Here is a 143,488-nt window from a genome sequence, read left to right as displayed (position 1 = left end):
AGCTGCCTGCCCCAAGTGAAAGCCGCAGCAGCGACAGAAAGCAGCAAATACTTTTTTTTATGATTTTAATTAGTATAAAAGCGTAATTAAAAATTAACTGAAACAAAATATATACATAACAAGCAAGTGAGGGCTTTACCTGGGCCAACAGTTACTCAAAAAGTTATGCACACACACGCATGTTTAAGGGTCTTTAAAATATTTGAATTTTCTTAAGAAAATTTCTACACTCTGACATGCCCCGCAGGCATTTTAACTTGTCTGCAGTGCCAGAAAAACAGCTTACTTTTATTTATTTACTTAGGATTGAGGGCATACTTTTGTTTATTGATTCTAGAATAGTTTGAGCTGTCTCGTAAAGAAAAAATACATTCGATTTTTTGCAAGGAATATGCCAACAACTGCAGCAACAAAAAATTGTTTATTTAGTTTAATAAATAATTGCAAAGCGCTTTAAAACTACAAGCACTCTTTAAGACAGCTTTAGTGAGGCAAGTCCTTAAAAATTTAGCTTTGCTGCTTTTCAAGGTTTCTTTGATATTAGCAATAAATTGTTTAACAGGACAACAGCAGCTAAAAAAGTTCTTTATTTAATTTAAAGAGTGATAATAACAAAGATATTAAAGACAGCTTTAGGGCTCTGCTCGTTTACAAGTAAGCAAAAGCTCAGCTCACAAATGCCACACAGGCATAGAGTGCAGTTTTTATACCCTGAACCCATTTAAAATGGGTAAAAAGGGTATATTGTGTTTGTGCAAAATGCAAATGTATGTAACAGACAAAAGGAAGCATCTCCGACCCCATAAAGTATATATATTCTTCATCAGCATTAATAGCCGAGTCGATCTAGCCATGTCCGTCTGTCTGTCCGTCCGTCCGCCCGTCCGTACCTATAAGAGCTAGAGACTTGAAATTTTAGATGTAGGTGCTCCTAGTGCCTGCGCAGATCGAGTTTGTTCCCGATAATCGATAACTTACTCTGTTTCCAAGCAATCGATAAAAATCTATATCGATAACCTGTTTTTTGGGCAATTTTGGTAAATAATAAGAGCTAGAGTCACCAAAGTTGACATATAGGTTCTAAAATAGAATATATATGCATTTGATGTTGGAAGAAGAGGGTTCAGGGTATTCCCTAGTCGGGAGCTCCCGACTAGAACCTCTTAGTTGTTTAATATATATTTTATGTAATCATTGGTTTTAAGTTTGTATCTTGAACTTTTAAGCATTCGAAAGTCGCTCTATCAATGTCCTAATCACATCTGCAACAGCATATTTAAATGGAGTACATTTCCGTGTGTTCTGTTTACCTACAGACCTTGTCACCTGCAGCTCAGCCTACGACCAGGTGGTTGTCACAGAGCCGCAGCTAACGACACAGCCGAGATCCACTTTGGCAGATAGCCAAATGACAACACAAAACGATCTAATTACGACAGCCCGAAACTCAACAACATTACTGACAACGAAAAAGCCAGCCGCTGCAGCAGCAGCGACAACAACAGAAACAACGGCAACAGAGAGAGGCTATAGGAGCACGACCCTGGGCATGTCATCAACAGCGCCAACGATAACAAGGACTTCGACTAGGAGGCTGGCAGGAGGTGCCGCAGCGGCAACTAAGTCCGCACAAATTGGGCTAACTACGCAGCCCGCAACGGTGGCTGAAACACAAACAACAATCGCTGCAACAACAAAAACAAAAACAATGGCAACAACGGCGATGGCATCGCTGTTCATATCAACAATTTATCCGACATCAACAACAGAGCCTGCGATGGTTGTCCCAACGGCGACGACGAGGACGACGCTTACGCTGACGGAAACGGAAGCCCGCAGCTCCATTGAAACGGCAACGTCACGGCCATCGGTTGAAGCGGGGCAGCAGTTGCAGGAGTTGCAAGAGGATGAGGACGGGAGGGAGCGAAAAGAGGAGGGGGAAAATGCGGTGTTGCAGCTTCCTCATCCGGCCAACACTGATTCACTGACTAAGGGTTTCTCCATACCCACATTTCTGCCGCCGTTTCCAGTGTTCGCGGCCGCTGATTTGCCTGCATACCGAGCTGCTGCTGCTGAAGCTGAGGCAGCCGCTGCCGCTGCCGCAGCAGCATCAACTCCGGCGACGGAGACTACGGTGACGTTGTCACCGGAGCAGCAGCGACAACAAATGTTTAATGAGCAGCACTCGTACTTGGCCTCCCACAATGGGGAACTGCTGCCGGGGCAGCTGCCGCGCAAAAATCTGACAATGCCTGTGCTAAACATCACGGCTCAGATGGGAAATCACGCGTATATGCCATGTCAGGTGAGTACTTTTGACACCCAAACACCAGACCAGACGAAAATCCCAGACCCTAACTTAATCCCAGGCCCAAGCAGAGGCATTCATTTCCACGTACATATTGCAACAGAGCTGAGGGATGTGTATCATGTTATGTATTTATATGTGTGTACACACATGTGTGTGTGTTAATTGTATGTTCCACTTACGTAACGTGTAGACCTTAACATATGTGTGCCCGAGATGTGTGTAGCTCAAGGCTACATTATTAAATTCTCTAGTTCATACAATTTCTTGTGTTTTCCATAACTCAAGCACGAACGTTTGATACCCACATATGTTCCCCTAATTCGTGTTATTACACATGCATTCTATCAAAAATCCTAATTTTCAGCAATCATTTCTCACTATAACTAATCCTCTTTCTGAAATGTAAGATATCTTAATCATGTCCCCAAATTCCTATCTTAATCATGTCCCCAAATTCCCTTGCTCTTATTTCCTAAGAATAGAAAAATAAATAAAATTCATTTTCTCGCTTCATAACACATGACTTTAAACCACCAGCTTATTTTTATACACTGAACCCATTAAAAATGGGTATAAGGGTATATTGTATTTGTGCAAAATCCAAATGTATGTAACAGGCAGAAGGAAGCTTCTCCGACCCCATAAAGTATATAGCCATGCCCGCCTGTCTGTCCGTCCGTCCGTATGTATGAACGCAACGATCTCAGAACCTATAAGAGCTAGAGACTGGAAATTTTTTAGATGTAGGTGCTCCTAGCTCCTGCGCAGATCGAGTTGGTTTCTGATAATCGATAACTTACTCCGTTTCCAAGCAATCGATTAAAATCGATATCGATATCCTGTTTTTTGGGCAATTTTGGTAAATAATAAGGGCTAGAGTCACTAAACATGATATGTAGCTTCTAGAATATAATAGATATGTCAAGTATCTTTCATTTTATACCTATCGCCACCTCCCCGCTACCGCTATAAATCAAGTTAATAACGCAACTTTTATTGCCAACCAATTTAAACCACAATTTAAATGCAATTGACTTTTTAAGAATACACAACTATCCTATGGTAGAATAAGATGTACTGTAGAAAATTTCATAAAGATCGGTTAAGAAAAAACCAAAGTTATATGCAACTGCGCAATTGAATGGGGCAGCAGCTTTAAGAAGTTCTGTATACATGTACACACACACATTCATGCGTGTCAGCTTCGTATTCTAACAGCATGGTAATTGGGACTTTTTTCTGTAATGTTATTTTAGTTACTTTTTTTATCATAAGTACTTATTTGTTGGTGTGGCTGCTAAGTAGAGGCATAGCAAGTGGTGCGGTCTGTCGCGAGTTCGAGCCCTACCGGGTAAAGTCTTATTATTTTTTTTATTTGCTGGTGTGGCAGTTGAGTAGAGTCGACAGTAAGTAACGCGGTCAGTTGCGAGTTCGAACCCTGCCAAGGGAACTTTTTTTATTAATTTATTTGGTGCTGGAATAAGAGGGTTCAGGGTATCCCCTAGTCGGGAGCTCCCTACTAGAACCTCTTACTTGTTCTTATCTTATTTACATCGGACTATATCATATAACTGCCATATGAAGGATCGGTCAAAAACTAGGTTTTTGATTACAAATCTTTTTTGTTTATCATGATATCTTAACCACAGTTTGCATTAACTATTTTCCCTGTGCTTCTTAGATACGGACAAAGCACTATGAGCATTATGAAAAGGTTGGATCTCCAAGGGTATCAGATCTTCGGCGTGCCGAAGATAGCCCTACTTTCTCGTTACTCTTGTTTTAAATAGATGTGAGTACATATAAATAAATTAATTGGTTCCCAATATTTCAGCTCTTAGCATTCAAATTGTCAAAATTCGTCAAATTTCATTCATTAAACATGTTTTTCTAATCAGTTGCTATTATTCCAGACGACAAATATATCCTTCCCTCTAAAATAAATCGCCCTTTGGGTCCTGCTCAATTACCTTGCCTCACCAAGTTCAACTCAATCATAGAGATGTTATAATAGCCTTTTCAACTCTGTTCAGATATACCTATCTGGTTTGTTGGCTATTTTACTTTGGTTTTCCGTTTTGCTTTTTCGTTTTCCGGGGGCAGTACGCAGCTCGTTTACCTAATGCCTGCGGCTGTCTGGCGGTGTCTGCTGTCTGCTCAAAAACTTTGCTCACAGATCAGCATAATTTCATTTGCATATCAACAAATTTATTTTGTTTACGCTTATTTTTATGACGTAACAAGGCAAATAACCTCTCCACGCGTTCCATGTGCCGTATACGTTTCTGGAATTTTTTTCTTTCTTATTATTTTGTACAATGAGCTCTCTTTTCGGCTCTTTTAAAGAGGCTCACAGGCAGGCATCTGCACTCATGTAAATGCAAATGTGAGGCGTCTTATAATAGTTTTGTTGTTATTCTTTCTGCTGCTTGTTGGTATATTTTGTAGATTATAGTACCTTGTGAAATTCGTATGTATGCAAATTAGTTTGCCACTATTCCTCTGTCTCTGCTTTGGGTTCTATTTCCACATTTTACTGTGTGTTGTGTTTTTGCTTGCCATATGTAAATACTTCATAGTTTTATCTCAGGTCCGGCAAATAGGAATTCTGTGACAACTAGAAACCTTGCACACTTGATTTTCTCTTTATGTGCAGCTTTTTTGGAGCTATCGAAGATTGCCCAGCATCATTCAGCATGAGCTACTTCGTTTGAAGAGAGAAATCTAACGGAGGTTAAAGAATATTTAAAAAAAAATACGGCATCTTTGATGTCATATATATACATTCGTATCTCTACGTTCGCATGCAAGCATCGTATGCATCGATAACTGGAAGCATTTCTATGAAATCGATACAAATCGATATTAAAATCCTGTTTTTTTTTATCATATTTCGGAGTTAATAGCATAGCTCACATGGATAAAGAATATTTACTTTTTGGATACTTTTACCCGCTAGAGTCTTGGACTGAGTTGTTTGCACACATTTATATCCACAGTTAGCCTAGCGGATTAGACAAATTGGTTTTCAGTGTGCTCATGAAGATTGGATTCTTTCGCATATCCTGCCCGTTTATATATCTATTAAATTAGAATTAGAGGCACATTTTATGTATTTAATACATTATTAAATTCTCAAACAAATCGTTTTAAATTTATTATTTTATTCTACAGATCCATCGGCTGTCGGAGAAGCCCGTCTCTTGGGTGCGATTGCGCGATGGTCACATAATCAGCGTGGACGAGAGTACATTTATAGCCGATGAACGTTTCCAGTCGATATACCAGGAGGAGAATGATTACACCTGGTCGCTGCAGATCAAGTACGTGGACGTCAACGATGCTGGCTGGTACGAGTGCCAAATGGCCACCGAGCCCAAACTGAGCGCCAAGGTGCATCTGGAAGTAGTCAGTGAGTGTCAGTTATTTTTCTAAACTCTTTAAACTATAAAGTATTCATTTATTCACCCTCCCCCTTCCCATGCAGCGCCCAAGACTGAGCTAATTGGCGATCAGAGCCGCTTCGTCAAGGCCGGCAGCAAGGTGGCGCTTCATTGCATTGTACGCGGCACACTGGACCCTCCCAGGTATATCATCTGGTTCCGTGGACAGAAGAAGATAAGTGATAGCGATGAGCGTACCGGCTGGTATACGCAAATAGATCGCAATATATTTGGAACAGTGGGCGATAATCAAAATACGGTAGGTGACTTAACACTATGCAGCACAGTTAGTCAACTGCATGTGGTTCCAGCCGTTGGGATCGGCTTATGAATCTGGTTTTCCACATCTTCGAACCAGGCATTTGTTCGAACTATGGTTGGCCATTTATTTTTATCTTATATTTATTTTTATATTTGTTGAAAATGAAATTATTTACATTTTATTTACAACAGCCCTTCGAGTGTTTAAATCTTGTTTATTCTTCATATCTATGATATATATTTTCAGGCTGGGTCTGCTTTATAAGTTATCTTATTTTGGTTTATTTTAGAAACTAGCTCTGGCTACGAACCAGCGCGGTTCAAGCGCGGATTGCTGCCTTCCACTGTTAATTTTAAAATATTTTAAGAAATAAGTATATTATTTACTTATTCTTCACATCTAATGCTGCACATTTAATTGCACAGTGTTCTTTTTGGCATTGAAAAAGCGTTAGATTTGTTTAGTCGAGTGTTGAAATAACAAAGAGTGCATTAATTACAGATCGGCTCATTAATTATACCATTTGTGCGCAAAGAGGACTCCGGGAATTATACGTGCCAGCCAGCGAACAGTGTCTCCGTCTCCGTTGACCTGCACGTACTCAGCGGTGAGTCCTTGACAGACACACACACACATATATGCATATATATATATATATATGTACACGTATATGTATGTATGTATATGTATATGTAGTAGTGGCTCTTGTGACGTGAGCGATTGCAAGAACGTGTGAATTATTTTGTCAGGAAGTTAAATCATTCATATTAATTGCACACACACACACACACACACACACACACACACACACACACACACACACACACACACACACACACACACACACACACACACACACACACACACACAAACACACACACACACACACACACACACACACACACACACACACACACACACATACGCATTCATTATTGCCAACAGGTGAATACTCTGCTTCGGCTATCATGTCCGGCGTAGCAGAGTGTCAACAGCGCAGCACGTTTCTGCAGCTGACGCTGCTGCTCCCGCTGCTGCAGGTGCTGGTGCCGGCGGTGCGGGCAGTGCTGGGAGTGCGTTGGCTGCTGGCCAAGACGTGACTTGTGACGTGACTTGCTTATTGAGCGCCCAGCCCGGACTTCAATTATTTGTAAGCTTTTGTGCAGTTATAAGACGTCTTTGTAAATAGCAGCGGCCCAAGGTGAGTGGGCGGGGCGGCGAATGGAAGGTGCAACTTTCTGTAATTAAGTTAAATGTTAGCGCATACCTGCATACGCTGTTGTATGAGTGTGCGCTTGAATGTGTTGTACATTTAAAAGATATGAACACAAAATTGAAAACATAATAAGCGTAATATAATTAATTCCTAGACTAAGACAAATCAAATTCTGAAAATAAATCATAGAGATGTTGTCATTTACAGTTGTGAAACAGATCAATAATTAGATTATTGCAAATCAGCTAAACTTAAATCTGAATAATACACAAATAAACCCCAATCAATTCATGTGAACTAACAGCAGCCGTATTTTATATCGACTGCCTTTCCAAGGGTATTTATTATTTTTTTTAACCACCAGCAAAAGCCCTCATAAATCGAATTGTAAACATGAAGCGCTTTGAAATTGATTCTTGAATGCAATCCAAAAACCAATTAGCGCTGAAAAATACACTAAAACCAGGTAACAATTATCTATAAATATTTTTTAAAATAAAGTACGACTAAAAAACGGCGAACGGATACCTTCTTATACCCCGCAACCATCGGAAGTGTGTTAAAAGGGTATAATCGCTTTATGCAGATACATGTAACAGGAAGCATAAAGTATTTCCGATTATATAATGTCCGTATATACCTGATTAGAGCTATGAGCATAGCCGATATGACGATCTGTCGATAGCGAAAACTATAAAAACTAAAGACATGATTGATCTCTTCCCATTTTCATGATATCGATACATTTCGATCGGTCTTTAAAGCGTAACGATACAATAAACGTGGTGAATAGGCTTGTTCTAGTATAAACAATTTTTCTTAAAATAGGAAAAACTCATATTCCAATGGTACCCCCAAGTCCGATACTTCCGACGAGAGCGCTCATTTTTTATGCTGTATATATTTTTTTTATTTTTATTATCTACCAGGCTTAAATGGTCACGAGTATATTTATGCACCCGCACTAAGAATAGCTTATATTTCAAGAGTTTTTTAGGCTAGCCTAAAAAGCATTGTAAATCTCTTCTCTTGAAGTTCGGCTGTACAGCAATTTATGCTTAGAGCTTTCCATTTCCGTATTGATATTTTCTCTATAATCCAATCCATTGAAAATGATTATGATAAATGGATACTAACGACAATGGAGGCCAGAAATTGGCTACAGTCAGCGCAGGCATAAAGGCAAGGTATCCCTTTCTCAAAGGATGCGCATAAATAATTTAATATTTTATGGTAATATTTTTGGGTCTCAGAAACTCAAAACCAGCTCTGAAAACTAACCAACAAAAAATGGGTCAGCAGCTGTAGCACAAACCAAATGGCCAAAAGTGTGAAGAGCTCATAAAAATAAAGAAAGACAGAGAAAAGGAACCCATAACCATAAAATGACGAATTTCAGTCCGCGACAAAACGAAGCCATAAAGCCTTTAAGGTAGACACTCCATTTTATTGCAGCGGAAATCACATCCCAGTTAGCCACAAGACGGGAGGGGGAATGAAAATGCGAAACAGCACCTAAAATTTGTCGAGCTGAGAGTTGGGCACAACTTGGATAATATCCAGAGCAGTAGAGAACAAACAGAAAAAATGAAGACAAACTAGAAGGCAGTATATATTTTTCACGTTACACCCAAAGCTGATGACTGAGTGGCTGACAGCAGGCAGCCAGAAAAGAGAGCCAGCGGGTAAGTAGAGTAAAGAGTAGTGTACGGGCAAAGAAACCATTAAGCCCTTAAAAGCCAAGCAAGATGAAACAGTTAAATGCGTTACAACTTGAAGTAGACACAGGGCAAAGTACATGTTGAAGTGCATGTTAAGTAGAGCAGTTGCTTGTAGGAAGTAAGCGAATATCTCAGTTATTTTAATTACAATTATTTCTGTATTGTATTTGTATATGCAATTGCTGCCTTTTGCTTCTAAAGCAAATTACACGAATAAATTTAACAGAGCACAACACCAGATACTTTGCAGGGACACTTTAACTGACTGCCAAGAAATCTCATAAAATATGATACACATTTTTTTCTGGTGTGCTGTTGTTTGTTTTGTTTTGTAAGCTTTTTTTGTTCTTCGCACTCTATGTTGCTCGGTTGCGCTGTTGTTGTTCATCTTGAGAAACAATTTTTTAATACTTGGATAAGCAACAAAAAATAGCTGGGCACACGCCCCGCGTGACTTGCAGCTTACAACGTTGCTGGGCAGCAAGCGAAAAAAAACTGAATGAAAAACGAAAAAAAAAAAACGCTGAAGAAAATGAAAAATAATGACTTAAAAATACATAGGAAGTGAAGGCAAGTGCACAAAATGACATCCTGCACTGACTTGCCCGGTCATCGTGCACCATTTCGTGTTGCCATTCAGTCGCCATGGCCTCCTGCCACCCCTAAAGGCTGCCGCCCATTTAATTGTGTTAACATCGAGGCTAACTCGGGCATTGCCCAGCCGGGCAGCTGCCCGTTGCTCTGTATGCGTGTTTTTTGAATGCCTGCCGTTTGTGGGTACATCAGACCAAATGCCCCCGTTCCCTTAGCCGCCTACCGTTGGTTATCATGCACTCAGTTTGGCTTTTTGCTCCGATCGAGCGCCTTTTTACATAATTTCTGCCTCCGAGTATGGTAGCTGGCCTTTTCTCTGCTTTACGCCTTCCGCACTTTGACGTCCTGTGACGTTCCACGCCCACACCCGCTCGCTCTTGGTCCTGGGGCAGTTTAACTGAAAGGCATTTAAGTTGGGTAAAGTATTTCTGGTTTAACTTTTCCGCATGCAAGCAGCTTCCCATTCTCAAGTTGCGCTTGCTTTGTTGGCTTCCAGTGGGTGCGGAGTTTTGTGTCGACTGCGGGGCTTAGTTGTGTTTGCGGTTTCTCATTTCGGCAAACAGTAAATAAGCGTGTAAAAGCAAAAAGTCCTAAACGTCCAAAGTAAATAAATAACCGGCCTTTCCTCTTTTGGCCAACGCTGTTGAATGCTGGATGCCGAATGCCTAATGCTGGCTTAAATTCTCCAAACCCAAAATAAAACTTTTGGTAATTGAATAACAAAACTAAACACAACAAAGCAAATAACTTGCCATCAGTCCAAATAAATGTAGTAAGTAAATAAATTAATATTGACTCTGCTGTAACCGAAATAAACTCATTTTTGCTGTCGATCCCGTCTTGTGTTTCCTTTCATAATGTCCCATTCACCAGGATACGACCGGACACCGTTCAATGAAGGCTCATTTTAAGTTTTCAAAATATTTGTAATATCAAATAACTCGTCTACTTTAGAGTGTTTCAGATACTTGATTTTCAAAATATACCTTCAGTGAATCGCACGGGCGGGAACTTTCGTTTGGCGTTCAAATATTTATACCCTGAACCCATTAAAAATGGGTATTAGCGTATATTGTATTTGTGCAAAATCCAAATGTATGTAACAGGCAGAAGGAAGCATCTCCGACCCCATAAAGTATATATATTCTTGATCAGCATCAATAGCCGAGTCGATCTAGCCATGTCCGTCTGTCTGTCCGTCCGTCCGTATGTATGAGCCAAAGGATCTCAGAACCTATAAGAGCTAGAGAGAAATTTTAGATGTAGATGCTCCTAGTTCCCGCGCAGATCGAGTTTGTTTCCGATAATTGATAACTTACTCCGTTTCCAAGCAATCGATTAAAATCGATATAGACATCCTGTTTTTTTTAGCAAATTGGGTAAATAATAAGAGCTAGAGCCACCAAACATATGTTGCTTCTAGAATATTATAGATATTTCAAGTATCTTTCATTTCATACCTATCGCCACCTCCCCGCTACCACCCCAGAGCTATAAATCAAGTTAATAACCAAACTTTTATTGCCAACCAATTTAAACCACAATTTAAATGCAATTGAATTTTTCACAATACACAAATATTCTATGGTACAATAAGATACACTGTAGAAAATTTCATAAAGATCGTTGAGGAAAAACCAAAGTTATATGCAACTGCGCAATTGAATGGGGCATCAGCTTTAAGAATTTCTGTATACATGTACACACTCACGTTCATGCGCGTCTGCTTCGCATTCTAATAACATGATAATTGCATCTGTTTTTCGTAATGTTATTTTAGTTCCTTTTTTATTATTATTATTATTTTATTTTTTTTGCTGGTGTGGCTGTTGAGTAGAGTCGACAGTAAGTAATGCGGTCAGTTGCAAATTCGAGCCCTGCTAAGAGAACTTTTTTTTATTAATTTATTTGGTGTTGGAATAAGAGGGTTCAGGGTATCCCCTAGTCGCTCCCGACTAGAACTTCTTACTTGTTTCATTTTGAAAGGTAGACCAAATTGACAAAAATGAGCTTGATCCTGGAAATGCCAAATCATTTTAATCGATCGCCCATCGTTGGCTCAAGTTATGGCCCTTGGATATAATGTTGTTCAACATTTTACATTTACATTTTACTTTATATATGTATTTTTTGTCTTTTCAGGTTCAGGAAGTTCAAAATCTTCAAAATCCAATCGACTATATCTTCTTCTACTAATCCTAAAACGCATAGCTTCCTAAGATCAGTCTTAATTTGCCTTATAGTGCTTTAATGCTTTAGTAAAGTAGGCAATAAAATAAAATAAGCAACAATATAAGTTATACTCATATATGTATATGTCTTAAGTGCAAAAAATAGAAAAAGTTCATTCGAAAAATTGCCGGTGTCCTTCTGTGCATTTATGTTTGCTTGGTATTTTAGCTAAATCTTACATTTGCTTCTAAACAGCCGACTTAACAGTGGATGTAGCAGGCATCTAATTTAACAGCAGCTTTACATTATCACTGTGCACTTTTATTCACCTGGTATTTTAGCTGAATTTATGGTAAAATCTAAAGATCCAGTCTATTAAAGATTGCCAATCCTAGAAAGACATTTCTTTATTTCTCTTTTTATACCCTGAACCCATTAGAAATGGTATAAGGGTATATTGTATTTGTGCGAAAGCCAAATGTATGTAACAGGCAGAAGGAAGCATCTCCGACCCCATAAAGTATATATATTCTTGATCAGCATCACAAGCCGAGTCGATCTAGCCATGTCCGTCTGTCTGTCCGTCCGTCCGTCCGTCCGTCCGTCCGTATGTATGAACGCAAGGATCTCAGAACCTATAAAAGCTAGACTTGAAATTTTAGATGTAGATGCTCTTAGCTCTCGCGCTGATCGATTTTGTTTCCGATAATCGATAACTTACTCCGTTTCCAAGCAATCGATAAAAATCTATATCGATATCCTGTTTTTTGGTCAATTTTGGTAAATAATAAGAGCTAGAGTCACCAAATTTGACATATAGCTTCTAAAATAGAATATATATGTTGGAAGAAGAGGGTTCAGGGTATCCCCTAGTCGGGAGGTCCCGACTAGAACCTCTTACTTGTTATATTTACATTTATTTGGGTTACTTAATGCACTTTTCTATTTATTGATCTTAAGAATATACATATATTAGTGTAACGTCTAATTGTTGCTTATTTATTTTTTTTAACCTTTTCATATTTAAAATATTTGCTGGCTGGATTAGTGGAAGTTCATATACTCGATTGAATTTTGAAGACTTTGAAGTTCTCGAACCTGAAAAGAAAAAAATATATATATAGAAAATAAAACAGGTTTAAAAGTAGAATTTTTATTTAGATACTATTTGAAATGGCCATAACTCACCCAAACGAAGTCCGATCATGGGACGATAAGGTGTTTTTAAATTGTGGAGGTCCCTGGAATCGATGTGATGCTAATTTTGCTGCATTATCTGAAAGGGAAAACCATTTAAAGTATAATCGCTGAAAAATAAATGCTTAGAGAGTGGGGAGCAACGCTTTTTCTAAATCTATTCATCAGTCGTAATGATGAGTTGTTATTTAAAAGTATGAGTCGCTTTATCGTAATGCATTTGAACAGTTTAAATTTGAAGAAGATAAATGATATTCACTGGCTGCCAAAGCATCTAATTCGTTTGGCATTAGCCTCATCAACAGGATGAACGGCAGCCAGCGATGCCAGGTGGCTTAAAACTATCTACCCATTGTGCTCGAAATCCAGAGCCCCGCTGCCAGCCGGAAAGTGTGCGTGCATGGTGTAAATTGTGGGTTCGCTCTGCAGGGTCTGCCTGTAAATGCAAATCATTATCAAGAGCATTTGCATTGGAAATGCGAGCTCAATGGCAGCAGCAGGAGTAAAAGCAGCAGCAGCGGTAGGCGAGGCACAATGTGGTCTATCCACAGTTGCCGCAGAGAATCGGGCGGGGGCCCAAATGGCCTATTGGCGCTATCTGCGGCTCTTTGGCGGATTACGAGAGAGGGTGCGTGAGTTTAACGCTAGACTATGTTTGGCATTGTTGCTGTACTACGGCTATTAGCACTGATAAATTCACAGCCCAGTTATAGATACATATTCGAAACTGGCATTTGCATTTGCCAGCCAAAGCCGGAAATCCAATTTGTGGCCACGACTGCAATGCAAACAGGGTCAGCTGCGTGCCCGTCCAAATAATGCGACTATCCGCCATTCGACAGCCAACATTCACTCGCCAATGAATAACTCATTGCGGCCGCGCCAGCATTGCGAATAAACGTTGCGCACGTGGCGTATGCGTAATATTTACACAAAACTCTTATGTAAACTGGCAAAACAACAAAAACCTGCAAACAACTTGACAACGCCAACAGCTCCATTAAATGCCACACAATATGAAAACTTCGGCGAAATTCTTTTGGGCAAAGTTATGTTTTCAGTCCAAGAACTGAGCAAACTATGAGCAAATGTTGAAGTGTTTTGTACATTATTCCTAACTTTTTGGCGTTCGATAAGCGCAGACCAAAAATTAATGATGATGACGACGATGATGATGTTTGAATACAGATAAAAAGTTTGTTAGCCACAAATCAAGTCGAACAAATTTATTTCCAGTTGCAAACGAAACAAAATACTTTAAAAACATTGCCCAAAAGCCGAGTAAACAAAGTGGAGCTCAGCATTTAAAAATGTTTGTTTAGCTCTCTTAAAGGCAAGTGATAGTTCTTTATGATATTTTATATTATATTATTATTTGATATTTAAATTTAAAGCATACGATTTCAAGGCCGTGTGCTAAGCGCATTTAAATTTTTTTTAAATAATTAGTATAGTCTGCGTGAGTCTGTCTGCAGAGCTCATCTTAGACTTAAACGTTATTTAAAAAATTTTAAAAATTATGGAATATTAATTTGACAAAAAAACGACAATAAAATTATTTTGAAATACTCATATATATATATATATATATATATATATATATATATATATATATATATATATATATATATAATTCCATAATTTTTAAAATTTTTTAAATAACGTTTAAGTCTAAGATGAGCTCTGCAGACAGACTCACGCAGACTATACTAATTATTTAAAAAAAATTTAAATATATATATATATATATATATATATATATATATATATATAGCCAAACATTAAAATGTAATGCATTGCAGCGCATTTAAATTTTATTTAGCGCAATTTATGTACTCGTCCCGAAGCGTTGCATAGAATAAAATAAAAATGCAGGGCTCGTCTGTAGCTTAAATGTTATTTTTTTTATGATTTGCTTTTATTTGGCCATTAGTTGCTGCTGGATGGTTTCGCGGCTCTAATTAAACCAATTGGCGGACAAATTTTAATTAGCAAGTTTCGACGGCAGCAACATGCAAAATAACAATAAAAGTCGGCGGTATTTGTGGGCGCGTGTTTATGCACAAATTCGTATTTATTGACAAGCAGCCGACAATTGTTTTAATTTTGTTGTGCACGGCTTGAGGGGGGTGTAGGGGGGTTGAACATTTAAAGGCTAATAAAAAAATTATTCGACAAGTGCAATTAAAATGCCAATAATGTGCACAGCGGCCTAAAGCTACTTGAACTTGGCCAACTTTTTTATGGCCGGGCCAAATTTATGTCTAAGCAATAAGCGGCGATTTCTTAGCCCGGCCCAAGTGTCAGCCGGTGGGCAGCTTGGTTTAATAACTTATACCCAAAATTGTAAAATACGGTGTACTCGTAAGTATAAAAGAAAAGAGTTCTCATATGGACTAGGGTATCTTCTAGCCGAGCATTGTCTAGCAGAGGATGCCGCATATTGTTGACCTAGTCGTTACAATTTTATGATGTTCTTAAAGAAATCTACGCATTCTGAGCTCGTAGCAACTGCTGACGTAAGTGCAAAATTTATATGCCATAAAATAGGTCCAAGTTTGAGCTTATTCGATAAGATAAAAAACTTAAAGGGTTTCGATTAAAGTAACAGCTTTGTGTACCTTAAGTGTGCAAGATAAGCATCGAAGTGCTCGAGGGGCGGTAGAGGAAAACGCGCTGTTCGACATATGAAAATCTATTAACGGACATTTTATTGATGGGGCCCCGAGCTCTGTGGAACCAATCAGATCAAGTCAATTAATCAATTGGGCTGCTAATTTACTCAGACAATTGAATTCTCTGTGCGGCCTTGCGCTTTTGCTAGGCCCAGCTAAAGGCGCAGCAGGAGCTGCCAAGAGGATGCAGAAAAAATTGAGTGGCAAACTCAAGCGGCTCCTGCTGCGCAGCCTGACAAATAAATGGCCATAATAAAATGATAATAGTATTGGCATCAATCGAATATTGATTTGATGGCAACAAGCAGTGACAGCCAAGAAAGTGACAGAGAGAGAGAGAGAGTGGGAGACCAATAAAAGATAAATGCAATATATATATTTTTTTTCCGTTCGGCAAAACCAAGTTGAATCGTGCGCAAAGTTGGCAGCTGTATTGGGATTGGGTGCGGACTCACATGCTAAAAAGAACAAAAAAGAAAAAGGGGCCACGCAGGACGCACAAACGCAGCGCCAGCAATTTTCCAATTTAAGCAATTTGTGCCGTCCACCCAGGCTCAATAACAACAAGTAACAGCCAAAAAAGAGCAAAAAAAAAGGAGGCAAATAAAAACATGGCACTACATCCGTAGAACCCAATAGCATACGAAGAACTGTTGGAAATGGCGTCGATAAGTTCGACATGAAACTGTCTGAAACAGGCGCTATAAATACCAGCTGTAGTCGTTATAGTTGCCGCAGTAGCAGTGAGGAGGCCAGTTAAATTAAAGCTGCCAAATCGCGAGTCCAGCGCACCGCTTGGAACTTTGTATGCGCTTACAGTGGATGCCATCAAATTCGTATTACGCTCAGGCATAAGATAATAAGTCTAAGATTAAAGACGCTAACGAGTGCGAAATGAGACAGCATCAAATGCTATCAAAAGGCCATTTGATTCGGCAAAAAGAAAACATGTGTAGGCACAAGATATGCCACATAAATAGCCAATTACTGAAGATTTATAAAAGAGCATATTTTTATAGAAGCAGAATATTGTCTGTAGAACTAAAATACATAGAGAAATATTAAAGGGAAACAAACTGGGTAATTTGATGAGAAATTCTCAAAAGCATTCAATGGAAGTTCGTTAGGAAATTCAAAGGGAAATTTTTAAGGCCATTTGTAGACGTATTAGAAGAAAGAAACGATATGATAACTATACGAATCTGATATACAATCAGATATATAGTAATAAAAACTCTAGATAGGCAACTATACATAAGTAGTTTAAATAAAGGTTAATAACGAACGAAAGCAGACCCGTAAATTAATCAATTCTTTTGGGACTATTAATCAAAGTCAGTTTTTGCATGCTTAATTAATGTTTTTTGGTTAATTACAGCTGTCTGTTGTGTGTCATTGTGGACACACCCGAGGAGTGTAGTACTCTACAATCGTCGTTAGCAAATCAAAGGGATGTTAGTCCCTCTGACAGCTTGTTTACATCAACATCTCAGGAAGTCAGCAATGCGGTAACGTGGGGCATTTACGGCTTGGGACTCCGATAGGGCAGCAAACGAAGCAAAATGAGCCTATGCGGGCGAATTTCACAACCGATAAGACCCCGCCCGCAAGCCTCGCTGCCCCCCCCCCCCCCCCCCCCCCCCCCTCCCGGCCGACTTTCGAAAGGTATAAGTCGCTCCCGTTTTGGAGCAAAGCGGAAAGTAGTTAGCAGCCAAATGGCTTTCGGTTACTTGGCTGGCCGCCCACATACATTCGCAGGCCCATTGCCAATACGGAATAGACATTATGTCAAATGCAAAATGGAGCCACAGATTAACAATGGGAAAAGCATTCGGTATCCAGCATTCAGGATTCAGCATGCTGCACACGTGTTGGAGCTGTTTGTGGCACTTATAGATTCACATTTCAATTAAATATTTAGGCCTGAAACCCCCTTTTAAATAATTCAATACGCAAATCCGCACATTTCATATAACAGAGAATCCTCAATAATTTACTTTACGTGACCCAAACCGATAAATTCCCCGCGAGTTTTGAGCTGCCTTTGCCATGTGCAACGTGTTCAAGTTTTTTATTATTTTATTTTTTATCTGAAAATTCTAAAATTTGAACATTTTAACAGCTGCAAAGTTGTCCAAATTGGCCGAGGCACATGAAATATAAAATAGCAAAAACAACTGTAATAGACACTGGTCAAAGATGTGGAGAAAGTGAAACGAAATTAAATGAAGCTGGAAAAGTGCACGGATTTTGATTCTAGATTTATTAAGGTACTGATTCCAGATTCAGTAGTAAGAAAAGAGTTAAGGGAGTTTTTGATGGGAATTTAATTTTGAATATTTTTAGCTCAGCTTAAAAATCAGCCAAGGAAAGGAAGCTGTTTTTGAAACGCTGGAAACGTATTCGATCTTAGCCCTTTCGCTCGCAGGCAAGTGCAACATAATCTGTAATAATATCAAAAGCAAAACTTTGGGTTTTGCTGCGTTTCTTTCTGCATAGAAGTTTTTTTTTTTGGAGGGCGACTCCAAAATTTGATGCGGATGCGAATGTTACGGATGCTTGCACTGTGGCGCCTTCTAATTTTGGATTTTTTTCCTTTTTTCGTGACGCCCAAAAGCCAATAATGTCGCGTATTTCGCTGCTGACGCTGATGGTGACAACCACTGACATGCCCCCCCCTTGCACACTCGCACACACAAACCTACACACACACACACACACAAGCCCACACACACGCTCGCACACACATATCGCTTAGGGGCCTTTGGAGAATGGTTTCGTGGCATAGAGCGGGGTCCTGCACGGTTCTGCGTGGCGTGGGGTGGGGTCCAGCGGTGTCCTCCGCAGCGCCCACAGAAAGCCAAAAGCAAATTTGGCACAGTGTCACACGTTATTGGTTTTGAGTCGTTTCTAGTGTATCGATTTAACTGCCAGCACGGCGACCCGCTGAGAGCCCTGCGGCACGGCGTTTCGCTGCGGTTTGTTTGGGTTCCGTTCGTGTTGTTGTTGAGGTTGCTGTTTTCGCTTCTTCTTCATCTACTTTTTGGTTTTTTGCGCTCTCCTGTATTAAGCCTGCAACGCGTTGTAGTTGTCAACGGCAGCAATGGCTGTTGTTGTTGTCGCTGTTGCCGGCAGGAAATTGTTGTATGCAAACATTATATTTTTAATAGGAATCTTTTTTTATACCCTGAACCCATTAAAAATGGGTACAAGGGTATATTGTATTTGTGCAAAATCCAAATGTATGTAACAGGCAGAAGGAAGCATCTCCGACCCCATAAAGTATATGTATTCTTGATCAGCATCAATAGCCGAGTCGATCTAGCCATGTCCGTCTGTCTGTCCGTCCGTCCGTCCGTCCGTCCGTCCGTCCGTCCGTCCGCCCGTATGTATGAACGCAAGGATCTCAGAACTTTTAAGAGCTTGAAATTTTAGATGTAGGTGCTCCTAGTTCCCGCGCAGATCGAGTTTGTTTCCGATAATCAATAACTTACTCCGTTTCCAAGCAATCGATAAAAATCGATATCGACATCCTGTTTTTTTTAGCAAATCGGGTAAATAATAAAAGCTAGAGCCACCAAACATGATATGTTGCTTCTAGAATATTACAGATATATCAAGAATCTTTTATTTCATACCTATCGCCACCTCCCCGCTACCACCCCAGAGCTATAAATCAAGTTAATAACCAAACTTTTATTGCCAACCAATTTAAACCACAATTTAAATGCAATTGAATTTTTCACAATACACAAATATTCTATGGTACAATATGATATACTGTAGAAAATTTCATAAAGATCGTTGAGGAAAAACCAAAGTTATATGCAACTGCGCAATTGAATGGGGCAGCAGCTTTAAGAATTTCTGTATACATGTACACACTCACGTTCATGCGCGTCTGCTTCGCGTTCTAATAGCATGGTAATTGCATCTTTTTTTGGAATGTTATTTTAGTTCTTTCTTTTTATCATAAGTACTTAATTGTTGGTGTGGCTGCTGAGTAGAGGCATAGCAAGTAATGCGGTCAGTTATGAATTCGAGTCCTGCCAAGGGAACTTTTTTTATTAATTTATTTGGTGTTGGAATAAGAGGTTTCTGGGTATCCCCTAATCGGGAGCTCCCGACTAGAACCTCTTACTTGTTTTTGCTTTTCAGTTGTGTTGTTATTTGTGGCAGCCATTTGAGCAGTTTGTCCCCGAAGTCCGAAAAAATACCCGCGCCTAACAAATCCCAACAACAATTGCTGCAAAGCTCTCATAGATTAGGGCAAAGTTTTGTTTTTGTTTTATACGAATATATATTTTATAGTCCAATTATTTTATTTATTTTGTGTGCACTCAATAAAAAGCTTATCGAACAAAATAATTAAAATCAAATATTTTAAAATAATTGGCATTAAACTGTTCATTTTTCTTACGCAGCTTTGGTAATCAATTTAACGCTGGAATAGAAGCTGGAGGCTCTTTTAAAGAATTGTAGAAAAAAATATACCAAAAGCCAAAATTATTAATGTGGGAGCCCTAGAAGGCGAGCGACAGAGAACAGCACGCAGCGGCCGTTCTTTCTGATCGCTCTTCGCTCATTTTTATATCCTGAACCCATTAAAAAAAAGGTAAAAATGGTAGGCAGAAGGAAGCATCTCCGACCGCATAAAGTATATATATTTTTGATCAGCATCAATAGCCGAGTCGATCTAGCCATGTCTGTCTGTCCGTCTGTCCGTATGTATGAACGCAAGGATCTCAGAACCTATAAGAGGTAGAGACTTGAAATATCGACATGCTGTTTTATTGTTTTATCAATTTTGGTAAATAGTTAGAGCTAGAGTCACCAAAATTGTTATGTTACTTCTAGAATATTATATATATATATCAAGCATCTTTCATCCAACCAATCTAAGCCACAATTTTAATGCAATTAACTTTTTGAGAATACACAAATATTCAATGGTACAATAAGATATATTGTAGAAAATTTCATTAAGATCATTTAAGTGAAAACCAAAGCTATATGTAACTGCGCAATTGGATGGCACAGTTAGCGAAAACATCAACAATTTGTGTATACATGTACGCACTAACATTCAAGCGCGTGTTCTTCGCATTCTATCACATTTTAACAGCATTGTAATTGCGACTTTTTTCTGTAATGTTATTTTTGTTCGTTTTCATTCTTAATAAAACTTAATTTTTGGTGTGGCTGTAGAGACATAGGGAGTGTTGCGGTCTGTCGCGAGTTCGAGCCTTACCTAGGAAACAATTTTATTTATTTTTTTTGCTGGTTTGTCTGTTGAGTAGAGTCGTCAGCAATTAATGCGGTCAGTTGAGAGTTCAAACCCTGCCAAAGGGAATTTTTTTTTAGTTTATCTTTATTACTTTACGAACTGCATTTGGTGTTGAAATAAGAGGGTTCAGGGTATTCCCTAATCGTGAGCTCCCGAATAGAACCTCTTACTTGTTAGCTCTGCAGTTTTGCATCAAAGAGCAGGCTGCACAACGCGTAAAGAAAAGGAGAGACACTTGGCATTTGGAAGTTGACCGCCAAAAAGTTAAAGTTTTATTTATAACTAAAATCATCCCATAATAACTTAATAATAATCATCTTATAATATTAAACGTATTTGTAAAAGTTAACCATTTTGAAACAAATTATAATAAGAAACTTTGTAATTCTATCGTAATAAAGAATCTACATATAAAACACCGCGAACTAATCGGCATATAGCTGAATAAATCTAGAAATCTGTATGAACGCACATAAAAAATAAGATTTTTGATCATAAGCAACAAAGAAGGCTCTCTCTAAACTTTTTATATAAACCACAGAAAATGGACCCTTGCTTTTTCGCTACTTGGCAAAGTAATTCTTATGTAAATACTTAAAATGCAATAATATATATACTTCTAAAATATTTGTCATACATTATTGACCTTACGGATTCTTTACTTTACTCGTCTGTATAAGTATCTAAGATTCCCTTATCGTTTGCAATCGGAAAAAACCATGAGAATTAATTAAGATGCTGTACACTTTTTAGTTTAAATTAATTCCTACTAATTCGGATACAAAGGCGAGCTCTAATTCAACCAATTGCAAAAAAATCGCAGAGTTAATTTAATTAAATTGCAAGCAACAAACGCAAATTTAAAGCTAGCGTGTTATTAAATGCAGCTGCCAGCGCAATGAAATATTTTGCACACTACGCCCCATTTGCTGCTTCCAAAATGAGATGATTATTTAAATTCGATTGTTTCAGCGTTGGGCGACAGGCTGGACAGGATGATGCTGACAGGCGATGACTGTTCGGGCGCGCAAATAGCAAATTGCAGCGAGCAAAGCGCGACAAGTTCGCCTTGTTGTCTGCACTCGCTGGCCGAAAAGTTTTCTCAGCCAGTTTCAGTTCTAATTAGCGCTCTCAAGATATTCAACACTCAGCGTAATTAAATGGAATTTTAAGCGTTGCAGCGTCCAGTTCGGCTGCAGTGCCTTTTAATTACTGCCGAGCTGCTGCCCCACCAGATTGTGGGCAAATATGCAGTTGTTGGCAACTTCATTGCGACAAGCTGCAACAGCAGCAATAACAACAACAACAACAACAGCAACAGCTTAAATGACGGCCAACTTTTTGGTAAACGGCAAAACTTGGCTGGCACAAATTAATCATAACTTTGGAGGCTGCTGTTGCTGCTGTAGCATTCAGCTGCCGGCGAATTGGAAACGCAATACGAGTACCAAACCCGCATATCCTCTCCATCTGTGAGCACCCGCTTGCTCTCTCGCCTAGAATGTTGCTGCTTAGGGCCATTAAAAATGTGTTAGGTTTTTGTACAGCACCGCCAAGGTGCAGATATGTAGCACGTCTGCATTTGCATAGACTTTCAAAGGGGCGCGCGTCGTTGCTCTGTCTAATAAATTTCAGCAGCTCCTCAAAATTTATCAAAATGGTGAAAGTTTGCAAGTTGCAGCTACAGCTGCGCAGTGTTAGACAAAACAACTCTTCGACTTCTGTAGCTGGTGGGAGAACTTTTGTTAAACTCAAAAAAAAAGTGGCTTACATACACCCGAGAGCATCGTTGTGTATAAGCCGTGGCAGAAGAGGTCCATATCTATACGTGTAGTTGGAATAGCATAGGGTAAGCTTGACTAACCTAAAATAAGACTTATAATTATATTAGCTTTAAAATAAGACAATATACCTACAATTCTATTTTATTTGACATTCGCTTTAGCTTCAATCAAAACATCGTTATTATTTAACTGCTTTTTTAATTCAAATTCAAATAGTGCACTGCTTGCTTAAACAGCTTACACCTGCTTGGCGGGCTGCCGTCTGCTGCTAGACAAAAGCTGTTTTTCTTCACACGGAATAGCAAGCAGTGCATTAAGAACTATCAAAGCAGTTTAAGTTTGCAAAAATTACGCTACAATTCAAATGTTTAATAAACTATTTTAAATCAAACTCAAAAACTTATGTACGCTTACCCATCGTACACTTTGTATTGCCATAAGTATTACATTTAATTTTACGTTAAATCGCATCAATTTAAAATTTAAATTTGGCTTTCATTTGATGTAACAGTTTTCGTGTTTGTTTTAATTCTTATCTTTCGTAGTCAATTACAGAAAAATGGCGCGTTTTGAGAAACGCAAAATGTTATTGCGATTGCATAAGCATTGTAAATAAATACAGAATTTAAATAAATAATATAAATAGCTAAAGCCTAGTTTCAAGTAAGCACATAAATTAATTTAAATTAAGTTGTCCAGTCATACGCACTAAAAAGCAAGTAATTCGTAGCACCCGTCACGCCCTAGACCTCATTGCACTCCAGATACAGCTGGCGGCAATCGAAACCGGAACGCCCTCTGCGTCCGGCATCGTATAGATGCTCGAAGCTGGTATTGCTGCTGCGGCCGAGCATATAGCTAGTGGCATAGCTGTTTCGAAGAGGGAATATACGGATTTAAGTACATATGAAAATGGGAAATATAGCAAAGACAACTCACGATCCCAGTTGGCAGAAGATGCTGCTGCCGCCAATTTCGCGCACACAGTCGGTGTTGGCATCACACATGTAGCGCTGCATGCACTTGTCCTCCGCGTTGCGGTAGGTGCGGACGTAGCCCTTGAGGAGCGCAATGCCGGCGACGGCCGCATCGCTCATCGAGTCACGTTTGCCCAGGGAGCGGGCCGTGAGCGAGCGGTGTGAGAATGAGGTCTTCAGTGCGTCCAGGAGATTCATCACGATCTGTATGAACTGTGAATGGGAGCGTCGAAAGTTGGTAGAGTGTGATGGCAATGTGTGCGTGTGTGTGTGTGTGTATGAGGGCAAGTCAATTGGGAAGCATTAGTCAATTAGTTTTGTGCCAATACAATAACTATGTATGTATATCTAAGTATAGCAGTGTATGTGTAAATGTGTGTAGTGTGTGGTGTGTGTATGTACTGTGTTCTGTTTGTATGTGTGTGCTTGAAATTAATTTACATTGGCAGCACCATGCAACAAGGCGAAGCTGATGAGAAATACCCTTTTAAAATTCTATTTTTGTGCGTTAAGTAAATTATTAATATAATTTCACAGCTATTTCACGTTGGTTAACATTTTAATTTCAGGCTACTTACAGTGAAATTTACATTGTAAGCTGAGAAAAGCTTATTGATTTAATGATTGGCAAACAAGTGTTAACTGCTTGCAGCCAACGTGCGATTGGAATTGCTAAAAAATGCTTGAAATCGAAATTCAATTCCACTTGCGTAAAAATCTCTCAAAATCTCTATAAATATTGTTCACATCAGCTCTGAGCGCCCCTATATTGTTGCATAGTGCTTTACGGTGTGCGTTTGGTGTGTAAGCAATAATGGTTTTACCTCGCCAGCTTGCTTGGCCATCGAGTTGACTTGATCTGGATCTCTGGTGCCCAACACGGACGACAGCACAGCCGCCAAGATGCCCTGTGCGAATTGGTTTTTAGGTTGAGGAATAGTAGGAAATAAATACATAATACAAAACAAAAAAGAAAATAAAATAAAAAAGAGAGCGGCCCAAACACCAAATCAGTATAAATACATATAAATACAAAACAGCTAAAAGCGGCCAAGACATAACTCAAAATAAATGGCACAAAAGCGACAAAAAAAGGTTGAAAATAAATGGAAAAAAACGTCAATTACCTGCATCGGAGAGCCACCGTTGTCGACCTTGTCGATGCCATCGCTGGGCGCACCGCCGCCCAAGAGTGTGTTGATAATGCGCAGGCCTGCACAAAAGAAAGCAAATTACTAATATATTTAAGATAATCGTAAAGAATAGTGTATACTACGCACCCATCGAGATGACATTAGCCCAGGGGCTACCGCCAAGACCAATCGAGCTGTCGACATCGTCCGACTTGGTGGGCGCATTGGCGGCGCCATTGAAGAACATGGTCATCACCGTCGACAGCATGTTTGACCAGGTGAAGCCGCCGGGTCCTCCCACGCTCTCCTGTATCTGATTGCCCTCAATATCATCCTCGATGTCGTCCAGAGCCACCTTCTTGGAGGCATTCGGCTTGACGGCAAACTTGCGGGCGCTGCTCTCGGGGCGATAAACTGGGGACTGCGACTGCGATTGCGACTGGATCAGCTGTTGCTGGCGCTGGTAAAGCTCCTGCTGGGGAAAGGCGTATGTGAGCAGCAGGCAGTTGCTGGCCACTATGGAGAGCAGCAGGTAGGCGTTTAGCTTGCGTTGATTCAACATGGCGCTGTCTGCAAAATAGAAATAAGCAAAGCAGTCTTTCAGTCTTTCGTTTTGCGGATTTAAACAATGTGAGACCCCAACCGCCAAGTCCATATAACACTTTCACATTGCCCAAGCGCAGACGGCTTGTTTGAACCTGCCCATGTCCCGCGCATACAAATAAGCCCAAAAACTAAAGCTAACAATAAGCACACAAAATAGTGTCCAGTGCGCACGTGCAGTTACATGAAATAGTTGGCCCAATTCACGAGTGTCCATTCCGCAAGACTCTATTAAAATGACATAACATAAAATAATTTAATGAAGGCTCGAGAGCTATGCGAAGTCTTTAATGAATGTCATAAAAACTCTTTGGTTTATATCTTTAATAAAGCTATTCAATGCTAGATAAACGATTCCTAAAAAATGTGTTTATAAACAAAATTCCTTTATCTCCCGACCAAAAAGAACAAAACAAATTCACAGGCTAAATGGAAATTTTCTGTGGAAGAAAATATGAAAGTTGTTGCGCATTATTTAAGCAAAAAGAGCTAACCACTTCCGAAACAAAAAGACAAAAACAAGTCTAACTGCGCGTAATTAAAATGCCTTGCCTCAGAGCTGGAGTCTCGGTCAAATTGAACCTGTTCCCAGTGGCAGGGGCCATATTAGAGAGCGGCAAGAAAGCGGCTAAAGCCACAGAATTGGTCAAGACTGGGCAGCCAAAACAAGACAACACCCAAGCGCTGGCTTCATTAAAAGAAGAAAAACAAAACCTGATGCTCACTGAACTGGGATATACAATATACTAAGTACTTGTTAGGCTGAAAGAAAGCAAGCCGCTGCGCGAGGTGGCAAAAGTGATTAGAGCCACAGAGAAAGACTTCCTGAAACTGGAGTTAACACCAATATTCGTCTTGATATTCAAATGTGTAAATTAGCTGTGAGTTCTGCAGCTCTGCGGCTCTTCCCGCTAGATGAAGCAACAATCTTTGAGTCTCAATCGAGCATTTGCTTTTTCTGGAACCAGTTCAGCTGTAGCGGTTCTTGCACACAAATGTCATGCAGCATGTTACCGTTAAAAAATAATAATGTAAAAACTGGCCAGAACGAGCCATAGAGAATGCCAATAGCTGAGCTGAGCTGAGAATCGAGCAGGGGAGATGCGATTGCATTGATTTCCATTTAATTGCCCAACAACCTGTTGCCAACAGCGGAAACGGGCCAACTGAATGGGTCAGCTTCTGCTGACTGCTGCTGCTGCTTTTCTTCTACTTCTTCTCATATCATATAACGGCCTTACCATGGAAATGTAAATTGTTTTGAGATGCGTTCATCAATCAACATTATGACACGCTTTTTATCACGCCTGCGACACAGTTCCACCAAATGTGAATCGCTCTTATAATTATTGCAACCATGTAAATTTAGAAAGCTGTTAGGAACGTGCAGTGGCACTTTGAAACGGTCACTAGGTTTCATGGGAACGTGTCTTTTTTATGCCCTCTTTCCTATCTTTTTACCGTGGAGCGTGAGCGAGCCGTGGATCAATGAATTAGTCAAGAGTTCTCAGTTATATAAACGTGCGAAAAATATGCAAGGGGCGAGATTCAGAGATTTTGCCTGCAGAAACTCCTTTATAAATCTTCATTAAGGTTTTAAGTATATACTCAATATTAAAAATATAATATTAATAGTATTATTTAAATTTGCATAACATTTTATGCTATATGATGATTGGATGAGAAAGAGATAAAAGATATAAGAATCTGTTGCTAGAAAGCAGAGTAAAGCATGAAATTGTGTATACAAATTTTCAGCTGATAAAGCGTGCCCTCTTTACATACACTACCTGTCGAAAAAACAAATTAAAAAAATCAAGTCAATAAAAAACCTAATATATATGAAATACAAGAAAAAATAACCTGTCACTCATACCAAATAATTTAAATAAATAATCATAAGTTAAATAAACAAATAAATTAACAATTGCCTCTGGGTTTGAACCGGCGATATCTCTCATGTTAGTCTCTCGGTTAGTCTGTCAGTCAGCAGTGGGGATATTCAGTTATATATGTATATAATTAAAGATATATAAAATATACAATGAGAATATATTAAATTATTTGCTCAAACTCAACTCTAGCCATCAATTCGACGAATGTGGCGTATGATATGATATAATATTTTTATAACATAAAGAATCGTACGTCTTGCTTGGGCAACCCGCCTTTTGTTTTGTTTCAGCTTCAGCGATTTAGCATGATATATGAAATGGATTGAGATACGATTGGTTTAGTAGGCAATAATGCTAAAAGCTTTTACTCTCTTTAAGGCTAAGCACGCAACTCTTACTTTCACGGTCGGCAATAACGATTCCATTAAATGTGGCAATTAAAGAAGTATTTTTTTCATTGAAGAAAAAACAAACATAACTGTTGCCAATAATACAAAATAATTTACACATATGCGTCGACTAAACGAAATTAAAGCTATTTCTTTAGAAATAATTGCAAATGGACACAAAATTAGAAAGTGTAAAAAAACCGCAAAAAACGAAAGACGCGCCAAATGGCTAAATGTTAAGCAGTGTGAGGGGAGGAGGGTAACTATAGTAGTTAGTGGTTCTTTGGTCAAATGTACCGAACATTTATTAAAATACATCTTCCATCTACTTCTCTCGTCTCTTCGATGTGCTTTTCGTTTTCAATGCGGTCGCCACCTTGGCACGCCCCACTGAGCGGGGCCAAAGTCAAAGCTGAGAAAGTATCTTCGTGATTTGCGGTTGGGCTTCTACCTTTCCTTTGCACGTACATACATACTTATATATATATTGGAGCTGGCGCTGAGCTTGGAAGTGCTGAATCATTCTGTGAGAGCCAGATTATCTTGTTGCTGTTGTTGTTTTTGCTGCTGCTTATTTTCGGTTAACGCAAGCTCGGCGCAGTCATCGACTCGTTTGTGGCAAGAGAAACTCGAATATGTGTGTGTATATCACACACACACTCACGTGTGCTTTGCGGCGTTTCACTTTCTTTTTGGCCAAGAATTCGAGTACCTTCAGGTTTATTGACCACAAAAACTGAAATTAAGCCAGGCGCAGGCGCAAATCCCGCTCAGTTTGCATTTATATTTTAGCCTGGGCGACTTGAACTTTCCAGCAAGTTCGGGTCTTAAGTCTTTCGTTTTATTCGCTTTTCGCTCAATGGTCAAACACCTCGACGTGCAGTGCCTAACGGTACACTGCGTCGCATTTAAATGCGGTTTGGAAAATGCGACATTTTTGTTGTTGCTGTGTTTTTCATCGACTATTTGGTAACAACAGGTGTCAACGGGTTTCTGCTTTCATTCGACATGACAAACACATCCAACGCCCAAATGACGCAATATCGCTCACAGCATCAAAGAGCCATTCAATTTGCATAGGCATCCGTTTGTCAAATCTGCATTCAAGTAGATTAAGGCTTGCCAAGATCAAAGGAAAGCTGCTTGTGCCATACAACAGCTGCAACAGCTGCCAGCATTAGTTTTACTTTTACCTGACCCGAATGGGCACATAACTTATAAGCGTCACGAAACCAGAACAACTGCCATTAGGTATTATTATTATTTTTTTTATTCAATTTGCTGCACTTGAGGCCCGAATTGCAACTGTCACGATTTGCTTGACAATTACCAGAGTTAACGGTGTGAAAATTGTGGCCTTGATTTCATACAAGTCTTCGTATTTATGTATTTAAATGCACAGATATATTTCGAATTGAATTGGTAGAAATTTATGAAATTTTTAAGTAATTTGTTTTATTTTTAGATATTTCTTTTAAGGATTAGCCGAGAAATCATTTGGGAGAAACTACTGAATACGCTCCTTAAATATATTTCATATTTATAAGGCATATTTGTATTTTTCTTTACTTTTATATGGAACTTAATGTACAATTAATTTTTTTTTAATATTGGCAGCTGATATAATTTTTTTCTGTTTAATGTTTTTGGACTTAAGAAAGTTGGCAATCTACAAATTATATTAAAGACTTTCGTACATTATATTAAGATGTTGCAAATTTTACAAAAGGTCTTAAATTTCTAATTTCAATTTATTTTATAAATTATTAGTTTACCATCATACAATGTGTTCAATGTGACTGGCAAAAAATGTATAAAATAAGAAAACGAAAGGTCTTTTTTTTGTAAATTTCTAGATTTTGCTATTGTATTATTACAAAAATAATTGGCTTAATTCTTCAAAAGTTACTCCCAAGCATTCAATTTAATTAAATTGCTAACAAAATGGATTTTTTTATGAAATATTTAAAATATATTTTTAATTATAAAAATAAAATACGCTAAACTTTGGCCGAAATATTTAACTTTTTTTTTAAATTTTATTTTGCCTGCAACTTCCATTTTCTTGGATAAATATTATTGTTTAATAATATTTCATTAGGGGTATATATATCTATTTTATTTTCTGAAATATATATTTGTATTAATTTGCAATTCATAAGAATTTTATATGCGTAAATTATTTTCACCATATTTATCAATTTTATTTATTTGAGACGACAAAACTGCACCACAAAACTAACAATTTAGCAGTTAGCCAAATTGATTGAGCACGCTTAAACGGCTTGAAGAAAAACTTTCACCACAGACTGGGCAACAACAGCAGCAACAACAACCGCAGATCATGTTGACAAAGTAGAAGCCGCAAAATGCCAAAGAAACCACCAACAACAACAACAACAACCGAAACAACAATATCAACAAAAGCCACAAACAAACGTCTTGCATGAATGAAAGTTACAAAAAGACTTGCTTTGAGCTAGCACAGCGGGGCGTAAAGTAAGAAAAAATAAAATATTGTATATATATTGAAGTCAAAGTCATGGAATTTATAAAACAAATTGAGCAAAGCAATGTGGTTTGAAAATGGGTTAGGGAGTGGGAGAGAGAGAGAGAGAGAGAGAGAGCGAGAGAGAGAAAGATAGAGGGAGAGACAGAGAGAGAGAGAGAGAGATGCCTCTTGTGGGCAATTAATAATGAATAAAACAAACATCGAATTTTCAGCATAGAAATCAAGTCAAAGCGCAGCCCCAAGCAAGGCGTTAATTGGCATGCAAAGAGCTAAAGAGCCGCACTCGGCCACAACAATCAGTTCATAGATACAGACACACACACGCACACACAAACATAAACACACACACGCAGAGAAGTATCAAGGCCACAGAGCTGATGTTAAGGTGCGGGCTTTTGAAATTCTTTAGCCACAAATTTGGGTCAGTGGGTGGCCCAAAAAGTGGCAGCCAATTTGAAGCATGCCGCATGCAGCTTGAGGCTTGGCTCAATGCACAATTTCCATAAGGCAGTCAATGCTTGCGCCAGTCCCCGTCCCCGTCTCCGTCCCCGTTCCCGTGCCTGCTCAACCCCTGCCCAAACGTGACCAGGTGCTTCTGCTATGTGTGTCTGTCCGCCAGTTTAAGCCCAGTTGTTGCGTGTGTTTTGTTTGCTTTGGCCTTTTTCATGCAAAGTTGTTAACTCGTTTAACAGACAATTTCTTGGTGGCCGTTCCTAAGAATTTGTACGCTACAGGTTCTGTTATTTCTTGGCCTGACCCAAATACTCTCTAGCTATAGCTGTTCTTTCTGCCCGATTGCATAAATAACAGTCTCATCAATACAATATAAATACCTTTGAAATTTCAGAACTGAATCAAAACTAAATCAATTATTTTGGCTATCAACTGCAGACAACCAAGTGCCAAATACCGAATGCTTTTCAATTTACACAACCACACATGAAATTAAACAAGGGCCTATTGTTTATTATTTATTTTATAAAGTGTATGATGTAAAAATTGAAGAAATCTGTTGAATTAGTTTAGAAGTTAACATAGATGTCCATATATAAATATGTCCAAATTCAAATTTGTAGTCGCGGTTGTAAGTTTCCATATCAGTTTCCATACCCCGAAATTGTGTTCTTTAATGACCAAACTATTTGCATATCAAAATATGTATTAAAATCAGACATCTCTATCTTAAGCACGGTTGGTATAAAGTTAAGTTCTTTAAATTAAGACATAATCTCAAATATTACTCTATAGTACTTGCAGGGTATTTAATTTAATTTAAAATTGTTTTGAGCTGATATAATTTAAAGCTCTTTTTCAAATTTATTTTTTTTTTTTGTTGTGTTGCAGTATATATGGCTGCAAGAGTATTTCATTTATATTTTTTTATCTTGTAGCTGATATAATATTCAACAGCATTATAATATTTTCTGGGCAGCTTGAAAATGATATTAAGAACTTTAGCACATTAAATTAAAATATATGTCTTCGGGTCTTAATCGAGCTCTTAGTAAAATCGTAAAAATACCAGAGAAAGATGAAAAATAAATTTTAAAATTTTACTTTTACATATACTTTTCAACTGAAATCCTTTAAACCTAAATGCACTTAAATTATTATATTTAGTTGAAAACGAAATTTAAATATATTGTAATTTATTAAACCAAGCATCAAAAATAAGCCGTTGCTTACCCGTTAGTTAGCTGTTGCTAGCGCTTAAACGGTCCAATTTAACTATTTAAGCTTTTGACTAGCAGCTTGTTAAAATATACGAGATTCACAAGGATCACGCAGCTCCGTTCATTCGCTCGAAATTTCGTTGCACACAATTTGAATTTCTCACGCGATTGTCGAAACTGCACAATTCACCTGTTGCACTGGTATTGCGCACCACGAAAATAGTTCGAGTACAATTTATATCTGTTTTCTTGAACTTGGTGGAAAGACTTTCGTTTGATTAAGATGCGTGAAATTGTTCACTACGCGTCTGTTAGTATTATTGTTGCTGTTGCTGCGGCTGCTACGGCTGCTGTTGACGTCTGAAACGGCGATCGCCTTGAACTTGCCTTTATATAGCCTGACCCATTTTTTCGTGGCGAAGAAATGCAGCGAACCGGCTGCGCAGCGTACAGCGGCTGCGCAACGGCAAATTCAGTTCGACGCGCAACATGTTCGCTGAACTGTCGAACTGCGACGAAGTTGCGTCTGCGCAGCTGTGCCGCCTGCGTTTGACTTGATCGCGTGTAATTAGCCATTCGCTTATGCTTCTATTTTGTCCTCTTTTGTGCTGTCGTTTATTGCTCTTTGCTGCGGGTGATTTACCGATCTTTCTACCTGCTCATCTTTGCCAAGGTTTCGTTTTCATTTGGAGTTGCTGATTTACATTAAAGTGTATTTCTGAGTGCGTACAACAGCTTCCAAGCCGCTTTGTTCAATCTTAACGACCCCGACAAATTACTCATCCACCTTTTGTTGGCAACAGACTGGGGCTTACCTTGACTAGGATAACTTTTACAATGTTGCGCGGCGTTGCAATGACTTATTGTGGGCACAGTTGACTCATGGATCAAACACAGATGCGTCCCAAAAAAGACAAAGTATTTGACGTTTGTTTAGTTGTGATCAATAAAAAAACTTAACCCAGATATATAAAACAACGCAAGTATTGAAATTTATTCTATTCTAGTGTCAACAGCGTGGTTGCATGTGGAATATAAAATATTCCTAATAAAAAGTTTATACAACCTTCTAGCTTATTCAATTAAATGATAAATTCAATAAATAAGAAAATATGCAAAAAGCATTACATCCATGTTAGTTGAAAGTGTGTTAAAAATTCAATGAATGCATAACGAAATGCAAAAACATTTTAAAGGATTTTGCGAGCAAGCGATGAATTTGGTTAATAATGAAAAAAACAAAAAGAAAGACGCAACGGTTAACTGCACGTGCGTGTGTGTGTGTGTGTGTGTGTGTGTGTGCGTGTGATAATGCTTGTTTGTCTTCGCCTTCTTTGCTTCTTTTACATTTTTTTCTTCTTCGTCTTCGCCCGGCCAGCGGCACACGTGCAAAAAAGTTAAGCCGTTCGAGCAAAAGTTTGCCAAACAGCCAGACGGACGGACAAGGTATTAGAACTCTTTCGAAATCAAATCTGGCCAAGCGAACGAGCGAGAGCGAGAGGTAGAGAGAGAGAGGGAGAAAAACTAACACAGACACAGCTGCTCGGTCACCATCTGCATTTGTATGTGTTTACATTTAGTTGTATTCGATTTGCATAGCAGATTTAAGCAAGAGTTCAGACAAGCTGAAGAGAGAGAGAGAGAGAGTGGGGCGGGGGAGTTAGGGTCACACCCAAATCAATGCCAACTCTGCAGGCAATCAGCATACAGCTGGGGCAGTCGACGCTTAAACGCCTTCCCTGTTTGTTATTGAGTGGTCTTAAAGCCGATTGGGCCAAGTTTTGTTCTGGCAGTGGCTTTGCTTATTGAATAAATGTGCACGGATTTCTGCAAATCCCAACTACAGCACCTGCCCGGCTGACCTGTCCAGCTGACCTGTCCTCTCTCGTATATTTGCACGGACCAGGCTGACCATTTGCCATGCGCCTAATCCGCCCATAATTGTTCAACATTTGTTATCTAAACAGTGACTTTCACAGTGACTGCCACTGTAGCTGTAACTGTGACTCTTATGACTGTAATCCATGGATGTGTCCAGAGTTTAGATGTTATTGTTTGTCTTTTGTATTGGAATTTGCTGTGCACATTAGCGTAATTATTTGTGTTGTTACTGTGTGTGCGAAAACCGTTGCCAAAACTGTCTAAACATTGGCACACAAATTAGTAGCTTAACATTTGGCATCCCCATTGACTATGTCAGCTATGGCCAGAAATATGGCTTACACTAATTCAATTGCTTTGGGCCAGATGATGAATTATGATTTAATTAGGCAAATTACGCACCCATTTCATACTATAATAATTAAAGTTATCTTTCCCCCACTTAATCCAGACCTATCTCTGGGAGCTCCATCATATATATATATATATACACACATATATATATTTTATCTATTGATCATTTTAATCGACCATTGACCTTGCAGTTGATATATGTATTTTCCTTTATTCAATATTTATTTTAGTAAATAATCGACTTTTAAAGTACAAAGTATGTGCAAAGTATTCCAAAGCAATGATTGTTAAATGTCAAATGTATATATATATATATATATATTTTCGATAACATATATTGATCATTATGTATGTGTTTTCCATTTGTTTATTGGCTTAATTATCTTCAAAAGTCTCCGATGGGGTTTTCTAATATAGCACTTAAATTAAGTAAATAGTAAAAGTTCTCAATCTCAAACCTTTCCAAGCTGTATAGAAAATGAAATTGGACTATTTAAGCGCTTGATTGTGTATCAATTAGCGCAAATTTTAAAATTCTCTTTGTGTGTTTGCCTGGGGCATTAGCACGAATATTTGTCCCGGCGCTCATACACCCCCCACCCCACTTCACCTCATCATTTGCGACCGCGCTGCCTGCACAGCGTCTGGGTGAAACCAAAAAAGTGACCCACATTACGTTTATTTTTGCTGTGTACGTTGCTCATGTGTGAAGCTGTGTTAAGGGGGCTGGAGTGAGTACGGGGGGGTGGGCATTTGCTGACAAATTGAAATCATGACATTAACCTCGACGTCACATACACAAGCCCAAGCCAAATAAACACACATAAACACACACACGCAGGCGCGCACACATGAAGAAATCTTACAGATTGTTGCATACTTTCAGGCATATTATTTATGCACAGGCCCTGATCTATGCAGTCATCTGTATGTGTGTGTGTGTGTGTGTGTGTGGGCGTGCGTTCATGGTAATATGAAATCAATAAATCGTAAGCCTTTTTTTTGCGCATCCTGCCAGACTAGAAGACAGGACGCGGCCTCTCTGTTGATTTTGTGTGTTTATTCTTTGTTTATTTTCTATGATTTTACATAAGGGATAAAGGCGGCTGGTGAGGTTCAAGAACCCAACGCCCAGGCCGAAGACAGTAGCTGATGGCTCTGGGTGAAAAACTATAACGCTCTGTGAGTTTATCAACGCAGAACCACTTCAGAAGATTGATGTCTGCTGCCAGCGCAAATAATAAGTGATAGCCGCAGCGGGAGGGAGGGCCGCATAATGTTTTGCTATATTTTTATATTAAATAAAATATTTTTGCTGCCCTTGACAAACTGCAACATGCTGATAAATATTTGCTTTATTGCTGCACATCGACTTAAGAAATTCAGGCGGAAGTAAAAATTTGTAAATAAATGTGTATTAATTGAAAAAAAAAACAAGACGTTCTAGTCGGGAGCTCCCGACTAGGGGATACCCTGAACCCTCTTCTTCCATCATCAAATGCACATATATATTCTATTTTAGAAGCTATATGTCAAGTTTGGTGACTCTAGCTCTTATTATTTACCAAAATTGCCCAAAAAACAGGATATCGATATCTATTTTTATCGATTGCTTGAAAACTGAGTAAGTTATCGCTTATCGGAAACAAACTCGATCTGCGCAGGCACTAGGAGCACCTACATCTAAAATTTCAAGTCTCGAGCTCTTATAGGTTCTGAGATCCTTGCGTTCATACATACGGACAGACGGACGGACGGACGGACAGACAGACGGACATGGCTAGATCGACTCGGCTATTGGTGCTGATCAAGAATATATATACTTTATGGGGTCGGAGATGCTTCCTTCTGCCTGTTACATACATTTGCATTTTGCACAAATACAAAAGCCGAACGTTCAGTATGAAGCTGCATCTCGCTCAGCGCACAACGTCGCGGCTGCGTTTTCTTAAGATATGTATGTATGCCATTTTTAATTCCTTACAGCCCAAAAACATATATGTTTATGCATGTGCCTCGCTCATTGCTTTGCGCACTTTCGTCCATCTCTTTCTCCCTCCCCGAGATCTACAAACATTCATATGTTTGTGTTGTGTGGATGTGCGCACAAGTAGATCGCGGCGTTTGTCGCGAGCCCGTAAGAAGCACAGGGAAAATAGTTAATGCCGAGTTTGGTCAAGATATCCTGATAAGCAAAATATTTTTTTTATGGCAGCTATATGATATAGTGGTCCGATCTTAATGGGATTTTGCATATATATGAGGAGCTTAGTAAAACTAATAATTGCCGAGTTTGGTTAAGATATCTTGATAATAAAAAGGTTTTTTTATACAAAAACTTAATTTTCGACCGATCGTTCCTATGGCAGCTATATGATATAGTGGTCCGATCATTAGTAGGATTTTGCATATATATGAGGAGCATAGTACAACTAATAAATGCGGAGTTTGGTCAAGATATCTTGAAGAACAAAATGCTTTTTCATACAAAAACTTAATTTTTGTGCTGCGTGCAACAGAAAAAGGGATTTCTGCAAAGTTTCAGAAGCTTTTAGCTTTAAAACTGAGGGACTAGTTCGCATAGAAATAGACAGACGGACGGACGGACAGACGGGCATGGCTATATCGACTCGGCTGATCAAGAATATATATACTTTATATATATATACACATTTCACGACAAAATTATAATACCCTCTGCAAGGGTATAAAACGGCTGTTTGAAGTGCATTAGCTACTCGTATAAATTTCGGAATTTTAAGTAATGTTTGAGCTAAAGAGCAGTCCTTACTGTTTTGAATACCAGGCTAATGCATAAAGGAGTCTGACAAAGGAGGTAAAAGTTAATATCCTTAGATATGGATAATAAGAACAAAATTAATAAAATAGTTGAGAATGCCATCAGGGTTAGATTGAAAGAGTTTACATTTAAATATGTGGTACAACACACACCTTTGCTTAACTACCCACATATTAACAGCCCACAATTGTGCGAATTCGCAAGAGTATTAATTAATATAAACCGCCATATATTGGATATTTGAGGAGCTTGTCATTGCCACACATTTCATCAAATTAAACGCATTTGTCGAATTATGGTTGGACATACATTTTGGGCATTTGGTCAGACCTCTGCTTTATGCTGTTCGCTGGAATGACATTAATAGGGCTGTTAGTCGCCTCGACCACGCCCCTTAAATTAACTAAAGCAAATTATGGAATTTCATCGCGTTTGTAAAATTGGATTTCAATCAATTCCCTGAACAGAGATCACTTTAAAATATTTCAGCAATTAGGCTGTACACCTGTGTGTGTGTCTGTGTGTGTGTGTGTGTGTGTGTGCGTGTGTGTGTGTGTGTGTGTGTGTGTGTGTGTTTGTGTGAGGGTCGTGTTTAATAGTGTTGGTGCAGAGTTGACATTAAGTTCAAAGTGGATAACAATTTAGATATAAATGGACTCATAGTCTCATTTAAACTAATCATATTTATAATAGCAGCGCACATTAATACAATTTGTTGTTCCGAACTGAAAATCAAATCAGATTTAAAAAAAATTTAAATCGAGCTTCTAAGGCCCAAGACACGACAATTTAAACTCCAAATTCGTTTTCCAGCTGCCATTAAATGCCTGCTAGCAGCTGATGGTAAAAAAATGATTCGTTTTACACATGTTCGAAGCGTTTTTTATTACGATTTATCAAAGGAAAATAAAGGGAAAGGGGTATCATTAAAAATGCAAGCCAAAGCATTCGCTGGGCTCATAAACATCAAATTTGTAAGGACGAAACATCTGTTAAGCTTTTATTGCGCCTCTACAGAAGCATTATGAAAGCATCGAAAAAGTTTTCCTGATGATACAAATGTGCCCCCAGACCATAATGCAAGTTTAATTTCCAGCTCGACACGCAAAAAAGGGCTCAATAAATAACGAAACAATATTTTTTTTCTTTGTGTTTAAAAGTAGATATATATAAGAGTTGTATATATTTCAGTGTGGAAAATGTAAAACTGTTGGCTTGGTGATTTGAGGCTGGCGGCGAGCAGCTGTTGACTGATGCTATGTAACTGGCCAGGCGGGCCTGTACAGGCAAGATAAAGTACACTTCCGTGATAAATATAACAACAAGTACCCAAGGCACGCACAAGCCGTTGCCCAATAGCCCCGGCCAGAACCAGCCAGACCCAGCCAGACCAGACCAGACCAAACGCATCCAAATTCATTTTGGCAACAGGCAGAGGCTTAGACTGGAGACTACCAGTTGGGGATCCGGAATGGCAGCTGTTATAATGATGCCAACGATACATCATCGCAAAATGTTAAAATTTTTGGCAGCGCCGAGCGCCGAGTGCCGAGTGCGCCGTCAACAGCTGTTACCGCTGATGAATCCTTTGGGTCCGGTTCACTCAGTAGCTGGCGCCCTCTCACAGCGCCCGGCTGCCTAATATTTCAATATTTCGCACATAAAAGGCGTAAGCTATTTTTCATTGTTCCCCTAAACATTTCCCTAGCTAAGCTTGTGTCGTTGCAACGCAACTGCCTCTTCCCTGCCTGCCTCCATCCACCTAGCCCCTAGCATTGAGTTTTTGGCTAATTTCCCTAAATAAATCTAAAAATTATGAAATACACAACAACCGGCACATAATTAACTATCATAGAATATGCAAGGCACGCATTTCAGATTCCATGTTGCCCCCCTATTCTGCTTCGTTCCGTTTCGATCCGCATTTCAGTTCGGGCTCCACGTACCCACTGTTCAAGATTATTGCCATTTGCCTGCAGTTCCATAAGTTGTTTCAAAACTTTTTGCTCTCTCGTATTTATAACCCTTGTTTGTATACCCTGCAGCAACTAGCATGTGTCAAAGGGGTATAGTAGATCTAACTGAGAGTGAAGACGGGATCGGAGCAAGTCGCTTAGTGATTCCGCGGCAACGGAATGTGGAGGACGGGAAAGAATTTTAAAATATTCCCGACATTATTTCTGGATCTCGAAATTGCAGCTGACTTAACATTAAAATTTTTTAAAATTTGCTAAATATGTGTAAGCAAAATAAGAAAAAATAAAAGATACATTTCCACAGAAATGTGATCAAATAAATTGTAAAACTTAAAAAAAATTTAATTATTCCTTTTTATACCTGAACTCATTAAAAATGGGTATAAGGGTATATTTTATTTGTGCAAAATCTAAATGTATGTAACAGGCAGAAGGAAGCTTCTCCGACCCCATAAAGTATATATATTCTTGATCAGCACCAATAGCCGAGTCGATCTAGCCATGTCCGTCTGTCTGTCCGTCCGTCCGTCCGGACCAGAACCTATAAGAGCTAGAGACTTAAAATTAGGTGAAATTAATTAGGTGAAGATGCTCCTAGTTCCCCCGCAGATCGAGTTTGTTTCCGATAATCGATAACTTGTTCCGTTTCCAAGCAATCGATAAAAATCGATATCGATATCCTGTTTTTTGTGGTAATTTTGGTAAATAATAAAAGCTAGAGTCACCAAACTTGACATATAGCTTCTAAAATAGAATATATATATGCATTTGATGTTGGAAGAAGAGGGTTCAAGGTATACCCTAGTCGGGAGCTCCCGCCTAGAACCTCTTACTTGTTTTAATTTGCCGTGCGTGCTTTGTATATTTGGAATCTGCATTCACGTAGTTTATTCCTCGTGCTCCTAGTAATAGCATAAATCTACAAAACAAGAAACCTGAATTCGCAAAGTAGGCACAACGAACCACAAACGAGAAACTTGAAAGCCGCTTAAAACGAAATGCATGTGGCAGCCGTGCTGGGAAAAACTATGTGAGCTCTAAGGAAAGTAGCAGGCAGCACTCAGGAGTTGCAAAAGATTAAAATAGGTAGAACAAGTAAGAGGTTCTAGTCGGAAGCTCCCGACTAGGGGATACCCTGAACCCTCTTATTCCAACACCAAACAAATTAATAAAAAAAAGTTCCCTTGGCAGGGGCTTGAACTCGCGACAGACCGCACCACTTGGTATGCCTCTACTCAACAGCCACACCAACAATTAAGTACTTGTGATAAAAAAAGGAACTAAAATAACATTACAAAAAAAAGATGCGATTACCTTGCTATTAGAATGGGAAGCAGACGCCCATGAATGTGTGTGTGTACATGTATACAGAAATTCTTAAAGCTGCTGCCCCATTCAATTGCGCAGTTGCTATAACTTTGGATTTTCTTAACCGTTCTTTATGAAATTTTCTACAGTATATCTTCTTGTACCATAGAATATTTGTGTATTCTGGTAGCGGGGAGGTGGCGATAGGTATGAAATGAAAGATTCTTGATATATCTATAATATTCTAGAAGCAACATATCATGTTTGGTGGCTCTAGCTCTTATTATTTACCCAATTTGCTAAAAAAAACAGGATGTCGATATCGATTTTTATCGATTGCTTGAAAACGGAGGAAGTTATCGATTATCGGAAACAAACTCGATCTGCGCGGGAACTAGGAGCACCTACATCTAAAATTTCAAGTCTCTAGCTCTTATAGGTTCTGAGATCCTTGCGTTCATACAAACGGACGGACGGACAGACAGGCGGACATGGCTAGATCGACTCGGCTATTGATGCTGTTCAAGAATATATATACTTTATGGGGTCGGAGAAGCTTACTTCTGCCTGCTATATACATTTGGATTTTGAACAAATACAATATACCCTTATACCCATTTTTAATGGGTTCAGGGTATAAAAAGGCGCAGTGCTTAAAAAAGAAAAAAACTGCAAATGAATAAAACTGAAATTCGTGAGATGACAGCTGCAATTAAACTGATTGCACAGATATATCTATATAAAGAGTCTACAATCTACACACACATAAATTAACTTGGCTCGCTGACCCGTGTCTGAGAACCGGTTTTTCGTCATTCGCAATCATTTATTTATAATCTAATAATGACTGCTAAGTATTTTTTAAGTCATTCATCAAGGCGTTATATGAAGTCTGCGGTGCAAAACCCTGAGCATCACGAAATACTGAATACAATTTGAAAATGTATCAACCCGGAGTTACTTGATTCAAGACCTTAAGATATTTAACAGCTCTGTCGGCCAATCTAAACAATTTGATTTTTCTATTGGCCAACATTGTTGCGAAACGAGAATACCGACGTTGCTCTTTATAAATAACTCGAGTATACATATGTGAGAGCATCTTCTCGCTGAAGCGCATCGTCTTCGGCCAGGCTTGAACCTATTAGTAGTAAAAATAGCACACACCACAGAAAGAACTATTTTCACATGCTCATAAATTGTATCTCAATGCGATTCGCTTATCCACACCCGCATTCACTCCCTTAATCTAAACAGCTTGTCCGGTTGATCAACTAGTTGACTCTACTGAATGCATATACCAGGCTGTTTTGCCCCATCTAAGACTTCGTAGCACTATAAGGATTCGCTCCAAGGATTCGATACGCCTTCACAGTTCCACCAGCATTCAAGGCGGCAACTAGACCCCAAATAACTAAGAGATATTCTACCAGGCCGAACTATGTCAGATGACAGCAACAAATGCTTCTTTTATAGAATCTGATTGCAAATCTCGAAACAAATTTTGATTATATTAGATATTCAGTACCTCCGCCTTCTAATATAACCTATTCAAAATATTGGCATAATATTGGCAGGCATAATCCAGTAGCAAATGTTAGTTATCTCTATATATAAAAGTTTTTGTCTTGACTTACTGATTGACTTATTGGTGATCAACGCATAGCCCAAACCGTAACAGCTAGGAAGCTTATGTAATGATGGTGCAGGTTAAGACGGAAGACGCAAGTATGGAAAAATCGTGAAAAACGTTTGTATGAAACTTTTTTGTTTACCATCCGATCGCCCATAAAATCAATTTCAAAGTTCTTTGTTCAAATTCATTTAAGGGGTGTTTCACACTTTTCCAAAAATGTATTCCTCCTTGGTGGAACTGGGGGACAAAGATTTGGTGGATGACGTTTCGCGCTCAAATTCATTTTCAAGGATCTATAAGAAAAATCATTTGAGATGTGTTTCACATTTTTTCGCAGAATCAAAGCATCCTCGTTAAGAAAAGCAATTCATAATTTTTTAGGTGATATTTTAATTTTTTTCCGATTTGCTTCAAAATTATTTTTAAAGCTATACATCGAAACTTAATAAATACGTGTTTTAGCGTTTTGGGGAATTCCACCCTGAACAGTGGTAAATTCGCTGAAAACGTTTGTATGAACTATGCTTATTTACCGTACGATTAGTTTAGAAATAATTTTCAAAGCTATATGAGAACATTTATTTTATACGTGCCTCGTGCTATACGCGCCAGTATTTCTATATTTATTCGCAATAGTTCCTTTTGAGATGTGTGTCTAAGGAATCGCATTCACTTGTAACACCTCGCACCCACTGCTAGTTATGGAGACCAATTGTAGCTTCTCTTGCTTCGCGTTGTCTGGGAACACGCAGTTGTCATAGACCAAAATACCATTTTCGCTTCGAACAAAACCCTCAAGCATATTCATCAAATTCCTTGAAATAACTTGTTCGTCGGAGCGCAGAGGTGTACCGATTTGACTGTTAAGGATTAGAAAGTAATCATCGCCATGCCCCGTGCCTATAATTAGGTTGGTTAAAGTTGAAGCACAAAATATTTATATGTCCCTTACCAAAATTGAAATCACTTCGCTGTGACAGAAAATTTCCAGTTCCCTGATTAGCGGGATTATCATAGACGTAGCCATAAACCGGACTCTTTCCGTACTTACCATGCAGCTCTATGGAGCGTATGGTATCATTTCTGAACAGCACATCCGTAAATATGCGCTGTACATCCAAGTAACTCTCCAAGCTGAAATTGCGATTACCCAGATATTCTTGTCTGAGGTTCCGTGAGTAGTCATCCATTTCCTCAAGCGTTTCCTTGGAGTCCCGATAGAACAGAAAATGGGGCGCCAACTCGAACCAGCGACTATTCAACTCCTCAATCAGCTCTCTTCCATTGGCTTGCTTTTTCATAAGCAGAGCAGCATTGTAAGTGCCATCTTCGTGCGTGTTGGCGGCTAACCAAGGCACTTGTCCAAGCTTTCCACTCTTGATAATGTCGATAGGATGTTGAGTAAGGAAAGGCTCAGCCGCATCGACGGACTCTATTACAGGGCCGAAGGGCGTAAAAGGGTCATAGTCAAACACGAGGAACTGATGCACAGCACTGACTATTTGCGATGCATCCTTTGACTTGAGGCACTTTCTGAGCTCAACAGAATCACTTAGCAAGCCGCAACCCACAATGCGACCCAGTTCAAAGGCACGTCGCCGTGCACCTTGTTGCACCACCCAGGGATTCAATGCATTTCCACTAAGCGAAAAAGCTGCCTTTACCAGCTGGTTGAAATCCTCTTGCAGTAGCTGCAAATGCACGGAAGCACCTCCAGCAGAAAGACCTAGGACAAGTATATTCTCTGGCTCGCCACCAAAACGATCAATGTGTTTCCTAATCCAGCGTAATGCCAGACGCTGGTCCTTTAGTCCGAAGTTGCCTGATATAGCGCCATCTTCGGAACTTGCAAATCCCAATGGTCCCACTCTATAGTTAAGCTTTACCATAATAAAATTTCCTGTGTCCATAAGTCGCTCGTGTATTCCCTCGGACGACGCTTTAAACATGAAGCCTCCGCCATATATATCCACCAAAACTGGAAAGCTTTTGCGACTGGAGTTCTTGGGCTTACACGCTCACAGTCAGACAGTCTTCTACACCGCGAAGTTTGTCCGATTGCTGAACTAACTGACTCCACTCCATGCAGTTCTCGGGAGGTTTGCTCGCATCGTAAATTTGCTTCCAGCGCTGGGTGTATGGTATTGGTGCCTCGAAGCGCAGCTCACCCACAGGTGGCTCCGCATAGGGTATCGACTCATAGCTATAATACCGTTCGTTATCCCGTCCACGCAATTTACCACATGGCAGTTCCACCAGCAGTTGATCCGTGGCGGACACTACCCCAACAAGACACAGCACCAAGAGGAACCCAACGCAGCACATGATCCGTACTTAAGCAGATCCCGATTGCGACTAAGATAGACGACGGCAAGGAACGTTATTTGTATAAAATGAAAGTCTTTCCGATTTGAACTTGAACTGGATGGGGTTGGCGGGCCTTTGACTTACTCAGATATAGAACTTATAATTGATTTAAAATTGCATTATGGGCTCATCTTAACAGACACGCGTCTTTATTTTAAAGTAATGAATAACCAGTATTCTAATTTGCCCAAAAGCTTACATATCGAATTTCAGGTTATTTGGGAAAGGTTGTGAAATCAATGCAAAAGCATTTCAAGCCAAAATGGAATGAGTTCAACGACCATTATAAATGTCATATTAATTGTATCTAATTACATAAATTAAATACTGATCAAGAGGCAATTATATAGGTTTGATTTAAGGCGTGCAAGCTAATTGAGCAGACTTTAAAGGAACTATCTCACTTGAAGCACCTCGCAGCTGTTACGTTTGATTGAAAGCAATTTCAGCTGCTCTTGGTCCACATTATCTCGCAAAACACAATTGTCATAAGTCAAAGTCCCATTGTCGCTTTGCACAAAGCTCTCCATCATTCTTATCAGGTTCCTGGAAATAATTTTCTCGTCTGAGCGCAGAGGGTGGCGAACGGGATTGTCAAATATTAGAAAGAAATCATCCCAATGCCCTGAGCCTATAATTAGATAAGAGAACATTAGTTACGGCCACAGTAGTTCATATCAATCAAATTCATACCAAAAGAAACATTGTTTCGTTTTGACAGCCAATATCCACTGCCTTGATTAGCGGGATTATCGTAGACGTAGCCATAAACTGGACTCTTTCCGTACTTCCCATGCAGCTCTATAGAGCGTATTGTATCATTTCTGAATAATACGTCCGTAAACATGCGTTGCACATTCAAGTAGTTCTCCAAGCTAAAGTTTCGATTACCCAGATATTCTTGCCTCAGGTCCCGCGAGTAGTCGTCCATATCCTCAATTGTTTTCTTAGAGTCGCGATAGAACAGTAAATGGGGTGCCAGCTCATACCAGCGACTGTTCAGTTCCTCAATCAGCTCTCTTCCATTTGATTGCTTAGCCAGTAGAAGGGCAGCATTGTAAGTGCCATCCTCCTGGGTGTATGATACTAGCCAAGGCACTTGGGCAAACTTTCCACTCTTGATAATGTCAGTGGGATGTTGAGTGAGGAAAGGTTCAGCAGCATCAACGGACTCTACCACAGGGCCGAAGGGAGTAAAGGGCACATAGTCAAATACCAGGAATTCACGCACAGCTTTGACTAGTTGCGCTGCATCCTTAGTTTTCAGACACTTTTTGAGCTCAGCAGAGTCACTTAGAAGGCCACAGCCCACCATGCGACCCAGCTCAAACGCACGTCTACGTCCACTTTTAAGCACAATCCAAGGATTCAGGGCATTTCCGCTAATGGACACAGCCACCTTGGCGAGCTGCTTAAATTCCTCTTGCAGCAGCTGCAAATGCACCGCGGCAGCGCCTGAGGAGAAGCCAAGAACAAGTATATTTTCCGGCTCTCCACCGAAGCGAGCAATATTTTGCTTGATCCAATGCAAGGCCAGACGCTGATCTTTCAATCCAAAGTTGCCCGGCAAAGTGCCGTCGCCGGTGCTAACAAAACCCAGTGGTCCCAGCCGATAGCTGATCTTAACCACAATCACATTGCCGCTGGCCATGAGCGGCTCGTGTCCGTTTTCCGCAGCACCACCAAACATGAAGCAGCCGCCATGTATTAGCACAATAACTGAAAACGTGCTGCGAGTGGAGCTCTTTGGTCTGTATACGCTGACAGTTAGACAATCCTCACTGCCCGTCAGCTTATCTGCCTGTTTGATGAACTGGCTCCATTGCATGCAGAGCACAGGTGGTTGACTGGCATCAAAGGTGGTCTCCTTCCACTGCTGGGTATATGGCTGTGGTGCCTCGAAGCGCAGTTCCCCCACAGGTGGCTCCGCATAGGGTATCGACTCGTAGCTGTAGTATCCTTTATTATCGCGTCCACGTAGCCTTCCATGCGGCAGCTCCACCAGCAGCGGATCAGCAAAGGTAGCTGCTGCCCCCAGACAGAGCAATGCGATGCGAATCGACTTATCAGTCATGACCTGCACCCTGCCGAGTCTTAGTTTAAACTGTTCTCAGCGGAGACAATCCACTGAGCTGTATTATTTTTCTTCACGATTCGACTCTCTAATTTTATTGATACTCATTATCTGCGCTCGCATCACGCAGAGCGATTGAGTTTTAACATGGACACTGATAAGTAAGTGTGCTGGGGTCGGGAGTGCCCGATTAGAAGATACCCCAAACCCATGTCATATCTTAAGATCGACAGTTACTATAAACTTGTTCTGCTTAAACATAAGAAAATATATTTTACAATAAAGAAACTATAGTTTTTGTAGTTTTCGCTTACACTTACATGGCATGTACAAAAAGATGGACGGACGGACGGTCATGGTTGCCTTCTGCCTGCCACAAACATTTGCACGAAAATATCATACCCATTTTTCATGAGTTCAGGGTATAAGAATAAGTAGAACAGAACAGATTATTCTATTTATCAGCATATGCGTGCATTTAACGCTACAAATCAATCGAACAACTATTAAATATAAAACTTTTGCTGTCTAATGGAAAAGATTTACTTCCATATTTTCACAGCTGTTGCTCTTGATGTCAAGCAGTTGGAGCATATTTTGGCCAACATTATCTCGAAGCACGCACTTGTCATAGGTCAAGGCTCCAGTGTCGCTTTGTACAAATCCCTCCAGCATGCTAATTAAATTCTTGGAAATGATCTTCTCGTCAGCACGGAGTTGAGTGTTTGGCTTGTCGAATATGAGCACATAATCATCGCCATGTCCTGTGCCTATAAGCATATCAAGTGAATTCAGTTAAGGAATACTTTATATATATATATCCGTTTCTCACCAAAATAAATATCATCCCGCTTAGCTAGCTGTTGGGCACTGCCCCGAACAGGGGGATTATCATAGACATAGCCATAAACTGGACTCTTTCCATACTTAGCATGCAGCTCTATAGAGCGTATGGTGTCATTTCTGAACAGCACATCGGTAAATATGCGCTGCACATCCAAGTAGTTCTCCAAGCTAAAGTTTCGATTTCCCAGATATTCTTGCCTCAGGTCCCGCGAGTAGTCGTCCATTTCCTCAATTGTTTTCTTAGAGTCACGATAGAACAGGAAATGGGGTGCTAACTCGTACCAGCGACTGTTCAGCTCCTCAATCAGCTCTCTTCCATTGGATTGTTGCGCCAGAAGAGCAGCATTGTAAGTGCCATCCTCCTGGGTGTACGATACTAACCAAGGCAATTGGGCAAACTTTCCACTCTTGATAATGTCAACGGGGTGCTGAGTGAGGAAAGGTTCAGCTGCATCGACGGACTCTATCACAGGGCCGAAGGGAGTAAATGGTACATAATCAATGACGAGGAACTGACGCACTGCGGTGACTATTTGCGACGCATCCTTCGACTGAAGGCACTTTTTGAGCTCAATAGAGTCACTTAGCAAGCCGCAGCCCACAATGCGGCCCAAATCGAAGGTGCGTCGACGTGCACCTGGTTGCACCACCCAAGGATCGAGTGCATTTCCACTAATTGAAAAAGCCGTCTTTGCCAGCTGGCTGAACTCCTCTTGCAGTAGCTGCAGATGCACGGAGGCACCACCAGCTGAGTGACCCAGCACGAGTATATTCTCCGGATCTCCACCGAAGCGGGCAATGTTTTGTTTGATCCAGCGCAGAGCCAAGCGCTGATCCTTCAGTCCAAAGTTGCCCGACAAGGCGGCGTCTTTGGCGCTTAAGAAACCAAGCGGACCAAGTCGATAGGCGATCTTCACCACAATAGCATTTCCTCTGACCATAATGGGATCGTGGCCGTGCTGAACAGGTCCGCTGAACATGAAGGCGCCGCCATGAATATTGACCAGAACAGGAAAAGTGCTGCGACTCGAGTTTTTCGGCTTGTACACGTTAACAGTGAGGCAATCCTCCGTGCCTATTAGCTTATCTTCCCCGTCGACAAACTGATTCCATTGCATGCAGAGCACGGGCGGCCTGCTCGCATCGAAGACGTCCTTCCACTGCTGTAAGTATGGCTGTGGGACCTCGAGGCGTAGCTTACCCACAGGTGGCTCCGCATAGGGTATCGACTCGTAGCTGTAATACCCCTCGTTATCGCGCCCACGTAGTTTTCCATTTGGCAGTTCAACTAAAAGAGGATCGGCAAATGAAGCTGCCGCCGCTAAGTAAATCAAGGCGACCGTAATCATGATATCATTCATGATTTACACTCGAGCGAGTCTTGGTTCACACTAGTCTAGTCTGTGGCAAGTATTTGTTTATATGCACTGCAATCACAACTAATTTCTCAACTAATTCTCTCGCACGCCATACAGCCAATTAGATGCATGACCAAATATGAAATATGAGATTCACTCTATCAACTGGCAAATCGGTATGTGGCAATCAATGTGACAGCTAAATGCGAAAAAAAAACTAACAGAGCGAAAAAATAAACAACAAGATTGCCTGGCTTGAAGGCTATGATATAACAGCACATGCATACATATAAGTATATGTTTATGTGTCCATAAGTTACAATCCAAGTAATTCAGTATAATTCCAGAAATATAATATTCTACAAATATATACATATAAACATATATATAATATTCAAAATTCGCTAATTGCATTTACAATTGAACTGCTTCAAATTATATTCAAATTGGCTACGATTGAAAAAGGCAATAAATACACAAAAAAACAAGAAAGAGGTTCTAGTCGGGAGCTCCCGACTAGGGGATACCCTGAACCCTCTTATTCCAACACCAAATAAATTAATAAAAAATGTTCCCTTGGCAGGGGTCGAACTTGCGACAGACCGCACCACTTGCTATGCCTCTACTCAACAGCCACACCAACAAACAAGTACATATGATAAAAAAGGAACTAAAATAACATTACAAAAAAAGATGCAATTACCATGCTATTAGAATGCGAAGCAGACGCGCATGAATGTGTGTGTGTACATGTATACAGAAATTCTTAAAGCCGCTGCCCCATTCAATTGCGCAGTTGCATATAAGTTTGGTTTTTCTTAACCGATCTTTATGAAATTTTCTACAGTATATCTTATTGTACCATAGAATATTTGTGTATTCTGAAAAAGTCAATTGCATTTAAATTGTGGTTTAAATTGGTCGGCAATAAAAGTTGGGTTATTTACTTGATTTATAGCTCTATGGTGGTAGCGGGGAGGTGGCGATAGGTATGAAATGAACGATACTTGCAATATCTATAATATTCTAGAAGCAACATATCATGTTTGGTGGCTCTAGCTCTTATTATTTACCCAATTTGCTAAAAAAAAAACAGGATGTTGATATCGATTTTTATCGATTGCGTGGAAACGGAGTAAGTTATCGGTTATCGAAAACAAACTCGATCTGCGCGGGAACTAGGAGCACCTACATCAATTTCAAGTCTCTAGCTGTTATAGGTTCTGAGATCCTTACGTTCATACATACGGACGGACGGACGGACGGACAGACAGACAGACAAACGGACATGGCTAGATCGACTCGGCTATTGATGCTGATCAAGAATATATATACTTTATGGGGTCGGAGATGCTTCCTTCTGCCTGTTACATACATTTGGATTTTGCACAAATACAATATACCCTCATACCCATTTTTAATTGATTCAGGGTATAAAAACGGCACGCCGCAGATTAAATGCCATTTTACACACATAGTCGTCAGGTATGGACAATTTTTGGTTAATTTATAATAAGTGAAAACAATAAGGTCATATTTTTTCCAATATATATTTTTAAACAAAAAGATTTGTTTTTTAAAGAATTAAATTAAATTCGAGCGATCAATCCTATAATAGCTTTTTGTGATAGTGATCATTTAACAGAAAGACGGGCGTAGGTAAAGTTACATAAGACGATAGCCTGAGAACTAGAAAAAGTCAGACGGATATGGGTAACCTGACTCGGCGATTGATGCTGATGAAGAATATATATCCTTTATAGGGTTCGGAGATGTCTGCTTCTAGGCGTTACACATTTAACGATAAAATTATAATATCCCCATCGAATGGTATAAAACTAGATCAATCACGAAATTAAACTTAAATCGTTCATAAAGTAGCCCAAACTGCATTTAAGCCTAATGTAAGCTTGGTTTATTAGTTTTAAGGTTTTGTCTGGGCTAAATTAATGGCTGACTAGAAGCACAACTGGAACCAATTTTTTTTTTAAGTTCTTGTTCAATTCTTAGCATAAGAACACAATTCATTTTGTATGAATTGTTGAGCACTTGTGCACAAATAACAAATAATATTGTAAATTTGACTTTAGCATTTTTATTTTAGCTCTGGATCTGAATTTTAATTATGCGCATTAAAAACTGGTTAGAAAAATATACCCTTACCGCCAGCTTGCCACAGTGAAAACTTCTGACCGCCAGTCCAACTGATCCCATTAGTAAACAACAACTGGGCTTGGTGGGAGATTGCTGGAGACAGTATCGGGCAAGCGATCCACTTTCCGCACTTTGCAGCTGGTGCGTTGAATGACCATCAGCTGGAATTGCTTTTGGCCCACATTGTCGGGGAAGGCGCAGTTGTCATAGACAAAGTCCCCGCTTTCAAGAAAACCTTCCACCATCTTGACGAGCTTCCATGAGATGACTTTCTCGTCAGGTCGCAGCGGCTCGCGTATTGGATTGTTCATCATGAGGAAATAATCGTCGCCATGTGCCGTGCCTGTAAATTGTTGTATTGGCATTGGTTAGTTGGTCAGCTGCGAACCTTTAATAATTATCGTACCTAGGAACACGTCGCTGCGCTTTGCCAGTAACTGTCCAAACGAATGGTCAGATGGATTGTCGTAAATGTACACATAAACTGGACTCTTTCCATACTTTCGCTGCAGATCTACGCCCAGCTCGATGCCGTTCTTGAATATCTCGTTCGTAAACATGCGCTGGAAGTCCCAATAGTTCTCGATGCTGAACCTCCGATTGCCCATATAATGTTGCCTTAGCTTTCGAGAGTGGCTGTCCCTTTCCCTTCGGTTCATTGTGTTGCGATAGGAGAATAAGTAGGGCGCCAATTCGTACCAGCGTGTGTTAAGCTCATATATCCTCTCTTTGCCATTCGGCTCTTTTGCAAGAAATATGGCGGCATTGTAGATACCCTCCTCTGGCGTGTAGCCAGCCAACCATGGGACTTGTGCAAACTTTCCACTCTTTATTATGTCAATGGGTAGCTTGGTAATGAAGGGATCAACTGTGTCCTCGGGCTCCACAGTGGGTCCAAATGGAGCAAATGGAATATAGTCATAGACTAAAAAGTGCTTAAATGATCTGGCTAATTCATTCGCATCCACCGCTTGCAGGCACATCTTCAGCTCGGCTGTATTATTGGGACTGCCGCAACCTAAAACTCGACCCAATTCATACGCCTGCTCAATACCACTTGGCTGCATAGACCAGGACGACACTGCGTTTCCGCTCATCGAGTAGACGCCCTTCAAAATGCCTTTCATGTCCTCGTTCATGAGCTGAAGATGCACGGAACCAGCTCCTGAGGAGAAACCAAAGAGTAATATGCTATTGGGATCTCCACCGAAATACCCAATGTGCTCCTTTATCCATTTGATTGCCAGACGCTGATCTTTCAGTGCATAGTTGCCCGACCAGCCGGCATCGCCAGTGTTGGCAAAGCCCAAAATTCCCACTCTATGGTTGATCTTCACCACGATCACATTGCCGCTGTCCATGAATCCCCTAGCTCCGTCCTCAAGAGTTCCGCCAAACGACCAGGCACCGCCAAATATACTTGCCACCACCGGAAAAGTGCGGCGAGTCGAGTTCTTTGGCTTGTATATGCTTACTGTCAGACAGTCCTCGCTGCCCGTCAATTGATCAGGTGTCGTGACAAAATGGCTCCACTGCAAGCACTCCGCCGACGGCCTTGTAGCATCAAAGGTTTCCTTCCATTTTCCAGCAAATGGCTTGGGTGCCTCGAAGCGCAGAGGGCCTACGGGTGGCTCTGCGTAAGGCACGGACTCGTACGTGTAATATATTCCGCGATCGCGTCCACGCAGCGTACCGTATGGCAGCCTTACCAACAGTGGATCAGACAAGCAAGTTGTGGGCCATACGCACAGCACTGCGGCCACAATAATACAGCAATAATTCATAATGTACACTAAACGGATCCCAATGCAAACTGCAGCCAGCCCAGAAAGTCAGCAGCTTTTTATGGCAACTCTTAACTAGATGATTTTTGAATTTTATGTACCTTTACTGAGTTGGAGAATAATTTACATTTGCATTGGAGTTTAAAAAAGTGATAAAAAATATGACATTTGACCTGTTAGGGGCAAAGTGCAAAACATTTGACTAATAACAAAAACCATAAAAAAAACTGTCGTAAAAAATAAATAATTTATATACATATCAAATGAGCTAAGCTTGTGCGCAAAAGAAAAACATTAAATATTTAGAAATATATGAAATTGGGTTCCATTTATTTTTAAATATTGATAAGATATTAAAAGAATTGAATTCTTTTATTTTGAAAAAGTCTCTAAGAACACATCAACGAGCATCCCAATGTAAAGTTGTCTATATAAATATAGGTAGATAAATATAGGTATTTCTTTTAATTTTTGTGAAATATAGAAAAAAAACATTTACATTTAAATTCATCTAAGCACACGCTTTTAATTCTTTGGCCAATTTAATTTGTTAATTCGAGTATTTTGTAATTTTTCCACACTTTTCTAATGAACACTTGCACTTGGCTGCATGTTTTTTTAATTTTTGTGAAAAAAAAAGAAAAACGTTTAAATTTAAATTAATCTAAGCACACGCTTTTACTCCTTTGGTTATTTTAACTCGTTAACTCGCGTATTCCTTGCTTTTGTAATTTTTCAACATTTTTCTACTAAACACTTGCAACTGGGTAAAACAATCAGAGCTCACACTCAATTTCACACAACATTGCAAAAGAAATGTTCTTTTTTAGTTTATTTTATTAGTTCCTTTTTCTGTGGGTAGTATGATGGACGCATTCGAATTCGTGGTGAAGTTATAGTATTTAGCCACGAAGGAGAAGCCAAGAGAGAGAGAGTGAGTGAGAGAAAAAAAGAGATAGATATCGAAGGGAATAAAAGTAAAAGTGTGACCGTAAATTGTGAATAAGAAGTCGTTCTTAGTCGACTGTGAAGCTTTTGAGATTTTAAATAATGCCATGATTTATTTGCCAAAGATTACAGTACCCACATATACATTTATACAAATTTACACCCATCGACTATTAATGTGATCGCTTCATAGAGATCGGCTCAGTAAATTACAATTGGATTTGGTGGCAGATTGTTGGACACCGTGTCGGGCAAACGATCCACTTCCAGTTGCTTGCAATAGTTGCGTCCTATGACCACCAACTGGAATTTCTTTTTGCCCAAATTGCTTGGGAACACACAGTCGTCATAGACCAAGGTCTCGTGCGCGGCAAAATCTTCCACCATCTTGACTAGCTTCCATGAAACGATTTTCTCGTCAGCTCGCAGCGGTTCACGCAGTGGATTGTTCATCAAGAGATAGTAATCGTCGCCCATTCCGGTGCCTGAGAATAGTTCAATTGACATTAGTTACTGCACCAATATCGAACCATTAACAATTATTTTACCCAAGAATATATCAGATCTCTTGGACAGGAATTGTGCCAGCGAATTATCCGCGGGGTTGTCATAGACGTACGCATAGACGGGGCTGGTTCCGTGCTTACGATGTGCATCTAATGACAGTTCGATGCCTTTTTTGAACAACTCGTTTGTAAACAAGCGTTGCACATCGAAATAGTTTTCGACGCTGAAGTTCTTATATCCTAGATATTGATGTTTCAGTTTCTGAGAATGAGCATTCATTTCAGTCCTCTTCAATGTGTATGGGTAAGCCAAGAAGTATGGAGCCAGTTCGTTCCAGCGAGTGTTCAACTCTTCAATCCTCTCCTTACCATTGGCGTCCTTAGCTAAAAGAAGAGCGGCGTTATAGATACCATTCTCAGGTGTGTAGCTGGCCAACCAAGGCACTTGAGCAAAGTTTCCACTTCTGATGGTGTCGAGGGGCAGCTCGGTGAGGAATGGGCTATCCACTTCGGGGGACTCTACGACTGGGCCAAACGGACCAAAAGGCACATAGTCAAACACCTGAAGATGCCTTAAGGTGCTGACGAATTCTTCAGCATCGGTTTTTTTCAGGCAATCTTTCAGCTCCCGTGACGTTTTGGGGTTATTACAACCCAAGAGTTTGCCATATCGGAATGCTAGATCACGTGCATTGGCCTGTACAGCCCAGGGAACCGTTGCAGTTCCACTAATGGAGATGGCCCCCTTCACCAGCTGCTCCATATCCTTGTGCATAAGCTGCAAATGCACCGAGGAGCCGCCTGTACCGAAACCGAGAAGAATTATATTATGTGGATCCCCGCCAAAGCGTGCTATGTTGTTCCTGATCCATTTGATTGCCAGACGCTGATCCTTTAGTCCGAAGTTGCCCGGAATCACAGAATCGCCAGTGCTCAAAAAACCAAGCGCTCCCACTCTGTGGTTGATCTTCACCACGATCACATTGCCGCTGTTCATGAAGGGCTCGACTCCGTCATCGATCGCACCACCAAACGACCAGCCACCGCCAAATATATGCGCCACTACCGGAAAGGAGGAGCGAGTCAGATTCTTTGGCTTGTATATGCTGACGGTCAGACAGTCCTCGCTTCCCGTCAGTTTATTTGGCTGTGAAATGAGTTGACTCCACTGCAGGCACTCTACTGGGGGCCGAGTCGCGTCAAAGGTATTTTCCCATCTTTCGGTGTAGGGACGAGGTTCTTCCAAGCACAGATCATCGATAGGTGGCTCGGCATAAGGTATTGACTCGTAGCTGTAATATAATCCATTGTCGCGTCCCCGCAGTTCTCCATTTGGCAACTCCACGAGCAGGGGATTGCTGAGGGTTGATGCTGCGAACAGACAGAGCAACGCGATCGGCAATAGGATTTGAGTCATGGTGCGCACAGGACGGAGCTCAAACTTGAATTGTTCGAAACGGAGACAGCCTACTCCCTTTTTATGGTCACTTGAGTCTAAGTTTTGTTCATGTGAGAAAAGAAGACAGCAATTCGATTAGTTCCGATGACTGGCCCCTCGGCATTGGCAGTAAAACTGCGTTTCAAAATAAATTTAAGACTCTGACATTTGTTTTATAGAGGCCACAGAGTTTGGAAGTTGGGTTCAGCGCTCAGTTTATGGGATCTTTAATAGATGATTCCCCATTTCTAAGTTGTTCTGCTCTTAGCAACTGTAAAATTATGAATCACGCGCTGACTTTCGTAAAAGTGAACGAAAATGTGCTTATAAAAAAAATATCAGCTGAGCTCAAATCTACCCGTATCGCGTATAACTCCCCGTCTCGGATAGCACGCAAAAAAGTTTTGGAAAACTATTTCCCGTCAGTTTTCCACACAAGCGGTTGGCAATTTCCATAAAAATTTGACTTTCCTCTTACGGAGTCACGAGTCATTCAATTAGTCAGTCCATCTGCCAGGCGGACTAGCCAGTATAAAAGGAAGGGTTTGCAAGTAATATGCTAAAAAATTGAATTTTTGTTAAACGAACTTCAGCTTTGTTCGAATTAGTGCTTAAACGTCAGAAATCCAAGCGTTTTATTCGTTTATACTTACAAGTTAAGGGCGCATAAAATCTTCATTAATTCCACAGTGTGCTTTGGGAGCTCCAACTATGTGGTAGCATCAGCGACTGGGGAGCAGTCATTGGCCAAGTCCCAGGCAAATAAGCTGTGCCATTATCAACGTTCTAATCAACGATGAAGAAGATTATGATATTGATGATGATGACGAGGGGGAATAAGAATTGGACACGACAGGCAAGCTCATGCCAGCTGATGGACTGTGTGTGTATATAAATGAATTACTTCGCATTAAGTATACGCCACAGGGTACGCTAAAGCTAAGCAAGCATGATTTAAGAAATATACTAGAGACTTGTGACTGCTGCTCATTTGCTAGGGAGGGGGCTGAATGTAAAGAGCCCTACTCGGAAAGAGCTTATGGGCTGAATGTCTGGTATGTATGCAGCCGCGGGTGCTTAAGCTCTGCTGCCTGCTGTTCGCTGTGTAAAGCATAGAATATTAATTCCTTAAGTAATTCACAACATTTGTAACTGATGTTTGTTAATGAGCTATGCCCCATTCCAGACACCGCCCATCCCTACCTGACCCTTGAGCTCACTCTGCAAGCTCGTTGACTAACTGCCGAGCATTGGGCGAGGTCAAGGTGGCGCCTCAAGTTGAATTACAGTTGCGTCTGGCTTGCTAAATGCAAGCGCCCGCTCCTCCAGTTTAGCAGAGGGTTTCTGTCTTGGGCAGACACTTAATGAAATAATGATGTAAAAGCCAACTGGCTGTCGTTATGGCACCTTTTTGGCCAATGACGTGGTTTTCATATTCATTAATTCTCCGGCATTTCATTTGAATGCCGCATTTTAATTATTTATTATGCTACAGATTGCTTGCAATATCATTTACTGTTAACACTCATAATTACCCTTAAATAACTTAACTCTTGAGTAACTACGGCATTAGGGAAGCCGCTGTGCAGCCTTCTGGTGGAAGGTGGGATTGGGGTTAACAGTTGAGTTCAAATAAGCAAACATTTTCGTAAAGTTGATGATGCTTTTAAGTCAAATGCGGTGGAACAGAACCTTGAATTTATAATATTAAGGCGCCAGCATGGGTTTTATCAGGTTCAATAAATCTATATTTTACTGTTGAGGGAACAAAATATGAACATCAATATCCAATATTTCTCTTGCAGACTTGGTATTGAATAATACACGCCTTTCGTTATTAACAACACTAACTAACACTAAGCGCAGATCGAGTTTGTTTCCGATAATCGATAACTTACTCGATATCCTGTTTTTTGGGCAATTTTGGTAAATAATAAGATCTAGAGTCACCAAACTTGACATATAGCTTCCAAAATAGAATATATATAGGTATATATATATTTGATATTGGAAGAACAGGGTTCAGGGTATCCCCTAGTCGGGAGCTCTCGACGAGAACCTCTTGTTATTGTTTAACTTATTTATATTGTTATAATTATTACTTCATAATTAGGTATATATATACCAAAACATCTGATAATTTCTGAAGCAGTATGCCTAATGCATAATGATAGCTTGGGGTTTTCGGAAATAAAAAACAGATTTCACGAAATGTATGTTTATGGTTTTCTGTGAGTCTCGTAGAAGCAGTTCACACAAAACTATCGCAGTGACAATTTGAGTGGCAGCTAAACGTGTTTATGGCACTACGAAGGGCTTACAAAATGCAAGTATGGCACAAATGCGACGCTAATCAGCAGACACCTCCCTGCCACTCGCCGATAGCCCAGATACGCGCGCACTAAACCACCAAAGTAGAGAGTTTGTCGCGCGCATACAAAAATGCGGCTAACAAGCGCAAAAGCGGGTTGGGGGTGGCGGTTGGCGGCTGCATGTTAAATAATTTGAAAACACGGCATTTGCGTAATGAAGCATGCGGAAAGCGCAAGACGAAGCTGCTGAGAGCAAGTGAAAAGCGCTCATAAATGCCAGAAGTTATGCAAGTCCTTAACTTTTATGAGCAGTTGGCGGAGGGCCGTGCGGGCTTGCGGGTAAGTGTGTGTGTGTAAATAGACTAAAGGTGCAAGTGGCGTATCGCACATGTTTGTCATGCGAACAGTGTGCAGCGAGTATGTCCCACTGTCTCTCAGTGTCTGCGGTTCAGCTGACACAAATGTGCGAATTCCCTCACCAACATTTTGCAACACAGCAAAAGCAAATAAAAAAAAAAACAAGTAAGAGGTTCTAGTCGGGAGCTACCGACTAGGGAATACCCTGAACCCTTTTATTCCAACACCAAAAGCAGGTTTTTCATTGATGGTTTCGCCAGCTGCCCATTCAATTACGCAATTACATATAACTTTGGTTTTTCATAATCGATCCTAATGAAATTTTCTACAGTATATCTTAGTGTACCATAGAATATTTGTGTATTCTCAATAAGTCAATTGCATTAAAATTGTGGCTTAGATTGGTTGGCATTATAAGTTGGGTTATTAACATGATTTATAGCTCTAGGGTGTTAGCGGGGAGGTGGCGATATGTATAAAATGAAATGATACTTGATATATATATAATATTCTATCAGCAACATATCAAGTTTGGTGACTATAGCTCTTAACACTTACCAAAATTGCTCAAAAAACAGGATGTCGATATCGATTTTTTTATCGATTGCTTGGAAATGGAGTAAGTTATCGATTATCGGAAACAAACTCAATCTGTGCAGGCACTAGGAGCACCTACATCTAAAATTTCTCTAGCTCTTATAGGTTCTGAGATACTTGCGTTCATACATACGGACGGACGAAAGGACGGACGGACGGACAGACAGACGGACATGGCTAGATCGACTCGGCTATTGATGCTGATCAAGAATATATAAACTTTATGGGGTCAGAGATGCTTCCTTCTGCCTGTTACATACATTTGCATTTTGCACAAATACAATATACGCTTTTTAACCATTTTCAATGGGTTCAGGGTAAAAAAAAAACGAGTCACTTGCAGCGTCTGGGCCAAAGACTGGCATTCGCATTCAGTGCGTAATCTTCACCTTTTGCACAGCTTTGCCATGCACTTTTATTGCATGCTTACAGGCGCCCAGCTTCCCGACACTTGCCGCTTGTATCGACAAAAGTTGCGCCTTGAATTTGCCACTTTACGCCACGTAGCTGCCACCAAATCCAAAAACCCAGCCAAGTCAGCTGCCTGCTGCCACACTATGGGCTGTGCCGTTATAAGGCACGATTAAAGCTAAACACAAAGATGAATAGTTAGAGCACACAAAAGAATGTAAGCAAATATGTTTGGTAGTTAACAGAAGGTAGGCTAACATTCCTGGTGCATAACAGAAAGCTTATTTGCATTTTTAATATTTAACAGATATTCCAAACAGAAAGTTGACTACCTTTTCTGCTGCATAACTATGTTATTTAACATTTCTGATGTTGAACATAAGTTTATGTATGCACGTTAACTAACATTTTTGACGTATAACAGAGCACCTGTTAACTTACATGAAACATGAAAAACAAGTTCACAGTAAATTGTGAGCTCTCGTTATATTTATATTTCAGTAAAAATTAAAGCTCTCGAAAAATTGCACATAGAGTGCAAATGTAGCCCATGGTAGCTTGCAGCTGCATCCCGATAAGTAGTTGTAAGCTGCATAATGTATTTACGCAAGCACCGGAAATTGGGTACTACAGGCAGGTGGAGGTGCCAGCAGTTGCCAGTAGTTGAGAGGTAGCTCGTCAGTTTGCAGCCGCTGTGTAAAACGCGAATAGACAAGTGTGATCCCTTGCGGATGTGGATGCGGGCTGTGGGTGCGGGCTGCTACTTGGTTTATGCGCGCATATTTGATGGCATTGTGAATTTCTGTGCGGAATTACAGCTCTTAGCCATATAGCGCTCCCTGCTCAGCTTGAGCATTCATTAATATGGGATACACGTTGGGAAACGGAAAGGGGGGAAGGGGTGAGCAGCTGTATCTGGCTTGGCTGTTATGATGGGCCAGAGGACAAGTAGCGATAGAAATGCAGTCCCTTCGAATGCGCTTAGAGAGTTGCGCTGCAACAAGATTTGCCAATTAAGGTCCGAGCAATTAAAATTGACGTATAAATGTTGTTTGGTTAGTGGTATTATTGAGGAAACAAACGTATTAAAATAGCTGTACAGATAACAATCACTGTTGATAGATTCCGATGTTGTTGATAGAATCGAAGCAGACGCGCATGAATCTGTGTGTATACATGTATACAGTAATTCTTGGAATTTGCGCATGGTGCCCCCATCCAATTGCGCAGTAAAACCTAACTTTGGGTTTTTCTTAACCGATAATGAAATTTTCTATAGTATATCATTGTACCATACAATATTTGTGTATTCTCAAAAAGTTAAATTGTGGCTTAAATTGGTGGGCAATATAAGTAATGATTTACCCATAAAGATAAATGACAAATACATAAGGTAATAGAAATAAAGCATTTAATGTTTAAGTAGTTATTAAATGGAATATCACTATCTTACGCTAGAGATGAGAACAAAGAGAGCGCAGGTTCGCGTCCCTGCTAGTGTATGGATGTGTGTCTTCGATGAAGCAAAAACTCAGTATTAAACAGAAAATGCTGGCTTGTTATTATTAATTATTATGGTATATCCCATTTATCATAAATGTATTTGATTTACTTTAAACTTCAATCGAAAATTGTATAATACTTTAATTTGCAAATTCGCAATAGGCTCTTATATAATAAAGTTAATTTAAAACAAAAATATATTTTATAAAAGATTTTTATTAAATTCCCCTTTTTTGAATTTAGTGTCATTTAGAATAAAGCAGACAACAAATGCAGAACAACTGAGTATTCATGAAAATTGCCAAGGGTATGTACTTACATATAGAGAGCTTTTGCATATACCCAGACATATATGTATATCCCTGCATGTGTTGAAACATATTTGCATACACTCTAATGTATGTTAAATTTCAGTAATTGCGGACCATTTAGTTTTTAATATCAGACAGCAGCAGAGGTAAGCAAAAGTTTTCAACCAAGCCCCTTAATACATCCACCCCATGACAACCATTGTGAAATTTTTGCGGCTCTATGCAAATTAACTTAAAATGTCAACGCTGGAACACACTTTTTTCCTCCGAAACACGTAGTGTTCAGAGCTAAGCTAATGTCAAAAAGGAAAATTCCAACCGAACAGCAAAATGGCTGAAAAATTGTGCATTGAAATGAGTTAGGGGCAGGGTATATGTGTAGACTGAAAAGAAAGTCACAAAAAAAGAAAAATAAGTAAAGGGTTTTAGTCGCAAGCTCCCGACTAGGGGATACCCTAAGCCATCTTCATCCAACGCCAAATGCAAATATGTATACTATTCTAGAAGTTATATGTCAAGGTTGGTGACTCTAGCTCTTATTATTTACCAAAATTGCCCAAAAAACATGATTTTGATATAGATATTTATCGATTACTTGAAAACGGGGTTAGTTATCGATTATCGGAAACAAACTCAATCTGCGCAGGCAATAGGAGGACTTACATCTAAATTGAAAGTCTCTAGCTCTTATAGGTTTTGATATTCTTGCGTTCATACATACCGATGACGGACGGACGGACATGGCTAGATCGACTCGAGTGTTAATGCTGATCAAGAATATATATACTTTGGGGGGTCGGATATACTGCCTTCTGCCTGTGATATACATTTTCATTTGCACAAATAGAATATACCCTTTTTACCCATTTTTAATGGGTTCAGGGTATAAAAGATGGCAACGTCAAACAAATTTTTTCTCTCTCTTTTTTTTAACTGAATTGACTGAAACTCGGTGACAATGTTGTTAACTAGAGTGTGAAAACTATGATTGGCTGTCGAGAGAAAAACACACAGAAGGGGTGTGGCTTTTCAAGACGGCAAGAGGGAACGTGCAACAGACAGCGGCGAGTGATGAGAGGCTGCCCTTGTCGCTGTCAGAATGTGAAGCGGGAGCCCGCCATCGCCAGCAAAGTGCTCTATGATTAATATCGTATTTCCAGTTACTGGGATGACATCCTTTTTACTTTAGGTATGTGCGCGCGCACACACACACACTGACAAATCTGTTGTTGTAACATGCTCACATACATGCATTCAATTTGCAATCGCCTGAGTGAGGCACTGCGCCTATTGGCAGTGAAAAACGGTGCCAAAATGAAAGCAATTATTTTCAAATGCTGACTAATTAGTCGAGCAGCTCAACCAGAAAATCCTTCGTGGGCTTCTCGTTTAGCTCACAATTTCAGTAGGTCAGACAACAACTTTAATCAATCCTGATTCATTAAGTAAAATTTATCATGAATACCTAACGAGTTAGCCAGTTAATATAAGCTATGTTATTTTATCTTTTGAAAACCTTTGATAAGATATACAACCTCTTTAACTATCCGCTATAGAATATTTATATTGTTTGCAAAAACTATTCTATGCATATTATATTAAAAAAAATGTATTTCATTTTTAATATAGTTAATTTGATTAGTCTAAAATTCTTATTATTGGAAATTTTCATAAAACCTTTTTGCGTTTTACAACACTTTTGAGTACTTTATTTTACATTAATTAATCAATATATGCTGTCTTATTTTTTCAAGATGCCAGCTAAAATTTGTCTGCAGACAATAATTTTTCGAAAAATCTAAACTGGTATATTTTAAATAATAGTTTATAAAAGACAATAGGTTTTTACGTTTTTGTAAATGCTGCTTTATTACATTTGATTGATAGAATAGAAAGAAGTAAGAGTTATTTTTTTTTTAAGTGTAGTATATATGTAGTAGAGAGAAAATTTGTCGTTAGGTCAGATGCGATAAGTCCGGGTACAATTGCAGTACTGTGTCCAAGTATTCGAATTCGGAGCATCACTTAGTTGCGGCTGGCTGCACAGTTGGTTACCTCACGGCGGTTGCGACAGACCTTCAGCTCACGATCGAACCATTGGCCGGCCGGGCAGAGCTGATGCCTGGCGCGGTTGTTGCGGCAAACGTAGAAGCGGCGGCAATGTCTGGTGTTTGTGAAGAATGTACCGTCCTCGAGACCCTGGCAGTCGCGGACGGAAGACAGGGCTTCAGCTGAGTTGCTTACGATAGCTTTAACAACCTCTTCAGGCCTATTGGTAGGTTTTTTTGTCGTGCACGGTGTGGTTGTTGTCGTACAGGGTGGTGTTGTTGTAGTGCATGGAGCAACAGTCGTGGTGCAAGGGGGCCTTGTGGACGGGCACGGCTCCTTAGTAGTTGTCTTACAGGCTGTTGTTGTTGTTATGCAAGGTGTTGTCGGTATATGCTTTGTGGTTGTAGTCGTTGTCGTTGTACAAGGAGTCGTTGTTGTTGTTGTTGTCGTTGTTGTTTTTGTTGTTGTAGTGGTTGTAGTCGTTTTTGTGGTCGTTGTTGTTGTTGATGTCGTTGTCGTTGTGCAAGGTGTTGTTGTAGTGGTTGTTGTAGTCGTTGTTGTGGTCGTTGTTGTGGTTGTCGTTGTGGTTGTTGTAGTCGTTGTGCAAGGTGTTGTTGTTGTGGTTGTTGTAGTCGTTGTGGTTGTTGTGGTCGTTGTGGTGGTTGTTGTTGTTGTCGACGTCGTTGTCGTTGTGCAAGGTGTTGTTGTTGTAGTCGTTGTTGTAGTTGTTGTTGTTGTCGACGTCGTTGTCGTTGTGCAAGGTGCTGTTGTAGTTGTTGTTGTGGTCGTTGTTGTCGTCGTTGTTGTGGTCGTTGTTGTTGTCGTCGTCGTCGTTGTCGTTGTTGTTGTGCAAGGAGTTGTCGTTGTTGTCGTGGTCGTCGTTGTTGTGGTCGTCGTTGTTGTGGTCGTTGTTGTTGTTGTCGACGTTGTGGTTGTTGTAGTCGTTGTTGTGGTCGTCGTTGTTGTCGTTGTGCAAGGTGTTGTTGTTGGGGTGGTTGTTGTAGTTGTTGTTGTCGTCGTTGTTGTGGTCGTTGTTGTTGTCGTCGTCGTCGTTGTCGTTGTTGTTGTGCAAGGAGTTGTCGTTGTTGTCGTGGTCGTCGTTGTTGTGGTCGTCGTTGTTGTGGTCGTTGTTGTGGTCGTTGTTGTGGTCGTTGTTGTTGTTGTCGACGTTGTGGTTGTTGTAGTCGTTGTTGTGGTCGTCGTTGTTGTCGTTGTGCAAGGTGTTGTTGTTGTGGTCGTTGCTGTAGTTGTTGTTGTTGTTGTGGTTGTTGTGGTCGTTGTTGTAGTTGTTGTTGTTGTTGTGGTTGTTGTCGTCGTTGTTGTCGACGTCGTTGTGCAAGGTGTTGTTGTGGTTGTTGTGCTCGTTGTTGAAGTTGTTGTTGTTGTCGACGTCGTTGTCGTTGTGCAAGGTGTTGTTGTTGTGGTTGTTGTAGTCGTTGTTGTCGACGTCGTTGTCGTTGTGCAAGGTGTTGTTGTTGTAGTCGTTGTTGTGGTCGTTGTTGTGGTTGTCGTTGTGGTTGTTGTAGTCGTTGTTGTCGTCGTTGTTGTGGTCGTTGTTGTTGTCGTTGTCGTCGTTGTCGTTGTTGTTGTGCAAGGAGTTGTCGTTGTTGTCGTGGTCGTCGTTGTTGTGGTCGTCGTTGTTGTGGTCGTTGTTGTTGTTGTCGACGTTGTGGTTGTTGTAGTCGTTGTTGTGGTTGTTGTTGTCGTCGTCGTTGTTGTCGTTGTGCAAGGTGTTGTTGTTGTGGTTGTTGTGGTCGTTGTTGTAGTTGTTGTTGTTGTTGTGGTCGTTGTTGTAGTTGTTGTTGTTGTTGTGGTTGTTGTGGTCGTTGTTGTAGTTGTTGTTGTTGTTGTGGTTGTTGTCGTCGTTGTTGTCGACGTCGTTGTGCAAGGTGTTGTTGTGGTTGTTGTGCTCGTTGTTGAAGTTGTTGTTGTTGTCGACGTCGTTGTCGTTGTGCAAGGTGTTGTCGTTGTGGTTGTTGTAGTCGTTGTTGTGGTCGTTGTTGTAGATGTTGTTGTCGTAGAGGTTGTTGTAGTCGTTGTTGTCGACGTCGTTGTGCAAGGTGTTGTTGTGGTTGTTGTGCTCGTTGTTGAAGTTGTTGTTGTTGTCGACGTCGTTGTCGTTGTGCAAGGTGTTGTCGTTGTGGTTGTTGTAGTCGTTGTTGTGGTCGTTGTTGTAGATGTTGTTGTCGTAGAGGTTGTTGTAGTCGTTGTTGTCGACGTCGTTGTCGTTGTGCAAGGTGTTGTCGTTGTGGTTGTTGTAGTCGTTGTTGTGGTCGTTGTTGTAGATGTTGTTGTCGTAGAGGTTGTTGTAGTCGTTGTTGTCGACGTCGTTGTCGTTGTGCAAGGTGTTGTCGTTGTGGTTGTTGTAGTCGTTGTTGTGGTCGTTGTTGTAGATGTTGTTGTCGTAGAGGTTGTTGTAGTCGTTGTTGTCGATGTCGTTGTACAAGGTGTTGTGGTTGTTGTGGTCGTTGTTGTAGATGTTGTGGTGGTGGTTGTTGTTGTCGTTGTTGACGATGTGGTTGTGCAAGGAGTTGTAGAAGAAGTTGTGGTCGTGCACGGTGTTGTATCTGCTTGTGGCGGTGAGATGGTTGTTTTTTCACAGGGGGGTATTGTTGGCTTATCACATGGGGGCTTTGGAGTTGTTTCGCAAGGAGCTTTACCACTTGATGCCGCTAAATGCCCTTCGTGATCATGCCCAGAGACTATAGCACTACTGCGATCTCCATTGTGGCATTCCACAAGGCTCGGTAGGTTGCATATTTGGGTCCTGGGATCGAAGTAGAGGCCATGAGCACATTCCCTTCGCAGCGCACGGCCGCGCAGGCAAACATAGAAGCTGGAACAGCTGATGGGATCCGCAAAGGAAAGGCCATTAATGTGCTCCGCACAATCAGGCTTCTGTGCCTCTCCGCTTGCAGCCAGAGCAGAGAGGGTAATCACAAGTGTGAGCAGCAGCAAGTTGTCTGCAAAGGACAACAGAAGCATTTAGTATAGACCCAAATAACCAGCCCAGTCCGCAACTTACAAACTCTCATTGTTGTAGATAGTCCTGTGCGTTACTTTCACCGTTGGGAGTAAAAACTTTTCCACTGTACGACCAAATGCACAACTGCACCGCTTATATAGGGCCCAGTTCCCCACTTATCAACCACAATTACACCAAGAATTGCTCAGCCACTTGACTGCGACACGTCCCTTACACGTGTGTGTGTGTCGGAAGCACGTTGTCGGTATCAAGAATACCATTAGCTTAATTAACCGTCCGACGTTGAAACATTAATATTCTCGATCAGTATCAATAGACGGGAATGTAACGCAACCTCTTGTCTTCTGGACATAAAACTCAATAATGTACACAGTCATGATAGAAATAGCCGACATATAGAGAGATATATGTATATCAGGCTGTAGGCTTTAAAAGAGCAAAGATCTGTTTGAAAAACAGTCGGACAGGGACTAAACAGCTTTCTGACTGCAGTTACAAATCATGTATTCAAAATGTCCTCTCTTAACATAATGCCACATAGTTTGAGCAGCGTTTAAGAACTAAAGAATTAGTTGATAAATATGATCTTATGACTTGGGAACCAAAACTATAATATCGAAGGAACTTATCCCAAAATTATTAAAAGTCTTATACTTTACTTTACTTTTTTGGTTGGCATTTCTTTTTTCCAAAAATCCAATAAAAACCAGGATACAACATTTTGTATTCTGACTTCTACAAAAACCAGCTTCGACAACCACAAATTTTGCAAATGGCTACTCGCCACATAAAAAATACTATTTTTTAGTCAGTTTTGCTATTTGCTGAAACGTTGGCTAAAACAAAAGTATATTTGTTACCAGGCTAAACGTGTGTGTGGTGTGTGTCTGTTTGCGTGGCGTAAGAGCAAGACTTTTCAAACATTTACGTTTTGCATTTGCCATCCCCAAACACTTGTGGTCCGACAAATGAATGAATATTTAACAAGCTTGTGCACAATTCATGAGCACTGTTTGAATATTTTAGTTGACACGTTGAGTTCCAACATACACTCACACCCACGAGTAGCTAAAGTCCTTGTTGTCCTGGGTATCCGCTCATGCGGTTATATTCGAGGCATATGCTTTTGTCTGCTAGCATTTCAATCTACGTATATATAATATACTGGGAATAGATTTGTGACAGCATACATTTTTTCGGCACTGAAAAGAGCAGATACAGGTAGCCAACACTCATACCATGCATAAATAATTGAAATTAATAATAATAATTAAATAATAATAATTAATAATTAGTCGAATAGTTGTGGACAGTACATGAGGTACTCATATATATACTTACATCCATACTTTTGAAAAATACTGAAAAACCCTTAAGCCTTATTATTTAATTTAGGGAAAATGTATTTAATTTAGCTGTTATCACTTATGATAATCGCTTAAAACTTAATGCAAATATATTTATTATATATTTAGTTTATTTTTAAAGCAAACATCAAAATAGAAATTGTCGCAAACATTCGAAACACTTATTACTTATTTTTCAGCATAAGTGACGCTTCAAATTTTTGCAAGTCTATAACACTAACTAAGGTTTGCATGTAGTACCTAATATGTTACTGTTTATTTATTTTAAATTTGTTGTTTATTCTGTCTGCTTCATTTATTTTTAAAGAACGATGTAGCTTACATATCCGATACACACACACATATGTACACAGTTCCTTTGAAGTGATCGTAAATTTTTATAAATATATTTTTTTAATTCTGTATTTATTATTGTTTACATATATGTCAAATTCTACTTTTTTAGTTTTCTTTTAACTAATCCGCATAATATTTTTATATGTACAAATTCATGCTGAGCCAGTTTTAAGTAGAAAGCTATGTTCTCATATGACAGAAGGCTTACGCGAAAGTTATTTTCAAAGGTAAGTACACGGAAGTAAAGGTTGTAGCCGATATTTTCTTTTCAAATACTCCTAGATTTTTTTCCCATAACTGTCATGATATTACCATTTACTATTTATTTATTATTTCTTGCTCAATGCGGCATTTTCTTTTTGTTTTATTGTGCATTATAATTATACACTTTTTTGCAATTTTTTTGTTTTAATACAAATTTCTTTTGTAATTTTATATGTATTATCTTTTAAGTGTATATATTTTCTTTATCGGCAGAAACTAGCCTTCCGCTTTTTGAAAAATCTTACTCTATGTGCTGTTTATTTTATTTCAATTCAGCGTAGCCTTTTATATATAGTATTATAATGGTTCAACCGCAACCCATAACGCATTTCACGCGACTCTGAATCTTAAAGATTTCGAAAAGAAAGTTGGTTCTCACAAAATTTCTTTCTTCAATATATACACAACTCACTAGAGGTTTTAATATAACTGATTTTTTATTACCCAAAGAGGTAGAGATTGAATATGTTAAACGAAAGCAAAAAGATAAAATGTAAAGTATAAGTTAATGAAAATATAAGCATGTATATATTGTAAAGATACACATAAGTATATTTAATATCTGTAAGCAATATGTTGACTTTATGGCAATACATGAGCTCGCTTATGCATTTGTAGTGTATTTACGTTAAAACATACTCGTAGCTACATTTTGCAAATGTATCTCATTGGTTGGACTTAAATTTCTAGGCATATTTCAAGTTTGCAGCGGGTAGCATCCTTGTGTTATTCTGCTTCTTCAGCTGCTGCTGCTGTTGCCGTTGGTTTATTGCTCAAGTTTTATCCTCGGCCACTTTGGTACCACTAATTGAGCTGCTGACGTGGCCACAGCTGCCGCCGTAGTCACCGCCGAGTCCGTGCCTGCGGGCAGTCGTCTGAGTCTGTGCGCAGAGCCTGCGGCTGACAGTTTCGTCTGCTGTTGTGGTGCATGTTGTCCTTGTTGGCGATTTTGGCCCCTGGAGCGCTGTTGCAGGGTGTTTGTTGAATTGGTTATAGCCATGATTGCTGCAGCTTGCCACATTTCTGGCGGACATAAATTTAATAATCCACAAAAGTGTCAAAATCGTTGAAATGTTCCGCCACGGCAAATAGCCCGGACACCCAATTAGCGTATTCCAGCTGATGCTGCCTGACTTAATGGCCGATGCGGAGTATTCACCTGACCATTAGAAAGAAACAGGTTACGTTTGTTTTGGCTTCTGGTTAACAATAGCTTGTTATTCTAATTTCAATTGCAATTGCATTCGCACCCGTTTTACGAAAATAAATGCACAAGCTGAAAGCTAAAAATCCACTTTAGGCCCCCAAATACATTCAATTTCAACTCAAATTTGTTGTAAAACAATTTGTGCAATTTACAAAAGTTTGTAAAAGTGTGCGAATATGTGTGTGCGTAACAAGTCCGTTGAATAAATAGAGGCATATTGTAATTAAATATTTCTATGCCGAAATTGAACAACAAACAGTAAAGCCGAGAAGGGTAAACAGAAGAGCGCATAAATTAACTGATATTTGAGTATCGTTGTATGGTATTTTATGTTGTATGAGGCACAGGCGTGAAATGTGCACAAGATAAATATTTGAAATTAAATTAACAATGTCAAAATAAAATAGTTGTATAAAATCAAATAAAGTGCACTAAAATAAAGGCTGACTAAATTTAATTATAAAGCAGCAAGTTTCAAATGCAACGAAATGATATTTTTGCTTATGCTAAAACAAAAATTACAATTTATGGTAAATTAAAAGTTAAGTAAAGTGGCTTAACTAAGCTATAACAAAACTATAACTAATCTTAACAAAAGAAGAAAAGTATTTACTTTAAAAAATGATTTGGTAGTAGGCAATGATGGTATTTGCATGCATAAGATACCAAATAAAATGTATATTAAGTCTAAATACCACAAGCTATATACACTTGTATTTAATTAAAATTATGTATAAAATTCCAAATTTGACTAATCATCAAAAATTTGAATATTCGCGTGCTGCATAGTAAATTCTGTTTTGCATTTCATTTTATCATTTTTCCACTCGGTCAACCTATTGCAAAAATATCCCAAGCTAATTTATGTAAAATAATTAAGTATAGCTAAATGTTTTGACCCCAAGCAGGACATGTCGGATATATATATAATAAATACTATGTATAGGCAACTTAATGTATAGGAGGAGAATCGTTTATTTATACACATTTTATATACATATAATACCCTGAATCCATTAAAAATGGGTATAAGGGTATATTGTATTTGTGCAAAATCCAAATGTATGTAACAGGCAGAAGGAAGCATCTCCGACCCCATAAAGTATATATATTCATGATCAGCACCAATAGCCGAGTCGATCTAGCCATGTCCGTCTGTCTGTCCGTCCGTCCTTCCGTCCGTCCGTCCTTCCGTCCAGAACCAGAACCTATAAGAGCTAGAGACTTGAAATTTTAGATGTAGATGCTCCTAGTGCCTGCGCAGATCGAGTTTGTTTCCGGTAATCGATAAATTACTCCGTTTCCAAGCAATCGATAAAAATCGATATCGATATCCCGTTTTTTGGGTAATTTTGGTAAATAATAAGAGCTAGAGTCACCAAACTTGACATATAGCTTCTAAAATAGAATATATATATGTATTTGATGTTGAAAGAAGAGGGTTCAGGGTATCCCCTAGTCGGGAGCTCCCGACTAGAACCTCTTACTTGTTTTTTTGTATATATTGGCATATGGATATTCTATATGTGGCTAGGCGTGAAGTATATAAATTTGACCACAATATGGCGGCTGCACGCCCTATTCAAGAGTGTGCATGCGTGTGTGCAATAAATGAGAAAACGTGCCAATAAAAAATGGGAAAATGCAGCACATAAATAAATGATAATATCATTAAGTTATTAATAATCATTTGTCATGATTGTAGTTGTTGCCTTTTTGTTTTCATATTTTGCAGCAATTTTGCAGCCGCCATCAGCGAGTTGTTCAGCAGCAACAACAACAACAGAAACCTTTTACAATATCATCAACAGTAGCACCACACAATGACATTAACTTTATTAACCCTTTGGCGCTCATGTAAAAATGCATGTTAAAATATTGAATTTCAAAAAGAAGTCGAAAAACCTGCGCTTTTGTTTTTTTTTTTGTTGCTATTAATATGCACACACTTGCTCTCCCACACAAACTAACCCCCCACCCACACACACACACCAAAAATCTCCTCCGGCCTAGTGTTTCCGTGATTTTCATTATCCGACTTTAACATGTTTTACTCATTTGTTCGGCTTAAAAGTGCTGCGGACAGCATTTTATCTGCACCAATTAGTCGAATATTAAAAATACATAAATTGTATGCAATATTTGTTTTCTTGTTTTTCCATTTTTCAGATTTTTATATTTTTTTACTGTATGTTTGTGGGGTATTGTAAAAATGTAATCAATAAATGTGAATGTACAAAATGCCTTCGAATCACCACATTTTTTCTTCTGTATTTAACACTTTTTATACAGTTAATTAGAGGTCTATTTTGATATATTTAGTCAGTCTACGGGCAGCTCAATTAAACTCCTGCCTAATTGGTATAATTGTATGCTGGGATAGATATAAATATTAATAATTTCATTAAAACTATTTAAATAGATATCTAGGGAGCAGAATTCTATTCAAATCTTTGCTTTATAAGTGATCTCAAAAGGCTAATGATGATATTATTTTGAATAGAGTGTCAATATAGTCAAACAAACAGTTTTTTATATAGAGATTATATAAAAGTGTTTGTCTGATTGGTGATCAACGCACAGCCCAACCCGTAAGAGCTAGGAATCTTAAATTTTCACTGTAGTTACCTTATGTTATGAAGGTGCACGTTAAGACGGCGTTTCGGGAAATTCCACCCGCAAGTATGGAAAAATCGCGAAAAACGGTTGTATGAAACTTTTTTGTTTACCATCCGATTGGCCTCAAACTCAATTTCAAAGTTCTTTGTTCGAATTCATTTGAGGGGTGTTTCACACTTTTCCAAAAATGTATTCCTCCTTGGTGGAAATGGTTCAAAGATTTGGTGGGTGACGTTTTGCGCTCAAATTCATTTTCAAAGCTCTATATTAAAAATCATTTGAGATGTGTTTCACATTTTTCGCAAAATCTAAACTCCTTCGCTAGAAATACGATTCAAAGATTTTTGGGCGAGGTTTTAAGTGGTGTCCGATTTGCTTCAAACTTATTTTTAAAGCTCTACATAAGAACTTAATGAATACGTGTTTCAGCAATTTGTAAAATTCCACCCACAACAGTGGTTAATTAGCGAAAAACATTGGTATGAAACTTTTTTGTTAACCATCGGATCGGCCTCAAACTTATTTTCAAAGATCATTGCTAAAATTCATTAGAGGGGTGTTTCACACTTTTCGAAAAATCCAAATCCAAAAATCAAAGATTTGGTGGGTGCCCTTCTACCTTCAAATTCATTTGCATGGATTAATATAAAAAAGCATTTGAGACGTGTTTCACATTTTTTGCAAGAGTGCACTTTTAAGTAATTTTTTGAGAATTTTAAGCTGTGTCCGAATTGCATCAAACTTTCAAAGCTCTATATAAGAATACAATGAATACGTGTTTCAGCGATTTGGGAAATTCACTCGAAACACTGGTAAAATGACAGAAAACGTTTGTATGAGAGTAGTAGTAGTGGTTTACTGTCCCCTCAGTTTCAAAATCATTTTCAAAGAGAACATTGTTTTTATAACATTAGTGCCACGGGTAAGGCCGGGCTATACCCGCTAGTATTATTATACATTTCATATTTTATATGACGTCATGATTCAATTAAAATGCTCATAATTTATTGCCTGCCCGATTTGAAGTGGCATTTAACAACTGCACGGCCGCAACCACAACTGGACTGGGCATGAAAATTGTAAGGGCGCGGCTTACGGACAGACATGCCCCTAAATCATTGTTTTGCCCCTTTTTGAGTTTTTGACATATGCCAAAAAAAACATGCAGCACTTGACATTCGTATAGAACATGTTTAAAGCCTTTACCCACACGAGCCACAGTTTACCGCAATTGCCAATGCCATTTTTATGGGCATTATTTAAAGCTCGAATAAACGTGACAGCAGTTCTTGTTACTGTTGTTGTTGTAGGTGTTGCGCCTGACAACGTGTAAACGACAAGTGCAGAGCGCGCACCTGTCTCTCAAGCAACCTGCACATCAGGTGTCATCATCGCTTTGCAGGCAACGCCACATCCATCTCCACCCTCATGTCTTGTTGGGGCGCAGTTAAGTAGCACGGTTTAAACAGAACACATGTCAAAGTTGACATACACGCACTGCTCAAACAACAACAGAAATTACAGTACGGGAATATATACACATACTGCAGACCAAACGATTTAAATGCAAACATAAATTGTGTATTGGCATACAAATATCTCGCTACGCATCTGAGATATATGGATACGAAGATACAAAGATACATAGATACAAATGTATCTCTGTGCGTAACTGAACAAACAGACAGGCAGGCAGATAGTTGGCTTTCGTATGTATGTACTATTTTATAGCTCATTCTCATCATAATCTTCAACATCATCATCATGAGACACGAAGATACACAGATACAAATGTACCCTTGTGCATAACTAGACAAACAGACAGACGCTACTTGGCTATAGTATTTGCGATGTACTATGTTTTGTATACTTATAGGTCATCCTTATCATTATCATTAGCATTATCATCATCATCATTCAATTCAAGATACAAAGCTATGTAGATGCAAATGTATCTTTGTACGCTAAAAGACAAATAGAAATATATTTGATTTTTGTATGCCTCTACTCAGTCTTGTATGTTTATAGGTAATCATTCTTATTATGCTAAACATTACAAGCACCACACATATACAAAAATACATAGATGCAAATGTATCTTTATGCGAAAACAAGCAGATAGTTGTCTATAGTATGTGCTATGTATGTGCCAATAGCTCATCCTCAGCATTATTACATTATCATTTTCAACATTTACTCCAACATTATGAGATACAGTATAGCGAAGATACATATATAAAAATTGATCTTTTTTGCTACTAGGCCCTACCCAGATAGTTGGCTTCCCATTGCTTTCTTATAGGTCATCCCCATCATTATCAGCTAGATCATCATCAACATCATCATCCTTATCATCATCAACGCCATTCTCATTCCCAGTGTCGCCGTGCGGACATTGAGAAAACAGCGGAATTGTGGGACATTTGCAGATAACAATAAAAGTGCACCCGTTGCTGTTGTTGCCTGACTTGCAACTGATGCTGCTGCTGTTGCTGCTAATGTAGCCGTTTTTGTCTGAGTGGCCATCAGCAAACGTAGAAAATTGTGTAAACAAAATAAAAAATGAAAGGTTGCACAATGGAATAAACATGTGGATTCAGCTTATAGAAAGAAAAAGAAATTCAACTCCAATGTGTGTGACAAGTATTTTTGAGAAAAGTGTGACCATGTTCAGGTTCTTCTTCAATAAGGTGTGGTTGTATTAAACAAAAATGAGGATTCAGGTATAAATTTAAGAAAAAAAATAAATAAAAAGTAAAGTTATTTAAATATATGTGAAAATGTCTAATTTATGATTACAGCTGTAAATAAATGTGTAAAGAATTTATTATAGCTAACGTAGAAAATTATTTTTAAAAAATGAAAACGAAAGGTTGCGCAATGAAAGAAACATGTGAAATAAGCTTATAAAAAGAAAAGAAGAAATGTATCTTAATAACTTTGAGAAGAGTGTGACAAAGTTCTAGTTTTACTTTAATAAGGTGATGTCGTATCAAACAAAAAAGATAATTCAGGTATAAATTTCAATGTAAATAAAAAGTAAAATAATTTTAAAATACAGGTAAAAATTAATAATTTATGATTAGAGATACATAATTATTTGTTGATTATTATCCATTCTATTCTACTGACATAAGACACACTTTTTAAGCAAACAAGTAAGAGGTTCTAGTCGGGAGCTCCCGACTAGGGAATACCCTGAACCCTCTTCTTCCAACATCAAATGCATATATATATTCTATTTTAGAAGCTATATGTCAAGTTGGGTGACTCTAGCTCTTATTATTTACCAAAATTGCCCAAAAAACAGGATATCGATATCGATTTTTATCGATTGCTTGAAAACGGAGTAAGTTATCGATTATCGGAAACAAACTCGACCTGCGCGGGAACTAGGAGCATCTACATCTAAAATTCAATCAAGTCTCTAGCTCTTATAGGTTCTGAGATCCTTGCGTTCATACATACGGATGGACGGACGGACGGACGGACGGACAGACAGACGGACATAGCTAGATCGACTCGGCTATTGATGCTGATCAAGAAAATATATACTTTATGGGGTCAGAGCTGCTTCCTTCTGCCTGTTACATACATTTGCATTTTTAATGGGTACAGGGTATAAAAATAATCACTTTGTGCCACTGTGTATACGCTTGTGAATCAAAAGTCAGCAAAGTAAAATTCAATTAGGCTAAATGAAAACTTAATTCTATTGGCATGCAATACAAAAATAGTTGGCACTGACTGTGCTGCTCTACCCCCCACCCACCCTGAACAAACGTCATACAGACTTACCGTTTAGCACGTGCAGCACAATGGTGCGCGGGGCACTGTTCGAGGGGCTGCACGTATAGTTGCCAGAGTCCAGCTTCACCACGGCGGGTATGATAAGCGACGCGGTCTGCGGGAAAACGAAAACAAAATGTTAAAAAAGAGAGAAAAACAGCTCGTAAATATATAGAAATGCGATACTTGAGCTGGCGAGACAGCTGACAGACTCGTTGGCGCACGAGGTACGGGGCGCCGGGCACGGGGAACGTGTATGTGCCACGGGATGCCGCACAGCAGGCAACTACGGGTGCCGCGCTCACGGCCAATGTGAAGATGGGAAAAATTAAAATACAAAATATGCACACACTCATATTATATATTAAAATTATAATTTTACGACGTTGACAATTTTCGACAGTGTTGGATAATTGAATGCAAAATGCCAGCGCGCATTTTGCGTGGCAATTTGCGTAATGAAAACGCGTTTAATGAAAATGCACTACAAGAAAATCCAGTAAATAAAATACTTAAAGTGATTAAAATTCTATTAAACTATGTTTAAAGCATTTTTAATTTAATAATTTAAAGTTGATGTTAGAGAAGTGATAGAAAAGGCTTGGTTCAAAAGCAAAAGAATTGGAACAAGAATTTGCGTGCTTGAAGTTACCATAAAGCGCTCTTAAAGAAAGTAGAAAATTACTCAGATTAAAATAAAACATTTTGCTAATGAGATTTTCAAAGGTGACTATCATAACTTTTGCATTCGAATCAAGTTACTTGGTTTTTTCTCCAAGTGGATTGGGAAGCAGAGGGGCAGTTGGGTGGGCGAGGTGTATGATAATGATAAGGGACACGCCCACACGTGCGGTAAGCCACTTACCGTTATCTGCTTAATGAAACTGCTGCTTGGCAGCATTGTTGTTGTTGTTGTTGTTGTTGTAGTTGCCGCTATAGTTGTCGTCGATGTTGTTGTTGTGCTTGGCTCGGTCGTAGTTGTTGCTGTTGCGGTTGTCATGGCTGCTGCTGCTGCTGTTGTTGTCAGCGCATCAGGTGCTGTTGCTAACCGGGCGCCTGCTTCAGTGGCAACGCCTGCTGCAAATGCAACGGCTGCAGCTGTCGTCGTTGACATTGTGGATGTTGTAGGCGTGGCCGTAGCTATAGTTGGCAGCACGTAACCATATCCGGCGATGACAGCCACATCGCTCACCGTTATCGCGTCTAGAATGTACGAACGTGTTATGGCCGCTATATCATTTAGGGTATCTGCTGCAGCCGATGTCGACGTCGACGTTGACGTCGATGTAGACGTTGACGGTGACGTTACCGCTGTTGCCGCTGTCGGCATCGTTGGCACTTCCGTTGGCAGATCGATGCGCTCAATTTCCGTTCGCCAGCCGCGACGATTATGCAAATAGATTTGCTTCTGATTGTAAAACCAATTAATGAAAAGTGGCGGCTCCAGTGCCTGGCTAATTATGCATCGTAGTTTCACTTGACTTCCGGCCTTCACGTGACGCGTGGACTCGCCAATTAATTCCGTTTTAGGTTCTGCAAGAGAGTAAGAGAGAAGGAAATAGACAGAGCACACATCCACACACTCATTTAGAGAGTCGCTCACAGTCTGTGTAATATCTGTGTGCCACAGATTTATGGGCCTGCTCTGTGATTTATGTTTGGGTTTGGGGCGTGGAATGCATTGGATTTCGGTCTGGGTTTCATTGATTGTCCCTGGAACACCTTAATAACAGGCTGAGATGTTACGAGGTGGAGACTTTAAATCTGCTGATGCTAACAGAAATTTTACAGAATGCATTTTTAAAGAAATTTCATGAATATGTTATTAGAATGCCTGCGTGCATTTCTATAGGGCAACATATTAAGAGCAATTTTGCTTTTAGTAAATGCAGAAATGAATAAAGTTAAGAGAAACAGTTATATTTTTACAAAAATAATTTAAATTAATTAAGTTATATCGTTAAAAAAAAAATACCTGCATTTATATAAATGGATTTCCAGTATAAATATTTATTTTCCTTTTTAAGAAGAACCCTCAATTAAAGTTGTGTATTTTGTGAGTGGCTTTATTAAAAACCAATTGAAGTACCTCTGAACATATTTTTCATTTTATTTAATTGGAGTGCGACTTCTCGAGTTTTTTATATGTTTTTATTTAAGTGCAAGCAAAATTTAATTTCAATTTCTCTTTACGGAAAACATTTTTATGAAATATTGTTCAATTTTATCAGGAGCATTTATGTTTAATTGTTAGAGAGGGACTACCACTATTGTTGGATAATTTTTAAACTGCTTTTTATTTCTCTTACTCACCCACAATCCGCAAGTGTACAATCGCACTGGCCTTGGGCTCCGTGGACACCTGACACTCGTAGGTGCCCTCATCCTTGAGTTGCACATATTTGATCTGCAGAGACCAGCGCTCAGGGTTCGGGGAGAATACCGACTGAAAGCGTTGATCCGCTATGAAGGTGGTCTGATCCACGGTGAGGATGTGCCCATCCCGCATGCGGAGCCAAGAGATGGGCTTCTTTACCAGCTGCTTGACCTGCGGGCGAGAATGCAAGATTATAATAAAAAAAAACAAAATTAATTTCGAATTAGGCAATAATTGAAATCAATCTGTCAATATTGGTTTCATATTTTAAACTCAATTCAATTGGGAGCTTGAGCTCTGGAAGCCCCAAGGCAAATCCCCAGCTGACTAACTGAATGATGTCAGCGAAACTTTTGCTTTAAGAAAACTTTGGCGCCTACAACAACGGGACAAAAACGCTATTGGGGCACAATGTAACGGTAAACAATAATGACAACAAAACGACGATTCATTTCTGTCAATAATGACAATAATAATTTAGAAGCAATTTACAAGGCTCCAGACCCAGACTGAGACCCAGGACTAGACCGAGCCCCAACCAAGCCGCACGTGAAGAAAATAATATAGTTCGAGACGGAAACTGAAAGACTTTTTATTGAATGTGTGAGGCAGTGTGTGTGTATAAATACATTTTATTTATGTTGCTCGGTGTACCACTTGTACAGCATGTGAAAGCCGTTGTATGAAAGAGCTCATCGTAATTACACTTGGCACAATTTTTCTGACTAGTTTCCCTTCTTCTTGGGCATGTTTTGGGAAAGTTTTTCGTTTATGCTTGTATTGCTTCTGACAGCTGAGGAACTTGTTGGAATTGTCGTTGCGATTGTCATTGATTAAATAACTCCAAATTTTGACATTTTAAAGAATTGTTTTAAGAAAAGTAAACAGCTCCGAAGTCAAAACATGCTCTGCATAAGAACAATGGAGATACACTAGTACTTCGACTTGCACTTGGACTTGGGCTTTGATCTGGATTTGGACCTGGAAGCTCAAGAAATGTATTTCAAGGTAGTTATAAAGTAGGCTAAATTTTTTCTCAGCTTTAAAATAATCCATAATTAAAGCATTAATTTTTCTCAGACATTATTCAACATAATTCTAAATTCCCCTCTTGATTAAACTCAAAAAAGTATGTTATACATTTTTCTTGAAATTAATTCAAAGATGAAAACGAATTGGTTGATTTTCCTTTAATATAAATTTGTAATATTACATTTTTAGATATTATGTTAAATCGATGTCCTAACATTATATTTAAATTTCACCTGGCTGTCGCCCAGTAGTAAATCGCAGCTACTAGATATATAATTTGACATTTTTTTAAAGAAAAACTGTAATATGATACGTATATATTTTTAAATTATCTTCTTATCCACTCTAAACTGTGATTCACTTAAAATTCCACGCACACACTTTGCTCGCAGTGTGAGTCAGTGTGACATATACCCTACTGTAATGCATGCGGAGGGGTCGTAGGGGCTACGCAGCTGACTAAAATGGCGATTGCGAACCGTCTCGCTCTGGTCCTGGCCCTGGCTCCGGCTCTGGTTCCGGCTGTGACTGTGTCTGTGGGTGAGGCTGTGCCAGTGTCAGTGGCAAATGATTGTCTTTGAACTGCTGTCATCAACCACATTGTCCGCGTCAGCTACGGCGCCGGCGACGTGAAGTAGTTGCTCAGGGCGGGTGACTGGTGCGGGGTGGGAGGGCGGTCCGTTGAACGACATCATGATTAGATACTATAATCATTTGTGTTTTATGTGCTTGTTGTTTTTCATTGTGGTTGCCGCCCTGTCGCACTCGCCACGCAACTAAAAGTGTCTGAGGCACGCACACAAAAGGCGACCCCTCACACAGCCCCCCACGCCCCTTCACCTCATCCCAAGCAGAAAGCTGCCCGCCTGTCTGTCTGACTTGGCCATAATTGCTGGTAGTTCCTTGGGCCACCTCCTCACAGCTTGTTGTTGTTGCTGGCTGTTGTACGTGCTGTCAAAACTATATGAATATGCCGTACCAGAATTAACTACATACACAAACACATACACCCACAACCACCTCACCTATTATGGCTATGTAAACACCATGGGGCTTAGTACCCAAAATCAGGGATTAATCTGCACAAGCCCAAATTACTAATTCGCCTATGCGATATACGCTTTATTATAACTGGCGAGCTTTTTATAAAATTTTCCTTTTTTTTTCATTTTTTTTTTTTGAATTTTTACGTTGTGTCAAGTTTAATCGCGAGTGCTGCTTGGCATAGGAATGGAGAACATGATTTTAGGTAATTTATAACCTTTGCCGAACAAAATGATTATAGATTAAGGAAAATTATGTTTTGCGATAAAAATGACAGAATATTTAAGGCCACCGCCAGGACACGCATGATTTCAAATATTAAACATAGAAAGCTTTCTTTTTACTTAAAAAGCTAAACAAAAATGTTCATTAGTGTGATTTCTATATCAAATATATAAAAGTCTCCCTTCTCTTTCATTTTCTGCAAACTGTAAATTATACAGCTATAAATAAACCATTCTACAGGGTGCGGCGCGGCGACTTTATTAAATTTTGCGAAAGGCAGTGAAATCGTGAGTATCGCACAAAGGATGATTATCATCTGGCGGAGCATCGACATTATACTCAGCGTATTAAGTGAAGATGCTTATCCACTTGCCCGAGCTGAGAGACAGCTGGGAAGCCAGCCAAGCATCTCCTAGGCACGTGCAGAGGCGCACAGGCGGGGAGTAGGCGGTTGTAACTGGAGCAACTGCTAGGGAACTCCTTCAGCTGCTTTTTGGAGTACGTGGCAAGTGTAAGTACACAAGGCTCTCTTTGTGGCACCTCCTTCCAAGCTCCTGCGGACTGGCTGGCTGGCTAGCTGACAAATATTCATGTGGCTTGGGGCTCAGGTTGTGCCCGAGCTGGAGCACCACTTGGCGTTAGCTAATTTAAATCCCTCGCTTATGGATGGCGCATTATGCGGCTGGGTTCGTGTAGATTGTGCTTAATTTGCTAAAAAATTAATGACCGTATTTTGGCATCGAATTTATCAAGATGCCTCGCATCGGTCCCATCTCTGTCTGTGTGTGTCTTGGCAATTTAAATATTTTTAATTAGTTGCATTTAATATAAACACTCTCTCACTTTCCCACTCTCAAAATCTTGGTCCAATATTAGCATTGCATTAAAGTCAAGCAGCTGGAAACGGTCTATAAACCCGGCAAGTGGCACTTATAGTTTGGCAAACTTGACTGGCCGACTGCACCCATATCATATTATATCCAAAGCCAAACCAGACCCATCGGCATGGCCATAGTTGTATTCATGTTTTTGGCTCTTGGCTTTTATGTTCGTTTTACTTTTTCATTTGCTGTCGTCAGCAGCGATTTTTGAAAATCCAAAGGCACGCAGACAACAAAGTTTGCCCATACATTTGCGAATTCTGTCTAAAGTTGTTTGCAAATAATTTCTTTCTTTTATTTGGCCAATTCTTTCACACAACAATACACCTCAAAGAGCGCCAGCCTCGACAACTCCATGGATAACATTCCTTTAACATTTTGTTTGTTGCTTTCCTTTTCTTCACATCTGCTTAACGAAAACTTTTCGCAGACTTTGCAAAATAAGCCAAAATGAGGCAGGTAGAGGACTGGGGTAAAATAGCTTCAAAAAAAAAAATCAAGTGCTTGCAGGCAAAGCTTTTTTTTGCCATTGTCTCGATATACGCTCTATGGAACGCCTGCGGCTTCAAATTTTTTATTAATTGATTTGGTTTAAGCAGATTTATAGATTGCAAGCGCAAACATATTATTGGCTTCAAATACAAAATATATGTTGCCTTTTCTCCCTCCTACTTTATCGGATAATCAGTCTTAAGTGATGTGTTTGCCTACGCGCTGCTTAGCCCCAAGGAAATTTGAATATCTGATGTGCTGCTTGGAAGGCCAAAGATTCGGTAGGGCCCTTTATTCCACAGGCAGTACAAAACGTTTCATTTATTTATTGCTTGAGCATTCCGTATTATTAAAATGTGTCGGAGACTTAAAGATATACAAGTTTTATTTTATAGGAATCTTCTTTAAGTTTGTTTAAGATTCACAAGTAGTTGACATATACTTTTTTTATGAGAGATAACTAATTCTGTTATTTATTTTATAGTGTTTTGTTTCACTATATAAGAAAATTCAGATCATGCTCGGTACCATTTATCTATTGACATATTTATTGGATTTTTGCTGTGCAATCGCAAATAATTCCTCTAAATGATTTCAAAAATTTATAAATTGTAAGAGGTACATTTTTAAAGAGAAAATAAGTAAGTAAGGCTCCTGTCGGCAGGGATCGACTAGGGGATATCCTAACCTTTTTCTACCAACACAAAATACGACTCGCGCTAGTTGGGAGAGGGACGCGGTAGTAGTTATAAAATAAATGATACTTGATTTTTATATATTATCCAGCATATGTAGATCATAAAACCTTAGAGACGTGCTTCGATTCTTATCGATTGCTTGAAAACAGGAGAACACATCGATTATCGGAAACAAACTCGTATTGCGCGGTATTATAGGTTCTGAGATCGACGGACAGACGGTCGGACAAACATACGGATATGGCCAGATCTACTCGGCTATTGATGCTGATCGGAGATACTTTCTTCTGCCTAATACATACATTTGCACAAATACACCCTTTTTATCCGTTTATAATGGGTTCGGGATACAATTAATATAAATATAAAAAAAAACCTCCGTCTTCATATATATGGAAAGATAAGAAATTAAAAGAATTGTTAACGTGCATACATAAAATAAATCACAATGAAATAAATACCATGCAAAAAGTTAAGTAAACTTTCACTTTTTAAATAATGAACATTTTCAGCTGTTTCTTTTTTGTCATTCCTATTTTTAACAGAAACTTCAGTACGAGTTGGAAGCTATTATTGTTGCTGTTACGGAAGAGTTCATTTCAATAAACACGAAGGAGTGAAAACAGAAAAGTGTTCGTTTGTTTTTTAAGCAGCTACCGACGCCAGTTAAGGTACTTTTGTATCTTTTAGTTTTTTTAGCAAATGGCAAGCGAAGAACTCAAAATAATTTGCTCTATAAACAGAGCGGCGTCTGCGCCAATTATAATGACAATCATGATTATGCTTATGTAATTATAATGATCATTAAAGTGACTATCATCATTCAAAGCTTGTGTGCTGCGTGCCAGGCACTGGGCCAAGGAAGCGAGGCTGCAGTAACAAAGTTATTAGCGGATGGACTTCGACTGCCACACACACACACACACACACACACAAGGGCGCGTGCGAGCTGCTGCCACGCCCAAGACACTGTGCGTGTGTGTGTGTGTGTGGTGTGCACTGGGGCCAGGCTTGGAATATTTGGGTCAGCTGCGAAAATGGCGTTGCCTTTGGCTATAAATTGGACTGGGAAGTGGGTAGCATGGAGCAGGAAGGATCGGGGAGCTGGGGGCTTAGGGCGTGGCAGCAGCAATTTCCGGTTTGTTTTCTTTCAGTTCCGACAGCGCCAACGTAAATTAGTTCAAAGCGAAGCAAAGTTGAACCCCTACCCCCGCACCCACACTTAAGCAGCAATCGCCACTTCCGCGAATCCCCCCGCGTTCCACAGCCCGCGTTGGGTGACCGCAGCGAACCGATTGAGCAAGAGAACTCCGCATAATCAGATGCTTTTTATAAATTATCAATGATTATTAAAAAAAAAAAAGTGAAAAAAAGAAAAGAACACATAAAATGCTTTGTCAATATTTTTATACCCTGAACCCATTAAAGATGGGTATGAGGGTATATCGTATTTGTGCAAAATCCAAATGTATGTAACAGGCAGAAGGAAGCATCTCCGACCCCTCAAAGTATATATATTCTTGATCATCATCAATAGCCGAGTCGATCTAGCCATGCCCTTCTGTCTGTCCGTCCGTCCGTCCGTATGTATGAACGCAACGATCCCAGAGCCTATAAGAGCTAGAGACTTGAAATTTTAGATGTAGATGCTCCTAACTCCCGCGCAGATCGAGTTTGTTTCCGATAATCGATAACTTACTCCGTTTCCAAGCAATCGATTAAAATCGATATCGATATCCTGTTTTTTGGGCAATTTTGGTAAACAAAAGAGGTAGAGTCAGCAAACTTGACATATAGCTTCTAAAATAGAATATATATATATGCATTTGATGTTGGAAGAAGAGGGTTCAGGGTATCCCCTAGTCGGGAGTTCCCGACTAGAACCTCTTACATGTTTCAGTTATTATTATGCAAAAATAAAAAATAAAAAAAACCTGCGTTGAAAATAAACAGCGCGAGGAGCGAGCGCTTGATTGGATTTGAGCAAAAATCAATCAACTTTTCATTTTGCCCTCTTCAGCTCCGCGGTTCGGTCAACAACTTAATACTGTGCCAGTGTTCAGGCATTATTTGGCATAAGCATCCGCTTTATGCAAGTCATTGACAATCGCAACAAAAAAAGGGAAGGTTATTAAAAGAAAAACCAGCTAAATAATCATAAGTACTGTAAGCTCTCAACTTTCAAGGGATGTGCACTTCTCGAAGTACTTAAGCTCGCTGAAAAGGTGTTTCATTATATTTGGAGGGCCCAACATTTTTAAATCTATTAAATACTAAGCCGAATCAATCAAAAGCTCAAACCACGAACAGGCAGGTCCATATCAATCAAATTCGTTCAGTTTTGCCCATGTAACGGATTGAAGAGGATTTGGTTAACTTGAAGGGGTATTTTATATGGTAAATTTAAAAATCCCCATTTTTGTTAGCTCTGACAAGAAGAAGATTCTCTTTAAAAAATACAAGATAGAATAAAAATAAAAAATTTTATATATGGTAATAATACAAATGAAATAAAATAACAAGTAAGAGGTTCTAGTCGGGAGCTCCCGACTAGGCGATACCCTGAACCCTCTTCTTCCAACATCTAATGAATATATATATATTCTATTTTAGAAGCTATATGTCAAGTTTGGTGACTCTAGCTTTTATTATTTACCAAAATTGCCCAAAAACAGGATATCGATATCGATTTTTATCGAATGCTTGGAAACTGAGTAAGTTGTCGATTATCGGAAACAAACTCGATCTGCGCGGGAACTAGGAGCAATTTCAAGTCTCTAGCTTTTATAGGTTCTGAGATCCTTGCGTTCATACATACGGACGGACGGACGGACGGACAGACGGACATGGCTAGATTGACTCGGCTATTGGTGCTGATCAAGAATATATGTATATACATTATGGGGTCGGAGATGCTTCCTTCTGCCTGTTACATACATTTGGCTTTCGCACAAATACAATATAATGGGTTCAGGGTATAAAAAGTTAATAATATTTGGGAACTCACTTTTTTAAATTTAAAAGCTCAAATTTTGTTTCAATTTAATTTATTTTCATATTGCAAGTTTTTGCAAGAAAATAAAATAGTCAAGTATTTATACCAAGATTCAGATTAATAATTAAAAATGATAATAGGCTTAGCCATAACAACATTAACGCTGTTTAAAAACTGGACTAAGCGCCTAACCTTGGCATTTTTGGCTTTGCAATTAAATTATTTTAATAAATTTAAAATGCTCTAATCCATGCGCACATTCGCTAGTTGCTTAATGCGTTCAAGCAAAGCCCAATATAATTATGACATTAACTGAAGCGTGTTGAGGCCTCGTCTCCATTTGCAAATTCTTCGGAGAAGTGTGAGTGTGTGCGAGTGTGTACGAATGCTCGAGTGGCGGCTTTTCTCGCTCAGTTGGACTTTTGTGCAGTTGACCAATTAGTCTTATCGGCAAACAGAAAACCAGCCTCTAGCCCCTTTGATTGGGTACCTCATTTTGGGCGCATTATGGACTGTTAATTAAAGGGAGTTCGGAGCTTGAATTGAGTTTCACTTACATTGCAGGGCAGGTAGGCATGGGTTCCCGCTTGGCTAATTATTGTCTGGTAATCATCTATTGTTGGCGGTGGCTTCAGCGTAGTGCTCGGTGTTGGTCGACGTGTTGTCGTTGTTGTCGTTGTTGTTGACTCCTCCGTTGTTGCTGCTGCTGCTGTGGCTGCCTCCACTGTTGCCGTGGAGCTGTTGCCCTTGTTGGCTGGCAACAATGCGTTGTACTGCGTAATTTTGTGCTTGTGCTCCAATGGCTCCTGCTCCTCCACATTTCTATTGCTCATAATAAGATTTGCTTGCAGCGCGGCCGTCACCACCGGTACGGATGTGGCCATTGTGTATCCGCTTGTCCCCTGCCCATGTCGAGCCTCATTGTTGCTTATGTTATTAATGTTGCTGTGGTTGGGCAATGCAGTTGCTGCTGCAATAGACAAACTTGCATTTGTCTGCATAGTTGTTTTTGTAGTTGTTGCTGTTGCTGTTTGCTCGTCATTTGCTTTGGCAATTTGCGTTGTCGCCGGAATTGATGGCACCGATTTTGCGAATGTCGCCTCTCTCTTTGATTGACTTCCATGAAATGTGCCGTCATTTATTCTGTCGCTCCTTAATATTGACGATGTGGCCGTTGCCGCCTCCAATCCTCGTTCTGCTGAGAAAGAAAGAGATAGCGAGAGACAGAGGGCGAGTGAGAATTGTAGAGAAAAACGCATTGTCAGCTACAAATTAATGTGTTTGTGTTTTGTTTTCAGTCAGCTGCTTAAGCTGCTTACATATTTCAAATGACCTGAGCCCATTTATCTAATAGGCCCAGCAACAATTAAAGCGATTAAATTCAGCGCATACAGTTCAATAAATTAATCTCGACAAGTTTAAGAGGTTGCACCACCCAACCGCCCGCCGCTATCAAGTGGCATTCATCACGCTTAGGCACAGTCTGCATATTAAAACAATTTCGAAATTAATTAGCTAATTACCTTCAAGTAGGAAAAGCAAGTGGAGTTTGTATTGATTTGCATAATTTAGATGGGCACGGCCGACAGAAACACGCCCATGTGAACGGACATCATAAAAAGCCCATTTCAATTGAAAAAGAAAGGAGAAATAAAAGACTATCTTAGGCACGCTGAAGATCTAATACCCTTGCAGACCCAACCTTTTCATAATGCTTTGCTTGTATCTAAAAAGCACAGGGAAAATAGTTAATCTCGAGCTTGGTCAGATATCTTGATAAACAAAAATGTTTTTCATACAACTTAATTTTCGACCGATGGTTCCTATGGCATAGTGGTCCGATCCAGCTGGTTTATACATATGTGATGCATGTAACAGAAAGAGGGATTGCAAAATTTCATGAAGATAGTTTTAAAACTGAGAGAGTAGTTCGCATAGAAACAGGCAAACGGTAAGACGGACATGGTTATATCGACTCGGCTGTTGATACTGATCAATAATATATATACCTTATGGGGTCGGAAATGTCTCCTTCTATGAGTTACACATTTCACGATTAAATTATAATACCTTCTGCAAGGGTATAAACAACTTTTTCAGAAGTTTATTGTGCAAGTCGCAAAGAGCTAGGCTGGGCTTTTCCACGGTCAGAGGAAGTGCGGGAGAGGTATTGCCTGTTAGCCATTATATAATCATAGAAATTAAAAGCTGCTCTCGAACCACGCAGCAGACGAGCAGTAGACGCACCCTTAAATTATATTTGCTTTTGTATCTGATCTAATTAAAGTTATTTACTTTGGCGAATGCCTCAATTATATCATTAACACTCTAAACAAATACTTGCTAATTATTGGGCCAATTTTATAAATTATCCGCTTTTTGTGCTTCTAGCGCGCTTTGGACATGGACAAGTCTTTAACGAAAGTCAAACAAAAATTTGTTAAAATATATAGTAAATTTAATAAAATTTAGTTTTGATTATTAAATACATTTTTCTCATTTTATTTATTTTTTTTTTGGCTCTACGGTGTATTCATAAATCTGTAATTCACTCCGAAGACAGTACAAAATATTGAAATATTTTAACAATTTGCAACTCAGTTAACCTTTTTTTCGAACACTCGCACCCACGCATGCTTGGTATTAAGCCAAAAGAATTTGAATAATAAATAGGAAATTGGTAATAATTTATGCACCTATGACACTTGTTGGCTACCTGTCCTGTGGGCTGCGCGTAAATTTGCCAAATTGATGCCATAAATTTCGCAACGAATAATTTTGGCTACAGATGGCGAGGTAAAACTGTGTCGTGCCACATATAAAAAGATACCTGATACACTCTGTGCACAAGATGCACTGTGATTCCTTCAATTTAATTAATATTGAGTGCAATTATTAATATGCAGCCGAGTGCAAAACTCAGAAATTCACAAATTCGCAAATTACATGTTTCAAAGTTTGTAAGACTGGAAAAAACTTTTGCTACGTTGCACGCGGCGTATGCGTAATATTTAGTTGGATCTCGAGCCCAGATGAAGTTATTGCTCGTTAATTAAGTTATGCCCTGCGGAAAGCGCAACTGTCGGAGAGCTTGCCAGCTATTGGGCACTTATAAGACAGAACTCTTAACCCAACTATCCAATCAACAGGCGGGGGAATGCGCAGTACGAAGTGTTGCGAGCAAATGCAAATCCCGATGGCGGCATTTAACGAGCCGCAGCTTGAGTGTGTTTGTGTGTGTGCGAGTGTGTGTGTGTGTTTATATGTGTGTCTGTTTGTGCGCCATGTTATCATGTTTTATGTTTATGCGACGTGTACGTGCAATAAAGATAAAGCGATTTCATACAAAAACTTTTTAATTGCCTGATCTAATGATGCACTGCAACAACTTGATCATAATAATTATTTTTCTTTTTATGATAATCAAATTGCCCAAAAGCCACACAATTATGCAGACCACAAAAACTGTACAAGAGGACCAAAAGTTGATGGATATGCCAAAACCTAATAATTAAGTTGAATATTTATTTATAGAAATCACAAGTTTTTAATTTAATAATTAATTTGACCAAAAGATAATTTAATTTAATTTTATGTAAGCGAAAATAAGTCTATTTGCAAATATAAATAGTTATAATTCAATTATTTACTGGCTTTTTCTGTTGTCTTTAAGTGTATTTATATATATAGAATATATTTCCTTTAGAATTCCCGCCATTTAAATGACTTTGAATTTGAATATATTTTAAATTGAAATAAATTCTTATTATATAAACTATTTTATTTAGTTTATAAAATACGAAGTATTTTTTTAAATATGTTGACTTAACATAGTTATAAGAATTTATTTAAATGTATGCTTTGTACTTTAAATACATTAATTCCTCCTAAACAGAGCGTTTGTATAATAAATTATTATCCTTTAATTTGAGGTATGCGGCCCACAGTACATGGACTGCCTCAACTCATTAACTGCAAACAAGCTAAGGACCAAACAGCTGTCAAGCTGTGCGAGTTCAAGGCATATAAAAGCGAAACATGAATATTTTGTGGACGAGGCGGGGGGCGTGGCAGGCACAAATCAAAACAGCGTAAGAAAAAAGCAAGAGGGAAGCGAAACTGCAATAAAACAAGTGAATTACGCGAAGGAGACGCGCACGGCGCAAAAAGAAAAACAAAATAATAAAGCGACAATATTAGGTGAAATATCATATTGGACGGGCGGGCGAGAATAGCAGTCGCCGCAGCCTTAAAGTGTGCTACGAAAATTTGCTTAATCTCTGAGCAACAAAAAAGAGCCCAGGCAACAAATTAAAAATGTATAAAAAGTTATAAAAAGTCACACACACACACACGCACACATACACACACGCAACACACGCAAATTGTGCGCAGAGTAAAATATAAAAAGATAAAATGACGGCCGCTCGCCAACCAAGCACTTGCCCCAATTGGTGGCACAAACTTGCGTAATGAGGCTCGACCAAGCGGCAAAAGCGACTCGATGACTCGCTGCCAGACGTAGCCTGCGGCTGGCTCCAAGATTGAGTTTGAGCCTTGATTGGAGAATCGAGACAAAGTCTGAGATTGTGGCATGAAATGACTTTCAGCCTCGTCATGCAGCATTCGCAATGACTTTATTACTAAAAGCATTTTATAAACGTTAGATACATCCATACACACACACATACGCTGGGGGCTCTTCTCATACTAAAATTAACCACCTAAATCCCTTGGGCACTTAAGTCGGGATCATGTATGCCAATAAAACCATCTAACAGACACACTCAGAACATGTCAGGCCCCTCCGCCCTTCCTCGATGACGCTTACATACTTAATTTCCCTACACTTGACAATAAGTACACCCCCCTCCCCACTCCCCCACAACCACCATTCAACACCCTCCGAACTTTGGATTGTGCAAATTGATTCCATTGGGAAACCGTCAAATTCTAAATGGGCTTAAATAAAAAAAAAAAAATAGACTTGCAAATTCTTGGAAAATGTCAAAAATAAGCACTTGTATCAATTTGGGACAGAAAACACATTTTTTGGAAACATATTTAAAAAAAAAAAAAAAAACAAAATGAATTCCAATTCAATTCAGATTTTTTAAATAACTGGACTGTGACTTTATTTTTGATTGAATACAAAAAGCAAAATGCAGAACCTATTAAAATGATCAAAGGACTGCTTTTGTACACTTAATGATTCTTAAACTGTAATAGTGACTCTCAAACTTTAACTTAAAGAAAAAAGAATTGTTGCTTGAATTGAAAGGACAAAAGTGAGATCTAAATCTGTAGCCAAAAACCTTAGCTGAAAAATTAAGTAAAATATAGGTATATCAGAGTATATAACCCGGAATTGCCCCACATATATGAATAATCTAATATACAATCTATCAATACACGTCTTTGAATTCGCCTATGACATTTTCTGCTAAATTTGAACCGGCGTCCTGCCGCTTGCTAGTCCGACGCTTAGAAACGTAAGCCACCAGCTCATGCCACACGTTTGCTACTCTCCAAAATAAGTTGACAAAAAAAAATAACGAGAAAGAAAAGCTATCTTCGGCACGCCGAAGATCTAATACCCTAGCAGACCCAACCTTTTCATAATGCTTATAGTGCTTTGCCCGTATCTAAGAAGCGTAGGGAAAATAGTTAATGCCAAGTTTGGGCAAGATATCTTGATAATAAAAAAAGGTTTTTAATCAAAAACCTAGTTTTCGACCGATCGTTCCTATGGCAGATATATGATATAGTAGTCCGATGTAAATAAGATTTTGCAAAAATGAAGGGAGCATAGTGAAATCTTTAAATGCCGTGTTTAATTAAAATATTTTGAATGACAAAAAGTTTTCCATACAACAACTTAATTTTCGACCGATCGTTCTTATGGCAGCTATATGATATAGTGGTCCGATCCAGGTTTTGACACATGTGCTGCGTGCAACAGAACGAGGGTTTTCTGCAAAGTTTCATGAAGATAGCTTTAAAACTGAGAGACTAGTTCGCATAGAAACAGACAGACGGACATAGCTATGTCGACTCGGCTGTTGATGCTGATCAAGATTCTAAGCGTTACACATTTCACGACAAAATTATAATACCCTCTACAAGAGTATAAAAATTGTGTTCCATTAAATTTAATATCATTCGTGACAAATTAATAAGATAATAAGTAAGAGGTTCTAGTCGAGAGCTCCCGACTAGGGAATACCCTGAACCCTTTTATTCCAACACCAAATATATTAAAAACCAGTAAGAGATTCTAGTCTGGAGCTCCCGACTAGGGGATACCCTGAACCCTCTGATTCCAACACCAAATAAATTAATAAAAAAAGTTCCCTTGGCAGGGCTCGAATTTGCAACTGACCGCATTACTTACTGTCGACTCTACTCAACAGCCACACCAGCAAAAAAAAAAAAAAAAATAATAATACTTTCCCCGGTAGGGCTCGAACTCGCGACAGACCGCACCACTTGGTATGCCTCTACTCAGCAGCCACACCAACAATTAATTACTTATGATGAAAAAAGGAACTAAAACAACATTACAAAAAAAAGATGCAATTACCATGCTATTAGAATGCGAAGCAGACGCGCATGAATGTGTGTGTGTACATGTATACAGAAATTCTTAAAGCTGCTGCCCCATTCAATTGCGCAGTTGCATATAATTTTGGTTTTTCTTAACCGATCTTTATGAAATTTTCTACAGTATATCTTATTGTACCATAGAATATTTGTGTATTCTGAAAAAATTAATTGCATTTAAATTGTGGTTTAAATTGGTTGGCAATAAAAGTTGGGTTATTAACTTGATTTATAGTTCTAGGGTGGTAGCGGGGAGGTGGCGATAGGTATGAAATGAAAGATTCCTGCAATATATATAATATTCTAGAAGCAACATAACATGTTAGGTGGCTCTAGCTCTTATTATTTGCCCAATTTGCTAAAAAAAACAGGATGTCGATATCGTTTCTTATCGATTGCTTGGAAACTGAGGAAGTTATCGATTATCGGAAACAAACTCGATCTGCGCGGGAGCTGAGGCATCTACATCTAAAATTTCAAGTCTCTAGCTCTTATAGGTTCTGAGATCCTTGCGTTCATACATACGGACGGACGGACGGACGGACGGACGGACGGACGGACGGACGGACAGACAGACATGGCTAGATCGACTCGGCTATTGATGCTGATCAAGAATATATATACTTTATGGGGTCGGAGATGCTTCCTTCTGCCTGTTATATACATTAGGATTTTGCACAAATACAATATCCCCTTTACCCATTTTTAATGGGTTCGGGGTATAAAAAAAAAAAGTTCCCTTGGCAGGGTTTGAACTCGCAACTGACCGAATTACTTGCTATGTCTCTAATCAACAGACAACGTTTTGACAAAAAAACGAACTAAAATTACAAAATTAAAGGTCGCAATTACCATGCTGCTAGAATGCGATAGAATGCGAAGCAGACGCGTATAAATGTGTGTGTACATGTATACAGAAATTCTTGAAGTATTCTTTAGCTGCCCCATCCAATTGCGCAGTTACATATAAGTTTGGTGTTTTCTTAACCGATCTTTATTGAAATATTCTACAGTATATTATTGTACCATGGAATATTTGTGTATTCTCAAAAAGTCAATTGAATTTAAACTGCGGCTTGAATTGGTTGGCAATACAAGTTGGGTTGTTTACTTGATTTATACTGCTTACGGGACTGCTGTCTATGGATAGAATTAAATAAAAAATTCCCCCTTTCAGTTCGGGTTCCGAAAATCTCATGGCACATCGGAATTTTTTCTCCGAGGCTTTCGAACTTAAACATAAAACAAGCCTTCGACAGGGCCTGGCATGCTGGACTACTCTGCAAAATCAAGCCCTTGCTGCCACCGCAGCTTTATTTGGCATTCCTTAAGGGAGTGTGTTGGGGCCTACGCTCTATACCCTCTTTACCTATGACATTCCCACTGGCTGTACAATTGAAGTCGCGGATCTACACGACCTTACTATCGCCACTTTTGCAGAACACAGAGCCATCTTATCAAGAAAAAAATGTCTTTACAAAGCTACTGACGTCCTGCGGCAATATCTTCACAAATTTAAAGTATTGGCATTAATTTAAATAAATGTGCCAATGTGACCTATGCGCTACGGAGGGATATGTGTCCGAGAGTATTCTTGCGCGGTTAATTGGCGACGCACGCAAATGGCAGTGCACTTAGACAGGCGCTTGAATTTTAGCAAACACATCACAAGTGTTTCAGTTACCCTGAATAACAGATTGAGAAAACTAAGATGGCTTCCAAACAGTGCGCTATCTTTAAAAAATAAAGAAACCATCTATAAAACCGGCATAGCTCCCGCCTGGCGTTAATGAATACAGGTATACGGTATTGCTGCAAAGTCCCGTCTAACGCAAATCAGGGGGTTTCAAGCAAAAACGCTCCGATATCTGTCTGGTGCCCCAATGTCGGGGACGTTATAAATATACAGGCAGGATATGTAATGACATATCGCGACTAAGAAACCATCCTAATCGTCTGGCTAGGCGTCTTCTTAATAGACGTAGGAATGGATGAGTCCGAAAGCGAAGGAGATTGCGAAGGTCTCACCAAATCGATTTATATCATCCATCCTTGTAAATTTTTATATTAGACTTACTAGTAGAATAAGTAGTTTGCAAATATTCATATAAATTTAATTTAAGTTGATAAACAAACAAAACAAAACAAAAAATAACAAAAAAAATAATAAATTATATTTTCAAATAGTTAAAGCTTTTGCGGTAAAGCATTTATGGCTTTAACTAAACTAAATTGCTTGAACCCTTCGTTAACTCTTGTGCTTAACTTTTGGAACACAATTTACACTTGAGTGCATTTAAGAATGCAGGATTTTCTTTGTGTGTAATCCCTTAGATGTTTGTGTGCACCCATCCCGTTTCGTACCAACAACAAATCGACACTTTTCCTAATTATGATGGGCATGTTGTTGAGTCGATTCGATTCGACTGGATCAGTTGGATCTGTTGAGCTGTTGATGAAAATTGGACCTCGCTCGGAATATGGTCATGGTCATGTAATCTCAACTGAAACACCACAGAGCCGGACACTCCGCTCATCAAATAGCTGTCGAGAAGGCGCTAATAATGATGATGGGCACTGCGCGCAGCCCACAGCTCGCTTCCACCCCGGGCCGTAATTTGTGTAATAATTGTGCCTAAGCGTTTAAGTCAGGCGTGCCAGTTGAGCGGCTAACCACTGGAATCTCGAGGGAGCCGGAGCCGGGCACTTGTCTGACAAGCCAGCAGTAGAGGGGGCGCGTAGTCGGAACTGGGGCTGTGACTGTGGCAGCAGCCAAAAAGCCAAAATGCCAAAAACAAAACAACAATGAAGAATGGCGGTCAAATGCCTGCGGCCGTGGGCAACTGAATGAGTTAGTTACTCGCCTAATGCCTGGCAGCCCTCAGGCCGCCGGAGGGGCGGGCGGGCGGCAGTGCTACAGAGCCAGTTTTGTTACAAGCATTCAATGGTGCTCGACTTCCTGCAGAATTTGATTAAACAAAAGTAAAAGTTTTCATCTCGAGCGACGAGCAACAGCAGCAGCAGCCACTTTATGCAGCACGGTTTTGTTGTTGTTTTCATTGTTCGACTTGGTCGCAATTTTCCCTTCCTATACCCTCCATATATATATATATATATATATATAGATACATATATATGTATCGAGGTTCCCCGAGTATTTTCGTTGTTGTCGGTCTTGTAACTGGCGGCTGGTCCATTTGTAGTCGGAATTGTGGCTTCTCAAGCGCTGCGTCCACCACTTTCATAGCCAACAATCGCAAAAATCAACAAGAAGCAACTGGCAATTGTATATTTCATCTGGCATACAGACCAGTGAATGCTCTGCCAGAGCTCATCCGAATACATATGGCAGATGCATATGTGTATATAAAAGAATTAATGCGAAATACTCAACTAACGCAATCACAGAGAATTTTTCATCAGCTTCGGATTAAAATTGATCAAAAATTAAGTTAAGCAAAAGCAATAACAAATATATATATGGGTGATGTATTTCCCAGACAATACAGTTCATTTAAGGGCTTGGCTAAAAGAAAAATAAGCCACGTTTGGCGTCGGTTACAAATAATATTTTCCAGCTTTTAACACAATTTCCGTGAAAGGCACCCGGTCAAGCCCACACGTCGCCCTTTGGACACTCACAAATTTGAATCATACTGCCGCTGTTTTTCAACATTTTCTATTTTGTTTTTTGTGTGAAGAAGTGCATGCATTTGATCGCATTTGGCTCATTGAGTTGAGTCTCATTTTTATTTGTTTTTCTTCCTTTTTTTTTTGGGTTTTTCCTTTTGCCTTTTAAAATTGTAACTACTATTCAGGAGTAGTTTTTTCTGGTGCATTTCAAGGACTACTTTGTTGTGTGTTTTCGAGTGAAACTTTTGACTGCTAAATGTAAAGTCGGTTAATTAACCAAAGAATAAGTTAAACAAAGCATATTTGAACTGTAAAACAAAAGGAAGTTCTTTAACAAATACTTGTTGGAATATTACTATATGGCACTTAATAAAAAGTAGTTAAAGTCTAGGAAAAACGTGAAAATACCACTTTTTATTTATTTTAATTTTACCATATACCTTGGTATTTTGAGGCTACTTTGCACTCTGGCAAAAAATAGGGTTATTAAGTTTCACACAATATTTTATTTAATGCATGGAAGCCATAAAACTTTGGAATTGAACATAATTAAAGTCAAGTAAGCTTCTTGATTTCAGATCAAATATGAATATGAATGAAATCTATTTATTTTATACAGAAAGATTTTTTGTTTATTTTATTTAATAAACGGCTTTTGATTTGTTTTGAACAATTTTATTAAATTTGTATATATAACCATTTGTGAGAGGATGATAAGGTTTAAATAATATTATATTTATTAAATTAGGTATATGTATGTATATCTTTAAGTATTCTTTCATTAGTCTCGCTTGCCACAGTCTGCCAGTTTTTAACACTTATGCTTAATACATGCATCTAATATAATTTGTTTAGACAAATAGAAACTTTCTACACATTTTTCGCTTCGCATTTTCCAAATCTATTTATCCAACTGCCAATTACTAAATAATATATTCCTAAGCCAATTCATCAAGTAAACCAGCAAAAAAGTTTAAAATAGCAGTGCAATTCTACAACTTAAAATTCATATCTGTTCAAATATGTAAAAAGTTGAATCAACGCAGAAAAGTGCCTCAAAATCAGTAACCCCAACCGCAGATTTCTCCTACCCTAGGCTACCCCGCCAGCCAACGCCGCCTATCAAATTATTATTATTGCAAAGTACACAAAGAGCTACAGAGGGCATATAAAAGTAAGCAGCGTTTGATATGCGGCAAATATAGCACCAAAAATTAAATTAAATAAAATGAAAATCAAATTTGATATTATGCAAACTTACCCGCTGTGGCACAGTGGAGCAGCTGTGGCTGCAGGACGAGGTATAGCAGGAAGCAGAGGCAAAGGCTGGCAAAGATCGTTGCTGGGTGCTGGGAGCGCATGTTTCCGGGGCCTCTTAATAAAATGCCGGGCAAATTAATAATCCGCGTCCTCTACTGGTATGCTGTCCGCCAGCAAATCCGCTTAACTGGGTCACCACAGCATGCGCCGTGTGGCAAATGCGGCAGGAGTGGAGCGTGCCACACGAGCTGCTCAACCGCATGCAGATGCTGCGGGCGATGCGAAATGTTTTCTACGCTCTTCTGGCTGATATTGATATTGCTGTTGCTGCTGCTGCCGCTTTTGCTTATTATGTTTAGTTTGCATTAAGACACAAGTCAGGTCTGTTCAGTGGTTGGGCTAATGCGGGGTGCCCCTCAAATTGGTTGATTTGCCTTGTTCTTTACGCACACAATTGCGAGCTTAGCATATTTCACAATTGCACTCTCGTCCAGATGCCACAGCTACAACAACAACAACACGTAGCAAGTTTTAAATATTCTCACATTGCCGCCCGCTCGCCCTTTTTTCTATTTTATGGCAAGGTCTTGTGCAAAATCCGCTTTTGAAATGTTTGTGTGTGTTTTAGGTTAAGTTATGTGGCCAGCAGCAGCATGTAAGTTTAGCAGGGCGTTCCAGCAAATCGAAACGCCTTTTTAGCTCAAGTTTAAGCTGAGCATTTTACTGGCTTTCCTTAAGCTATAAGCTATGCAAATGTTGGCCTTGTTAGGCATTTAATACCGTAATTAAAGTAAGGCTCTATTGGGAACTCTCTTACAGTAAGCCCAAGCTTCTCTCTTATTGCAAATTATTATTTCTTTCCATTTTCTAAAATGTAATCGCGTGCGTTGCAAGGTATGCTACTGCCATTTTAGTTCGTCTTAGGCAGTACATACTTTAGTTACCAGCAAGTCAGCAGCTGTTAAAATACCTAACACAATTTTTAAGTATTTGCCATGAGTTTATAAGTCTTGTGTTTTACATTTTGTCAAAAATTGCTCTTCTTCAAACTGTTAAGTACTTGAAAGTGTGTGACGACGCGCTTCAAGAAAACTATTTACAGAGATCTTAAGTCTAGCCAAAGTTTTTGAGTCTAGCCAAAGTTTTTGAGTATGACAAAAATGTTAAAAATCGCCAAGAAATATATGAAATTTTGTCTGCTGTGTTTTACTTAGGCGTGCAGTACTGTAATTATAAGCGTACCTAGTCACCACATACGAAAGTTAATGCCAATAATATATAGTCAAGATTGACATATTCATGGCCGCGCTCAAAAGTATGCTACAAAGCTCATTGAGTAATTGTGATAGCTGCGCCCTTGTTAGGCGTTAAGTACTGTAGCTAGCAGCTGAAAAGCAGCAGGTAAATACTTTAAATACTTAGACTAGTTTGCTTTTATAGAGAAATGCTAATATTTTTAAATGTTCTGGCAGTATGATGCGGCTGTTTCAGAACTACGCTGAGAAGTATACTATACAAATAAGAATATTGCGAATGGCTGGCGAAATCGCTCTCAGGCACACATGTAGCAGTGTGAGTGTGTGTGTGAGGAATTCCATGTGGCCGACTTCTGTTGCTGTTACCTCATCTTTCTTTTACGCTTGAGACTATTTGGCATTAACGAAATTTATTTATGCGGGTGTTTAGTCGGGCGTAAAAGGTGTGCATATGGCCAGGCAAACACGCCCCCCCACACACACCCACACACACTTGGGCAGAGACAGGCACAGACAGCACTTGGAAATGCACGACACGCGCTTACGAATTGAAAGGATTTGCCTGCCTTCTGCTTGGGCTTAGACTTAGGCGTGTTGCCAGGAGTCGGGTTCGAGTGCGAGGTTTGCGCTTGACCCTTTTGTTTTCAGGTTGTGCGGCAAATAATGATTTAAATGCCGTTTGTTTTTGCCACAGCATACAAATGCGAGGAGGCCTTGAGAAATGCCAGCCATTCATAAGTAATGGCAACCGGTTACCAAATTTTATGTTCTAGCCGACTGAATTCCATGCATTAAAGCGCTGCCGCTGTTGTTGTTGTTGTTGTTGTTGTTGTTGTTGTTGCTGATAACGTAAATAATACTAAATTGATTGCACAAACAAAACAACAAGCGGAAGTGTAAATGATTTAACACAAGTTCCCGTTGCTCTCAACGCTCTCCTCTATAGGCCTTCAACTCCTGACTTCTGTTTGCTGTGCTTAGCTTTTCCTCTGATTCTTGCTGTTGTTGCTGCTGCTGCTGGCAAAGCAAACAGATGAGAGCGGAAGATAAAATTTTTTAGCCGCCAAGCCGGAAACAGAAATTTTTCTGACTTGTAATTTAATTTATTGTTGCGCCCATTAGAGTTATACATTTATATAAATAAATATATATACATATATTATATATATATTTATTATTTTAGCCTTATTTTCACAAAAACATTGTTGATATTAAATATTGACTTGAGCTGTGTGTGATTTTCATGTGTATTTGTATTTGTTAAGCAAATCATATAATAAATAATAGAATTAAGCGAAAAGAGGCCAACATAATTCGGAATAAATTTCTTGCTTAGTATTCAATTATTAATGTTTTATAAACGCCTTTCAACCTTTCAAAAAATTCTCTTGATACATGATTTGCTTGGGAAGCTGTGTGTGAATTCCAAGAAAATCAGACAACATAAAAACAGGATGAGCGCAAATTTAAAATATTTTTATACTGTCAAAAAGAGCAAATTAAATAAAATAAAAGAGCTCGAAAATATACGAATATATGGAAATTCAAATTATATTTTCAGCTTGTTTGCTTATATATATATATATATATATATATATATATATATAATAAATTGTTTTTTAGTTCGTATTTATATTAATTAATTTTTTTTTTTTAAATTGTCTTTTTTAATATTTTTTTGAATATTATATTTCTCAAAATATGAATTTTAGTTTTAAGATGTGAGATTGTATTAAGTTTATTTACAAATTCACCATACACCACATTGAATGCTCATTTATATTGTTTAGTGTCATATCATTTTTAAATTAATTACACTCATTCATATTTATTCACTGTATTCACATTATATATTCACTTGTTAAGTTCAACGAATTTGATGTTTCGCACCTGCGCCTCTCAAACGATGCGCGCGCGACACCGGCTAAAAGTAGACTAAACGATGCCAACGAAACGTGGATGATGCTGTTCGGCTTATGTTACTTAACAGCTGTAAGCCAAGAGAGCAAACAAGAGAGTTTGCGAACATAACGTGATTAACTCAGTCAATGTTAACTTGCTAGTAAGAGATGCTGCGCTGTTAGGCAACTGTTTACTGTGACAGCTCTTTTTCATGTTAATGGCTTAGTTAAGCCGCGCGTACAAAATGCAATTGTTGTGTTTAAGTGTTTCTGTTGTAAATATCTATTTATACCATCGTATTTAGCATTCCAGCAAAATGGCTAATTAGGATTTTAATGGCTCAAGCGTATACAGTAAAATCCTTAAGCGCTGCCCAATTCAAGTGACCCTGTCATAATCATAAAGACAATTAACCTTCTCATGAATGTGCTTGGCAATTTACACAAACGAATTCTGAAGAACAAACACACACACGCACTTACAGACGCATAACAGTGCGATAACATTATTTCTCATTAACGTCAAGCTAACAAATTGGGTGGCACACACAATGGAGCCTCAAAGCCGATAGAGTTGTGAAATAATGGAGCTCCCTAGTAACCCTAAGAAACAAAAAACAACACGGTAAAGGCAAAGGCAAAACCAACAACCACAACAACAATTACACAGCAGGCAAATGCAGGCGCATTGAGCAAAACTAGGACACACGCTGGCAACAACAATGAAAAAGCAGCATTGAAAACGTGCGTCGCAGGACGACTGGCAAGTGCAAAGCACAAGGATAAGCATAATATTCCAATGCACACACGCACACAAAAAGGCAGCTTAAAAGAAAACAAAAGACAAAATTATTCTGCAGCATACACGCAGCCCATGGATGTCGCCGCGCAAGCCAAAGCGAGAGTGAGAGTGAGAGGGCGCGAGCCACACGCAGTGATTGAGTGAGTGGAGCAAGCGAGCGCGATGATGATTTGAGAACAATGCATTAGAGTGGATCGGGCAGGGGCGGGGCGCAGAGTTTGCATAAAATTCAATTTGTCGTGTGCAGCAGTCATGAATATGCCGCACAGCCGAGCTTTAGCTTCCGCTGCTGCTGCTGTTGTTGACACTGAAGCCCACATTCTGCTGTCTGCTAGTATATAACATAGCTCAAGCCAAACTCTCTCTCTTTCTCTCTCTCTCTCTCTCTCTCTCTCTCTCTCTCTCTCTCTCTCTCTCTCTCTCTCTCTCTCTCTCTCTCTCTCTCTCTGTCGTTCGCCTGCTCTGTACGATTGCAATTGGTGTTATTGTTGCTATTGCTGTTATTGCGACTGTTGTTGCTGTTGTTGGCGCATAGTATGCAGCCGCTGTGGCGTAACATATGCGCGGAATTACTTACGAGGCATCGCAGTCAACGTCGCCGTCGCAGTCGCCGTCACCGTCGCCGTCGCTGTTGCTGTCACTGGCAGCAGCGCTGGCCTCCTGGAACTGGTTCTGGTTCGGCTGCTGTTGGCTTGTAAAACAATGCCTGCATTTGGCTGCACACAAGACACATGCAATTATTAACAAACACTCAAATGCACACACTCACACTCATACACAATATATAACAGACAATTGTACAGTTTTTTGTGGCATTTAACAACAGTTAAAACAATCGCACAATGCTGTCGTATAAAAAACTTTTTCGCTTTTGTTTTGTATTTTTTGTGGCCCGCAGTTGATAATTATCGAGACCCTAAAGCGTTTGCCATGGCCACAGCCGAAGTGGCCCATTATGTGGCAACAAATGAATGATAATCAGCCGGCTGATAGGGCCCAAGGGCATGTTAGAAGAGGGCGGGGCCTAGTGGGGCACAGCTGGCGTTGAGCTTGTCATATGCTTGACCACAGCATGTCCAAAGTTTTAAATGAGCTCGAGTGTGTGTGTGAGTGTAAGTGTGTAGGTATTGTCCTGTTTTAGCCAGTTTTTCAAAGTCCTCGAGTGTGACACAAATATAACGCATACGTCATGTGTGGCAGGGACTGAGCGAAAGTGTTTTCGAGCTTAACTTGTTGACAATCTAATTTAAAAATATTTACTCGAAATATTATTTTAAAAGCTTTACACTACAAACTTGTTAGAAAATCTAAAGAGACAATATTTATGTATAACTCATATTTATATTGAAGTATTACTCATAAATTATGCCCAAAATATGTGTTTGACATTTGCCTTAAGCTAATTCTTGATATGTCTATAAGCCATTTAATGCGATTTTTGTGAAAATTACGTATGCAAAAGTGCAGCACTCTGCTGATTCACTCAATAGCACTCAATTAAGAAGCTGTTGAGTGTGAGAATTGCTGCGCTTTTCTTGCTGCACAACTTTTGCACACCTTTCACTTTTACAGGTCATTAATCACAGAAATGCAAAAAGGAAATAAAATGATTTTAAAAAACTGCGTAAAGATACGCCTGTGATAAAAGAATTTGCGCTCCAGTGGCTCAGCTGACTTGATGCGATTAAATTGGACAAGCGCTTTTGTGATTACAAAAATAATCAAATAAAAATCGAAAACAGAAACGAAAAAAAAATCGTCAAAAAAGAAACATAAAATGAGCCAGCAATTAAGCTGTAAATGAAGTTGCATTTGAGTTCGACATTTTCAGCGCTTTAATTAAGTTACGGCTTAGCGGGCAGCGTCAGCAGCAGCATGCGGATTTTACGTATACGTACGAGTATAGCGCGGGCGAGCTGTGCGGCTTTTGGGCCAAACGCAAACAATTCACGTCAATTAATTATAGCCGACTGCGAGCCGGTAAACACAAAGCTGAACTTCACCGCAGCGGCGACATGACTACAACTACATAGATTACGATTGCCTCGGACAAACAAATGGCAAGCGGACACAGGACGAAGCAGGCAGGCGCACCAAATATGCAATTGCAAACGAAAAGTCAAAAACAGAAGCAGCAACAAGAACAACATCAGCATCAGCATCAGCATCAGCATGAGCTAATAACTGCCACAGGCTGGGCTTAGTCAAAGTTTAGCCCCAGCTGCGATATAAATTCTGTGGTTGCAGCTCCTCTGCTACGAGCCAGGACATGTGGCAGCAGCTCTATCGAAAATTTCGACAAGAGATAAACGCAATTAATTCAAAATTTATTCGATACCAAAGAGAAAACGACATGAGCTCCAGCTCCAGACTGGACAAATGGGCATTGTTGTTGGCTCTGTAGTGCCTCCGTTGTTGCACATTGGACATAGTCATGACGACTGCAACACAGACTGCATTAGCCTCAAGTGCAATGTGACAGCGGCAACGAGTCGAGTGACAGCAATACTAACAGCAAGTCATACACTTATGTCGACAGTCATGCCATGCCCCCACGCTCTAGCAGTTTTCACACACCCGCAGCATCTACCATTTATGCTTGCTGACTGATTGATCCGGCACACTCTCCATGGTGCTCCACATTTGAAGTGGGACAGCTAAACGCTGCATGAATATTTCAGAATCCGTTGCCTGAATAACACGTTGCATGTGGCATAAATCCGCAGAATTGTTGAATTCCCGAAGCTGTTAAACATTTTAATTGCTGATAAGCTAGGGTAATGAGGTTTTCAATAAGTCGGCTAACCAATTCGTTTTAAATGCGAAACTACAGTAAACGCTCGATTTATTTGGCAGCAAATAAAAGTCACGTATGTCTCATATATTGATAGAGTGTAATTCAAGCTTTGATACAAATTATCGTTTTTTATCGATAACACTTGAGAGTGAACCTTACAAGACTCCTCCAAATGCCCTAATCTATGCATTTAAAGGATGCATTTGTTACGGAACTGCTTGTTTCTCAGTGGGCCGCGCCGGCTGGCTCATCGGATTCTCTGGGTGTGGTCCCATCCCTGGCCCGCAGTCCCTGGCAGAGTCAGAAGAAGACTCCTAATTGCACTCCCTGAAAAGGAGTAGATTTTTTTTTATCGTTAAATTTAGTTAATTTGTATTTATAAAATATATTTATACATACGTAGGCACTTACGCCGAGCTTCACTCTAGAGTGCGAACGGTGAGGGGAACTCCAAAGGTGATGCATCTGCGCCTGTAAAATATAAAAATCTAAAATTAACACTTGCGCGAACTATGCTCACAGACTTACCCAATTTGAATTTACGCATTTATATCGCCCCTTACCACCCTCAGAGAGCTCTTTAGGTAGGGTAAGGTAGAATTAAGCGATTTAATACATACAATACATAATACGTGACATACCCAGTTTTAAGTAATTGTGTGGGCCATTGTTCCTAAATCGGCGCAACGATTGCCTCTAAAGTGCCTCCGTGCGCGTTTCTTTTGCGGCGACTAGCAATATCCTTGTAGTACTTCGTCGCCTGTTCCATTCAGTGTTGTAAAAAAATAAAAAAAAATTAATTCTATAAGATAAGAGAAAAATTTAGGAATTAATGCGCTTTGTCAATTAGTATAAATATATGCAACAGTAATACGCACCTGTGAAGTTAATGAATTATCCGCTTGCATGAGATCCTAAACAGCTGCAAGATAAATGCCATAAGCAATGATTATGATTGTTATACATTTTAAGAAAACGCAACCAATTATACGCACCTATTGAAAGAAATCATGTCCGGCTAAAATAATATTGTTGGGGAGAGTAGGCATTATGGCCGACACGGGCTAATATAGGCCATTTAGTGGCCAAAATGAGGGAGACGAGTGGAGGTGATCGTCTCATGGTAGGGCGGGTACGCTGGGTCCGGAACCGGGGCCCGATCTGGAAGAGTAAGGTGGATAAATAGTGTTTTTTTGTTAATTTATATTGAGTGTCTTACCTTTGTTGTTTACATTTTCATAGTTGTTACAGCTGTGTATTTTGTTCATGAGTTAGTAGTTCCGAATATTTGTTATCGATTATGCGGTTCATTTTGAGTAGTGTTGTGTGAGTCTGTTTTGCTACAGACGTGTAGCTTTGTTGTTATCGATTGTGCGGACTGCGGGCCAGGGATGGGACCACACCCAGAGAATCCGATGAGCCAGCCGGCGCGGCCCACTGAGAAACAAGCAGTTCCGTAACAATATGGCGCCCAATTTGAAGAAGCACTCGGCTTCTTTGAAGTCGGTGTGTAATCAAAGAAAAATAAATACGATAAAAATGAAGGTACAGAGGAAAGGACTCCCTTGGCTTCAGGACCCACACCGCTGAAGTCTTATGTGGCACGAGTAGGTAGCTCATAATCGCGCAGCGTGTAGTGGAATCCGAGAAGCACGACGGAAGTAGAGGTTATCTGAATATCCATCCATAAGCATGAGGGGTTTTTTTTTTGTAGTGGTTGATGGCCGTTCGCATGTTGGCGAAACATTTGCGACTATCCATCGTTCGCCTGGTGGTAGCCGCAACGACAAAAATGTGATATTAGGGTAGTTTAGTCAGATGTTATTTATTCAATTAGTAGTTTTTGTCTCATTTTGTGTCAATGTTGGATGTATGCTGGCCGTAGTTATACGAGCTTCGGAGACAGGTGACCCAGGACGATATAGAGCCGAGCCTGCGCCGCATCTGTCACACAGCATATCCCAAAAATGGCCAGAAGAGCGACGGAGACGGATCTTGCCATGGTGTCCATTGATATGGGGAGTTTTCTTGTCGCGGTTGATGACGGTAAGTCACGTTTGCTAAGTGGTGAACGTTCGCGACCGTCCATCGTAGCCTGGTGGTAGCCGCCATGACAAAATAACCTGTGACAAGATGTGATATTAGGGTAGGTCTGACTAGAGTTTGTTTAATGTTTTCTATTTGTTTTGTCCCACTCTGTGTTAACGTTTGGTGTGTGCTGGCCGTAGTTAAATGAGCTTCGGAGGCAGGTGACCCAGGACGATATAGAGCCGATCCTGCGCCGCACCTGTCACACAGCATACCCTAAGGGTGCACAGAAGTGCGACAGAAACCAAATAGCCTTCAAGGTAGCGTTCCTTGCATGCCGTTCGTCAGTCAAACTGACGAACTGAGCATGGGACGAATGCTAAAGTGTTGTCCACTGTCCAGATTATGCGTAGATTATTTAGCCTGTGTTAGGATTTGTCTTCTCTCCCCCAAGTATTTGAAATTAATTAGAAAGAAAAAAAAATTTAATTTTGTGAGTGTTTTTGTGGTCGATGTGTATTAATTTATTATTCTTTATTAGTAAGATTTGTTAGTGGGTGTTTATTTATTTATTAATTTATAAGGAATATTAGTAAAGTTTTTATAAGGGTTGTAAGCCTTGTAGAAGAGAGGGGTACTGTTCTCAGAAGGGATAAGTATGGCTGAGGAACAGGTGTCTGATTGGGCTTCTGACGCTGATGGGGCGTCGGCTCTGCCACCGCCGCGCCCAGCTGGAGGGCTGGTGCGAACGCCAATGAATTTCCGGGGATTTCCAGAGAGACAGATCCCGGAAGAGGGTCACCTGGTAGACTTGGAGAAAGAATTGGCGCAACAGGATAGACCTCCACAGAACCTGGAGTTCCCAAAAGCCCCGAAAGACTCAGTGCTCAAATCGGCGGCAAACGCGGCGATCGCTCAGGCCCACCAAACATATCTGCATGCTCTGCCATCTGGCATCAGCGAGTCCATCCGCGAGGAGATGCGAGCTGGCTTCATGGAAATGATGAAGGGCATCATTGATGTGCTTAGGCCGCCAGGGAGCCAAACCGCCGAGACTAACACTGCGCCGAAGCCGCCCAGACATGTCGAGCCGGGACCGCGAACAGGCGCCATCCCGAAAGAACGGGAAGTGTTCCAGCGCGAGGCATTTCCACCACCGGTGCCACCGAAGCCACGTAGACAAGGCGCACGAGGGGCGGAGTATTCGTCCAGCAGCCCAGTTTACGTGGCAGATGCTCAGTCGAGGAACTGGCGTAACCCGAATAACCGCCATTTCCGAGTAGAGGACCGGAGAGCGGATGATTTTCAACCGGAGGAGGCGTACGCCAACGTGCGAGAAACTGCGTACATGAAGCTCGAGCGGTGGAACGTCAAGTTTGACGGCGAGGACGCGATGAATTCGGTCGAGGACTTCGTGTTCCGCCTAGAGTTCCTGCAGAGGCAGTATCAGTGCCCGTGGAAGGAGGTCCTGCGCGGTTTCCACCTGCTCCTGACCGGCCGCGCCCGCGAGTGGTATTGGATGCACGTGCGGCATTCTAGGGTCGACAGCTGGGTGCAACTGCGGCATGCCCTCTTGGACAGGTTCCGGGGCTACCAGACGGAACACGATGTAATGCAGGAGCTTCTACAACGAGAGCAACAGGCCAGCGAAGGGGTGGATGATTATATCCACCACATGCGTCAACTCGCCGCGCGATTCCAGAAGCCGCTGAGAGACCGAGAGCTGGTGAGGATTATAAAGCGTGGTTTAAAAGAAAGTCTGGCGAAATATATCTATGCCATGGACGTACTCACCGTGGATGAGCTGCGCCAAGAGTGCCTAGAAGTGGAGAGGCACATGGGTCGCAGAAGCCGGACTGGGTACCTTCAGCCGTCGCGTTGTCCACAAGGAACGAGGCCCGTAGTCCACGAGGTTGAAGTACCACCGCATCTTACAGAAACGCCACCGGGAGAACTGGAGGAGGCATTCGTGCGAAGCAGAAACTCATCCCGAATTGTATGCTGGAACTGCAGACAGTTCGATCACGTCTTTAGAGACTGCCTGTCCAAGGAGCGGAAAATATTCTGCTATAGGTGTGGAAAGCCGGACACTTTCTGCTCGCAGTGTGAAAACTGTCCGGGAAACCCCAGAGGGAGCGCGGTGATGGCGGGACAGACGCGTTCCGGGACGGCGACCGCGGGGAAGCAGGAGAGGGGCACCTACCAGAGCCAATAATCATTGGGAAGGAGACGGAGATTTGGAATAAGGATCAGGATAAGGCTAATTATAATAATAGTATAAGCAAAGGAGGAACACTTAGGGGCTTACCATACGAAGAACGTGTTCGGGCATACATGTCGGCCCGAAATAGAATTTTTGGTGAGCGACAGCTGGAGGGGATGACGCTAGCCACCCGGAGGATGGTGAAGGCACGTGCGCGCTTCCGCAGACGCAGGATTACCAGGCGCCAGGTCGTCGAAGCGGTGAGACGGGAGGAGAGTATAGACCCACGAGTATTCGCCGAAGTGGAGGTCGCTGGGGCCAAGATGAAAGGGTTGCTGGACACGGGGGCCTCAGTCAGTCTGTTGGGACAAGGATGCCGGGAGTTAGTGGAGAAACTGGGATGGGAAGCGCGGCCATACGAATCGATGGTGAGGACAGCGGCGGGTGCCAATCGCCCAATTTTAGGTCGCGTTGTTCTGCCTGTGAAATACGGGAATAGAAAGGAAGATATCGTATTTTACATGTGCCCGGACCTGCGACAGGAACTATACCTGGGAATCGACTTCTGGCGAGCCTTCGAGATCGCACCAGAGCTGCTCGGTCCGGCCAGAAAGTCCGAAACACCCCCAGAGGCATCTGAGGTAACGGTAGCAAACCCAGAGGTGGCTTATTACCGGGACGACGACGACTGCGTGACGGATCCGGAAATGTGGGACCTGGACAACGATCAGAGGAGTCAGTTGGAAAGCGTGAAGCGCAGATTTCTCCAATTTGAGAAGGATGGCCTAGGGAAAACTCACCTGCTGCAGCACCGAATTCAGCTGATCGAGGGAGCAGAACCCGTGAAAGACAGACATTATCCGCTGTCCCCGGCCAAACAGGAGATCGTGTGGGCCGAGGTGGATAAAATGCTAAAGTTGGGCATCATCGAGGAGAGTGACAGCCCCTGGAGCAACCGGACGACGGTGGTGATGAGGCCTGGGAAGAACAGGTTTTGCTTAGACGCCAGGAAATTAAACAGTGTGACGGTAAAAGACGCTTACCCGCTTCCATGCATCGAGGGCATCCTATCGCGAATCGACGAGACTCATTTTATCTCTAGCGTCGACCTTAAGTTCGCGTTCTGGCAAATCGAGATGGAGGAGAAGAGCAGGGCGTATACGGCGTTTACTGTACCAGGGAGGCCGCTGTACCAGTTCCGCCACATGCCATTCGGGCTCTGCAACGCCGCTCAACAACTTTGCAGGCTCATGGACAAGGTAATCCCGGCGAATTTGAGGTCCAACGTATTCGTATACCTAGACGACTTGCTGATAATATCGGCAGATTTTCCAACGCACTTAAAATACTTGGAATTGGTGGCCGAGTGTCTGAGGAACGCGAACCTCACCATAGGTATGGCGAAGTCAAAATTCTGCTTCCGCAACCTAAACTACCTGGGTTTCATCATAGGCGGCGGGACGCTGCGCATGGATCCGGGAAGAGTAGAAGCGGTCCGGAACATCCCGAATCCGAGGACGGTCAAAGAACTACGAAGCTTCTTAGGTACGGCGGGGTGGTATCGCCGATTCATAAAGAACTTCGCCGAGATATCGGTACCGTTGACTGATGCCCTTAAGAAGCGAACGGGTAGATTTGTGTTGAGCGACGAGGCCATAGAAGCCATAGAAAGCTTGAAGTTAGCCCTCACCACAGCCCCAGTGTTAGTTCACGCGGATTTTCGAAGACCATTCTTCATCCAATGCGACGCATCTCACTACGGAGTAGGAGCCGTGTTGTTCCAGCTAGACGACGAACAACAGGAAAGGCCGATCGCATTCTTCTCGGCCAAACTCAACAAGCACCAGATCAACTATTCGGTGACCGAGAAGGAATGCCTAGCCGCCAAACTGGCCATACATCGATTCCGGCCGTACGTGGAGATGATGCCGTTCACGGTAATCACCGATCATGCGAGTCTGCAGTGGCTTATGAGTCTCAAAGACTTGAGCGGGAGATTAGCCAGGTGGTCCCTAGAACTGCAAGCGTTCCCTTTCTCCATGCAGTACCGCAAGGGAGCCGACAACGTCGTCGCAGACACATTGTCCCGAAGCGTGGAAGAGGTCGAACTAACCCCGGAAGATCTGTTGGGATTTCAGACCCCGGAGTTCGAGAGCACCGAATATCGAGAGCTGATAAGAGAGGTGATGAGCCAACAAGGGAAGTTGCCGGACCTTAGAGTGCAGGACGGACTTCTGTTCAAGAGGACCGTGCACGAGAGCTTGGAGGATGAGGTCGAAGGCACCAGTTGGAAGCTCTGGGTGCCGGAGTCGCTGACGGCAGGACTCATCCAACAAGCACACGCGGACGAGACGTCAGCTCATGGAGGCATGAGGAAAACGCTGCACGCGCTGCGCAGGCGATATTATTGGCCCAACATGGCCATACAAGTCAGGGACTATGTTCGGAAATGCGATACATGCAAGGAGACCAAGGCACAGAACTACCGAATGCAGGTCGGAATTGGGGAAGAAGTGCGCACCGACCGCCCCTTCCAGAAGCTATATATCGACTTCTTGGGGAAGTATCCACGGTCGAAACGAGGGCATGCGTGGATATTCGTCGTCGTAGACCACTTCTCGAAGTTTACTTTCCTGAAGGCCATGAGGGAAGCCACCGCGGCGGATGTCGTGAACTTCCTAGTGCATGAGGTGTTCTTCAAATTTGGCGTGCCGGAAGTGATCCATTCGGATAATGGACGACAATTCGTGTCAAAGTCGTTCGATGCGATGGTCCAGGCGTTTGGCATTACTCACCTGCGCACACCAGTGTATTCGCCTCAGAGCAACGCCGCCGAACGCGTGAACCGCACAGTGCTGTCGGCAATCAGAACCTACCTGGGTCAGGATCATCGGGAATGGGACGCGTACCTACCAGAGGTGGAAGTGGCGATCCGGAATGCGGTCCACAGCGCTACGGGAGTCACTCCGTTCTTCGCGGTCTTTGGACAGCAGATGTACCTGAATGGTTCCAGTTACAAACTGGCCAGGAAGCTGAGATCATTGGCCGACCACAGTATTTCTGACCTTGACGCAAAGGACAGACTGGCTGTAATCCGAAGCCAAGTCAAGGACCACCTGCACACCGCATACGAGCGAAGTCGCCAACGGTACGACCACCGCGCGCGACAGCTCCATCTGGAACCGGGACAGGAAGTGTGGAGGCGCAACTTCGCACTAAGCAGCTTCGGCAAAGCCTTCAATGCCAAGTTCGCCCGGAAGTTCTTGAAGAGCCGCGTCGTCCGAGCCGTGGGAACCAACGCCTACGAGTTGGAAGATCTCCAGGGACGCGTGCTAGGCGTCTTCCACGCAAAAGATATACGAACATAATCGTAATTTGCTCACCTCCCTGCCAGGCAACGGCGGCGGCAGCGCCAGTCCCCCCTTTTTTTTTGGGTCAGCGGCAAAAATATAGATTACTTGTCGTGGGTGTGGCCTACGTTGGGCATCGTTATTAGCCGGCTGGGTCAATCCATGAAATGCGCACGCAGATTCCTTGTAACTGTCCTTCATGTCGTTACAATAATCTGCGTGGTGATGTTGCATTTGACGTTATCGGCAGCACCGAGGGTTACTCAGTTGGTTGCGTGCGATATTATCGGCCACGCCGATATCTTTTGTCATATGGTCGGAGTATGCGGGGTGAAGCTGGGCCCACGGCGGAGCCCAAATTTTTGAAGGGTGGCAACGCCAGACATGCGATCCACGGCGCCAAAAGCGACGATTGCTATTGGCCGCCCGGTTCGCTCTTAAAGAGAATATGAGGAGAGCGGATCGCATGCCCTTGGATATGCCCTTGGCCTTCATTTGGGCCGTTGACCCAAAAAAAAATGCAGCTGTGCAGATGAGCAGCAACGGTGCCCGCCTCGCAAATGTATGCGTGTGCCGAAATTCGGCACCGATGGTGTGGCTGCCCAAAATGTCGAGGAGTTCGATTTGTTCAGCGGTTAACGGCGGGCGTGCCAGCTCGAAGTGAGCATAAAAGTTGTACATTGCATTTCTGCTAAAAGGACCCGAATTTCTTCCTTCTGCAAATTAAGCCGGCGCATAATACAAATGACTTAACGGACAAATAAAAGTTTCGTTTTTGTGTTCTTTTTTGCCGTTTAATAAATATATCGAAAGCAAACCGCTCGAGTCACAAAAAAAAATATAATAAAAATTTAAAAGAGACTTAAAACTTAAGTGCGACGAGAGACGAACCAAATAAGCCAAAAATTAACGGCTCCGGCACCAAGGAGACCAGCTCGCGCACCAGAGAGGCCCACGAAACATTCGAAGGCCAGGATTCAGTTCAGCGGCGCAAACCAGCCATACCCGCGACGCCGCCAGCAAGCGTCGGCGCAAACCTGAAGGCGACGAGACGAGCCACCAACGACCGGGCTCCAACAACGAAGAAGCGGCCACAGGCGAGACCCCGCCCACATCCACCGAGTGAGTCCGTTCCATGTTTTTGCCCATCCTCGTTCGAGCCCCTGGCAGAGTCAGAAGAAGACTCCTAATTGCACTCCCTGAAAAGGAGTAGATTTTTTTTTATCGTTAAATTTAGTTAATTTGTATTTATAAAATATATTTATACATACGTAGGCACTTACGCCGAGCTTCACTCTAGAGTGCGAACGGTGAGGGGAACTCCAAAGGTGATGCATCTGCGCCTGTAAAATATAAAAATCTAAAATTAACACTTGCGCGAACTATGCTCACAGACTTACCCAATTTGAATTTACGCATTTATATCGCCCCTTACCACCCCCAGAGAGCTCTTTAGGTAGGGTAAGGTAGAATTAAGCGATTTAATACATACAATACATAATACGTGACATACCCAGTTTTAAGTAATTGTGTGGGCCATTGTTCCTAAATCGGCGCAACGATTGCCTCTAAAGTGCCTCCGTGCGCGTTTCTTTTGCGGCGACTAGCAATATCCTTGTAGTATTTCGTCGCCTGTTCCATTCAGTGTTGTAAAAAAATAAAAAAAAATTAATTCTATAAGATAAGAGAAAAATTTAGGAATTAATGCGCTTTGTCAATTAGTATAAATATATGCAACAGTAATACGCACCTGTGAAGTTAATGAATTATCCGCTTGCATGAGATCCTAAACAGCTGCAAGATAAATGCCATAAGCAATGATTATGATTGTTATACATTTTAAGAAAACGCAACCAATTATACGCACCTATTGAAAGAAATCATGTCCGGCTAAAATAATATTGTTGGGGAGAGTAGGCATTATGGCCGACACGGGCTAATATAGGCCATTTAGTGGCCAAAATGAGGGAGACGAGTGGAGGTGATCGTCTCATGGTAGGGCGGGTACGCTGGGTCCGGAACCGGGGCCCGATCTGGAAGAGTAAGGTGGATAAATAGTGTTTTTTTGTTAATTTATATTTTTTTTTTTTTTTGATTTGGTGAAGACAGTTGCGAGAACTGTCTATGGGGTTGGTCGACGCAAAATACTGCGGCAGATGACCAGATACGTTGTGGCTAGGATAGCTCGAGGCAGTCCTGTGTGTAGTCAGTTGTTTGTGTTGGTTCAGTAAGCTGGTGTGTGTCTGTAATTGTAATAATTAATTATTTGGTTTAGATACTTATTTTTGCTTCATTTATGAATTTTGTTAGTTCTCTTAAGTATAGATGTTCTTTTGTTTTTAGTATATCTTTAGTTGAGTCAGCGCGAGTAAAAATTTTGTATTTTCTTCTTAAACTATTAAATTTATGGCATTGGAAGATGGAGTGTTCTGCGCTTTCTATATCATTGCATACTTCACACATGTTAGTATCAACTTTGTTGATTTTGTGTAGGTATTTTTTATCATATGTATGTCCAGTGAAGAGGCGGTTTATGAGTTTAATATTGGATGCTGTCCACTTTATCTTCTTAAACCATGGGTTTTCTGTTAGGACCGGGAAAAGGCTAAAAAAGAAAATGCCCTTGGTTCTACATAATTCCTTATAATGGTTGTTCCATGTTTGCCATACGCGTCTTTTTGCTGCTCTAAATGCATCTCCCACACTGTAGCTTATGTTTAGAGGGATACCTTCTGTGCATGCCTTTTTGGCTAATGCGTCAGCTTTTTCATTGATCTTTATCTTTTTGTGACCTGGGATCCATACAATTTCTGCTTCTTCTAAGCGTGTCCAGTCTAATATCATATGAATTTCCGCCACTATGTATGAAGATGATTGTTTTTGCCTTAGAAGTGTTATCGCCCCCATGCTATCCGTAAATATTACATGTTTGGCGATATTTTTTTCCCTCGCTATTTCCATTGCTGTTTTTATCGCTAATAGTTCCGCAGATGTCGAGGAGATTGCTTTGTTGCAGCTGAAAATATATTCTTCCTCGCTGGTAACGTTGTATACCGCTATTCCAACCGTATTTTCCATTACAGAAGCATCTGTTGCAAAAATGTGGTATCCCAATTCTTTAAATTTGTGGAGTGTATTTTTAAATGTCGACTGTATTTCCTCAAGAGAGGTATTGTTTTTAGTATTACTTAGTATTTTTGTTGTTAATTTTAAATTTGGATTTGAGTTATACTTTGTTTTTGGTTTTGTGTTGTCCAGTATGTCTTTGTGCGCTTCATATGTTTTCCTGTATGGAGATTTGTGGTACGTTGATTTGATTGTGTTAAATAGGTCTTGATTGTATGTTTTGAGTTTAATTATTTCTTTAACAGTTAACAGTTCAGCCCTGAAAAGGGGAGGGAGCTCTCCTGCAAGCGCATAAATGATGTGAGTCGGCGTGGAAGGTGTCACTCCCATACATCTCCTAAGTGGGATTGCAAGCAGTGAGGTTAGGTTTTTTGCTATGCCTTTATTCATGTTCAGCGTTGTACAGGCGTATTCTACTTTGCTTCTTATGAAGGTTTTGTATATGTTTACAGCAACACTTGGTCTAAGGCCACCTTTGATCGATGTTGAAAATTGCAATACCTGTTGGCTCCTCAGCATTTTTGCTTTTACATCTTTAACATGATTCTTAAGCGACATATTTGCGCTCAGCAACCTTCCCAGAAATTTGATTTCCGAGGCTTGCGGTATGTTCCTCCCATTAACGACTAAGTTGATCATTCTTCTCTTGCTTTTGCTCATCGATAGGGAGGCTGTTTTGGTGGCATTGAAGTTCAAGCCTATATCTTCACATAGCAATTGGAAGGTTGATAACTTGTCCTGTATGTTACTCACTGCACTTGGGAAGGATCGTTTGCTAGATAGGATTATAAAATCGTCAGCATACTGGTATACTTTAGTATCCGGGTCTTCTATTTGGTGCAATCTTTTAGTGTACAGATTGAATAGGATAGGAGACAGGCAACTGCCGTGCGGGATTCCTCCGCATACTTCTAGCATTTCTTCACCAATTTTTAGATATCTGCTGGACATGAAATTCATTATCCACATGACATATTTTGCGGGTATGCCCTCGTGTAACATGATTTTACTTAAATATTCTAGACAGACACAGTTATACGCATTGTTTATGTCTAGACTGACTATGACTACTGCTTTCTTCTGTTGTTAAAGTAGCGAGATTGTGGTTAGTAAATCATTTATGCACATGGTCGTGGATTTGTTTTTTCTGTATGCATAGGACTTTATAGGTAAGATGTTGTTTTCTTCCACGTATTTAGAGATTCTGTTTTTGATCATCATGTTAACAGTTTTGGCAAGGGCCGATATGAGCGATATTGGCCTATAGTTCTCGAGATTCGTAGGGTCTTTGCCATGTTTGAGTATGGGTGCTATGTTTATGATTCTCCACTGAGGAGGAACTGTGCAGTCTTTAAAGAGATCATTATATATGTCAATGAGCTTTGCTTTTCCGTTCTCATTTAATGCCTTGAGCATGTCATATGTTATTTTGTCATGCCCTCCCGCTGTGGGCCTTTTGTGATCTAGGACTTCGGTTAACTCTGACATGGAGAAGAGCATCTCTGCATAATTTTGTTCTTTTGGGAACCTGAGTTCCTGGAAATTGGTTGATCTTGAAACCTGGTCTTTTAACATTTGTAGAAAATGCTTGTGCATAGATGGGCAGAGTTTGGCTGGTTCTGGCTGTGGGCAGTTTTTCAGGGAGTTGAGGAATCTCCAGGCCATTCTTGTGTTCGGTTGCTTGTCCACCATGCTGATTTTGTTAATGTAGCTTTCTTTTTTTGCTTTGGCAACTGCATTTTTCCAGAGTTTCTTTAGAGCAATAGCTTTGTTGAAATTAATAATGGAGGGGAAATTGTTGGCCTTTGCTTGTGAAGCTATAAAATGTCTGTATATTTTTTGTAGGTCGTCAGACCACCAGTATTTGGGGATTTTATTATTTTGTATAGAGTAGCTTGATGTTTTGATTACAGATGAGAATTTTTTGTTGAAGTCATCCAGATTATTGCTGATTGTGAGGTTGGCAATATCCTTCAACAATTTTTTCTTGGCCAGGAAGGTAGTTGGTTTGACTGCTGTGTAGTCTATGTTCACTATTATTGGAAAGTGGTGGCTTCCCCCTAACTGGATTGGCCTGACCAGCCAGCTTTGAGTCGCATTTATTTTGGAGAAAGTTAGGTTGCGCTTGGAAGGTGTTAGCACCTGTATTCAGGCATCTGAAACCTGCATTGGTCATGCACTCTTCCAGAAATCTGCCACGTGCATTTGTTATGTTACCGCCGAAGGCCGTGCTCTTGGCATTGAAGTCACCAGCTATTACTACATTTGTCATATGCTCTAAATGTGCAAGTAGCATGGACATCTCCTGTTTGAACTCCTCAAGGGGGATTCTCGGCTCGAAATAGACCGAAACTAAGGTTAGATTTGTATTTAAATTGGTCGTCGTTGCCATGATGATATCACAATTTGTACTATACTGCAGTTTTCTAAATTTTATATTGTTTCTGAATGCTAAGGCTACTCCTCCATATCCATCTGCTCTGTGTTTTTTGATTAAATTGAAGTTGGCTAGTTTTCTGTTATTTCTGTTTTCGTCATGTGAAAAAATTTCAGAAAGAAAAGCTATATCAAAGTTTTCTGTATTTAGAGCAAATTCTAAATTGTCTCTATTTGCCTTCAAAGATTGAATGTTGTATTGAAATATTTTAATGGGCATCTTGATTTTGACTATTGTTGGATGTTAAATTGGGTGGTTCATTTTGATATTTAAGTGCGTTTTCGAACTTGTCTTTTAATAAATTTAATTTTGTACTGAGCTCATTGTTGTCATGGAAAAGTGGAGAAAATAGTTGGAATAATTCATTACATATTGCTGTAGTTTCATCCTTCTTTGGGTAATTATATGTCCAATCGCTTGTGTCATTGGTGTATGAGGGCAGAATGAAGTGTGGGCGTGGCTTATTGAAGCCAACGACCTGCTGCACCACTTTGCTGTATTTCGTTTTGTTGATAATTTGATTGACACTTGTGTCATTGCTGATTACATTTTTAGTTTTTGGACTTAGTTGGGGGAAATTGGTCTCATAGTTTTTTTGGGTGTATATCTCATTGTTATTGAGAGAATAGCTTTCCATGACCTCTTTTCTGGCCAGTTTTTTAATTGTCATGATTTTGAGAATATCAGTTTCCTTGTTCCATACTGTGCAAGAACTCTTCTCCCAGGAATGATGTCCACTACCGTTACATAAGATGCATCTTCCACTTTTGCATCCAGGGGGGCATCCATTTTCTTTGCCACAGCTAAGACATCTTTTCTTTTCCACAATTGAAGCATTGTCTTACATTGGGGAAAAAGTGCATTACTTTTAAGGAGCAAATGTTAAAAAGTTGAACAGATTTCGGTATTTCATTGTTAAGAAATCCTATTTTGACTGTTTCAGTTGGTTCTAGTATGATTTCTTTCAATAGTTCACCCGCTTCATTTTTTTTTCTCCTCATAATTCTTTCAACCGTTTTAATTTTGATTTCGGATTGGATATTATTATAGATATCCTCGTCAGACCAACTTGTTGGTACCCCACGGATTACGCCATATGTCTCAGTGTAGTTCCTCGGGATGAAAGCTTTGTACTTTAATTGGCTGAGACTTTCATTTTTAATTATCTGGTTTGCATTGGTGGCATTATCAAAATATAATTTGTAAAGCGTTGCTCCAATCGCCGTTATGTTCTTCAGGCCTTTGAGTTTAAGGTGACGAATTTTTTCGTAGAGGAAAAGACCATTCTTTATATTTTTATTTTGGATGGCTTCATTTTGACTTGTGTCTACTAGTACACAAGCAGCTCCTAGATGTTCGGCATCATACAGGAAGATAGGTTTTTCAGACTTTGGGTCATTTGGGTCATTTGTGGTGGTACCTGAGTTGTCTGTGTTTGAAATCAATTCATTGTTCTTATTTTCATTTTCTTTGTTACTATTTGTAATTTGGGTTTTTAGGTATTTGATTGCTGAGTTTGGTAGCTTTTTCAGATAATTTTCTGCTGAGCCCATATTGACATTTGTATACTTGCATGTTTTTTTTGATCGAATGAGCGCTGCTTATCGATGTGTCACTCATTGAGCTGTCACTAATTTCTGCAGAGGATATGTCATTTTTTTTTGTTATTTCTCTATTATTAGTATTCTCTTTGGCATTTATTTTGGGAGGTTTTGCCTCGTTGTTGCACTTTGCCGTTTTATTTCCTTTATTATTCAATTTTGTTGATATGGCTGTTTTCTTGAGCTCAGGGGCTTCTCCTTCCGGGCCAAAGATGTCAAGGTTATCAGCATATCTTTTTGTGGCTGACGCCAGTGGGGTGGCGCCCGCCATGTTCTCTCCTCTTCTCTTTAGCACTTCTTAGTCTAGAGGACTTACCACAGCTGCAGGAATTGAGATTTTAGGCACTTTGGGATTTTATGTTTTGTATGTATTTTTGTTTTTTTTTTGTTTTTTTGTTTTTAAGGCACACTAGCTGGCTAGACTTCCGTTCAGTCCGGTTGACGGCAAGCGAATGTTAATTTATATTGAGTGTCTTACCTTTGTTGTTTACATTTTCATAGTTGTTACAGCTGTGTATTTTGTTCATGAGTTAGTAGTTCCGAATATTTGTTATCGATTATGCGGTTCATTTTGAGTAGTGTTGTGTGAGTCTGTTTTGCTACAGACGTGTAGCTTTGTTGTTATCGATTGTGCGGACTGCGGGCCAGGGATGGGACCACACCCAGAGAATCCGATGAGCCAGCCGGCGCGGCCCACTGAGAAACAAGCAGTTCCGTAACACATTGATTAGCTCATTCTGATTCTGACCGAGAAGGAATGCCTAGCCGCCAAACTGGCCATACATCGATTCCGGCCGTACGTGGAGATGATGCCGTTCACGGTAATCACCGATCATGCGAGTCTGCAGTGGCTTATGAGTCTCAAAGACTTGAGCGGGAGATTAGCCAGGTGGTCCCTAGAACTGCAAGCGTTCCCTTTCTCCATGCAGTACCGCAAGGGAGCCGACAACGTCGTCGCAGACACATTGTCCCGAAGCGTGGAAGAGGTCGAACTAACCCCGGAAGATCTGTTGGGATTTCAGACCCCGGAGTTCGAGAGCACCGAATATCGAGAGCTGATAAGAGAGGTGATGAGCCAACAAGGGAAGTTGCCGGACCTTAGAGTGCAGGACGGACTTCTGTTCAAGAGGACCGTGCACGAGAGCTTGGAGGATGAGGTCGAAGGCACCAGTTGGAAGCTCTGGGTGCCGGAGTCGCTGACGGCAGGACTCATCCAACAAGCACACGCGGACGAGACGTCAGCTCATGGAGGCATGAGGAAAACGCTGCACGCGCTGCGCAGGCGATATTATTGGCCCAACATGGCCATACAAGTCAGGGACTATGTTCGGAAATGCGATACATGCAAGGAGACCAAGGCACAGAACTACCGAATGCAGGTCGGAATTGGGGAAGAAGTGCGCACCGACCGCCCCTTCCAGAAGCTATATATCGACTTCTTGGGGAAGTATCCACGGTCGAAACGAGGGCATGCGTGGATATTCGTCGTCGTAGACCACTTCTCGAAGTTTACTTTCCTGAAGGCCATGAGGGAAGCCACCGCGGCGGATGTCGTGAACTTCCTAGTGCATGAGGTGTTCTTCAAATTTGGCGTGCCGGAAGTGATCCATTCGGATAATGGACGACAATTCGTGTCAAAGTCGTTCGATGCGATGGTCCAGGCGTTTGGCATTACTCACCTGCGCACACCAGTGTATTCGCCTCAGAGCAACGCCGCCGAACGCGTGAACCGCACAGTGCTGTCGGCAATCAGAACCTACCTGGGTCAGGATCATCGGGAATGGGACGCGTACCTACCAGAGGTGGAAGTGGCGATCCGGAATGCGGTCCACAGCGCTACGGGAGTCACTCCGTTCTTCGCGGTCTTTGGACAGCAGATGTACCTGAATGGTTCCAGTTACAAACTGGCCAGGAAGCTGAGATCATTGGCCGACCACAGTATTTCTGACCTTGACGCAAAGGACAGACTGGCTGTAATCCGAAGCCAAGTCAAGGACCACCTGCACACCGCATACGAGCGAAGTCGCCAACGGTACGACCACCGCGCGCGACAGCTCCATCTGGAACCGGGACAGGAAGTGTGGAGGCGCAACTTCGCACTAAGCAGCTTCGGCAAAGCCTTCAATGCCAAGTTCGCCCGGAAGTTCTTGAAGAGCCGCGTCGTCCGAGCCGTGGGAACCAACGCCTACGAGTTGGAAGATCTCCAGGGACGCGTGCTAGGCGTCTTCCACGCAAAAGATATACGAACATAATCGTAATTTGCTCACCTCCCTGCCAGGCAACGGCGGCGGCAGCGCCAGTCCCCCCTTTTTTTTTGGGTCAGCGGCAAAAATATAGATTACTTGTCGTGGGTGTGGCCTACGTTGGGCATCGTTATTAGCCGGCTGGGTCAATCCATGAAATGCGCACGCAGATTCCTTGTAACTGTCCTTCATGTCGTTACAATAATCTGCGTGGTGATGTTGCATTTGACGTTATCGGCAGCACCGAGGGTTACTCAGTTGGTTGCGTGCGATATTATCGGCCACGCCGATATCTTTTGTCATATGGTCGGAGTATGCGGGGTGAAGCTGGGCCCACGGCGGAGCCCAAATTTTTGAAGGGTGGCAACGCCAGACATGCGATCCACGGCGCCAAAAGCGACGATTGCTATTGGCCGCCCGGTTCGCTCTTAAAGAGAATATGAGGAGAGCGGATCGCATGCCCTTGGATATGCCCTTGGCCTTCATTTGGGCCGTTGACCCAAAAAAAAATGCAGCTGTGCAGATGAGCAGCAACGGTGCCCGCCTCGCAAATGTATGCGTGTGCCGAAATTCGGCACCGATGGTGTGGCTGCCCAAAATGTCGAGGAGTTCGATTTGTTCAGCGGTTAACGGCGGGCGTGCCAGCTCGAAGTGAGCATAAAAGTTGTACATTGCATTTCTGCTAAAAGGACCCGAATTTCTTCCTTCTGCAAATTAAGCCGGCGCATAATACAAATGACTTAACGGACAAATAAAAGTTTCGTTTTTGTGTTCTTTTTTGCCGTTTAATAAATATATCGAAAGCAAACCGCTCGAGTCACAAAAAAAAATATAATAAAAATTTAAAAGAGACTTAAAACTTAAGTGCGACGAGAGACGAACCAAATAAGCCAAAAATTAACGGCTCCGGCACCAAGGAGACCAGCTCGCGCACCAGAGAGGCCCACGAAACATTCGAAGGCCAGGATTCAGTTCAGCGGCGCAAACCAGCCATACCCGCGACGCCGCCAGCAAGCGTCGGCGCAAACCTGAAGGCGACGAGACGAGCCACCAACGACCGGGCTCCAACAACGAAGAAGCGGCCACAGGCGAGACCCCGCCCACATCCACCGAGTGAGTCCGTTCCATGTTTTTGCCCATCCTCGTTCGAGCCCCTGGCAGAGTCAGAAGAAGACTCCTAATTGCACTCCCTGAAAAGGAGTAGATTTTTTTTTATCGTTAAATTTAGTTAATTTGTATTTATAAAATATATTTATACATACGTAGGCACTTACGCCGAGCTTCACTCTAGAGTGCGAACGGTGAGGGGAACTCCAAAGGTGATGCATCTGCGCCTGTAAAATATAAAAATCTAAAATTAACACTTGCGCGAACTATGCTCACAGACTTACCCAATTTGAATTTACGCATTTATATCGCCCCTTACCACCCCCAGAGAGCTCTTTAGGTAGGGTAAGGTAGAATTAAGCGATTTAATACATACAATACATAATACGTGACATACCCAGTTTTAAGTAATTGTGTGGGCCATTGTTCCTAAATCGGCGCAACGATTGCCTCTAAAGTGCCTCCGTGCGCGTTTCTTTTGCGGCGACTAGCAATATCCTTGTAGTATTTCGTCGCCTGTTCCATTCAGTGTTGTAAAAAAATAAAAAAAAATTAATTCTATAAGATAAGAGAAAAATTTAGGAATTAATGCGCTTTGTCAATTAGTATAAATATATGCAACAGTAATACGCACCTGTGAAGTTAATGAATTATCCGCTTGCATGAGATCCTAAACAGCTGCAAGATAAATGCCATAAGCAATGATTATGATTGTTATACATTTTAAGAAAACGCAACCAATTATACGCACCTATTGAAAGAAATCATGTCCGGCTAAAATAATATTGTTGGGGAGAGTAGGCATTATGGCCGACACGGGCTAATATAGGCCATTTAGTGGCCAAAATGAGGGAGACGAGTGGAGGTGATCGTCTCATGGTAGGGCGGGTACGCTGGGTCCGGAACCGGGGCCCGATCTGGAAGAGTAAGGTGGATAAATAGTGTTTTTTTGTTAATTTATATTTTTTTTTTTTTTTGATTTGGTGAAGACAGTTGCGAGAACTGTCTATGGGGTTGGTCGACGCAAAATACTGCGGCAGATGACCAGATACGTTGTGGCTAGGATAGCTCGAGGCAGTCCTGTGTGTAGTCAGTTGTTTGTGTTGGTTCAGTAAGCTGGTGTGTGTCTGTAATTGTAATAATTAATTATTTGGTTTAGATACTTATTTTTGCTTCATTTATGAATTTTGTTAGTTCTCTTAAGTATAGATGTTCTTTTGTTTTTAGTATATCTTTAGTTGAGTCAGCGCGAGTAAAAATTTTGTATTTTCTTCTTAAACTATTAAATTTATGGCATTGGAAGATGGAGTGTTCTGCGCTTTCTATATCATTGCATACTTCACACATGTTAGTATCAACTTTGTTGATTTTGTGTAGGTATTTTTTATCATATGTATGTCCAGTGAAGAGGCGGTTTATGAGTTTAATATTGGATGCTGTCCACTTTATCTTCTTAAACCATGGGTTTTCTGTTAGGACCGGGAAAAGGCTAAAAAAGAAAATGCCCTTGGTTCTACATAATTCCTTATAATGGTTGTTCCATGTTTGCCATACGCGTCTTTTTGCTGCTCTAAATGCATCTCCCACACTGTAGCTTATGTTTAGAGGGATACCTTCTGTGCATGCCTTTTTGGCTAATGCGTCAGCTTTTTCATTGATCTTTATCTTTTTGTGACCTGGGATCCATACAATTTCTGCTTCTTCTAAGCGTGTCCAGTCTAATATCATATGAATTTCCGCCACTATGTATGAAGATGATTGTTTTTGCCTTAGAAGTGTTATCGCCCCCATGCTATCCGTAAATATTACATGTTTGGCGATATTTTTTTCCCTCGCTATTTCCATTGCTGTTTTTATCGCTAATAGTTCCGCAGATGTCGAGGAGATTGCTTTGTTGCAGCTGAAAATATATTCTTCCTCGCTGGTAACGTTGTATACCGCTATTCCAACCGTATTTTCCATTACAGAAGCATCTGTTGCAAAAATGTGGTATCCCAATTCTTTAAATTTGTGGAGTGTATTTTTAAATGTCGACTGTATTTCCTCAAGAGAGGTATTGTTTTTAGTATTACTTAGTATTTTTGTTGTTAATTTTAAATTTGGATTTGAGTTATACTTTGTTTTTGGTTTTGTGTTGTCCAGTATGTCTTTGTGCGCTTCATATGTTTTCCTGTATGGAGATTTGTGGTACGTTGATTTGATTGTGTTAAATAGGTCTTGATTGTATGTTTTGAGTTTAATTATTTCTTTAACAGTTAACAGTTCAGCCCTGAAAAGGGGAGGGAGCTCTCCTGCAAGCGCATAAATGATGTGAGTCGGCGTGGAAGGTGTCACTCCCATACATCTCCTAAGTGGGATTGCAAGCAGTGAGGTTAGGTTTTTTGCTATGCCTTTATTCATGTTCAGCGTTGTACAGGCGTATTCTACTTTGCTTCTTATGAAGGTTTTGTATATGTTTACAGCAACACTTGGTCTAAGGCCACCTTTGATCGATGTTGAAAATTGCAATACCTGTTGGCTCCTCAGCATTTTTGCTTTTACATCTTTAACATGATTCTTAAGCGACATATTTGCGCTCAGCAACCTTCCCAGAAATTTGATTTCCGAGGCTTGCGGTATGTTCCTCCCATTAACGACTAAGTTGATCATTCTTCTCTTGCTTTTGCTCATCGATAGGGAGGCTGTTTTGGTGGCATTGAAGTTCAAGCCTATATCTTCACATAGCAATTGGAAGGTTGATAACTTGTCCTGTATGTTACTCACTGCACTTGGGAAGGATCGTTTGCTAGATAGGATTATAAAATCGTCAGCATACTGGTATACTTTAGTATCCGGGTCTTCTATTTGGTGCAATCTTTTAGTGTACAGATTGAATAGGATAGGAGACAGGCAACTGCCGTGCGGGATTCCTCCGCATACTTCTAGCATTTCTTCACCAATTTTTAGATATCTGCTGGACATGAAATTCATTATCCACATGACATATTTTGCGGGTATGCCCTCGTGTAACATGATTTTACTTAAATATTCTAGACAGACACAGTTATACGCATTGTTTATGTCTAGACTGACTATGACTACTGCTTTCTTCTGTTGTTAAAGTAGCGAGATTGTGGTTAGTAAATCATTTATGCACATGGTCGTGGATTTGTTTTTTCTGTATGCATAGGACTTTATAGGTAAGATGTTGTTTTCTTCCACGTATTTAGAGATTCTGTTTTTGATCATCATGTTAACAGTTTTGGCAAGGGCCGATATGAGCGATATTGGCCTATAGTTCTCGAGATTCGTAGGGTCTTTGCCATGTTTGAGTATGGGTGCTATGTTTATGATTCTCCACTGAGGAGGAACTGTGCAGTCTTTAAAGAGATCATTATATATGTCAATGAGCTTTGCTTTTCCGTTCTCATTTAATGCCTTGAGCATGTCATATGTTATTTTGTCATGCCCTCCCGCTGTGGGCCTTTTGTGATCTAGGACTTCGGTTAACTCTGACATGGAGAAGAGCATCTCTGCATAATTTTGTTCTTTTGGGAACCTGAGTTCCTGGAAATTGGTTGATCTTGAAACCTGGTCTTTTAACATTTGTAGAAAATGCTTGTGCATAGATGGGCAGAGTTTGGCTGGTTCTGGCTGTGGGCAGTTTTTCAGGGAGTTGAGGAATCTCCAGGCCATTCTTGTGTTCGGTTGCTTGTCCACCATGCTGATTTTGTTAATGTAGCTTTCTTTTTTTGCTTTGGCAACTGCATTTTTCCAGAGTTTCTTTAGAGCAATAGCTTTGTTGAAATTAATAATGGAGGGGAAATTGTTGGCCTTTGCTTGTGAAGCTATAAAATGTCTGTATATTTTTTGTAGGTCGTCAGACCACCAGTATTTGGGGATTTTATTATTTTGTATAGAGTAGCTTGATGTTTTGATTACAGATGAGAATTTTTTGTTGAAGTCATCCAGATTATTGCTGATTGTGAGGTTGGCAATATCCTTCAACAATTTTTTCTTGGCCAGGAAGGTAGTTGGTTTGACTGCTGTGTAGTCTATGTTCACTATTATTGGAAAGTGGTGGCTTCCCCCTAACTGGATTGGCCTGACCAGCCAGCTTTGAGTCGCATTTATTTTGGAGAAAGTTAGGTTGCGCTTGGAAGGTGTTAGCACCTGTATTCAGGCATCTGAAACCTGCATTGGTCATGCACTCTTCCAGAAATCTGCCACGTGCATTTGTTATGTTACCGCCGAAGGCCGTGCTCTTGGCATTGAAGTCACCAGCTATTACTACATTTGTCATATGCTCTAAATGTGCAAGTAGCATGGACATCTCCTGTTTGAACTCCTCAAGGGGGATTCTCGGCTCGAAATAGACCGAAACTAAGGTTAGATTTGTATTTAAATTGGTCGTCGTTGCCATGATGATATCACAATTTGTACTATACTGCAGTTTTCTAAATTTTATATTGTTTCTGAATGCTAAGGCTACTCCTCCATATCCATCTGCTCTGTGTTTTTTGATTAAATTGAAGTTGGCTAGTTTTCTGTTATTTCTGTTTTCGTCATGTGAAAAAATTTCAGAAAGAAAAGCTATATCAAAGTTTTCTGTATTTAGAGCAAATTCTAAATTGTCTCTATTTGCCTTCAAAGATTGAATGTTGTATTGAAATATTTTAATGGGCATCTTGATTTTGACTATTGTTGGATGTTAAATTGGGTGGTTCATTTTGATATTTAAGTGCGTTTTCGAACTTGTCTTTTAATAAATTTAATTTTGTACTGAGCTCATTGTTGTCATGGAAAAGTGGAGAAAATAGTTGGAATAATTCATTACATATTGCTGTAGTTTCATCCTTCTTTGGGTAATTATATGTCCAATCGCTTGTGTCATTGGTGTATGAGGGCAGAATGAAGTGTGGGCGTGGCTTATTGAAGCCAACGACCTGCTGCACCACTTTGCTGTATTTCGTTTTGTTGATAATTTGATTGACACTTGTGTCATTGCTGATTACATTTTTAGTTTTTGGACTTAGTTGGGGGAAATTGGTCTCATAGTTTTTTTGGGTGTATATCTCATTGTTATTGAGAGAATAGCTTTCCATGACCTCTTTTCTGGCCAGTTTTTTAATTGTCATGATTTTGAGAATATCAGTTTCCTTGTTCCATACTGTGCAAGAACTCTTCTCCCAGGAATGATGTCCACTACCGTTACATAAGATGCATCTTCCACTTTTGCATCCAGGGGGGCATCCATTTTCTTTGCCACAGCTAAGACATCTTTTCTTTTCCACAATTGAAGCATTGTCTTACATTGGGGAAAAAGTGCATTACTTTTAAGGAGCAAATGTTAAAAAGTTGAACAGATTTCGGTATTTCATTGTTAAGAAATCCTATTTTGACTGTTTCAGTTGGTTCTAGTATGATTTCTTTCAATAGTTCACCCGCTTCATTTTTTTTTCTCCTCATAATTCTTTCAACCGTTTTAATTTTGATTTCGGATTGGATATTATTATAGATATCCTCGTCAGACCAACTTGTTGGTACCCCACGGATTACGCCATATGTCTCAGTGTAGTTCCTCGGGATGAAAGCTTTGTACTTTAATTGGCTGAGACTTTCATTTTTAATTATCTGGTTTGCATTGGTGGCATTATCAAAATATAATTTGTAAAGCGTTGCTCCAATCGCCGTTATGTTCTTCAGGCCTTTGAGTTTAAGGTGACGAATTTTTTCGTAGAGGAAAAGACCATTCTTTATATTTTTATTTTGGATGGCTTCATTTTGACTTGTGTCTACTAGTACACAAGCAGCTCCTAGATGTTCGGCATCATACAGGAAGATAGGTTTTTCAGACTTTGGGTCATTTGGGTCATTTGTGGTGGTACCTGAGTTGTCTGTGTTTGAAATCAATTCATTGTTCTTATTTTCATTTTCTTTGTTACTATTTGTAATTTGGGTTTTTAGGTATTTGATTGCTGAGTTTGGTAGCTTTTTCAGATAATTTTCTGCTGAGCCCATATTGACATTTGTATACTTGCATGTTTTTTTTGATCGAATGAGCGCTGCTTATCGATGTGTCACTCATTGAGCTGTCACTAATTTCTGCAGAGGATATGTCATTTTTTTTTGTTATTTCTCTATTATTAGTATTCTCTTTGGCATTTATTTTGGGAGGTTTTGCCTCGTTGTTGCACTTTGCCGTTTTATTTCCTTTATTATTCAATTTTGTTGATATGGCTGTTTTCTTGAGCTCAGGGGCTTCTCCTTCCGGGCCAAAGATGTCAAGGTTATCAGCATATCTTTTTGTGGCTGACGCCAGTGGGGTGGCGCCCGCCATGTTCTCTCCTCTTCTCTTTAGCACTTCTTAGTCTAGAGGACTTACCACAGCTGCAGGAATTGAGATTTTAGGCACTTTGGGATTTTATGTTTTGTATGTATTTTTGTTTTTTTTTTGTTTTTTTGTTTTTAAGGCACACTAGCTGGCTAGACTTCCGTTCAGTCCGGTTGACGGCAAGCGAATGTTAATTTATATTGAGTGTCTTACCTTTGTTGTTTACATTTTCATAGTTGTTACAGCTGTGTATTTTGTTCATGAGTTAGTAGTTCCGAATATTTGTTATCGATTATGCGGTTCATTTTGAGTAGTGTTGTGTGAGTCTGTTTTGCTACAGACGTGTAGCTTTGTTGTTATCGATTGTGCGGACTGCGGGCCAGGGATGGGACCACACCCAGAGAATCCGATGAGCCAGCCGGCGCGGCCCACTGAGAAACAAGCAGTTCCGTAACACATTGATTAGCTCATTCTGATTTTCGGTGAAATGTGTCTAAGTTAAAGACTGCGAACAAATGTAAAAAGAATATTTCGGGTACTATATAAAACTTGCTTTCGAGGTTAGAAAATATTTCTTAAATATAAACCAAAGAGTCTCACTTAAGCAGAAAGTAAATTTAAGCACAATAATATGAATAACACACCAAAGAGAGTTAAGCTCGTGCTTATTAGTGTCCAGGATTAAATCATCAGGAATATAAAAATAGTTCTTTCAATCGAGTGTGCGCTGTAAGCAAAAGAAAATTAATTTTAGCGTATATCTTAATTAGAATTTAAATTATAATTCCATTAATATTAATTAAAAATATTTTTCTAGATATACTTTTTTAATTTAACTTATTTTAACCTCATTTACGAAAATTAAATTTATCTAAACTACTATATACCTTTTTCATCTCGTAACGACCACCTTTATCAAAAGCCAATAGACAATAACTCTTATTTTCCAAAATTGAATATAAAATTTCAATTTAATACCGATTCGGCGCAGCCATTTCATTTAGCTGGCAAACCCCCTGTTAAACTTGTAAGCTCCATATAAGTAGCTTAGATACAGTTCACAATCGAATGACAGTGCAAATGTTTCACAAATCCACACCCTATGACCCCCTTCCCACTTCTATTTTCCTGCTCGCCTTCAGCGTAGACTGCAGCAATTACACATTTACACTTTCGGTCAGATACTCCCCACATGGAGCAATTGGATATCATTAATGTGGTTAAATTGTATAACCCACTGCTGTCAGAGGCTGCTTACAGGGCCAAACGGGCATCTAGTTTTAAGACCCAACTCCGCAAATGCTGATGTCTGTGTGTGTATGTGGTTGGGGAATTCTCTGTCAGGGTTTCGTATAACAGACATGTTCCAAGTGCCAAAAAGGAAAGTCTGGCGAACATTTTTGCCTTTACTCTTGCTTTTATTTTCTTTCATTTTTTGGTACACATTTAGCCACAAGCCCAGACAGCTATGGCAAGAAAAAGAAGAAAATTTACCATAGTGAAAACAACAACAAGTTTACTCTGTTGCTCCATTTGCAACATTTATGGTGTTTGCTGTGTGTGTGTGTGTGTGCGTGTGTGTGTGTGTGTGTGTGTGTGTGTGTGTGTGTGTGTGTGTGTGTGCGTGTGTGTGTGTTTGTGTGTGTGTTTATGTGTGTATATGCGTGTGTGCGTGTGTGTGTGTGTGTTTGTGTGTGTGTGTGTGTGTGTGTGTGTGTGTGTGTGTGTGTGTGTGTGTACAGAAGGTCATTTTATTGTTTCCAGTCAAAATGGTCAAATGGGAATTTGTTTTTAGCCATGTTTGTTGTTTTTTTGTGCGTTGCGATTTGCCTATAGATTTAGATTGAGCTGTCGTACATGTTATTGGGCTTGGGCCGTAACGAAAACCCGGCGTCAGCCAGTCAGACAGCGCCAGAGATTGCTTGGCATATCATGTTAGTCAAAGTTGGTATAGCGAGCGCGAGGGAGAGAGAGAGAGTGGATAATCAGAATGATTAGAATAATCGCCGTAGGTGGCTTTTTAAGCTGACTCCATGACACCCATTCGTATTGAACCGGAGCGAACCGGAACGAACTCAGAGTTGGCTCATTAAATTTGCAGCCCTTCAATAGTCAGTTTTGCCAGTGTTTAAAAATGTTTATTGCCCTCGCATGGGCTAAAGGCAAACGGCTCAATTCCCAGTCAAAGTGAATTTTATGGTCATGTGCAATTTCTGGTCTAAAGGGTCGATTTGGGTATTTGGCAGATGAAAAACGCTTTTCTTTGAGCAAGCCCCAGCAGCCGAAGGGCGCTCAAAGACAAAAGCAGATAAATATTTTTCTATGCACATCAATTCAATAACTATTCATGCCAACTTTTGCAATTCATTAAATAACAAAAGTTCTTAGAAAACATTTTGGGTTTTAAAGTCTTTTAGCTTTAAGATTGAGCCAACTAATTAAATTTGATTATTGATATTTAACAATTACATGAAACTCAGCAATTGCTCACAAGTAGCTGAAAGTTTTCCAAACACAGCAAATTTATTCAGTTCAATCTACCAAATTTCTGCGGCGGTTGCTATGTCGCTGAGTAATAATTAATTTTCAAATACAACCATGTCCTACGCGAAGGCTCGTCATCTTTCGCCGAAGCGGAGATAGCGGGACTTCGGGGTGGTATTTAAGAGTTTGTTTATACAGCAAATGCCAACGCATTCGCATAATTTCATTGTAAAGCGCGAGCTGGAAAATTTTGCATAGCTGACAAAATGTTGTTGGGCGGATGGGTCGTTGGATGGAGGGGGGAGGGTGTTGTCTGGGAAGTTACATATATTATAAATGTCTGTGGTGCCATTCCTTGCAATTTATTTAGCATTGCGTAAAAGTGTCTTAAACTGCAAGTCGTAGATTTGTACTTGTCTCTGTTAAGCAGCAGCTTATAAAAGGATACAAACTTTCTTGAACAGCATTTATTAATCATATTTCAGATATTCAACATTAGTTAAGCAGATACAATAGTATTATTGTTTGGACACGCCTAAAATGTTCTCTATTTCGCAGATTCGATCCAAGACTTCTTGGTTTCGAGCTCTTTGATCGTTGAGCTTGTCCGCTATGGCATCCAAGGTAGCTGCGATGGCCAACAGCGACACATCTGTCGTATTCAGATCCCTGCGAGTCGGATATATCTTTGCCCCGGGCACAACTTCAGACTGATCCCCATATGCATTCGATAATCCAATTGCTGCACCTAAAAGTTAATCGTATAATAAAATAAAACTGACAGCAGATTCGCCCGAACCTGAATCCCCAACAGCTGCTGGTGACTCCGATTGTTTTGTAGGTACATCCATTACTACATAGCTGGTTACTGGGGTTGCCACTGGCTCAGCTACAAGAGCCGTAGTCTCCGCGACAATTACGGGCGTTGCCAATGACTCAACAACCGGAGCTGGGGTCTCCACTGCCACTGCCTCAGTTACCAGAACCTGAGTTTCCTCGACAGCTACGGGCGTGGCCACAGGTTCAGATACCGAAATCAAAGTCTCCCCGACAGCTACTGGAGCTTCCACTGGCTCAGCTTCCGGAACAGGGGTCTCTACGACAGCTACGGGCGTCTCTACAGGTTCAGATACCGAAATCGGAGTCTCCACGACAGCTACGGGCATTGCTACTGGCTTAGCTACCGAAGCTGGGGTCTTCATGGCAGCTACGGGCGTCGCCACTGCCTCAGTTACCAGAATCTGAGTTTCCACGACAGCTACGGACGTTCCCACGGGTTCAGATACCGAAATCGGAGTCTCCACGACAGCTACGGGCGTTGCCACTGGCTTAGATACCGAAGCTGGGGTCTCCATGGCAGCTACGGGTGCTGCCATTGCCTCAGCTATCGGAGGCGAAGTTTCCAAAACAACTACGAGGGTTTCTAGTGGCTCAGCTACCTCAACTGGAGTCTCCACGATAGCTTCTGCCGTTGCCACTGACTCTGTTACCAGAACCTGCGCTTCCACGACAGCTACGGGTGTTGCCACTGGATCAGCTACTGCAACTGGAGTATCCACAACAGCTACTAGCGATGCCACTGGTTTAGCTACCGGAGCCAAATTCTCCACGACACCTATGGGAACTGCCACAGGTTCAGCTGCCGAAACCGCAGTCTCCACTACAGGTGCAGGCATTTCCACTGGTTCAGTTACCAGAATCGGGGTCTCCACGTCAGCGTCGGGTGTTGGCACTGGCTCAGCAACTGAAGGTGAAGTTTCCACAACAGCTATTGGTGATGCCACTGGTTCAGTTATCGGAGCCAGAGTCTCCGCGACAGCTACAGGTGTTGCCAGTGACTCAGCTACCGGAATCGGAGTCTCCACGACAGCTACGGGCGTTGCAATTGGTTCAGCTACAGGAACCGGAGTATTCATGACGGGTACGGGTACTGCCACTGATTCAAATAGAGGAGCTGAAGTTTCCGCGATAGGTACGGGGGTTGCCACAGACTCAGCTACCAGAACCGGTGTTTCCAACACAGCTGCTGGTGCTCCCACTAGTTCAGTTACCGGAACTGAAGGTAGGGGTATTGCCACTGGCTCGGCTACCGCAACTGGAGTATCCACGGGCTCCAATGGGGCTGCCACAGGTTCAGTAACCGAAACTGGAGTCTCCACGGCACGTAAGGGGGTTGCCACTGACTCACTTACCAGATCTTGGGTCTCCACGACAGCTATTGTTGCTGGAACTAAAGCCTCCACGACAGCTACCGGTATTGCCACTGGCTCGGCTACTGGAACTGATGTCTCCACGACAGCCAATGGGGTTGCAACAGGGTCACCTACCGAAGCCGCAGTCTCAAAGGTAGCTATATGGGCTGCTACTGACTCAGTTACCCGAACCGGTGTCTCCACGACAGCTACTGGTGCCGGAATTGAAGTCTCGACGACAGCTACCGGTGTTGCCACTGGCTCAGCTAGCGGAATCGAAGTATCCATTATAGTTAAGGGTGTTGCCACAGGTTCGTCCAGAGGAGCCGGGTTCTGCACAACAGCTGCGGGCGCTGCCCCCGGCTCTGCTAAAGGAACTGAGGTCTCCACGACAGCTACTGGAGTTGCTACTGGGGCAGCCACAGGAACTGGAGTCTGCACGACAGGTACGGATACTGCCACTGATTCAGCGATCGGAATGGGCAGTCGCACGTCAGCTACGGGGGCTGGCACCGGATCGACTGCCGGAACTGGAGTCTCCAAGACAGGTGTTGCCTCTGGATCGGCTATAGGAGCTGGAGTTTGCACGGCATCTGCTGGGGTTGCCATTTGGGCAACTATTGGTGCCGGTGAGTCCACGACAGCTACCGGAATCGAAGCCTTCATTACAGCAAGGGGTGTTGCCACCAGATCGGCTTGAGGAACCTGGTTCTGCAAGATAGCTACAGGGGCTGCAAGTTGCACTGCTACAGGATCTGCTGGAACGGCAGATACCGTAGCTATGACAGGCTTAGCTACCGTCTCCGCGGCGATAAAAGGGGTTACAACTGCGTTTGCAACTAACGCTGGTGACCCTAAATCAGGGACGATGAATTCCGCTGGCTTTGCGACCGTAACTGATGTGGACTCGAGTGGAGTCCCGACAGCCGTTGCTGGGGTTGCCATTGTGTTGCTTTAGTATTTCGGTGATTGGTGCTTATGGCGTAAAGCAATTTTTCATTTTTTTAAAATGAATTGCCAATTAAATATCTGTAATTGCCTTTTAGATTTATTTAGCACAAGGTATTCTAAACTGAGACCTTCGGCAAGCAGCTTTCACTTTCATTAAAAGCAAATAGCTGAAAGCGAAGGGAATAGACGAGACATGATAAGTCGCTTAGTCGTGGCCTTCAAAAAAGTCATTGCCCGAAGGAAAGTGATGTTTAACCATGAGAAAAGGCATATCAAAAGCGTAAAATTACAAAACACACGTGCAATTTTTACCGAACCTGTCGTCATTCACGCTGTTTCTTTGTGCCTCAATCGATATATTGAAATGAACTTATTTTTGCATAGGCGCCAGCTTGGCGAGTGTCGTGAAAAAATGCTTCAACGAGCACAGAACAACACTAACAAGTAAGAGGTTCTAGTCGGGAGCTCCCGACTAGGGGATACTCTGATCCCTCTTCTTCCAACATCAAATGCATATATATATTCTATTTTAGAAGCTATGTGTCAAGTTTGGAGACTCTAGCTTTTATTATTTACCAAAATTGCCCAAAAAACAGGATATCGATATCGATTTTTATCGATTGCTTGGAAACGGAGTAAGTTATCGAATATCGGAAACAAACTCGATCTGCGCGGGCACTAGGAGCACATACATCTAAAATTTCTCTAGCTCTTATAGGTTCTGAGATCCTTGCGTTCATACATACGGACGGACGGAAGAACGGACTAAAAATCGGGGATATATATCGGAAAGATAATGAAGCTCTTGAGAGAAATTGTTCCGGACTGATTTGGTGCTAAATAAAGCCAGAAGGGAATTTAATTGAATAATGGCAAGTTACGTAAGCTGATGGTATGCTATTTTTAATTGAATTTAATTTATTTTTTAATTTAATCGAGTTCATTTATGTTCAAATTTGGCATTTTATTTAATTTATAACAAATTACTTTATTCTTATTTTCACTGAGTTTAATTATTGTTTTTTAAATTTGATTAGGTTTATTTATTGAATTCTTTATTTTTACGCCGTCGAGCTGCACAACGAGGAAACACACGTTTGACTGGCTATTTAAAAGAATTTTTCATTTTTCAACAACTCTTATCGCTAATTTTCCTTTGTCAAGAAGCCAAACTAACGCCCATTGAGAACTTAAAGCTAAACGAAGGTGTTTACAAGACTGGAAAAGCCATGAAATGTTTTTATACCCTGAACCCATTAAAAATTGGTAAAATGGAAACAATGTTTTTGTGCAAATGTATGTAACAGGCATAGCAAAGCATCTCCGACCCCATAAAGTGCATATATTCTTAATCAGCATCAACAGCCGAGTCGATCTAGAAATTTTTGAAAATAATCTGTAGGTACTCCTAGTGCCTGCGCAGATCGAGTTTGTTTCCTATAATCGATATCTGACTCCGTTTCCAAGCAATCGATAAAAATCGATATCGACATCCTGTTTTGTAAGCAATTTTAAAATTACCAAACATGATATGTTGCGTATAGAATATTATGTATATATGACAAGTATCTTTCATTTTATACCTATCGCCACCTCCCCGCTAACACCCCAGAGCTATAAATCAAGTTAATCACGCAACTTTTTTTGCCAAATAATTCAAGCCACAATTTAAATGAAATTGACTTTTTAAGAATACACAAATATTCTATGGTACAATAAAATATAGTGTAGAAAATTTCATAAATCGGTTAAGAAAAAATCAAAGTTATATGTAACTGCCCAATAGGATGGGACAGCTAGCGAATACTTCAAGAATTTCTGTATACTTGTGCACACAAACATGCATGCGCGTCTTCTTCGCATTCTAACAGCATGTTAATTGCTACTTTTTTCTGTTCTGCTATTTTAATTCTTTTTTTTCTCTCAAAAGTACTTAATTATTGGTGTGGCTGCTGAGTAGAGGCATACCAAGTGGTGCGGTCTGTCGCGAGTTCGAGCCCTACCGGAGAGTCTTTTTTTATTTTGCTGGTATGGCTGTTGAGTAGAGTCGACAGAAAGTAATGCGGTCAGTTGCGAGTTCGAACTCTGCCAATGGAACTTTTTCTATAAATTTATTTGGTGTTGGAATAAGAGGGTTCAGGGTATTCCCTAGTCGGGAGCTCCCGACTAGACTTGTTATAGTTTGAATGAGTATATGCTAAGTGGCTTTCCCGGGCCCGACCTTGAATAATTTACAAGATCTACAGGTGTTTCGGTTCAGTTGTTGAAAATAGTAGAAATTCGATTCTTATGCCTATAGAGTTGTCAAAAAATATACAATTAACAAATGTAAAATAATGTGTACAAGGTAAATGGTATATTGTATTATTATGATTAAATAGTTTATTATTTATTAAAAATAAACAACATATAGTTTTCAATTCCAGTTACCTGAGCACACAACTAGTTATTTAATTAAAACTGATTACTTTGTGCAGCTTGTCAACAAATGGAAATGTAACTAACCCACGGCCGCCGGCGCCCAATCCGCTGCAGAGCAGAAGATATTGGGCTGATGGCATTCAATGCCTGACACATTGACAAACTGCCAGGACGGAGGAGTCGCTCAATCGGAACACATTAGCTGGAAAAAATGTAATCGCAGAGAACTAAGAAATAAATCTTTCAATTTTTCGAATGAATAAAGGAAATAAATGCAGCCAAATGTGAAGCAATTCTCGGTTCCATGGGAGGCCACGCCCGCCACCCAGCCCCACCGCACACTCCAGCTGCTGCAGCCAGTTTCAATGGAGTTGCACATGTCGGCAGAGGCAACAGGAGACGGGTGCGGGTGCGGGTGCAGGTGCGGGTGCGGGTGGTTGGCGTAATGTGATCTGCGTACGATTTGCAGTCGTCGTTTAAGTCCCGGCACACTTGAGACTTGAGACTCTAGCAAATAGTTTTTCAATCTGGCCGAGGAAAGGAATCGCGATAAAGCGTACAAAATAAAATAACGTATAAATAAAGGATGGAATAAAGAATTCATTCGCACAAATGCAAAATGCTTATATGGAAATCATTCCAACGCCAGGCCCCAAACCTCAGACCTCGAGCGACAAAAACGAAAAAAAATGTATCCGTAGGAGACAGGAGTTTGCGTACATTTGCTGGGAGATTGAATTGGCAGTTCAATTTCACGTATTATTGACATTTAAAGGCAAGCATTGGATATAAACTGAAGCCCGCTCTCAACCAGACAACTGAAGCTATTGGCTGCCTATTATTTCATACGATAAATCAATCGAGTGATGTGTGTAAATAAAGAAGGATAATCAAAGGCAGGCCAGACGCAAGTAGTGCTTTTTCATGTGGCCAGAATAGATATGTGAGTGGGTATAAATAATCTAGGCAGAATATTAAAGAAACATAAATCAGAAATGAATATTTAAAACTATTTATATTAATATTGATAAATAAAATATATCATGAATATTAAAATAAATATTCATTAAAATGGTAATATTATAGAAAGATTATTTAATTTCATTTTAAAGAGGTGCACGTAACTTTTTTGTGTGAGTATAATTAATTGAATTGATATTTGTTGTATAATTTATTTTTTGGAGAAAAAAGTTCAAGGGAGACAAAAGTTAATTATGTTGAAATTGGAAGTATGATTTGTCTGTAGATTAATTTGATATTTGTGGGGTATATATATGTAAAAAAAAATGGACGTAAAAACTAATTATTTTAGGTGATACTTTAGAAAATAACGAAAAAAAATTAAATAAAAAATAAAATAAATAAAATAAGCTGAGAAAAATAAATATCATAATAATTTATATGAAAACACAAATAACAAATAATAAAACAAGTAAAAGGTTCTAGTCGGGAGCTCCCGACTAGGGGATACCCTGAACCCTCTTATTGCAACACCAAATAAATTTAAGAAAAATGTTCCCTTGGCAGGGTTCGAACTCGCAACTGACCGCATTACTTGCTGTCGACTCTACTCAACAGCTACACCAGCAAATTCAAGTAAGAGGATCTAGTCGGGAGCTCCCGACTAGGGGATTCCCTGAACCCTCATCTTCTAACATCAAATGCATATACATATATATTCAATTTTTGAAGCTAAATGTCAAGTTTGGTGACTCTAGCTCTTATAGGTTCTGAGATCTTTGCATTCATACATACGGACAGGCGGACAGACAGACAGACGGACATGGCTAGATCGACTCGGATACTGGTGCTGATAAAGAATATATATATTTTATGGGGTCGGAGATGCTTCCTTCTGCCTGTTACATACATTTAGATTGTGCACAAATACAATATACCCTTATACCCATTTATAATAGGTTCAGGGTATAAAAAGAAAAAATCTTTTCCCGGTAGGGCTCGAATTGGCGACAGACCGCACCACTTGCTATGCCTCTACTCAGCAGCCACACCAATAATTAAGTACTTTTGATAAAAAAAAAGAACTAAAATAACAACAGAAAAAAGTCGCAATTACCAATCTGTTAGAATGCGAAGCAGACGCGCATGAATGTGTGTGTGTACATGTCTACAGAAATTCCTAATGCTGGTGCCCCATCCAATTACGCAGTTATATATAACTTTGGTTTTTTTTAACCGATCCTTATGAAAGTTTATACAGTATATCTTATTGTACTATAGAATATTTGTGTATTCTCAAAAAGTCAATTGCGTAAAAATTGTGGCTTAGATTGGTTGGCAATCTATGTTGGGTTAATAGCTTGATTTATAGCTCTAGGGTGGTAGCGGGGAGGTGGCGATAGGTATAAAATGAAAGATTCTAGAAGTGCCTGCGAAGATTGAGTTTGTTTCCGATAATCGATAACTTAATCCGTTTCTAAGCAATCGATACGAATCGATATCAACATCCTGTTTTTTAATAAATTTTGGTAAATATTATGAGCTAGAGTCACCAAACTTTATCTGTTGCTTCTAGAATATTATATACTAGCCATTTACCACTGTTTCTAGTGGAATTTCCCACATCGCTGAAACATGTATTCATTATATTCTTATATAGAGCTTTGAAAATAAGTTTGATGCAAATCGGACACAGCTTAAAATTCTCAAAAAATTACTTTAAAATGCACTTTCCATCGAAGGAGCTTAGATTTTGCGAAAAATGTGAAACACGTCTCAAATGATTTTTAATATAGTTTTAAAAATGAATTTGAGCGCGAATCGTCACCCACCAAACCTTTGACACCGTTTCCACCAAGGAGGAATACATTTTTGGAAAAGTGTGAAACACCTCTCAAATAAATTTGAACGAAGAACTTTGAAATTGAGTTTGAGGCACCTTCATCACATGAGGTAACTACAGTGAAAATTTCACCTTTCTAGCTCTCGCGGTTTGGGCTGTGCGTTCATCACCAATCAGTCATTCAGTCAGTTAGTCAGGACAAACAGTTTTATATATAGAGATATATCAAGTATCTTTCATTTATACCAGTCCACCTCCCCGCTAACGCCGCTGGGCTATAAATCAAGTTAATAACCCAACTTATATTGTCAACCAATCTAAACCACAATTTTCATGCAATTGACATTTAAGGAATACACAGATATTCTATGATACAATAATAGCCTCTGTCCACTGGTTTAAGAAGTGACACATTTTTCAATTTCACATATTAGCGTTCCACCGGTTGCCGGTAACATGTGAGTGGAAAAAGTACCGCTTTATAAAATAAACAGCTGATCGAGTTTCTTTAATTTACGTAAGCGCCGTAATGTTTTTCTTCTGAATCTCAAAAATTGCGCTCTCGAAGTAAGGGCTCAATTTTAAGTACTCTTTTCGAGATTGTGCAATGTTCAATTTCTAAAATCTGTGGGATTACTCTAATTTTGAATTTCTAATTTAAAGTTGCCGCTTGCCTTCGTTGATATCAGCTGTTTATGTTTACGATACTTTACTATTTTTCACAACATCGATAGAAATCTCGATTAATCATAGCAACAAACACGAAATGTTTGGGGCGTATTTACACATTTCTCAAAAATGTTCCTTTTTCGAAAGATGTGTAAAATGTGTTTTCTTATGGGGAAATGCACAGGGCGCATTTCACACATTTGTCAAAAATGCGACATTTTCTGAAATGTGTCAGAAATGTGTTCAGTGGACAGAGGCTATAAGATATACTGTAGAAAATTTCATTAAGATCGGATAAGAGAAAACCAAAGCTATATGTAACTGCGCAATTGGATGGCCCAGCTAGCGAAAACCTCAAGAAATTGTGTATGCATGTACACACTAACACTCATGCGCGCCTGCTTCGCATTCTAACAGCATGGCATGACTTTTTCTGTCCTGCTATTTTAATAAAGGAACTTTTTTTTTTTAATTTATCTATATTACTTCAAACGAGCGCGTTGCGCGAACTGCATTTGGTGTTGACATAAGAGGGTTCAGGGTAATACCTAGTCGAGAGCTGCCGACTAGAACTGCTTTCTTGTTTTTAATGTGCGCGCATAATTTTTGTGTAGTGATTGGTTGTACTATATTTTGAGGAGATAGTTAAGAGGTAAAAAAAGAATTAATGTCCACATTGGGAGTGTGCTTTTATTGGATATGAATGTAAAGTTCATATATGTATTTTGTACATTATTTAAAAATGCAAGTCAGATATTATTATTCAAATTATTAAGGGTAAGTAATAAGAAAGATTTAATATATTAATTTTTGGGAATATAAAAATAGTAAATAAAATTAAAGGAACTGTTTATATAAATATGTTTAATTCATTCATGCCAATACAATATTGATCAAAATATATTTGTCTATACCATGACAGCGACTTATTTTACTTGTAATACTCTACAAATAAAATAGAAGGCACATTTTTTATTTGTTCATATGCTCTACCTGCAAAGTATTAAAAAAAGGAACACACATAAACGTAATTACTGCCATTTGGCACGCACCGCAGGCAAATACAAATATAAATCAGAGCTCGAATCAGTATCGTAATACGGCCCGTAGCATTCGAACCCGGCTTTTGAACGCTTCCGGGCGCATTTTGCTAAATTGCAAATATTTTCCAATTCGCATGCATCAGCAGCCCAAAATGCAAACAATTTTGCCCAGCAGCCACAATGGGCCACAAAAAATAAACAGATACCCAAAATGGAGAACGGCAAGACAACACGACTAGAAGATACCCTTTGATCAGCATTTGCGATTGTTTTTAAATATATAAATTATATATTCTAAAAAAAGTGTATATGTAATTTATTTATATATATATACACGACTAGAAGATACCCTTTGATCAGCATTTGCGATTGTTTTTAAATATATATATATATAATTTATATATATATATATATAAATATTTACTAGCGGGTAAATAATTGTTCTCGAAATGCTTTACCACTGATGCGGGTGGGATTTCCCAAATCGTTGAAACACGTATTCATTAAGTTTTTGTGTAGAGCTCTGAAAATAAGTTTGAAGCAAATCGGACACCACTTAAAACTGCGCCCAAAACTCTTTGAATCGCATTTCTAACAAAGGAGTTTGGAAAAATGTGAAACACATAGATTCTTGAAAATGAATTTGAGGGCGAAACGTCATCCACCAAATCTTTGACCCCCAAGTTTTATACAAATGTTTTTCGCGATTTTTCCATACTTGCGGGTGGAATTTCGAGAAACCCCGTCTTAACGTGGACCTTCATTTCATAAGGTAACTACAGTGATAATTTCAGCATCCTAGCTCTTACGGTTTAGGCTGCGTCAGTCAGTCAAGACAAACAGATTTATATATAGAGATGAATTAGCAGTTAAAATGTTTAAACCCCACCAGCCGCCCTTCGTGGCTACAGGGTATTGAAAATGGAACCCATTCAAATGGTTACAGCAAAAAGTCTGTGTAAACCCAACAATTTTCCATGCTGTTGCTGCAATTTTCGCAGCGTTTGGCAACACTGCACAGTCGCAGGCTGCAACTGCAACTGCATCGGCGCAATTTATTTTCAGTTTGATAGGTTCTTTTTTTCACGTGCTTAATTGCGCTTCGTAATGCTGGCCGCTGCGAGGAGATGAGGGGTGGGAGGGCCTCTTTTGGCCAAATGATGACGCGAGGCGCCTTGCAGCGCCTCAGTTGAAAGGTCGCGCTCATCAGGGGGCTTTAATAAATTATTCAAATTAACACGCCTCCGTCCGACTGTCCGGCCGACTGACCATCAGCTTTGTGGGTCAGTTTTGCGTGTTGGTGTGGGCGTGTGTGTTAATGGACGCTGCCTGCCCACAGTTTGCGGTCGGCAAAAGCGAGCAAAAAAATTGAAAGAAAAAATAACTTCACACGCTGCTAAATAGCAAATTCACACAAACACACCCACTGGCTACACCTGCCGAGCAAATGTTGTACAAAAAGGTAAATTTACTGCATATTTCACGCATTTTTTATTTGAATTCACATTTCAGCCGAGCACAGGACAAGGGGCAAAGGGCAAGGGGCGCCCACTGAGCGGCACTCGCATTCACAGCTTTTGACACTTGACAACATGATTGTTTTTAAAGCCAGTGATAAATTATGCAGCACACAAAAATACACTCAACAGCCCAACACACACACACACTCACTCACAAATAACAAATAACAACCATAAAATTCCCAAAAGCAAAAAAGGAAAATGTCAACAATCGGAACGCAAAAGGCCGCAACTGAAATTGAGGACAAAAGTGTGAAACCCTGCATTTAATCGTGAACGAAAACAACATTACAAATGCATAACATTTAGATGTCAATGTAGACATTAAATTATAAGCAAATTGTATTATTTAGGCCACATTTGGCAGGTAAAGTCTAGGAATATAATTTGTGAAGGCCAAAATTATGCCCATAATTGCCATGCATAATTTTTGACATAAGGAAAAATAAAAAAGATATTTAAAATTAAAATATAAGGGTTACTTTCTTAAAAATATTGAAAATATAAATTGTTTAATTTTAAATATGAAATTTAGATGCTGATTTTTGTCGAGTAAATTAAAAAAAGTAGTTTTAAAATAAATAATAATTTTATTTAAAAAAATTTCATAAAAAAAATGGCAATATTTTTATAAAATCTCTTAAAATATGTGAAAAGAAAATATTTATTATATATTATATATTAATATATAAAATTTGTATATTTTTTTAATTTAACAAGTGTCAATCAGATCTCAAGAGTGTCCTATAATAAATATAAAATTAAAATGCAGAAACACGATAAGGGTCATTCCTAGAATAGAAACAAATAAAAAACTTCCAAAAATGCCTGAATTAACATACATATTTAAAATATAGGCAAATTTTGCATAAAATTGTGCCAGCCTCGCGGCAAAGAAGTTCCAATGAGAGCAATTTAGAGAGGTTTTCTAAAAACACGAGTAAATTGCAAAAACGTAAAACACAAAGTTGGTGAAGTGAAATATAATTAGGCATTAAATACACAATATTTATAACGTAATTGCAGCTAATAAAGCTAGTTAAATGTTCATAAACTAATTAAGATCTCGTTCGAGTTGAGCAACAGAATTTGTTTTTATTGTTCTTCGCATTCCATTTACCCACTGCAGCTGCTAGTGGTAAATTAACTTGAATGCCGCAATGTATTTAACGCAGCTCAAAGCCCAAAGAAAAATAAAAAAAAAAATATAAGGAAAAAGGCGAAAGGGTTAAAATCAAACAAATATTAAAAGAAAGCGAAGTGAGCGCAGAGAGAGGAGGCCTTTGGAAAATCCACTGTGCCCCTTGGAACTGGCAACTGGGCTGTTCGCTATTCGCGTAACTTTTATCATTAGTCCGTTGGGAAATTTAACGGGCACTTAAGTTCTTCACTCGTTTTCAACTTATTTTCGCAGCCAGTATTGTTTCGCCATTTTTGCGCTATCTCGCGTTAGTTTTTCGTATGTACTTTTTTCCCACATTTTTGTAGGCTGGCAAGCGGGCAGGAAGGGCGAGCAGCTATGTCTGCTAGTGCGGCTGTCACCTTTAACTTGCGCTGCCCGGCGTCAAGTGCACAGAGCCAACATTCCGCACCTCGGCTGAGAAGTTTATTCAGCGGGG

General features: G+C 40.2%; 8 protein-coding genes, 4 long non-coding RNA genes and 1 pseudogene across 21 annotated transcripts in view; 1 reads left to right on the top strand and 12 right to left on the bottom strand.

Moving 5' to 3' along the window:
- LOC115763880 overlaps positions 1-7,379 on the top strand; it is a 15,470-nt gene extending 8,091 nt beyond the window's left edge. Inside the window, exons 2-6 of the mRNA XM_030706656.1 lie at positions 1,317-2,305; positions 5,486-5,723; positions 5,799-6,013; positions 6,518-6,623; positions 6,962-7,379. Coding sequence (XP_030562516.1) covers positions 1,317-2,305; positions 5,486-5,723; positions 5,799-6,013; positions 6,518-6,623; positions 6,962-7,116 — 1,703 coding nt within the window. The 3' untranslated portion in view covers positions 7,117-7,379. The remainder of the gene's footprint in view (positions 1-1,316; positions 2,306-5,485; positions 5,724-5,798; positions 6,014-6,517; positions 6,624-6,961) is intronic.
- Positions 7,380-23,155: 15,776 nt separating this feature from the next.
- On the bottom strand, positions 23,156-99,735 carry LOC115763842 (mucin-5AC-like). 6 transcript variants are annotated; one of them, XM_030706608.1, is made up of 7 exons: positions 76,248-76,325; positions 75,392-75,497; positions 24,920-25,342; positions 24,767-24,852; positions 24,464-24,547; positions 23,602-23,852; positions 23,156-23,532 (listed from the first exon to the last, which is right to left on the bottom strand). In XM_030706608.1, exons 1-7 carry the CDS (start codon positions 76,281-76,283, stop codon positions 23,406-23,408), a joined length of 1,113 nt encoding a protein of 370 aa, XP_030562468.1. In that variant the 5' UTR covers positions 76,284-76,325; the 3' UTR covers positions 23,156-23,405. The 6 variants fall into 6 exon arrangements, with proteins under 6 accessions (XP_030562468.1, XP_030562470.1, XP_030562469.1 ...); XM_030706606.1 differs by lacking the exons at positions 23,156-23,532; positions 23,602-23,852; positions 24,464-24,547; positions 24,767-24,852; positions 24,920-25,342 and adding exons at positions 68,327-68,926; positions 77,696-77,930; positions 85,684-86,324; positions 96,624-97,125; positions 99,695-99,735 and having other exon boundaries at positions 76,248-76,915; XM_030706607.1 differs by lacking the exons at positions 23,156-23,532; positions 23,602-23,852; positions 24,464-24,547; positions 24,767-24,852; positions 24,920-25,342 and adding exons at positions 68,327-68,926; positions 77,696-77,930; positions 85,684-86,321; positions 96,624-97,125; positions 99,638-99,714 and having other exon boundaries at positions 76,248-76,915.
- On the bottom strand, positions 42,455-44,124 carry LOC115763876 (annotated as a pseudogene).
- On the bottom strand, positions 44,310-46,264 carry LOC115763846 (esterase-5B-like). Its single transcript, XM_030706615.1, has 2 exons — positions 44,860-46,264; positions 44,310-44,797 (listed from the first exon to the last, which is right to left on the bottom strand). Exons 1-2 carry the CDS (start codon positions 46,238-46,240, stop codon positions 44,562-44,564), a joined length of 1,617 nt encoding a protein of 538 aa, XP_030562475.1. The 5' UTR covers positions 46,241-46,264; the 3' UTR covers positions 44,310-44,561.
- On the bottom strand, positions 46,313-48,570 carry LOC115763845 (esterase-5B-like). The gene is made up of 2 exons (XM_030706614.1): positions 47,073-48,570; positions 46,313-47,010 (listed from the first exon to the last, which is right to left on the bottom strand). Exons 1-2 carry the CDS (start codon positions 48,445-48,447, stop codon positions 46,769-46,771), a joined length of 1,617 nt encoding a protein of 538 aa, XP_030562474.1. The 5' UTR covers positions 48,448-48,570; the 3' UTR covers positions 46,313-46,768.
- Positions 50,603-52,406, bottom strand: LOC115763843 (esterase S-like). Its single transcript, XM_030706611.1, has 2 exons — positions 51,005-52,406; positions 50,603-50,941 (listed from the first exon to the last, which is right to left on the bottom strand). The coding sequence occupies exons 1-2, from the start codon at positions 52,380-52,382 to the stop codon at positions 50,658-50,660; spliced, it is 1,662 nt and encodes a 553-aa protein (XP_030562471.1). The 5' UTR covers positions 52,383-52,406; the 3' UTR covers positions 50,603-50,657.
- LOC115763844 (esterase S) lies at positions 53,433-55,281 on the bottom strand. Its single transcript, XM_030706613.1, has 2 exons — positions 53,879-55,281; positions 53,433-53,815 (listed from the first exon to the last, which is right to left on the bottom strand). Exons 1-2 carry the CDS (start codon positions 55,251-55,253, stop codon positions 53,532-53,534), a joined length of 1,659 nt encoding a protein of 552 aa, XP_030562473.1. The 5' UTR covers positions 55,254-55,281; the 3' UTR covers positions 53,433-53,531.
- Positions 62,608-65,905, bottom strand: LOC115763753 (mucin-2-like). Its single transcript, XM_030706466.1, has 3 exons — positions 65,840-65,905; positions 63,316-65,777; positions 62,608-63,276 (listed from the first exon to the last, which is right to left on the bottom strand). The coding sequence occupies exons 1-3, from the start codon at positions 65,847-65,849 to the stop codon at positions 62,791-62,793; spliced, it is 2,958 nt and encodes a 985-aa protein (XP_030562326.1). The 5' UTR covers positions 65,850-65,905; the 3' UTR covers positions 62,608-62,790.
- A 3,869-nt stretch (positions 99,736-103,604) lies between the features above and the next one.
- LOC115763772 lies at positions 103,605-104,142 on the bottom strand. 3 transcript variants are annotated; one of them, XR_004017948.1, is made up of 4 exons: positions 104,020-104,142; positions 103,907-103,956; positions 103,778-103,849; positions 103,605-103,705 (listed from the first exon to the last, which is right to left on the bottom strand). It is a non-coding gene; the product is annotated as an uncharacterized LOC115763772 (long non-coding RNA). The 3 variants fall into 3 exon arrangements; XR_004017949.1 differs by lacking the exon at positions 103,907-103,956; XR_004017947.1 differs by lacking the exon at positions 104,020-104,142 and having other exon boundaries at positions 103,907-104,013.
- A 96-nt stretch (positions 104,143-104,238) lies between these two features.
- On the bottom strand, positions 104,239-104,618 carry LOC115763773. Its single transcript, XR_004017950.1, has 3 exons — positions 104,598-104,618; positions 104,374-104,539; positions 104,239-104,300 (listed from the first exon to the last, which is right to left on the bottom strand). It is a non-coding gene; the product is annotated as an uncharacterized LOC115763773 (long non-coding RNA).
- A 7,431-nt stretch (positions 104,619-112,049) lies between these two features.
- Positions 112,050-118,622, bottom strand: LOC115763817. Of its 2 annotated transcripts, XR_004017956.1 has the most exons (7): positions 118,602-118,622; positions 112,827-112,992; positions 112,710-112,753; positions 112,473-112,591; positions 112,360-112,409; positions 112,231-112,302; positions 112,050-112,158 (listed from the first exon to the last, which is right to left on the bottom strand). It is a non-coding gene; the product is annotated as an uncharacterized LOC115763817 (long non-coding RNA). The 2 variants fall into 2 exon arrangements; XR_004017957.1 differs by lacking the exon at positions 112,360-112,409.
- Positions 118,623-121,447: 2,825 nt separating this feature from the next.
- Positions 121,448-128,020, bottom strand: LOC115763816. Of its 2 annotated transcripts, XR_004017954.1 has the most exons (7): positions 128,000-128,020; positions 122,225-122,390; positions 122,108-122,151; positions 121,871-121,989; positions 121,758-121,807; positions 121,629-121,700; positions 121,448-121,556 (listed from the first exon to the last, which is right to left on the bottom strand). It is a non-coding gene; the product is annotated as an uncharacterized LOC115763816 (long non-coding RNA). The 2 variants fall into 2 exon arrangements; XR_004017955.1 differs by lacking the exon at positions 121,758-121,807.
- A 2,702-nt stretch (positions 128,021-130,722) lies between these two features.
- On the bottom strand, positions 130,723-133,112 carry LOC115763865 (calphotin). Its single transcript, XM_030706641.1, has 2 exons — positions 131,070-133,112; positions 130,723-131,018 (listed from the first exon to the last, which is right to left on the bottom strand). Exons 1-2 carry the CDS (start codon positions 133,069-133,071, stop codon positions 130,789-130,791), a joined length of 2,232 nt encoding a protein of 743 aa, XP_030562501.1. The 5' UTR covers positions 133,072-133,112; the 3' UTR covers positions 130,723-130,788.
- Between the last annotated feature and the right edge of the window lie 10,376 nt (positions 133,113-143,488).

This window comes from Drosophila novamexicana, unplaced genomic scaffold, assembly GCF_003285875.2.
Source record: "Drosophila novamexicana strain 15010-1031.04,08,12 unplaced genomic scaffold, DnovRS2.1 tig00000770-arrow-pilon, whole genome shotgun sequence".
Taxonomy (NCBI): Eukaryota; Metazoa; Arthropoda; class Insecta; order Diptera; family Drosophilidae; genus Drosophila; species Drosophila novamexicana.
Note: the sequence above shows the minus strand (reverse complement) of the source record. Positions and strands in the feature narration are given on the sequence as shown.

Bases quoted from the DNA above. Each gene is read 5' to 3' on its own strand.
- LOC115763846 (XM_030706615.1), bottom strand. From the start codon at position 46,240: ATGACTGATAAGTCGATTCGCATCGCATTGCTCTGTCTGGGGGCAGCA. The intron at 44,798-44,859 runs GTATGAATTTGA...ATCTAATTATAG, and splicing joins ACGAAACAATGTTTCTTTTG to GCTCAGGGCATTGGGATGAT.
- LOC115763845 (XM_030706614.1), bottom strand. From the start codon at position 48,447: ATGAATGATATCATGATTACGGTCGCCTTGATTTACTTAGCGGCGGCA. The intron at 47,011-47,072 runs GTGAGAAACGGA...ATATGCTTATAG, and splicing joins GCGGGATGATATTTATTTTG to GCACAGGACATGGCGATGAT.
- LOC115763843 (XM_030706611.1), bottom strand. From the start codon at position 52,382: ATGAATTATTGCTGTATTATTGTGGCCGCAGTGCTGTGCGTATGGCCC. The intron at 50,942-51,004 runs GTACGATAATTA...AACAATTTACAG, and splicing joins GCGCAGCGACGTGTTCCTAG to GCACGGCACATGGCGACGAT.
- LOC115763844 (XM_030706613.1), bottom strand. From the start codon at position 55,253: ATGACTCAAATCCTATTGCCGATCGCGTTGCTCTGTCTGTTCGCAGCA. The intron at 53,816-53,878 runs GTAAAATAATTG...AACTATTCTCAG, and splicing joins GAGATCTGATATATTCTTGG to GCACCGGAATGGGCGACGAT.
- LOC115763753 (XM_030706466.1), bottom strand. The intron at 63,277-63,315 runs ACAACAACGACC...ACCACTACAACA, and splicing joins CAACGACAACGACATCAACA to ACAAAAACAACAACGACAAC.
- LOC115763842 (XM_030706606.1), bottom strand. From the start codon at position 96,723: ATGCGCTCCCAGCACCCAGCAACGATCTTTGCCAGCCTTTGCCTCTGC. The intron at 77,931-85,683 runs GTAAGTGAAACT...TCTCGCCCGCAG, and splicing joins ATGCCTACCTGCCCTGCAAT to GTCAAGCAGCTGGTAAAGAA. The intron at 75,498-76,247 runs GTAAGTGGCTTA...GTTTTCCCGCAG, and splicing joins GTTTCATTAAGCAGATAACG to ACCGCGTCGCTTATCATACC.
- LOC115763865 (XM_030706641.1), bottom strand. From the start codon at position 133,071: ATGGCAACCCCAGCAGATGCCGTGCAAACTCCAGCTCCTATAGCCGAT. The intron at 131,019-131,069 runs GTTCGGGCGAAT...ATTAACTTTTAG, and splicing joins AGCAGCTGTTGGGGATTCAG to GTGCAGCAATTGGATTATCG.